Source organism: Lynx rufus, unplaced genomic scaffold (assembly GCF_022079265.1).
Source record: "Lynx rufus isolate CCGP_SWC_20201006 ecotype Redwood Valley unplaced genomic scaffold, mLynRuf1.p SCAF_35, whole genome shotgun sequence".
In the NCBI taxonomy this organism is placed as follows: domain Eukaryota; kingdom Metazoa; phylum Chordata; class Mammalia; order Carnivora; family Felidae; genus Lynx; species Lynx rufus.
The window spans coordinates 1,544,548-1,688,726 of record NW_025814851.1 but is presented as its reverse complement, the minus strand read 5'-3'; the positions used below and the strand labels follow the sequence as shown (position 1 = coordinate 1,688,726).

At 42.8% G+C, this 144,179-nt stretch overlaps 3 protein-coding genes across 5 annotated transcripts; 1 reads left to right on the top strand and 2 right to left on the bottom strand.

Moving 5' to 3' along the window:
• Positions 1-26,949: 26,949 nt before the first annotated feature.
• Positions 26,950-52,747, bottom strand: GNL3L (G protein nucleolar 3 like). 3 transcript variants are annotated; one of them, XM_047093642.1, is made up of 16 exons: positions 52,640-52,747; positions 50,342-50,407; positions 43,738-43,799; positions 42,770-42,877; positions 41,910-42,026; positions 41,074-41,157; positions 40,771-40,906; positions 39,841-39,944; positions 37,952-38,096; positions 35,704-35,791; positions 35,027-35,201; positions 34,798-34,940; positions 34,356-34,492; positions 32,413-32,540; positions 28,836-29,055; positions 26,950-27,280 (listed from the first exon to the last, which is right to left on the bottom strand). In XM_047093642.1, the coding sequence occupies exons 2-16, from the start codon at positions 50,358-50,360 to the stop codon at positions 27,198-27,200; spliced, it is 1,749 nt and encodes a 582-aa protein (XP_046949598.1). In that variant the 5' UTR covers positions 50,361-50,407; positions 52,640-52,747; the 3' UTR covers positions 26,950-27,197. The 3 variants fall into 3 exon arrangements, with proteins under 3 accessions (XP_046949598.1, XP_046949599.1, XP_046949600.1); XM_047093643.1 differs by having other exon boundaries at positions 43,759-43,799; XM_047093644.1 differs by lacking the exon at positions 26,950-27,280 and adding an exon at positions 28,016-28,114.
• A 28,178-nt stretch (positions 52,748-80,925) lies between these two features.
• Positions 80,926-121,889, top strand: FGD1 (FYVE, RhoGEF and PH domain containing 1). Its single transcript, XM_047093653.1, has 18 exons — positions 80,926-81,232; positions 98,465-98,638; positions 98,947-99,124; positions 99,251-99,689; positions 100,983-101,072; positions 101,768-101,916; positions 103,205-103,361; positions 103,467-103,605; positions 112,765-112,823; positions 112,960-113,106; positions 113,462-113,554; positions 113,718-113,797; positions 118,171-118,201; positions 118,708-118,809; positions 119,179-119,304; positions 119,482-119,643; positions 120,717-120,860; positions 121,405-121,889. The coding sequence occupies exons 1-18, from the start codon at positions 80,926-80,928 to the stop codon at positions 121,708-121,710; spliced, it is 2,883 nt and encodes a 960-aa protein (XP_046949609.1). The 3' UTR covers positions 121,711-121,889.
• Positions 121,890-122,286: 397 nt separating this feature from the next.
• On the bottom strand, positions 122,287-128,438 carry TSR2 (TSR2 ribosome maturation factor). The gene is made up of 5 exons (XM_047093654.1): positions 128,355-128,438; positions 128,103-128,193; positions 124,267-124,358; positions 123,541-123,711; positions 122,287-123,319 (listed from the first exon to the last, which is right to left on the bottom strand). The coding sequence occupies exons 1-5, from the start codon at positions 128,436-128,438 to the stop codon at positions 123,185-123,187; spliced, it is 573 nt and encodes a 190-aa protein (XP_046949610.1). The 3' UTR covers positions 122,287-123,184.
• Positions 128,439-144,179: the final 15,741 nt, after the last annotated feature.

Sequence of the window (144,179 nt, the reverse complement as noted above, 5' to 3'; positions counted from 1 at the left end):
TTAACAGATGTATTCAGAACATTTCACCCTAAAGCAGCAGAATACATATTCTTCTCAAGTGCACATGGAACATTCTCCAGAATAGATCCCACAGTGGGTCACAAATCAGCCCTCAACAGGTACAAAAAGATTGAGATCATCCCATGAACATTTTCAGATCACAACGCTATGAAACTTGAAATCAACCACAACAAAAATTTTGGAAAGCCCTCAAATACATGAAGTATAAAGAAAATCCTACTAAGGAATGAATGGGTTAACCAGGAAATTAAAGGAGAAATTTAAAAATATATGGAAGCATGGGCACCTGGGTGGCTCAGTCGGTTGAGTGTCCGACTTTGGCTCAGGTCATGATCTCGCAGTCTGTGAGTTCAAGCCCCCCGTTGGGCTCTGTGCTGACAGCTCAGAGCCTGGAGCCTGTTTCAGATTCTGTGTCTCCCTCTCTCTCTGCCCCTCCCCCACTCATGCCCTGTCTCTCTCTCTCTGTCAAAAATAAATAAACATAAAAAAATTAAAAAAAATATATGGAAGCAAACGAAAATGAAAACATGACGGTCCAAGCCCTTTGGGATGCAGTAAAGGCAGTCCTAAGCAGAAAGTACATTGCAATTCAGGCCAGCCTCAAGAAGCAAGAAAAGTCCCAAGTATACAACCTAACCTTACACCCAAAGGAGCTAGAAAAGGAGCAGCAAATAAAGCCCAAAGCCAGCAGCATAAGGTAAATGATAAAGATTAGAGCAGAAATAAATGATATAGAATAAAAAAAATAGTAGAACAGATCAATGAAACTAAGAGCTGGTTTTTTGAAAGAATAAACAAAATGGATAAAACCCTAGTCAGACTTCCCAAAAAGAAAATAGAGAAGACCCAAATAGATAAAATCACAAATGAAAGAGGAGAGATCACAACTAACACCACTGAAATACAATTATAAGAGAATACTCTGAAAAACTATATGGCAACAAACTGGACAATCTGGAATAAATGGACAAATTCCTAGATTCTCACATACTACCAAAACTCAAATGGGAAGAAATAGAAAATTTGAACAGACCCATAACCAGCAAAGAAATTGAATCAGCTATCAAAAATCTCCCAAGAAATAAGAGTCCTAGGCCAGATGGCTTCCCAGGGGAATTCTACCAGGCATTTAATAAAGAGTTATTAACTATTCTCTTCAAATTGTTCCAAAAAATAGAAATGCAAGGAAAGCTTCCAAACTCATTCTATCAGCATTATGTAGATTCCCAAACCAGACAAAAACCCCCACTAAAAAGGAGACTTATAGCCCAATATGCCTGATGAACCTGGATGCAAAAATTCTCAACAAGATACTAGCAAATTGAATTCAACAGTACAGTAAAATAATTATTCACCATGATCAAGTGGCATTTATTCCTGGACTGCAAGTGTGGTTCAGTATTCACAAATCAATCAATGTGAAACACCACATTAATAAAAGACAAGAACTGTATTATCCTCTCAATAGATGCAGAAAAAGCATCTGACAAAGTATAGCATCCATTCTTGATAAAAACCGTCAATAACCTGAATAGCCAAAGCAATTCTAAAAAAAAAAAAAAAAAAAAACAAAGATGGAGTCATCATGATTCCTGACTTCAAGCTTTATTACAAAACTATGATCCACAAGACACTATGGTACAGGCCCAAAAGCAGACACATAAATCAATGGAACAGAATAGAAAACCCAGAAGTGGACCCATAACTATATGGTCAGCTAATAAATGTCCATCTACTGATTAATGGACAAAGAATATGTGGTGTGTATATATATCAAGACTATTACTCAGCCATCAGAAAGAAGGAAATTTTTCTATTTGCGATGACATGGATGGGGCTAAAGTGTGTTTTGCTAATCAAAATAAGTCAGACAGAGAAAGACAAATACAATAGGATTTCCCTCATATGTGGAATTTAAGAAACAAAACAGATGAACATATGGGAAGGGGAATGAAATAGACAGGGAAACAAACCATAAGAGACTCTTAATGATAGAGAACCAACTGAGGGTTGATGGAGGGAGGAGGGTAGGGGATGAGCTACATGGGTGATGGGTATTAATGAGGGCACCTGTGGTGATGAATCACTGAATTGAACTCCTAAAACCAATATTGAACTGTATGTTAACTAACTAGAATTTAAATAAAAATTTGAAAGGAAAAAAATAAAAAAACACAAAACACACTATAACCAAATTGCTCAAAAATAATAAAGAGAAAATCTAAAAATAACGAGATAAAAGCATTATGGTTAGAAGGAGGAAAATAAGGATGACATCAGATTTCTTATTGGAAACAATACACATCAGAAGGCAGTGAAACATTTTTATAGTACTGAAAGGCAAAACCTATTTATTTGAATTCTATACTGGGGAAAATTATCTTTCAAAGGCATAATAAAGAGTATTTGGACAAAGAAAAGCTGAATGAATTCACTTCCCAACAGACTTACAATACAAGAAATGTTAAAGGAAGTTCTTCAGATAGAAGGAAAATGATATCTTAAAAAATATGTAGCTACAGAAATGAAAAACACCCTGCATGAGTAAGTATATAATCATATTTTATTATTTAAATTTCTTTAAAAGAGAATTTAAAACATAAAATAACAATATGTAGGGTTTATAACATCTGTAAGAGTAAAACGTATGACAATAGCATAAAAGGCAGGAGTGGTGAAATGGAAGTATGCTGATTTTACATTTTGTATTACATGTAAAATGACAAGAAATCACTTGCAGATACACTGGGATGAATTAAAGATATATACTATAAACTCTATGGCAACCACTAAAATAACAAAATAATTCATTACAACTAATAAACCAAGGAAGAAGAACAAATGGAATCATAGAAATAGCAATCTAAAAGGAAGAAGGGGGGGAAGTGGAACAAAGTATACATGGGACAAATAAAAAACAAATAGCTAGATGGTGGACTCAAACCTAAACATACAACAACAATATTAAATGTAAATGGTCAAAACAATACCTAAAAGGTAGAAATCATCATATTGAATTTTAAAAACAAGAACCAACTATGTGCTGCCTATGAGAAGTACACTTTTAATATAAACACACAAATAAGCAGAAGAGTAAAAGTATGAAAAAGATATACTATTCCAAAACTAGTCAAAAGAAGCTCAGTGGTTATATTTATATCAGACAAAATACATTTCAAGACAAAAAATATAAAGAAGTTTATTTCATAATGATAAAGGGGTTAATTAGTCTAGAGGACATGACAATTTTAAATATTTATGCATTTAAAATAAGAGGTTCAACTGGGGCGCCTATATGGCTCAGTCAGTTGAGCATCCGACTTTGGCTCAGGTCATGATCTCATGGTTCATGGGTTCGAGCACCACATCAGGCTCTGTGCTTTCAGCCTGCTTTAGATTCTGTGTCTCCTTCTCTCTCTGCCCCTCTCTTGCTCACACTGTCTCTCTCTCAAAAATAAATAAACATTTAAAAAAATGTAGTAAAATAACAGGTTCAAAATACATGAAGCAAAAAGTGATTGAACTGCAAGGAGTAACAGACAAGATCATATTTATGGCTAGAGACTTAAATACTCCCCTGTTAATAACTGACAAAACAAGCAGGCATAAAATCAGCAAGTACAGTAGACATAAGCAACACTATCAACCAACTTGACATGTTTTACATTTATAGAACACTCCATCCAACAGCAGAAAAATACATATTCTTCTTAAATACATACGAAACATTTTAGACATATAGACCATATTCTGGGCCATAAAACAACTTTTGACATGTTTCATAGCATTCAATCCATAGACTTTATGTTTCCTTATCACAATGAAATAAATTGAAATCAATAACAGAAAGATCTCTGGAATCTGTCCAAATCTTTGGAGACTAAATAACATGCTTCTAAATAACTGAAAAATCATAAAAGAAATCAAAAGGGAAATTAGAGAGTATTTTTAACTTAATGAAAATGAAAACAGAACATATAAGAATTTGTGGGATGCTGCCAAAGAAATATTTAGGAGAAAGTTTATAACACTAAATGTCTACATTAGAAAAGAATAAAGGTCTCAAATCAATAACCTCAGCTTCTTTCTTAATAAATTAGAAAATGAAGATCAAATTAAATCCAATGTAACCAAAACAAACAATATAGATTAAAGCAGAAACAAATGAACTAGAAAACAGAAAAACAATAAAGAAATCAATTAAGCCAAAATGTGGTTCTTTGAGATGATCAATAAAATTGATAAATTTTAGTCATCTGGGTGGCTCAGTCAGTTAAGCATCTAACTCTCGGTTTGGGCTCAGGTCATGATCTCAGGGTCATGAGATCAAGCCCTGCATCAGGCTCTGCACTGGGCATGGAGCCTGCTTAAGATTCTCTCTCTCTACCTCTACTTATCATGCTTTCTCTCTCCCTCTCTCCCTAAAAAAAAATTGATAAACTTTTATCCAGCCTGATCCATAAAAAAAAGATACAAATTACCAATATCAGGAATGAGAAAGGTGACATATTGTTAGTCCTTTGTTATTTTTTAGAATTGTTTTGGCAATATTCTAAGTTCGATTTCTGTATGGATTTTAGGATCAGCTTGACAATTTATACAAAAAGGATAATAAGAGACTGTTATTAACCAGGTCATGACAATAAATTTGACAAATAACATGAAATGAAGAAATGTCTTGAAAACAATTCAATCTTCATATAAGAATAAGTATAACCAGAATAGCCTTATACCAATTTTAAAATTTTAAATTGTATTCTTAAACATTCTACAAAGAAGACTCCAAGACCAGACAGCATCACTGATCACTTTTAACAAACATTTAAAGAAGGAACGAAACCAATTGTACAAAAAATATTCTCCAAAAATGAAGATGAGGAAACACTTTCCAATTCATTCTATGAGGCCAGCATTGTCCTGATACCAAAGACAAAGACATTAAGCAAAAGAACCCTTCAGACCAATATCTGTTATGAACATAGATACAAAAATTCTAACCAAAAATTTATCAAATTTCATTTGTGGCAGGCTGAATGATGCTCCCATCCCCCAAAGATATACAAGTACTAATTCCCAGAACCTTTGTACATGTTACTTTACATGGTGAGAGGGACTTCACACATGTCACAAAGTTAAGGATTTTGAGATGTGGAGATTATCCTAGGTTATCCTAATGCACTCAGTATAATCACAAGAGTTATTTGTAAGTGGAAAACAAGAGGATCAGAGTCAGAGAGAGAAAATGTAAGGATGGAGGCAGAGGTCATAGAGGAGAGAAGGTACTATATTTCTGCTTTGAAGATGGGGGAAGGGCAATGACCTGGGAATCTAAGAAGCCTTTAGAAGCTGGAAAGGCAAGAAAATGGATTTTCCACTAGAGTTAGGAGGGAGTATGGCCCTAATCACATTTTCATTTTGGCCCAATCAAAGCCACTTGGGACTTCCAACATTCATAGTTGTAAGTCACTAAGTCTGTAGTCATTTGTTACAAGAGAATTAGGAAACTAATAAATCACCCAGAAATATATTAAAAGGATAATACATCATGATAAAGTGGAATTTACTCACAGGAATGCAGAGTTGGTTTCCCATTAGAAAATTAACCAATGTAACTCATTATAAAAGAAAAATAAAAAATAAAAAATATGTGATTATCTCAGTAGATGTAGAAACACAGTTTGAGAAAATCCAACTTCCATTCCTGAAAAAAAAATTTGGCACCTCATGCTGCTAAAGGGTAATTTTAAAAAGCTACAGCTAACATACATAATGGTTAAGGGCAAAATGCTTCTCCTGTAATATTAGGAAAAATCCTGGGAAACCTACACTCACCCTTCTTATTCAACATAGAACTGGAAGTTCTACCCACCACAATAAGTCAAGAAAAGGAAACAGAGTTGTACAAATTAGAAATGAAGAAGTCAAATTGTCTTTATTCACAGTTGACATGATTGTTTATGTAGAAAGTCCAGGGGCACTGTGTGGCTCATTTGGTAGAATGCATGACTCTTGATTTCAGCTCAGGTCATGATCCCAGGGTGGTGGGATCAAGCCCTGTGTACAGCTCGGTCTTGAGCATGGACCTTGTGTGAGATCCTGTCTTCATCTCTCTAACTTTTATTTCTTTCTCTTTCTCTCTCTCTCCCTCTGCCCATCTCCCCTGCTCATACGTTCACTCTTTCTATCTCTACAAAAAAATATTATGGGGTGCCCGGGTGGCTGAGTAAGTTGAGTGTCCAACTCCCGATTTCAGCTCAGGTCATGATTCCAGAGTGATAGGATTGAGCCCCACACTAGACTCCATGCTCAGCATGAAGTATTCTTAAGGTTCTCTCTCCCTCTCCCCCTCTTCCATTCCCCCAATTGCTCTCTCTTTCTCTCTCTAAAAAATAAAAAATAAATTGAAAAAGAAAGTCCAATAAAATCTACAAAAAGTTACTAGAACTAAGATTAACACTGTTTCAAGATATATCTATATATATAAATTAATTGTATTTATATATACTAGCAGTAAATGACTGAAAATTGAAATTTTTAAAATACCATTTATAATAGGCTTCAAAAATATGAAATATATTCAACAAAAAATGTGATTAAAATCTAGGCACTTTTGTGTCTTGCATCCACGAAATACAGCCAGATCAACACTAAACCTTCCTGCACACCTAGAAAACTGATTTGAGGATTAACACAACAACCTGAACCACAGAACTCAACAAGTATGAGGCATGGAGAGGTGAACTGAAGGAGAGAAGCTGCGGAGGGCAGGGAGCTGTTTTTGTATGTGGAGAGAGATGGAGATGGGGGGAGAATACAGGAAAAGCACTCCCCCAAAAGCAGCTTGAGAGAAAGTGGAAAAGTGGAAACATCCACAGGGACTGAATGGAGAAAGGAAAAAGGAAAGGGTTTAAATTCCATTAAGACTCTATAAACAGGGGGAGCACAGAATCTGAAACTCCACAGTTCAATACCTGGTGGCACTCTGGTGGGAAGGGAGAAGCCCCAGGAGCAGAGTGAATTCCAGGGGTCTTTGGGCCACATGGGGAGAGGTGGTTCCGCTGCTGTGAAGACATCTGGTAGAGGCTGCATGGCTCCCCCAAAGGCAAAGGCCCCAGTGGAAAACAATCACATTTGCTGGTGCTGGAACAAGGTCACTGGGGGTGGAGCCTGCTGCCAGATGCATGTTGAGATTTGCCATTATCCCTGAAACACTGCTTCTACACAATCGCATGAACATTTTCTAGGGCAGGTTGGCACCCAGCCACAGTCTCTGGACATTGGCAGCAGCACGATCACAAACGTTCCTGGGTGTGGCCAGCACCTGGCCATTGTGCAGTGAGACCCTCCTGCAAAGGGGCAGAATGGGAAAAAGCAGCAGTCCCTCAGAATTAAGGGATCAGAAGACACAGCCGCTTCTGAGATATCACTCAGGTGCTGCCTGGGGTTTGGTCAGAGACAGTGTAAAAGCAGGGACTGGACAGAAGCCAGAGACAAAGGACAGATGCATGATTGCTGATCGGGGAGTACAGAGTTCCGATACTAGAGACTGGGTAGCTGGGTGATGCCATTTTCACCGCTCCCGCGCATGCGCATACACACCTACAAATGCCACAACAATCCATCCCAGTAACCTAAGCAGCTCCATCTAGTGGAAAACGGAGCCATTACACTAAGTCCCACCCAACTGGACCAACCTCGCTCTTCAGGAACATAAGTCTCTCCGCCTGCTTAGTTTACAGACTATAAAGCCCTTCATAGTTTGACTTCTAGGTGAAATAGAAGTAATTTCAATCCTATTTCAGTCTGTTCGCTGGTCCATCAATTCAATTTTCTTTTTTTTCTCACGTTTATGTTTCTTTCATTTTTCTTGAATACAGAAAGAGAAAAAATTCACTTTTATTTTCAATTTGTATTAAAAATATTTTTAATTTTTTCTACTATATTTTTTACTTGTGTGTAAATTTTTTCAAATTCTATTTTACTTCCACCATTTCATTTTATTCTATTTCAGTGTATGGATTTTTTCAAATTTCAAATGATTCTTTTTTTTTGTTCTTTCACCTTCTTTAATCTATGAAGCCCATTTCAACACCAAGAACAAAACACACCTAGGATCTACCATCATCTATTTGATTATTTTGTGTGTGTTTGTTGTTTTTAATTTTTTAACTTATTTTTTTACTTTAATTTTTTAAATTTATTTTAACCTCATTAATCCCTTTTCTCCCTTCAAAATGATGAAACGAAGGTACTCAACCCAAAAGAAAAAGCAGGAAGAAATGACAGCCAGGGACTTCAATAACACAGATACAAGCAAGATGTCTGAACCAGAATTTAGAATCATGATAATAAAAATACTAGCTGGAGTCAAAAATAGATAAGAATCCCTTTCTGTGGAGATAAAAGAAGTAAGAGCTAGCCGGGATGAAATAAAAAATGCTATAACTGAGCTGCAATCTCGAATGGTGCAACAGTGACAAGGATGGATGAGGCAGAACAGAGAATCAGCGATATAGAGGACTAAATTATGGAGAATTATGAAGCAGAAAAAATGAGGGAGACTAAGCCAAAAGAGCACAATTTAAGAATTAGAGAAATCAGTGGCTCATTAAAAAGGAACAACATCAGAATCATGGGGGTCCCAAGATGAAGAGAGAGAAAAGGGGGTAGAAGTGTTATGTGAGCAAATCATAGCAGAACTCTTTCCTAACCAGGGTAAAGACAGACATCAAAATCCAGGAAGCACAGAGGACTCCCATTAGATTCAAAAAAACTGACCATCAACAAGGCATATCATAGTCAAATTCACAAAATACTGAGGCAAAGCAAGAATCCTGAAAGCAGCAAGGGAAAAAAAGTCTTTAACTTACAAGGGTAGGTAGATAAGGTTTGCAGCAGACCTATCCACAGAAACTTGGCAGGCCAGAAAAGAGTGGCAGGATCTCTTCAACGTGCTTAATCGGAGAAATAAGCAGCCAAGAATTCTTTACCCGGCAAGGCTATCATTTAAAATAGAAGGAGAGATTAAAAGTTTCCCAGACAAAAATTAAAGGAGTTAGTGACCACTAAACTAGCCCTGCAAGAAATTTTAAGAGGGACTCTCTGAGGGGAAAAAAGTTGAATAAATAAATAAATAAATAAATACCAAAAGCAGCAAAGACTAAAAAGGACCAGAGAATACCATCAGAAACTCCAACTCCACAAGCAACATAATGGCAATAAATTCATATCTTTCAGTACTCACTCTAAACGTCAATGGACTAATGCTAAACTCAAAAGACATAGGGTAACAGAGTAAATAAAAAAACAAGATCCATCTATATGCTGTTTACACAAGACACACTTTAGACCTAAAGACACCTTCAGACTGAAAGTATGGGGATGGAGAACCATCTATCATGCTAATGGTGAACAAAAGAAAGCTGGAGTAGCCATACTTAGACAATCTAGACTTTAAAATAAAGACTAGGAAGACACGAAGGGAATTATATCATAATCAAGGATCTATCCACCAAGAAGACCTAACAATTGTAAACATTTATGTTCCAAATATGTAAGAACCCAAATATATAAATCAATTAATCACAAACATAAAGAAACTCGTTGATAATAATACCATAATAGTAGGGGACTTCAACACCCCACTTACAACAATGAACAGATCATCTAATCAGAAAATCAACAAGGAAACAATGGCTTTGAATGACACACTGGACCAGATGGACTTAACAGATATATTCAGAACATTTCATCCTAAAGCAGTAGAATATACATTCTTCTCCAGTTCACATGGAACATTCTCCAGAATAGACCACATACTGGTACACAAGTCAACCCTCAACAAGTACAAAAAGATCGAGGTCATACTGTGCATATTTTCAGACCACAATGCTATGAAACTCGAAACCAACCACAAGAAAAAATTTGGAAAGGTAACAAATACTTGGAGACTAACTAACATACTAAGAATGAATGGGCTAACCAAGAAGTTAAAGAGTAAATTAAATTAAAAATACATGGAAGCCAATGAAAATGATAACACCACAACCCAAAACCTCTGGGATGCAGCAAAGGTGGTCATAAGAGGGAAGTATACAGCAATCCAGGCCTTCCTAAAAAAGGAAGAAAGGTCTCAGGTTCACAACCTAACCTTACACCTTAAAGATCTGGAAAAAGGACAGCAAATAAAACCCAAAACCAGCAGAAGACAGTAAATAATAAAGATTATAGCAGAAATTAATACTATTGAAACCAAAACCAGTAAAACAGATCAATGAAACCAGAAACCGGGTCTTTGAAAGAATTAACAAAATTGATAAACCACTAACCAGTTTGATCAAAAAAAAGGAAAGTAAGCAAATAAAATCAAGAATGAAATAGGAGAGATCACAACCAACACAGCAGAAATACAAACAATAATAAAAGAATATTATGAGCAATTATACACCAATAAAGTGGGCAATCTGGAAGAAATGGACAAATTCCTAGAAACATATCCACTACCAAAATTGAAACAGGAAGAAATAGAAAATTTGAACAGACCCATAACCTGTAAAGAAATTGAATTAGTAATCAAAAAGCTCCCAAAAAACAAGAGTCCAGGGCCAGATGGCTTTCCAGGGGAATTCTACCAAACATTTAAGGAAAAGTTAATACCTATTATCTTGAAGCTGTTCCGAAAAATAGAAATGGAACAAAACCTTCCAAACTCTTTCTATGAGGCCAGCATTACCTTGATTCCAAAACCAGAGACCCCACTAAAAAGGAGAACTATAGACCAATTTCCCTGATGAACATGGACGCAAAAATCCTCAACAAGATACTAGCCAACCGGCTCCATCAATACATTAAAAAAATTATTCACCACGACCAAGTGGGATTTATACCTGTAATGCAAGGCTGGTTCAGTATCCGCAAAGCAATCAATGTGATTCATTACATTAATAAAAGAAAGAACAAGAACCATATGATCCTCTCAATAGAAGCAAAGAAAGCACTTCACAAAATACAACATCGTTTCTTGATAAAAACCCTCAAGAAAGTAGGGATAGAAGGAGCATAACTCAAGATCATAAAAGCAATAAACAAAAGACCCAATGCTAATATCATCCTCAATGGGGAAAAACTGAAAACTTTCTCCCTAAGGTCAGGAATAAGACAAGGAGGTCCACTCTTGCCACTGTTATTCAACATAGTATTGTAAGACTTAGCCTCAGCAATCAGACAACACAAAGAACTAAAAGGCATCCAAATCAGACAGGAGGATGTCAAACTTTCACTCTCCGCAGATGACATGATAATCTATATGGAACACCCAAAAGATTCTACCAAAAAACTGCTAGAACTGATTTACAAATTCAGCAAAGTGGCAGGATATAAAATAAATGCACAAATTTGGTTGCATTCCTATACACCAACAATGAAGCAACAGAAAGAGAAATCAAGGAATCGATCCCATTTACAGTTGCACAAAAAACCATAAAATACCTAGGAATAAATCTAACCAAAGAGGTGAAAAATCTATACACTAAAAACTATAGAAAGCTAATGAAAGAAATTGAAGAAGATACACAAAAAAATGGAAAAAGATTCCATGCTCCTGGATAGGAAGAACAAATATTGTTAAAATGTCAATACCACCCAAAGCAATCTACATATTCAATGCAATCCCTATCAAAGTAACAATAGCATTCTTCACAGAGCTAGAACAAACAATCCTAAAATTTGTATGGAACCAGAAAAGACCCCGAATAGCCATAGTAATCTTCAAAAAGAAAACCAAAGTAGGAAGCATCACAATCCTGGACTTCAAGCTGTATTACAAACTATAATCACCAAGAAACTATGGTACTGGCACAAGAACAGACACTCAGATCAATGGAACAGAATAGAGAACCAGAAATGGACCCACAAACATATGGCCAACTAATCTTTGACAAAGCAGGAAAGAATATTCAATGGAATAAAGACAAACTCTTCAGCAAATGGTGCTGGGAAAACTGGAGAGCGACATGCAGAAAAATGAACCTGGACCACTTTCTTACACCATACACAAAAATAAACTCAAAATTAAAGAAGACCTAAATGCAAAACAGGAAGCCATCAAAATCCTCGAGGAGAAAGCAGGCAAAAACCACTTTGACCTTGGACACAGCAACTTCTTACTCAACATATCTCCAGAGGCTAGGGAAACAAAAGCAAAAATAAACTATTGTGACCTTATCCAAATAAAAAACTTCTGCACAGCAAAGGAAACAATCAGCAAAACTAAAAGGCAACCAACGGAATGGGAGAAAATATTTGCAAACAACATATAAGATAAAGGGTTAGTATCCAAAATCTATAAAGAACTTATCAAACTCAACACCCAAAAAACAAATAATCTAGTGAAGAAATGGGCAAACGACATGAATAGACACTTCTCCAAAGGAAGACATCCAGATGGCCTACCGACACATGAAAAAATGCTCAACATCACTCATCATCAGGGAAATACAAATCAAAACCACAATGAAATACCACCTCATATCTGACAGAATGGCTAACATTAACAACTCAGGCAACAACAGATGTTGGCGAGGATGCGGAGAAAGAGGATCTCTTTTGCACTGCTGGTGGGAATGCAAATTGGTGCAGCCATTCTGGAAAACAGTATGGGGGTTCCTTGAAAAATTAAAAATAGAACTACCCTATGACCCAGCAATTGCACTACTAGGTATTTATCCAAGGGATACAGGTATGCTGTTTCGAAGGGGCATATGCACACCAATGTTTATAGCAGCACTATCAATAATAGCCAAAGTATGGAAAGGACCCAATGTCCATCGATGGATGAATGGATAAAGAAGTTGTGGTGGATATATACAATGGAGTATTACTCAGCAATCAAAAAGAATGAAATCTTGCCATTTGCAACTACATGAATGGAACTAGAAGGTATTATGCTAAGTGTAATTAGTCATTCAGAGAAAGACAAATATCAAATGACCTCACTCATGAGGACTTTAAGACACAACAAATGAACACAAGGGAAGCAAAGCAAAAATAATATAAAAACAGGGAGGGAGACAAAACATAAGAGACTCTTAAATATGGAAAACAAACAGAGGTTTACTAGAGGGGTTTTGGGAGAGGGGATAGGCTAAATGGGTAAGGGGCATGAAGGAATCTACCCCTGAAATCATTGTTCAACTATATTCTAACTAACTTGGATGTAAATTTTTAAAAAATAAAATTAATTACTTAATTGATTAATTAATTAATAATAATAAATTCTAGGCAGAGGACCTCAATAGATATTTCTCCAAAGAAGACATACAGATGGCCATAAATCACATGAAAAGATGCTCAACGTCACTAATCATCAGAGAAATGCAAATCAAAGACACTGTGAGATATCACATCTCACATCTGTCATAATGGCTAGTATCAAGACAAGAAATGACAATAAAATTATTCAAGAAATGTGGAGAAAAGCCAAGAATGTAGAGAAAAGGAAATCCTCACACACTGTTAGTAGGTTTATAAATTGGTGCAACCACTGTGGAAAACAGTAAGGTGGTTCCACCAAAATCAAAAATAGAAATATCACCCAATGCTTCCCAGTTCTAAACATAGAGCAGGAAATTCCCAGGCACATTCTATGTATTGAGAATTTTGAGGTCTATTTGCCCAAGGCATTGGCCAACTTGATAAAATATCAAAAAACATGGCAGAGAATTAAGGGAATCCAAAGTTCCCTCTTCTGTCAAACAAAGAAATGTTGAAGCCAAAGGACTTTGAACCCCAAGAGTCCAGGAGGAACAGAGACAGAGTCACTTCCAGGGACCCACCAGGACAACCAGATGGGCCACAGGTGAATGATTGCAATCTGGGAGAGATAAAACGAATGGAGGGGAAGGATCCCCTTCTGCAGAGGGGAGGGCTTGCGTTCTACAGAGAGACAAAGGGAAGAGAAAGAGAGGCTGAGGAAGCATAGGACTGTATCTGGACAAGAGAAAAACCTCAGACTGGGACAGAGAAAGATCCAATCTCTAACTGAGGGGCTTTCTCCAGACTGGAGGCAGCTGCCCTGATCATGCACCTGGGGAGGAGGGGAGCCAGCCCCAGGCTGGGTGACTAGGAGAGGGGCACAGTCCACAGTAGGGGAAAGCATTCCCCTCCCTGGAGTTCTGTGGGACAGGACAAAGCCTACATGCATCCACTAGCCAGAGACCACATATTGGGCTATGTGGAGTGGTGTTTACCCAGTACCAGGGTGCACAGAGTGAGAGTTTGAATCCCAGCCAAGTACTAAGGCATGGGAGTCAGCAGAGTGGGAAAAACTGCCTCGTTTGCACTCACGGCACAGTGAGGACAGCTCGAACAGTGTGGTTTGGGACACCAGGTCTGTAGAGGAGAGACTGGGGTGTTGCCATTTTCCTCCCCACCACCACCATGGTGGGGCCTTAGGGATCAGACAACGGGGCCCACGGTGAAGGCGGGACCCTCCTACCCCAAACCACACCCCTCCACACCTGGTAACTGATATCTACTGGAGCGGGATTGATGCTGAAAACCAAACGGCCCTCCCTTAGACCAGTGCTGTTGCATTGCCTGGTTTAATTCTCAGACAATTCTTATTATATAGATATACTCTTCCTTCCTTTTCTCCTTCTTATCTCTTCCTTTATCTAGTCTGGTTACTCTGGTTGTTGGCTGCTTAAGCAGACATATTTAATCCATTCTCTTTATACATGTTCTACACTTCCTTATTTATTTTCCTTTCTCTCTCTCTGGGATAATTAAGCTGTACAGTTTCTCTGTCTGGGCAACTTTGTCTTCTTTTCATTCCCCCCCCCCCAACTCCTTCTTTATTTTCTTTTCTCACTCTCTAGATTGAGCTGTATAGTTTCTCTGCCTGGTAAATGTTTATTTTTTCCTTTTCCCAGCCCATGTCATTTCTGCCTGTGTATGGGATAAGGCCTGATCCATCGGCACCACCTCCACCTTGTTGCTTACTTGTAGTTGGTGTTTCTGGTTTTATGTTTTTGTTTTTAATTTGTGTGTTTGTGTGTTTTTGTTTTCTGTTTGTTTGTCTGTTTGTTTTCCTTTCCAGGACTACTTCAATGAACAAATCAAAGCATACCTGGTGGAGGGTTCAAAACATCACTACAAGTAGGGAGATAAAATAACCAAAGTCACAACAACAGAGAGCAAGTAACAGTCTCCAAAAAACACCTCCTGAAGAGCCATCCCTGGACAATGTATGACCCCTCTTTAATATAGGAGTGCTCGCAGGTTCAGGGCACATAACAAGCTTTTAAAACACATAAGGGACAGAAAACTAGCCAAAATGACAAAATGGAAGAATTCTCCTGAAAATAAATTCTAGGAAGAAATGACAGCTAAAGAACTGGTCAAAACAGATATAAACAATATAACTGAACAAGAATTTAGAATAATAGTCATAATATTAGTCGCTGGGCTTGAAAAAAGCATAGAAGACAGCAGAGAATCTACTGCTACAGAGATCAGGAACTAAAAAGTAGTCATGATGAATTGGAAAATGTTGTAAATGAGCTGCAAAACAAACTAGATGCAGTGACATCAAGTATTGAAGAGGCAGAGGGGAGAATAAGTGAAATACAAGATACAATTATGGAAAAAGATGAAGTTGAGAAAAAGAGAGATAAAAAAATTCTAGAACATGAGGGGAGAATTAGAGAACTAAGTGATTAAATAAAATGTAATAATATCCATATCATAGGCATTCCTGAGGAAGAAGAGAGAGAGAACTGGGTGGAAGGTGGACTTGAACAAATCATAGCTGAGAACTTCCCCATTCTGGGGAATGAAACATACATTGAAATCCAGGAGGAACAGAGAACACCCTTCAGACATGACAGGAATCAACCTTCTGCACAACATATCATAGGGAAACTGGCAAAATACAAAGAGAATTCTGAAAGCGGCTAGCGACAAATGGGTCTTAAGCTACAAGGGTAGACACATAAGAGTAGTAGCAGGCCTATCTACTTAAACTTGGCAGGCCAGAAAGGAGTGGCAGGAAATTTTCAATGAGCTGAATAGGAAAAATATGCATCCAAGAATCCTTTATCCAGCAAGCCTGTCATTCAGAATAGAAGGAGAGATAAATGTTTTCCCAAACAAAAGTTGAAGTAGTTCATCACCACTAAACCAGCCCTACAAGAGACAATAAGGGGGAATCTGTGAGTGGAATGTTGCAAAGATTACAAAGGACCAGAGACATCATTACAAGCATGAAACCTACAGATAACACAATGACACTAAATCCATATCTTTCAATAATAACACTGAATGTAAATGGGCTAAATGCTACGATCAAAGACATAGGGTATCAGAATGGATAAAAAATAAGGCCCATCTGTATGCTGTCTACAAGAGACCCATTTTAGACCTGAGGACACCTTCAGATTGAAAGTGAGGAGATGGAGAATCATCTACCATGCAACTGGAAGTCAAAAGAAAGCTGGAGTAACCATTCTTATATCAGAAAAACTAGATTTTAAACTAAAGCCTGTAACAAGAGATGAAGAAGGGCATTATATCATAATTACGGGGTCTATTCATCTATTTTATTACACTTTTTTTTAATTTTTTAAACTTCTTCTTATCTTTTTTCTGTTCTTTCTATTCTTTCCCTTTTTTCTCTATTCTATAAAGCTTCTTTCAACAAGCAGACCAAAACACACTTAAGATCTAGCTCCCTTTATTTGATTTTTTTTATTTTTTATTTTATTAATTACTTTCTTCCTCCAAAACAACAAAATGAGGAAATTCACTCCAAATAACAGGAAGAAATGACAGCCAGGGCTTAATCAACTCAGATATAAGCAAGATGTCTGAACTAAAATTTAGAACCATGATAATAAGAATCCTAGGTGGGGTTGAAAACAGCATAGAATCCCTTGTTTTCGAGATAAAAGAAATAAAGTCTAATCAGCACAAAATTAAAAATGCTCTAACCAAGACACAATCTCGAATGGATGCCATGATGGCAACGATGGATGAAGGAGAGCAGAGAATCAGAGATATAAAGTCAAAATTATAGAGAATAATGAAGCAGAAAAACAGAGGGAGACTAAGGCAAAAGAGCACAACACAAGACTTAGAGAACTCAGTGACTTAGTAAAAACAAATATCATCTGAATCATAGGAGACCCAGAAGATGAAGAGAGAGAAAAGGGAGTAGAAGGTTTATGTGAGCAAATTATAGTGGTAAACTTTCCTAATCTGGGGAAGAACACAAACATCAAAACCCAAGAAACACAGACAACTCCCATTAGATTCAACAAAAACTGACCATCACCAAAACATATCATAGACAAATTCACAAAATACACAGACAAGGAAAGAATTATGAAAGCAGCAAGGGAAAAAAAGTCCCTAACTTATAAGGGAAGACACATCAGGTTTGCAGTAGACCTATCCACAAAAACTTGGCAGGCCAGAAAGGAGTGGCAGGATATATCCAACGTGCTGAATCAGAGAAATATGCAGTCAAGAATTCTTTATCCTGCAAGGCTGTCAGTCAAAATAGAAGAAAGGATAAAGAGTTTCCCAGACAAACAAAAACTAAAGGAGTTCACGACCACGAAACCAGCCCTACAAGAAATTTTAAGGGGGACTCCTTGAGTGGAGAAAAGACAAAACAAAACAAAAAAGACCAAAAACAACAAAGACTAGAAAAGACTAGAGAACTCCACCAGAAATACGAACTCTACAGACTACACAATGGCAATAAATTCATATCTTTCAGTAATCACTCTAAATGTCAATGGACTAAATGCTCCAATCAAAAGACATAGGGTGGGGCGCCTGGGGTACTCAGTTGAGCGTCCAACTTTGGCTCAGGTCATGATCCCATGGTTTGTGGGCTCGAGCCCCATGTTGGGCTCTATTCTGACAGCTCAGAGCCTGGAGCCTGTTTCAGGTTCTGTGTCTCCCTCTCTCTCTGCCCCTCCCCCACTCACGCTCTATTTCTCTGTCTCGAAAGCAAATAAACATTAAAAAAACAAGACATAGGGTATCAGAACGGGTAAGAAAACAACACCCATCCATATGCTACTTACAAAGGACTCATTTTGGACCTAGAGACACCTTCAGATTGAAAGTAAGGGGGTAGAGAACCATCTATCATGCAAATGGCCATCAAAAGAAAGCTGGAGTAGCCATACTTATATCAGACAAACAAGATTTTAAAATAAACACTATAACAAGAGGGGCACCTGGAGGACTCAGTCAGTTAAGCATCCAACATCAGCCCAGTTCATGATCTTACAACTCATGAGTTTGAGCCCTGCATTGGGCTACATGCTGTTAGCACAGAGCCTACTTGGGATCCTCTGTCCCCCTCTCTCTCTGCCCCTCACCCACTTGTGCGCTCTGTCTCAAAAATGAAGAAACATTAAATAAGAAAATAAATAAATACATACATACATACATAAATGTAATTCCTTTTAAAAAGACTGTAACAAGAGATGAATAAGGGCATTATATCACAATGAAGGGGTGTATCCACCAAAAAGATCAAACAATTATAAATATTTATGCCCCCAACATGAAATAACCAAATATATAAGTCAGTGAATCACAAACCAAGACAGCCATTGATAATGATACCATAATAGTAGGGGACTTCAACACCCAATGTAGAACAACTGACAGATTATCTAAGCAGGAAATCAATAAGGAAACAATGGCTTTGAATGACACACTTGACTAGATGGACTTAACAGAAATATTCAGAACAGTTCATCCTAAAGCATCAGAATACATATTCTTCTCAAGTGTAGATGGAACATTCTCCAGAATAGATCACATACTGGGACACAAATCAGCCCTCAACAAGTACAAAATGATCAAGATCATACCTTGCATATTTTCAGATCACAATGCTATGAAACTCAATATCAACCACAAGAAAAATTTTGGAAAGACCATTAATCTTGGAGATTAAAGAACATCCTACCAAAGAATGAATGGGTAACCAAGAAATTAAAGAGGAAATTAAAAAGTACATGGAAGCCAATTAAAATGAAAACACGACAGCCCAAAACCTCTGGGATGCAAAGAGGCAGTCATAAGAGGGAAGTATATAGCAATCCAGGCCTTCCTAAAAAGGAAGAAAGGTCTCAAATACACAACCTAACCTTACATCTTAAAGAGCTGGGAAAAGAACAGCAAATAAAACCCCAAGCCAGCAGAAGAAGGGAAGTAATAAAGTTTAGAGAAGAAATCAATGACATTGAAATTTAAGAAAAAAAAAAGTAGAAAAAAAATCAAGGAAACCAGGAGCTGGTTCTTTGAAAGAATTAACAAAATTGATAAACCACTAACCAGTTTGATCAAAAAGAAAAAGGAAAGGACCAAATAAGTGAAATCACAAATGAAAGAGGAGAGATCACAACCAACACCACAGAAATACAAACAATAATGACAGAATATTATGAGCAATTATATGCCAATAAAGTGGGCAATCTGGAAGAAATGAAAAAATCCCTAGAAACATATAAACTACCAAAACCGAAACAAGGAGAAATAGAAAATTTGACAGATCCATAGCCAGTAAATAAATTGAATCAGTAATCCAAAATGTCTTAACAAGAGTCCTGGGCTGGATGGTTTTCTAGGAGAATTCTACCAAACATTTAAAGAAGGGTTACCACCTATTCTTTTGAAGCTGTTGAAAAGAGAGAAATGAAAGGAAAACTTCCAAACTCATTCTATGAGGCCAGCATTATCTTGATCCCAAAACCAGAGAAAGGCCCAACTTAAAAAGGAGAACTACAGACTAATTTCCCTGATGAATGAACATGGATGAAAAAATTCTCAACAAGATACTAGCCAACCGGATCCAAAAATACATTAAAAGAATTATTCACCATGATCAAATGAGATTTATTCCTGGGATGCAGGGCTGGTTCGATATCCACAAACCAATCAATGAGATACATCACATTAATAAAAGAAAGAATAAGAAACACATGATCCTCTCAATAGATGCAGAAAAAGCATTTGACGATATAAAGCATCTCTCCCTGATAAACACCCTCAAGAAAGTAGGGATAGAAGGATCATGCCTCAAGATCTTAAAAGCCATATACAAAAGACCCACCACTAATATCATCCCCAATGCAGAAAAACTGAAAGCTTTCCCCCTAAGGTAAGGAACACGACAGGGATGTCCACTCTTACCACTGTTATTCAACATACTGTTGGAAGTCCTTGCCTCAGCAATCAGACAACACAAAGAACTAAAAGGCATCCATATCGGCAAGGGGGAAGTCAAATTTTTCTCTTCGCAGATGACATGATACTCTATGTGGGAAACCCAAAAGACTCCACCAAAAAACTGCTCCAACTGATCCATGAAGTCAGCAATGTGGCAGGATATAAAATCAATGTACAGAAATTGGCTGCATTTCTATACACCAATAATGAAGCAACAGAAAGAAAAATCAAGGAATCGATCCCATTTACAACTGCACCAAGAAAACATAAAATACCTAGGAATAAACCTAACCAAAGAGGTGAAAAACCTATACACTGACAACTATAGAAAGCTTATGAAAGAAATTGAAGAAGACACAAAAAATGGAAAAACATTCCATGTTCATGGATTGGAAGAACAAATATTGTTAAAATGTCAATATTACCCAAGCAATCTACATATTCAATGCAATCCCTGTCAAAATAACACCAGCATTCTTCACAGAGCTAGAAAAATCAATCCTAAAATTTCTATGGAGCCATAAAAGACCCTGAATAGCCAAAGCAATCCTGAAAAAGAAAGTCAAAGCTAGGGCATCACAATCCTGGAATTGACGCTGCATTACAAAGTTGTAATCAGCAAGACAGTATGGTACTGGCACAAGAACAGACACTCGGATCAATGGAACAGAATAGAGAACCCAGAATGGACCCACAAACATATGGCCAACTCATCTTTGACAAAGCAGGAAAGAGTATCTAAAGGAATAAAGACAGTTCTTCAGCAAATGGTGCAGGGAAAACTGGACAGTGGCATGCAGAAAAATGAACCTGGACCACTTTCCTACACCATACCCAAAAATGAACTCAAAATGAATGAAAGACCTAAATATAAGGCAGGAAGCCATCAAATTCCTAGAGGAGAAAACAGGCAACAACCTCTTTGACTTTGGACACAGCAACTTCTTACCTGACATGTCTCCAGGGCAAAAGACACAAAAGCAAAAAGGAACTATTGGGACCTCATCAAAATAAAAACCTTCTGCACAGCATAGGATACAACCAGCAAAACTAAAAGGCAACCGACAGAATGGGAGAAGATATTTGCAAATGACATGTCAAATAAAGGGTTAGTATCCAAAATCTACAAAGAACTTATCAAACTCAACACCCAAAAAACAAATAATCCAGTGAAGAAATGGGCAAAAGACATGAATACACACTTCTCCAAAGAAGACATCCAGATGGCTAACAGACACATGAAAAAAGCTCAACATCACTCATCATCAGGGAAATACAAATCAAAACCACAATGAGAAACCACCTCACATCTGTCAGAATGGCTAACATTAACAACTCAGGAAACAAAAGATGTTGACGAGGCTGCGGATAAAGAGAAACCCTTTTGCACTGCTGGTGGGAATGCAAATTGGTGCAGCCACTCTGGAGAACAGTATGGAGGTTCCTCAAAAAATTAAAAATAGAACTACCCTACAACCCAGCAATTGCACTATTAGGTATTTATCCAATACAAAAATGATGATTCGAAGGGGCACATGAACCCCAATGTTTGTAGCAGCACTATCAATAATAGCCTAAGTATGAGAGAGCCCAAATGTCCATCGACTGATGAATGGATAAAGAAATGGTGTGTATATATATATATATATATATATATATATATATATATATACATACACAGTGGAATATTACTCGACGATCAAAAAGAATGAAATCATGCCATTTGCAACAACATGGATGGAACTAGAATGTATTATGCTAAGCGAAATAGTCAGGGAAAGACAAATATCATGATTTCACTCATATGTGGAATTTAAGATACAAAACAATGAACATAAGGGAAGGGAAACAAAAATAAGATAAAAACAGGAAGAAAAACCAAAACAGACTCTTAAATCAGAGAACAAACTGAGGGTTGCTGGAGGGATGTTGGGTTGGGGGGATGAGCTAAGTGGGCAAGAGGCATTAAGGAGGACAATTGTTGGGATGAGCACTGGGTTCATATGTAAATGATGGGTCACTAAATTCTATTCCCGAAATTATTATTACACTATATGTTAACTAGCTTGGATTTAAATTTAAAAAGAAGAAGGAAAGAAAGAAAGAAAGAAAGAAAGAAAGAAAGAAAGAAAGAAAGAAAGAAAGAAAGAAAGAGAAAGGAAGGAAGAAAGAAAGAGAGAGGGAGGGGAGGGAGGGAGGAAGGAAGGAAGGAAGGAAGGAAGGAAGGAAGGAAGGAAGGGGACAACATAGAGGGTTTCTAAGGAATTGCTGTAATCATTTGTGAATGCTCAATAAATCTTTGTGGTTTTCTATATTTCTGTTAAACTCAGCTATAGTTAATGGCTGAATCTCCTCAGCAAATTTTTGGATTAAATCTAGTGAAAAAAAAATGTATGTCCTGGGGAGACTGGGAGATGGGAAGAGTGATAGATGATTCACTTAACTTATTGAAAATATGTACAGTGTTGTAAATATTAGCAAATAGTAGTTGAGGTCATTTACATGGTTTGATTATTCAGCTTAAATTTGAACTGTGGCTTATTTATACATGTTGTTGATGTACATTGTTTCATATGGCTTAAAAATTCTTCCTTTAAAAGAATTTCAGAGGGGAGCCTGAGTGGCTCAGTTGGTTCAACATCTGACATTGGCTTAGGTCATGATCTCAGTTTGTGAGTTCAAGCCCCATATTAGGCTTGCTGCTGTCAGTGTAGAGCCCGCTTCAGATCTTCTGTTGCCCTCTCTCTGTCCCTCCCCTGCTCACACTGTCACTCTCAAAAATAAATAAAACAGTAAAAAAATTTAAAAAGAAGAAATTCAGAAAATTTGCTTGACATATATCTTGACCTCCTGAGAAATTCATATTTGTATCAGTATTGAATTTTGTGCTCCAACATAAGGAAGTTACTGTTTTTAAATAAAGCAAACTTATTTCATTGGGAAAAAGTGGCTAAGGTGGTAAATTTTATGTTACATGTATTTTACCACAATTTTTAAAAATTAAAAAAAAATCTATTGAAAGAGTTTTGGGGGGCGCCAGGGTGGCTCAGTCAGTTGGGCGTCCGACTTCGGCTCAGGTCATGATCTCAGGTCCATGAGTTCAAGCCCCACGTCGGCTCTGTGCTGTCAGTTTGGAGCCTGGAGCCTGCTTCCGATTCTGTGTCTCCCTCTCTCTCTGCCCCTCTCCCACTCACACTCTGTCTCTCTCTATCAAAAAATGAACAAACGTTTAAAAAAAATTTTTTAAGAGTTTTGGAATGGAAAAAAATTTTTGGAGAATGAAAAGCAAAACCACAAGCTGGGTAAAAATGTTACAAAGCATATATGATAAAGAAATAGCACTGTATGTATATATATATATATATATATATATATATATATATATGTATATGTATATATATATATATGCAAGAGGTTCGATCACTTTGCCAAAGAACATATATGGATGACAAATAAGCACATGAAAATATTCTCAACTCACTAGTCAGTAAAGAAATGCAAATCAAAATCATGAGATACCACTACATCCTACTACAATAACTAATGTCAAAAAACGGACAATGCCAAGTGCTGGAAAGGATGTAAAACAACTTAAACTTTCACACACTAATGGGAATGAAAAACGGTACAGCTACTTTGAGAAACAGCGTAGCAGTTTCTGAGAATGTTAAACACATACTTCCCACATATGCCAGTAATCCAGCTCTTAAGTATTCTCTCAAGAAATGAAAACACAAAAAATTGCATACAAATGTTTATGGCAACTTTATTTGTGATCACCCAAAACTGGAAACCCAATGTCCCTTCAACTTGGGAATAAACAAATCGTGGTACATCCATACAATGGAGTATGGCTTGGATATAAGGAACTACTGATAAACCCCACAACATGGATGAATCTCAGGTGTATTGTGCTTATTGAAAGAAACCAGTCTCAAAAGGTTACATACTGTAGGAGCACCTGGATGACACAGTTGGGTAAGCATTGGATTCTTGGTTTCAGCTCAGGTCATGATCTCACAGTTTCGTGGTTTTGAGACCTGCCATCAGTCTCTGTGCCGACAGCACAGAGCCTACTTGAGATTCTCTCACTCTCTGCCCCTCCCCCACTCGTGCTGTCTCTCTCAAAACTAAACTTTAAGAAGGGTTACATATAGTATAATTCAACTTGTATGACATTCTCCAAAGGATAAAACTATAAGGATAAACAAATCAAGGTTGCCAGGAGTTAGGGTTAGAGAGGTTTTTACTATAAGTAGCAGGAATGACTTTGTTGGTGGAGGGCAGGAAATAATGGAACTGTTCTGTACCTTGATTGTGTTGTTTACACAACTCTGCATTTGTCAAAGCTTATAGAAATGTACACCAAGAGGAATTTTATTCTATGTAACTTTTTAAATACAATTTTAAAAATCTATAGGCATAAAATAAGCCTACATGTTGTAGGATTCTTTTCACATGACATTCACATGAAAGCAAAACTATAGAGACAGAAAACATTATCAGTGGTTCCCAGAACCTGAAGGTAGGAATAAAAGGGTTAACTACAAAAGGCCCTAGTGTTTCAGGGGTGATAGAACTATTCCATGTCATGATTGTATTAGTAGTTCACTACTGTATACATTTGTCCAAAGTGAAATAACTTACACTATAAAGGGTGAACTTTATTGTATATACATCAAATCTTAGTATTTTTTTTAATGAGGGAAATGACTCAAGAAAGAGCTTTTTTTTTTTAGGTTGTGATACATTGTAGAGAATCTGGAGTCCCAAATTCTTATCCCGACATGACTACTTTAGTTCTTCTGTTTGATTTAGGCCAAATCACATCCCCATGCTTTTTTTTTTAATTAAGCTCTGCACCCAACATGGGGCTTGAACTCCCCAAGATTAAGTCGCATGCTTTACCAACTGAGGCAGCCAGGTGCTCCTCCCATGCTCCTTCTTACTCATTGAGATACCTCATATGTCCAGTGCTTAGTTTCCAGTATCTCTTAGGAGTACTAGAAAACATTTTCATTTTTTGTTAATTTTAGAAAGAGACTGTGAATGGGAGAGAGGGGTGAATAGGAGAAGGGAGAGAATCTCAAGCAGGCTCCACGCTCAGTGCAGAGCCTGACACGGCTCAATCCCATGACCCTGGGATCACGACCTGAGCCAAAATCAAGAGTCAGACGCTCAACCAACTGAGCCACCCAGACATCTCTAGAAAACACAAAGTTCAATGAAATGCCATAGAAGTTTTAAAATGGCCTTAGCTATCCTGGGATCCAATTTTTCATTGTAACATTATTTACCTGTCAGAAGAGTTTGGTAAGATACTGTGAAATAAGCTGTACTCCATGCAAAGGGACTTGGAAGTAGAATTTTAGTAAGACTCTTATTTTACTGAAAAAAGCATGTATCTAAAGCTGGCACATGAGTAGGCATTTAATCAGTGTTAAGGAGGCAGCACAATGCAGAGGAAAGAACCTACATGCGTTTTTTTATCATATCTGGGTTCCAATCCTGGCACTTACTATGTCTTGGGTACATCCTAACAACTTCCTTAGCCTATCTTTCATATGGGGAGACTAACCGCTTACTGGAAGAGCTGTACTGAGGATTAAAGGAGTTAAGAGGTTTCCAGGGTTTGGTGCAGTGTGTGCTCAAGTAGTACTTAAGTCTCTTTTTTGGCTGCCCCAGAATGCAGGAGTGGTCTGCACTTCCCCACCAATCAGCCTGCAGCCAAGGGCTCGCCAGTCCATCATGTGATTCTGCTCTTAGGATTTGAATAGGCAAATTAGGGGGTGACAGCATGAGGCAAGACTAAGATGTGGCTGTGGATCCAAAGATGATGTGGAAGTTTGGGGTAGAGGACAAAGACTGAAGTGATGTAACAGCCAATCCCTTCAAATCTGTTCCCAGTAGATTGCTGGGACAGATGTCATGTGCACAGCCCAAACTCTGGTAAAGTAAGATTGTTTATCTGCTGCCATCTACTCCAGTCCCTTTCTGAGGACCCCTTGACACTATCTTTGTCTGATGGGGTAGGCTCTCCCAGAGCAGGTGGCTAATTATATTTTAATGGGGTATAGTGACTTCAACCAATGAACCCCTAATACAGCAGCTAATGGCACCAGATCCCTTTGAATGACGGAATTCGGAATTCAAAGCGGTGCCGGATGAGAAACGATCATGCAAGGGTTGGGCCCAGCCAGAGTGTCTCACTTCAAGGGATTCCTCCAACCCAATCTGCCTAGAAATGCCCGAATGTGTGACTTGCCCCCCCGCCATGTAGCCATGCTACCAACAAGCATCCTATTTTCCCTTCATGTAAACAAGGTAGTGTTTACCACAGCCAGGCTTGTGTTCTCTTCTTCTCTCTATCCTATCCCCAGACCCTTCCACAGACAAAGCTTATCACTTCTCCCCCTACTGTCACTGCCACACAGAAGAGGATCTGCAGACTTGGTGGGAGGAAGATGAATAGCCTACAGCCCACCACAGGAATGGCTTGCCACTGAAATATGTTGCCGACTGATAAAAGAAATCATCACCCTCCTAGGGACCACCAGGTTACCAAAAGCCTCACCTCTAGTTGCACATTTAGCTATTCAAGAGGGTTTTGTGAGGGTCAGTCTTCTAACCATCCTAACCTACAGGGTGGGGATAAACTGTTAGCATCAGGGATCTGCTGATAATTTTATTTCCCTTGAAAAACAGAGTAGGGGTTAAATAAAGAGTATTAGGTTTGCCAGCTCTGGCAACTTGGGACTCTTTTTTCTTGAAAAATGAAGGGAACAGTGAGAAGGGGACATGGTGGGGGAGGAGTTCTTTTAATATGCAGGTGCTTCAGGGAGAAGCACACCATTTCATCTGTATTCCATCATCCCACTGGAACTGGTGCTTGGAGGGGAAAGGGGGGTGAGATTAGTCGATCAGTCACCAGCACTGTCATCAGCGTTGCCAGAGAGGTCGAGGACAGACATCATGGAATCAGACAACTTGCTGGCGAGTTTATCTGCAGAAGGGAGAAATACAAGCAGTCACTTAATGGGTGGCTTGCCAGCAGGAGGGCCTGCCAGAGCTGGCCTATATCTATCTTGATCTACATCAAACTCCCAAACTGGCTCACTTACCCCCACCACTATGCAAAACAACTGGGCGGTGGTGGGGGGGGGGGTGTTGGCAGTCAATGCACAAGCTCACAGGTAGACTCATTTATCTACTTGTGAAATGATCACCCCAACATAGGGTCTATCTCAGAGTGTCAGACTCACTGGGCTCCAGGTATTTTTTTTTCCTTTCTAGTATCAAAACAGCAATTTTCTTTTACTGTGTTGAGCTTAGCACTCTGCTACTACCGTTAAAGCTCTCACAGCAAAGGGGTAGCATAAAGTAGGGTCTTTGAGCCTGAATGCTCACCTCCCATCCTCCAGCCTCCAGCCTGTTCTTCAGGATTCCCCTCAGATAACATCTCCTCCAGGAAGCCTTCTCTGATCATCCCTACCCCACCACCATCTGGGTTAGGTTCACCAGGCTGGGTTAGGTTTCCCCACTCTTCTTTCTCTGTGACCAATGTCTGTTTTCTTATCTCTTCCTCACTCCCTTATAATAAGACCAGGAGCTCAAGGGTATTTCATCTCCGGATTCCCAGGACTCAGTGTGAAACCAGGCCAAGAGCAAAGAACTGGGCTTATGGGGTCAATAAATCCTAGGTTTACATCTTGGCTCCATCAAATCCTAGTTGTTTTACCTTGAGTATATCATTTAATGTCTCTGGGCCTGTTTCCTCATTTACCAAATCGGGATAAGGCTTGCAATGAGTTAGTGAAGATTAGTACAGCATGAAGACCTAAATTGGCCAACCACACAACAGACCACCATTAAAATGGAGGAAGTTCTTTTATGAATTTACATTACATATTAAATGGAAACATGATATGGCAAAACTGTGTGATCAGCTGACTAGCATCTGCATAGAAAAAGAGAATAAAAAATATATAGCTATTTTCCTGTGTACCTATCTCAGGAATGAGAAGAAATTAACTGGTCACCTCTGTGAGAAGCCCTAGATGACTAGGAGATTGGAAGGAGAGAAACATTTCACTGTATATCCTTTTGTACCTTTCAGATTTTGAGTACATTGCCTACTGATAAAGTAAACATTATATATAATCTGTAAGTTCCGTAGAAAGCAGCTAATACATAAATGGTACCTATCTGATACACAGACTAGGTTCTCCAAGTGTGGTTCCCAGAGGCACAACATCAGCATCCACCAGGAACCAGTTAGCAACACAAATTCTCAAGTGCTATGGCCAATATACTCAATCAGAAACTCTGGGGGTGGGTTCCAGTAATCTGTGTTTTAACAAGCCTTCTAGGTGATTCTAATAATAAGCTATAAAGTTTGACAACCACTGTGCTAATAGGTGAGCCTCCAAACCTATGCCCCCTAACCAGGGTTAGCCTTGCGCTGGACACATGTAAATATTCGCTCAAGAGCCCCTAATCAAGGCCTAAGTGGGCATTTTTGGAGCATGGGTAAGAGGGGTATGGTCAGGTGCCCCCACCAGTACGCTTCTGCATCTTCTTCTTATTCTTCAGGGCAAATGCCAGAGCCTGGCCCTGCTGCAGGGGGTCTGTCTCCATGATCCTCTGCAGCATTGGACGGCGGTCCACAGGGCAGATGTCCACAGTGCTATTATTCCTGGGGCGGTGGTCCACATTGCGTTTAGCCCACCCCATCTGATGACGGTTTGGATTGGTGCAATACCCAGTAAGATCTCCAATCTGGAGAGAGAGAGGGACAACAGTAAGGTCTGGGTCCTCCAAAGACTTCTGCAGAGGAGGCAGGGACAGATTTGCTTAAGAATAGGAATCCTGGGGTACCTGGGTGGCTCAGAGGGTTAAACATCTGACTCTTGATTTCGGTTCAGGTCAAGATCTCACGGTTTGTGAGTTTGGGCCCCATGTTGGGTTCTGCACTGAGAGTGCAGAGCCTGCTTAGGATTCTCTCTCTCCCTCTCTCTCTGTTCCTCCCTGCTTGTGTTCTCTCTTTCAAAATACATAAGCTTAAAAAAGAACAGGTAGAACTAAGCTCCAAGTCTGGCTCTATCACAAACTAGAAGGTGCTTCAGTTAATCTCTCAGCTGCAGTTTGATCATCTGTCAAATGGGATAGACAATGGGTAGCTTGCATGGCTTTTACAAGAATAAAATTTAAAAAATGAGTTACTTGATTAATGACAATTGGTATTATGATAATTCCTTTTTTTTTTTTAACTCAAGTTAATTAACATACAGTGTAGTCGTGGTTTAAGGAGTAGAATCCAGCGGTTCATCTCTTATATATGACACCCAGTGCTCATCTCAACAAGTGCCCTCCTTAATGCCCATCACCCCTTTAACCCATCCCCCACCCACCTCCCTTCCAGCAATCCTGTTTGTTCTCTGTATTTGAGTCACTGTGGTTTGCCTCCCTCTGCTTTTATCTTATTTTTTCTTCTCTTTCCCTATGTTCACCTGTTGTTTCTTAAATTCCACATGACTGAAATCATATTTGTCTTTCTCTGATTGACTTATTTTGCTTAACATAATACCCTCTAGTTCCATCCATGTTGTTGCAAATGGCAAGATTTCATTCTTTTCCTTTGCCAAGTAGTACTCCATTGTATCGGCTTTATCTATTCATCGGTTGATGAAAATTTGGGTTCTTTCCATAATTTGGCTATTGTCAATAGTGCTGCTATAAACATTAGGATACATGTGTCCCTTCAAATCAGCATTTTTGTATCCTTTGGATAAATACCTAGCAGTGCAATTGCTGGGTCATAGGGTAGTTCTATTTTCAATTTTTTGAGGAATATCCATACTGTTTTCCACAGTGGCTGCACCAGTTTGCATTCGCACCAGTAGTGCAAAAGGGTTCCCCCTTTTTCCACATCCTCGCCAACATCTGTTGTTCCCTGAGTTAATTTTAGCCACTCTGCCAGATGTGAGGTGGTATCTCATTATGGTTTTTATTTGTATTTCCCTATGATGAGTGATATTGAACATCTTTTCATGTGTGTATATATATATATACACACACATATACGTATTAACTCATTTAATCCTTGTAACAATGCTATGACAAACAAGGCACCTAAGGTCACACAACTAGTAAATAGTGGAATAAATACAAACCCTAGCAGTCACGCTTATATGTATGTATGACTATTCACCTCCCTATAGTGGAGAAAAGGCAAGACTACCAAACTACACAATTCTGGGGTTGCAGCCGGGGGCACCATTCACAATATAGCACATCTAAATGGTATCTCCCAGAGTTGTACAATGAAGTGGTCCTACTCAGGTTCCCTGAACCTGAGTCTGAAACCTGTAGCATAGAGTGGGGAACTACTATAGGTCCCTGAGGAAAAATGGTATGTCCTGGGGCTTATGGGCTCATTAAGAAGTATTACCAGAGGATGGCCTTAAACACACAATTTACACTGGTTTTCCTGTAAGCACCAGGGGAATGTTTAAAATTGTGTGAGGATGAGAATGGCGTGATTCCTGCCACTACCTCAGTGCAGGCCTCATCATCTCTTATAGATTACAGATGACAGTTTCCTTCCTTGAACCCCTGCCTCCACCCTGCTCCCTTTCTTTCTAACCTGATTTTTACTCTGGCCACCAGAGTGATACCTATAGTACACAAACCTAACCACGCCACTTCTTTGCTTAAGAAACCCTTCCAGATGGTATGTAGCCATCAAAAAGAAAGGACAGCTCTTTAAGTAATCATGTGAAACAGTCTACAAGATGATTTTGTAAGTGACATAAGCAAAATATGGAATAATATAAATACTATGCTATTATTTGAACTAAAACAGATCTCTGTATCTCCTTACACATATACATGTGTGTGCATAAAGATGGAATAGCTATGAAAGGACATTCAAGTCTGTCACCGAGGGGACAAGGTGGCTGGGAGACAGATGCCAGAGAAACTTTTCACTGCATACCCTTTAGTACCTTTTAAATTTTATGCCATGTACACATATTACCTAGTCGAAATATAAATGTAAGGAAAAGATATTTTAAATAAAATCAGAAAAAAAGGAAAATGCTTTGACAGAAAAAAATAACCAACTTTCAGTGTTTTCCTAATACCCATGGCTTAAAGTCAAACTCAAGGACTGCTGTAATCTGATTCCAGATTCATCTTTCCTTGCCTCCATTCTCATTCCAACCACTCTGCACCACAAACGATTTCCCTAAAACACCACACTATCTCCTTTTTGGGCCTCGGCATAAGCACTGGCTGAGCTCCTAGCCATCGGCTGCTGCCCCCCACCCCCTGCCACTTGCCCAGAGAATTCCTCAGCCTCCAAGAGGTGACACAAGCACCAAGGCCTCCAGCAAGACTTCCTTGATTCACAAGTAGCATAGTTACAGCCCTCAGATCCATGCTTTCCCAACCTCTGCTCCCACCTCTAGACTGTGTGTCTCCCATAACAGTACAGATGTCTATATCTAAAACTCACTCAACTGCGACCTCTCAAAGGGCAGAGATAGGAGGACTAGCAGAAGAAGCTGAAAAGAGCCTCCAGGAGTCATAGCATGGCATATTGACTTGATCATATAGGTGCTGGGGAGCCATAACAGGGGAGGTGACATGGTCAGACTGGGCCATTAGAAACCATGGGATATATGTCCAAGTGAGAAAAGGTTGGAAGCTTAGACTAGGGTTATAGAAAGGGTAGGGATCAAAAGAAGCTGATAGTTTCTCAAGAGACTTAGGAGAGAGAGGCCATAGGACTTACTGACTGTATGGGACACTGGATGCTAGTTGGAGAGAAGAGTCAAGGATAACCAGGTTTTCAACTTGAACAACTGGGTGGCCAAATGGGGATACTTATTCTCTAGGCTGGAGCCAGGCAGGCAAAGCTCCTTGAGAGAATATGCCTCTTCCTTGGACCTGCCAATGCCTGGCAAAGGATGCACACCACCTGACACCCAGGGAGCCCACAGGAAGTGATTGAATGACCTACATCTACCCACCATTATAGGCAAACCTTGTGGGAGCCAGGCAGAAGGGACCAACCACTTCCCAGAGCCCTGGGTAGAGGAGAGGGTTGCTATGAATAAAGAGGACGGGTACCTTATACACGGTGGTTTTATTTTCCATGGCATCTGCTATCTTCATCATCGGAGAATGGAGCCACTTGATCTCCATTTCAAGCGGGTCCACATCACCCAACAGTTCATCTGATTCTCCAGTGGCCAAGCCTTTAACACAACCAAAACCACTGTCAGGGCCCTAGCTCCTTCCTGTGGCCAGCCCCCTGATCCCCACTGATCAGGCCTCAGTGGAAAGGATATGTGGACACTGCCCAAGGGAGTTGGAAAGGAAGACTCTTTCATTCCTGCTGGGAGGACACATGTCAAAGGATTAAAGGCATGTGAGGATTAAATTCACCTGCTGGGAGCTGTTCTTGGAGCCTTACCTTCCTCATCTGGAAAATGAGAATACCACAAGTCTATGACATAAGGCTGCAGTCACAGCAGAGGATGCCTGAAATGCACTGGTCTGAGACACTGCTCAGTAAATGGCAGCCACTGGGTTTCCCTCCCTAGGACCAGGCCTCTCTCCCCCTCGCTCTGGCCCCTTGCCTGGAGTTGGTCTCCACTGAAAACCATTAATGTAACCCATTGCCCTGGGCCCACATTATCCCACCTACTTCTAAACTTTGCCCCTATCCCTTTCCTCTAATCCCTACTCACTCTTCAAGATACAACACTAGGACCAACTCCTCTAGGAAACTCTCACCATTAATTTCTCCCTCTCCTCAATTTCCCAGACCTCAATATTTTGCCAAAGCACTTCTCAGTGATGGAGCCCCTTTTGCCCTCAAATGCAGCCAGGGTCAAGCATCATCATAAGAACGTGAGCTCTAATTCTCCCCCAACTGCCCACTTGGTAGAAGAGGGAAGTAAAGTTCTGAAAGGGAATGGACATGCCTAAAGCCACATGGAGAATAAACTCTAGAGAAAGCAAGTCTCCTTGCCCTCATCTAAACTCCAAGGACACTAAAAGGCCCAGAGAAGGAAAGCAAGTGGCCCTCAAGAGAAACAGAGAAACCAGAAGGCAGGCCAGCTAGGGCTTTTTCCACTACCCCAGACAGGTCCAGAGAACACTGGGCACCTTTCCTAGGTGAGATAGAGATGGGGGGGAGGAGCCATAAGCCAAGCTTGCAACTAGTAGTATCTGAAAAGAACAAACTTCCTACAGAAATTTCTGAAAGCCACACCTCTGAACCCCAGCAAATGATCATCTTAATAACACCTAATACTCACCAAGCATGTACTATAAGCCAGGCACTGCTCCAAGTGTTTTTACATATTAAGTAAGTCTTCACGAACAACTTATCGGGTGAGTGCCACTGTCCCCATTTTACAGATGATGTCATTGAGACATGGAAAAATTAAGTAACTTATGTAGCATCACACAGCTAGCAAGAAACAAAACTTGGATTTGAATCCAGGCAATCCATTTTTTAACCACTTAGCTACACTGGGCTAGGACTGTCTTAGACCACAGGGCAGAAGAGCTACTTTAAATGCCACCTCTGCCTGCCACTGACCGGGCACCATTCAGCAAGTATCCCCTTTCTGTGACTCAGATGTCTCCCTGCCAATGGGGGTAAGAATGAAAATCTAGGAATGGACATGCAATGGCTGAGGCAAAGCCTAGGGCAACAAGAGAGAAGGGGTTTTGCATAGGAGTGTCTTAGTCCATTCCAGGTCCCAAGAGATAGGGAAAGGACCCTCATATTTCCTGAGCACCCCACTGTGTACATAGTACTTTGCTGACTTTTTTCCTATCTACCAAAAGACCACAACCACCCCCATGGTCCAGATTAGAATTCTCCACCTTGTGGGAGAAAACATTAAGCTTAGAGTTGGTTAAACAATTTTCTCAAAGCCAGAGTAGGGCCAGGGCAGGGGCGGGGATCAAACATGGGATTTGTTGTTGGGGCTATGTGGCTCCCACCCAGGGCAAGAAAAAGTGCTGGGCAGGCCATTCCACTTGCCCCCACTTACATTCCATGGTATCTTCATTGGCCTGCTCGGTATCCTCAATGTCAAAGACTTCAGTCATCTCCTTAATGATCTCAGCACTGAGATGAGCAGGCAAAGTGTGGGTGGCAGGTGGCAGTGTATAGAAGCTGATCTTCCCACTGCATTGGGAGGTGGGAGGAAATTGGTGATGTCATTAAGAGAACAAATGACCAAAGAGACGATGAGTTCCCAAGTCAGAAACAATGAGGAACAACAAGAAAACCCACAGTAGCTTCAGAACAACAAGTTGAGTTTCTAGATAACCACTGGCCATAAATTCCTGATCAGAACATGACCTGGTGCCTCAGCCTTCCCCTGCCCTAGGACCCAGGATGTCATGCTGCCCATCACTAAACACAGATGCACCCCTTTGTGGAGCATGACTCTCAGCAGGTCTCACCCTGACACCTAGCCCCCTCCTCACCTCACCCAGTCAGCCAAAACAGCTTTGGCTGCCTGTTCCTGACTGTATACGCCTCCCTTCTTCTTCTTCCCCAGGCGGTGAGCCACCGCAGTCAGAAAGTGCTCAGTGGTCTGGAACCCAGAGATGCCATAATAGCTGGAAATCTGGTGAAGAAAGAAGGAAGAGAAACAATGAGGAAAATTGAGGGGCCCTTGGAGTGAGGCAGGGTATGAGCTAGAGCCTTCTGTACCTCCTCCATGTTACAGCGCTGCAGGATGGTCTCTACTGGGGTCACAGGGTCTGCCAACTTCTGTACATGGATGCAGTTGCGCAGGATGGTGCCCACCTCTGAGTTTGGTCCTGGGACAATGCCTGGGGCATCCAGCAGCCTGATGAACTTGTCCAGATAGACCTCCTGCATGAACCTAGGACAGAAAAGAGATAAGAGAGAACACAAGACACTGATGAGCAGGGATGTGTCTGGTATCCTCTAGGCCCCAGGCACACAGCTGGGAGAGGGGTGAGGGGAAGATAGCATACAGATTAAGATGAAGAGATGTGGGGCTGGGGCTCTGCAGCCTACAAACCTGGGACTAATTCTAGTCTAGTCCCTGGCAGTGAGGACTAAGCTGTAGGACCATGGACAAGCTTCTGACTCTCTGAGTCTCTGTTGCTTCACCAAAGAAATAGAGTTGCTTATCTGTAGCCCAATCTTGCATGGCTGCTAAGAGACTTCAAGGAGCTAAGGGGGAAAGCATCCAGCTCAGTACCTGGCCCACACCAAGGGCTGTTAGTGAGACTCCCATGCCCAGAGGAAGAATCAGAGACTGGGCCAAGATAAGGAAAGGGGCAGGGGCTGAAGTCATGGGAGATGGAGGAATGGTAGGGTCAAGGAGCTGTGGAGTCAGGGAGCAGGCAGGTGCTTACTTGGTGACCCCAGGAACAGCTCCCACACTGCATGCACGGCTGCGTTTCAGGCTATTGATCAGGCTGCTCTTCCCAACATTGGGAAGGCCTATAAAGGAACAACAGATGGCTCAGGGCAGGAAAGGCCCTCAGGAACACTTGGGCCAGCCTGTGTCCAGGCAGGAACAATGACCAAGCCATGGGGAAGCCAAAAACAGGGCCTGGCCTCCTGCCTTCCCATCCCAGGCCCTGGCCAAGCCCCAACATGGCCTTCCTAACCCTTTCCTCCATTTGTGACCATACTGGGTAAACATGTCACTCTCTAGATGTGACACTCACCTCCCACCTACAACCAGCTTGGGAAAGGTGCTCAATGCAAGGCCTCTGTAACATGATCCAACAGAAGGTAGATATCAGGACATGTCTGTGAAACAGAGAACCATCTGTCCTGGTGTAAATTCACCTGGTGGGGAATGGGAGGGCCCTCCCCAGATGTCAGTCTCTCAATGCAACTGTCTGCCTATGGTGCACGTTTTTCTGTTCAAGCATCTGTGAGCACCTCTAGGCCTGTGGATGTCTTTGTGTGCTACTCCCTCACCAGGTCTCTCATTCTCACCATTATCTTTCTCTGTGTGCTAGAATTTATACACAGATCACTCTCTCATGGATGTGCCTATGTGTATGTACTCCTCATACGTAGAAGTCTGTACATCAATGTGTGTGTGTGCACGCGCGCATGCACAGGCGTGCGCGCGCGCGCACACACACACACACACACATGCATATCTCGGTTGTCCTCATTCTAAATGTTACTATTTACTTTTCCATTTTTACTTTCTCCCACTCAGTCTTTTTCTCTATCATATATGTCTTTCTTTGTGTATCTCTATCTAAACACCTATTTCTCTGCTGATTTGTCTCCTTATCTCTTATTCTAGCCATTGTCCTTTCTGGTTGTCCTCACCCCACCAATTCTGCCTCTTTTTAATTCCCTCTATGCCAACTTCTCCCAGTCTCTTTTGGTGTTCCTTCTCTCCATGGGCTTGTCTCTGTATATCCCTCTGTACGTGTTTCACTATGTCTTCTTCTGTCTCCCTGTCTACATCCCTAACCCCTCTCTCTATCTTTATTTCTCTATGAATATACATCTATCTCATCATAGACATGTTTGTATATTTGTCTCCTTCTATGACTGGATATATGACTGTGTCTGAGGGTTAAGTGTATCTGGGCACGTGTCTCTCTGTGCCTCTATTCGTTTTGCAGGGAGCAAAGTTGGGATGAGTGTGTAGGAAGAACTTGGTTTGCATATATTTTGCCTCTGGGTCTGGATATGTTTGCACAAGTATAGATCTGTACATGTATTTGTGGACCTGCATGTGTTCACAGGTGTGTGTGTGTGTGTGTGTGTGTGTGTGTGTTCCTCCATGTCTACTTCTTTGTTCCTGGCTCTTTCCATGTGTACCTCCCTCTCAGTCTCTATCCCTGTATCTGACTTTCTCATTCTTTCTTTGGTATGGAGGTCTGTCTCTCTAGATGCATGGAGTGTCTGGCCCTCTTATGTGTCTTTCTGCAGGTCTCTGTGCACATGTCTGTCTCTATGTTGTTCCTGGTATCTTTTTGTTTTCATTATCTCCCTCTCTCTACATGCCTCTGTCATTTAAATCCATCTTTCCTTTCTACTCCCCACCAATCCCACCATTTCCCAGTTCTTTTTCTAGGTCTATTCAGGTCTGTATATCTATACCTTTTTCTCAGTGTCCAACTCTCTCCAATGTCTTTCTCTCTTGGCTTTACTTCCTCTCCCTGACAGTCTATCTCTTTTTCTCTCAATTTCCCTATTCTCTCCCCATCATCCTTCCTTTAGTGCCCTGGGTTCCATACAGGCCCAAGTTTGAGCATCAGCCTACCTTGCCTCACACAGGGTTGATCCCCACAAGTTCCTTTCCCTTATCTGGGCCTCAGTGTTCTTATCTGTAAAAGAGATATGTTCACCCCTCCCTCCCCCAACAGTTCTGGTAGGATGAGATGGCACCAACACCAAGCATAGCCCTGTGTATTTGGTCCATAGCTCTAATACTCAATGCATGGTGGTGATTCTGAGTATGCCTTCCTACATTAACCAATACATATCACAAATCACAAAACCCTTCCTGAACTGCTCCTCTCTTCCCCAGAAGGGTAACGTGAAGCTCCCAGAGTCCTTCACCCAGCAAACCCCCTGCCCAAGGAAGGAGCCTGAGCCCCATGACCTCCCTCTAGGCCTTACCCACAACACCCACACGAATATGGGTGCGCACTTCACCAAGGCGGCAATAATTCCCCAAAACCCTCATGAGGTTTTCAGCTCCAAAGCAGGCTTTGCTTTTCAGCAGTGACTCAGAGGCTTGATCCACTGGCACAGTGCAACGATTCTGGAAAATGAGGGGTTATTACAGAAGAGGCATCAGGTGGGAAATGTGGTCTGAGTCCAGATCTCCAGCTTTCAGTGAAACTTTCAGGGCCACCTCCCTGTGATCACCAAGATCCCCAAGGCTGAAACTGAGGGCTTCTCACACAGGTCCTGAATCCCGACCATTTGCCTGCTTGCACAAGGCCTCTTTCTCCACTGTCACTGCATCTTCAGTCTTCTCTGTCCCTCCCTCTCTCTAGACACACAGATCTCTTGCCTCCTTCAGCAGGGGAAAGATGGCATCCTGGCCTCTAGTCAAGCCAGGTTTGAATTCCAGCTCTGCCTCTCACAGGTGTGTGTGCATCAAATCCTGTTCCCCTTCTCTGGGCCTCAGTTCCCTCATCCACAAAACAGGTAAGCTACCTTCCCTGCCTGTGCTGGCAAAATAGTGCCTGGCCCATAGCCTACTTTCCCTTGATCCCTCACATAGGACAAAGCCACTCCAGCCTCCAACTCCTTACTCCTGATGCCCTTCCATCTCTTCCTCTTTCCTTACTCACCCAACACAGCAATGCAAAATAGGAATTAAGCTAAATATCCATCAGTAAGAAATAGGTTAAGGAAATATATCCTTAAAGTGGAATACAAATGAAAGAGAAATGTCAGAAAAGGATGCTCACCACGCTTTTTGCCATAAAGAAGGCCAAAAGTTATAAATGAGATATCAGGTTTCTCCCAAATGAGTAAAGATTAAAAGGTTTAATGATATCAAATGTTGCAAAGGATGTAGGGAAATAAGCCCTCACACATTCATCTACCCCAGTGGGTAGGTAGATAAATTGGTATAGCCACTAGAAAAGAGGCAATTTGTCAGTGTCTGGGAAAATGTAAAATACATAAAGTATATGACCTAGCCATTCCACCTCTTAGTACCCAACCTATACAAACACTCACCCACCAGCCAAGATAACATGTGCAAGGGTGTGTGTTAAAGTACTGCTTAGAATGATTAAAAATTAGAAACTAACTTTATTTAGCATAAGAAAAGTACACCTCTACAAAAAATTTGCCACAAAAAAAAGCAAGCCCCAGGATGACACATATGAATGACACTTCCAAACACTTCCTTCTCTATTTCTCTCTATATATACATCTACATATATATAAAACAAAGAAAAACATCTGAAAAAACAGCCACCAAGCTAACAATGGTGATTACCTCTGGGTATGGATAAAGGAAATTGGAATTAAGGATACTGGTGAAAAGTTACTTAAGCTGTCTATAATTGCTTTTATTTTTTCTACTTTAGGAAATTCTGCACCTAGTGCAAAACTGAAAACACGTCCCGCAACACTCAGTTTCTCTCCTCAGAAGCAACCATGTTACTATAATACTTTAACATTTTACAACAAAACTGTGTTTCTGTGTTAATGATATAATTAGAAAGTAGTGTGATTTGTGTTAAAGAGAAAAATGGAGACATTTTTTTAAAAGTTAACAAATAGTTAGCTATATTTTCCAAATTTTCTAGGGACAGTATGTATTATCCTTATATATGGGGGAAAAAAAGACTTTCCAAAAATCTAAAATATAGAAGGGAGTAAAGTGAAACAAATATTAAAAAGTCATCTAGTAAAGCAGAAAGCTCAAAGTTGAGGCCCAGTTCAATTACTAAAGGGCTGGAAGCCATAGTCCAAGTTATGACCCTCCAACCCTGGCCCCAGGCTACCCTGAAAGAGGCTAAATGCCCCTAGCTCCAGCTTACCAGGTTTTTGACCTGATGCTGTGTGCTGGCCTTGAAAGCCACCGTTGGCAGCTCATTCCGAAGGTAATCAAGCCACTTCTCCACAACCTCTTTGGGGACCAAGTCTGGGGAAAATAGAAAAACATAAGACTTAGTAAGGAGAACATCACTTTGATGGCTCACTCCAAATACACATCCACCCACACCAAGGCTAGGCCCACCTCCTGCCAACAGATGTCTCTCCCTCACCCTACCAGTATCTGTCCAGTTCCCAGGTTAGAATTAGAAAGGACAATTTACTCTAGGGGACCAGTTGGCCCTCCCTGAGGGAACCTCTGTCCCTTAGGGAAAAGGGGCAAATTAACTGTTTGGTCCCAGATGCCTTCCTTCCAAGCAAGGCTTCCTGAAGATTGTGTTTCCCATCCTCTCTGTGGATCATTCTAGGTTGGGCCAAATGTCAAGAATAACTCTGAAGAGAAGATGGCTACCATTTGTGGAGTACTAACCATGCATATACCAAGCATTTTATCATGAATTCTCACAGCAACCCTATGAGGCTGGAACAATCACAGCCCACTATACAGCTAGAGAAATGGAAGCTCTCAGGTGACATGACTTGTCCAAGATCCTAGTGAAAATGACAGTACAACTGAGATAAGACTCAGATCTCAGTGACTCTTGAGCCCATGTGATCTTGTGCCCTAGTCTTTGGGTTCCAGCTTAGGGTAGACAGGAACTCTCCCAACTTCTGTTATACGGGGTGTGTGTGTGTGTATCTTTCAACAATTAACTTTACCTCTCGGATTCCCGGCTTTAAAAACTGGATAAGAATTCCTACTTTGCAAAACTGTTATAACTACCCTTGAGTTGCTGAGTCTCAGGGTCTGGTTGGAGCTAGTCTTTCAAGGTTTGGTCCCTGCCCTGCCTTATCCAATTCTGCCCAATACCTACCAATCTTGTTCAAGACCAGGACCAGCTTCTTGTTGCCTTCTGCCTGCAGGACAGCCTCCTCCATTTGGAAACAGCGACAGCCCAATGGGTCTCTGGCATCCAGGACTTCCAGAATCACATCAGAGTATTCCACCACCTTCAGAGCAGAGGACAGAGGATGAAGGCAAGGAAAGCATTGGGTATCAATCACAAAGGCCCAGGAAAGAAAAGGTCTCCGTCTCAGTCAGGAAAAACAGAAATGGAGAAGAGATGGGACAGGATTGGTGCCCTCCCTAAAGAGCCTTAAGAAATGGGTCCCAATACCTTACGGAACTCCTTGTAATAAGCCTTCCTTGTAGCCTCATCATCCAATTGAGGAAACATATTTAATTCCTGCAAAACTTCCTCCTAAAGGGAAAAAAACAGAGAGAGAACAGTCCAGGGAAGAAAGAGGGAGTGAAAGTCAGGTCTTCGGAAACCATGACAGGCTGAGGGAGCCATGGGAATCCCAGCCCACCAAAGAGTAACTCTGACTAGCCAATAAAGCTGGGAACTGGAAGAATGGATAGAGCTACATGGTGCATGTATGTGCCTGTATGTAAATACGTGCTCAAGTACTAGCTAGAGACCTGAGTATGCATCTGTGTATGTAAGGAAAGAATGTGAGAGGGAGGTATAAGTGAGAAAAACAACCTGTGGGGGGAACATGGGATGGAAGAGGCAAAATATGCACTTTATGTTAGAAAAGGAACTTTGAATTGGAAAGTGCATATTCTGTGAGATGAGAATACGTGCCAAAAGGGCAGTAAGAAGTCCAAGAAGGAAGATGGCACCCCCTTCACATGCACTTTTCTGTTAACAGTTCCTTCACACTTATACCTTCTCTCCCCCACTGTCTCCTGGTCTTAGGTCTCCCTTCTCCTACTCCCAACCTCATATTTGGGTTCCAGCTTAGGGGTTTTTCAGTCACAGATAAGGCTCGAAATGGCCATCTGCCTCCCTCTCATCCCTCCCTTCTTCCCTTTCCACAGTTTCCCATCTTCACTGCACTAATTCCCTACTTCCCCTCCAACAATCTCACATCCTCCTTCTTTCCCTTTCAAGATGCTTCTGAGCAAACCCAAACCAGTCTGACCCAGAAGCAAAGGCTGCTCTCTTACCTTGTGCTCAAACTCCTCCTGGCGTTGCAGGGCATCCTGACAATAGCTCTCGATGGTCCTACGTCTGTGTCTCTCTTGCTCCCGTGCAGCCTGTTGCTTCTCCCTCATCTCTTCAACCTAACAAGTGAACACACACCAGGACTACAGCTGACTAGATCAGTAGCCTAAGGGAGGGATAGGAGACCTCGAATAACAGGGAGCAGGTGACAGAGGGAAGAAACAGTGTTGATATGGCAGAGGTAGAAGGAACAGGGATACAGGGAGAAAACAGATATAACAGCAGGGGATAAGGGGCTTGAGAGAAAGGAAACAAGAGATGAAGGAAGGGAAAGTGTGGCAGAGAACAAAAGAAAGAGGGCATGTGAAGCTGAGAATGTGTTCTGGGAAAAGGGAACCAATTAAGACCAGAGGAAGAAAAGAGGACAAGCTCCTGGGATGCTCCATCATTTAAAGAGCAAGAAAATGAAGCAGCAGCCAAGGAGACTGGAAAAGAGGAAGGAAGACATCTAGGAGAGTGAAATGACAAGAAAGTCAAAGGGAGGGTGTTTCAAAGAAAGCATGGTCTCAAATCCTGAGAATTCAGATGAGATGACAGAAGGAAACTATCCATGAGTGTGATGTCAGAGAATGAGCAGACAGTGAGGCTGACAGGATTCAGTGGAGCAGCAGGGCAGCAATGGACTGGGAGGTCAGCAAATGGAGACACTTAAATCAATTATCAAAGTGACTACCTTCTCTTCTTTAGTCTGCAAACAGCCTCAACAACCCTAACAACTCTGGTCTTTGCCCTTCCCTTCACCACTTCTGTGGACCTGGCAGTCAGGACAGGCCCTCTCTCTCCCCCAAGGTCAAGGGCTTACCCTTTTCTTCTTTAATTCAGCCTCCCGACTGGCATGATCACTGGAGTGAACAAACTGGGGAGCAGAGGCTACTTTGGAAGCTGTTTTCTTTCCATTCTGCTTTGTAGGCTGGTCACCGCACAAGAGGAAACAATCAAACAGAGCTAATGAATCCATGGAAATCACCCATCCTGGAGGGTTGCTCAAAAGTAAGCAAAAAGAAAGGCTCCTTTCCCACAGGTCTGCCCATCTGGCTCGAGAGAGACCCTCCCTCTCCTAGGCAGGGGTTGACTGAGGAACCCCAGGAAAGGTGGAGACAAATGGAAAAGTTTCCCAATTAAAGGCCAAGAGAAATGCTAAGTAGCTCTCAAAGTGTGGTTCTTGGACCACAGCAGTGACATAACCTGGGAACTTGTTATAAATGTAAATTATGGAAGGCCACGACAGACCTACTGAATCAGAAACTCAAGGCTGGAGGCTAGCAATCTGTGTTTTAACCAGCCCTCCAGTTAATTACCCAAAACTAAAAAAGTGTGAGAACTTTAACACACTAAAATTTAAGAACACTGCTCTGGACCATCTTACTTGTCTACACCTTTCCTAGCAGGACCAGGATCTGGAGCCAAAGATTATATTTTGGCCTCCCTCCTCAACAAGAGCAATTGGGACTTGGGAACCAGACATACCCAAGTTCTAGCTGTGCTACCTTGAACCTAGGAACTTTCTCACTAAGGCTGTTTCCTCATCTTAAAAATGGGACAATGGCAATCCCTACACCAGGGTAACTCAAGCACAAAGCAGTACATGGCTTGTGGTGGAAACTTAATAAACTCTGACTCTGTACTGCAGCCAACCAGAGAGGGGGAAAAGCCAGATCCTCTAATTCCAATGTGGTGCTCTATCTGGAATGATCCAACATCTACTGGCATTTGTAGGCCTCTTCCAGGGCAGGCAGTCCTGAACTACCCACAACAATGGGTATAGCTTACCTGAGGGTGGAGCCAGCTTACCTTCTTGCAGCCTTTGGAACCTTTACCTGGTTTTTTATTTTCTACAAAAGAAAAAAAAAGGCATTATCCACCTACCCAACATCTGTTTATACCTTAATCAAAGTCAAGTCACACTGGGAACCTAAGGAGGACTCAGATACCATGTCTGTCCAGGCTCAGAACAAGAAAGACATGAAGATGGCAGCAACAGGGTCAGAGGAAGTAATGGATAAAATATTTGAGGCATTATTTTAATGCAAACTGAAATAATGCTTATGGGAATTCTGTGAAAAGTGACCTGAGTGCATGCTTGTGACTCCTCTCTCTCCCCTAAGTTTTGGCTGGGGGCAACTCACCAATTGCCACACCAATCTGAAGTTGGGCACTGACAGCATGGGAAGGTAATCTGAGGAGTCCCGGGTGGCTAAGCCAAGGCAGATACCCTCAGCACACAGGGAGAGAACTGCTCCTTCCTGCTGATCCTGCTCTGGCCATTACCTCCAAAAGGACTTGCCCTATTTAGCCAAACTGAGGCCTCCGTTGGATATAAGGAAGCGAGAGCTCACCTTCTTCAATCACATCTAAACAAAGCCCAAAAACTTAAGAGGCCTCACCCTCTTCATGAGAAGTCCCATCTGTCATCCTCTGCACAGCTGGCCTCTTGAGAAACAATGGCTTCCTAATTCTTACCACCTGCAAGGGAGCTAAAGGAATTCCTAAAGGGGGAAGTTCTGGAAGGTCAGGATATATACAAACAAATATAGGGGCAGCTTGGGATTACCAGAGAGAGGCTCCCCAATCACATAAGGTGGTTCACACCAAAGCAGAGTTAACAAAGGAAACAGAGAATTTAATACTATTGTAAATTCTTAAGGAGATTCAAGAAGATACTTCAAAAGAACTGTAAGAAAAAAAAATTCCCAAAATTTAATATTAAATAAAAATTCAATAGATGTAGTGAAAAACAGCACAGACATCATTAACAACCAAACTAACAAGCTGGAAGATCAAGGGAAGAGCTGGCTTAAAACAAAACTCTAAAGAAATGGAAATTATGGGTAAAAATACAAAATGGAGAACAGACTCAGGAGAGCTAATATCTAAATAACAGGAGTTTCAGAATGAGAAAAAGGTATAAATTAGAGGCATTTGTTTTTTTTAAATGATAGATGAAAGTTCCTTAAATTGAAAATAGGCTTGAGGTTTCAGATTAGAAAGACTCATGAAGCACCAAGATTAACAAAAAAGGACACATCATAGGCATACTCTGATGAAATTTCTCAACTCCAAGGATAAAGAGAAAATCTTATAAACTTCGAAACAGGAGTTTGTCCAAAGAAGTGAAGAGAAGCAGACAGCCTTCTCAAATCTACAACTCTGAACATTTAAGACAGAAAAACAATTACAAAGTTCTGAAACAAGACACAAGCTGAATTCCTATACCTAACCTTCTTTTACATGAAGGTGAAAGACATTTTCAGATGTGCAAAGATTAGTAGCACCTGAATTCGTGTAAAACTATAGCTGACCCTTGAACAACACAAGTTTGAACTCCATGGATCCACTTATACAGATTTTTTATATAAATACAGTGCAGTACTATAAATGTGTTTTCTCTTCCTTATGATTTTCTTAACATTTTCTTTCCTCTAGCTTCCTTTATTGGAAGAATACAGTATATAACACATTCAACAAAATACATGTTAATTGACTGTTATGTTACTGGTAAGGCTTCTGGTCAACAGTAGGCTATTAGTAGTGAAGTTCTGGGGGAATCAAAAGTTATGTGTGGATTTTTGACTGCATAGAGGCTTGAGGCCACTAACCCCCAAGTTGTTCAAGGGTAAACTATACTTGAGGAAGTAAACCAGTAAAAATAAAAATTAACTCAGATAAAGATCTCAAGCTAAAGGAAACAAATAATAGTGGGCAGAAAATCTATTAAAGCTTTAAGTTGAAAACATAACAGAAAAACCATTAAATCTTTTAAAACGCTACTAATGTAGCTAAGAACTGTAACACATATTTAGAAAAGATTTTTAAAGTCCAGGAAGCATATCATAAGGAAATAGCTCAGCATCAAAGTATCAAATCATTTCAACAAAATCCTGGAATCAAGCAATAGGGGTTGGAAAAGCAAAATCATGAAAGCATGCTTAATGTCTTACTTTGGAAGGGCAGGATAAAAATAGTTATTATTTAATTTTGGTAAAGTGACAGAGATATTCAAGTTTAATTATGTTTGATATAAACATGAATGCAATTACTACCATAACCTTAATTACTGGTGGAGGATTTGTTTGAGCTTGAAAAGTAAATAAATAAGGGACTAAGAGGAAACAAACAAAAAATATAAAATAATATGGCAGAAATTAGACCAAACATATTAGTTACCATGATGAATGTTAATGGATCAAATTTCCCTGTAATAACAACAACAACAACAACAACAACAGACCTCAAGTCTCCTTTTCTTTCAAAGTACTCATGTTGCAATGAAAAGAATGTGAGGTTGGGAATGAACCAGGACTGGCCATTTTACTCAACAATTTCCATCTGCCTAACTTCCCTAGAAACTGGGGCCCTGTGCTGGATACAGGCACACAATAAAAGAAAATATATCACTTAGTGACGGGGAAAACATCTGCTTCAGAAGGGAGAAGGAAGGCAGGAAGAGAGAATGCAAAGTGAAGAAGAAAGGAAGGACACAGTCATCACTCACAGCACCGCAGCACTCAAGGAGCCATGGTTAACCTGTCTTGTAACAGCTTCAGAGAGAAAACAACTATCACTTTGTAGACAGCCAGAACCAGACCTAGGTTTCCATTCTGGCTCAACAGCTACCTAGCTACATGACCCTGAAGAATTTTCTTAAGTCTCTGTAAGCCTCAACTTTTCCACCCACCACTACTTAAAGGCAGATCTCTCACCCTAATTCTTCCATCTCTCCTTGGAAACAATTCCCCAACCTTCTGCCTTAATGGAGACTCAGCTCTCCTGCTTCACCTTCCTACCTCTGGAAAGGTGGCTGTTGTTTCCTCAGGTACACGAATACTTTGTGGGCCAACAGGTGGAGGAGGTGTCCTCTGGACTCACCATTGCCAAACTAAAACTACTTCTCCTTCTTGTTAAAACAAAGAAATGAAAAAAAAGAGTGGGAAAACCCTGCTCTTTTTGAGACTGCTACTATCCCTGTCACCTATGAGTCACTTTTCCTCATTTACTGACACACCTGGCGCATAGCTTTACTTTCAATCTGACTCCTGCCATCATCAACCTGGGTAACTTTGGTGACCCCAGGGCCCCTGCCAACATGGGTTTCACACTTCCTCGACATCCCCACTCCATGAAGTCACCTGCCTACCCACTGCAGTGGTGATGCCTATGATCATCATCTATAACTGACTGGACTTCACATAGCAGTCTCAAACATCCCTCTCAGTCATCTTCAAGCTCATTTGTTCACCCCCTAGAGTCTTCCAAAGTGAAGTCTCCACTCTGTTCCTTATTCATCAGCCATACCCCTACCCTCCCTCCCTGCGCAGCACACATTCATCTGTCATTACGATGGATTACATACCTGTGCCACCAGCCACAGGCAGCTATAAATCTTTTAATGTTTATTTATTTTTGAGAGAGACAGAGACATAATGCGAGTAGGTTAGGGGCAGAGAGAGAGGGAGACACAGAATCCGAAGCAGGCTCCAGGCTCTGAGCTGTCAGCACAGAGGCCAACACGGGGCTCGAACTCACGAGCTGTGAGATCATGACCTTAGCCAAAGTCAGACACTCAACTGACTGAGCCACCCAGGTGCGCTGGCAGCTATAAATCTTTTAAATGACAAAACACATCCTCCTTTTTAATAACCATTCGAAAATGTACAATTAAAATTGTATTTAACCACTCCTTGTAGGGCTCCTCAATAACCTCCCCAGATTTAATCATTATCATTACCATTTGGGTCCAAGGTATGACTGAGAGCGAGGGTGGCTGCACCATGAGGCACCTCCCCTATCTTCCACTGCAGTCATTCCAGTTAGTATGATCATTACTTTAGCTGCAATTTACCAAAGTCTGTGTTTTGTGAATACGTGTAAAGGTTTTGTTTAATATTCACCATTTTTCCCACTCAGGTAGAACAATATGATTGTTCTGTAACAGGTAGTAAGTCATATGGTTCCAAACTAAAAAGGTGTATTTTGAAAGGTCTTCCACACTTGTCCCTAACCACTGCACTCTCCTCACTGCAACAAGAAACCACTTTATCAATGCAAATGCAAATATATATAATCTTATTTCCCCCCATTTGCTCCCACTGACAATAACATAGTATGTCCTCCTGTTGACAACTTGCTTTTTTCATTTAACAAATAAATATTGGAGATCTTTTCATCTAATATTTTTTCCATACAATATTCTCTATATATAATCTTTCCATATAATACTTCATTTATTTTTCATTATAATACTTCATTTCTTTTAAACTGCTAGGGTTCTTTTGTATGCATACACTCCACTTCATTTAACCAGCTAATTATTGTCTTTTCCATCAGTATCAATAATTTTATTATCATCTGGTATTTGATATTCTTAAAAGTATAATTAATTTTGTTCATTTTTCTTGTGTTGAAAAAAAATATTTACTTTTAGTATTCACATAACCACAGTGTGATTCTTGTTGAAATTTTTGTGTGATATATAAAGTAAATGTACTGAATTTTTTTTCACCAAGCCCACATAGGCAGGGCCACCATTCACACAGAATATGGGGTCACTGGGTTGCATAATTCTTGTCCAGCCTATAATGTCATTTTCTATGTGGACTACAGCAAGATAAAGTCAGGAAGCACAGAACCAAACCTGCCTTAATGCTCTTGCCTTCCTTCTTATAAGGGAGAGTCCATGCATCACATTTGTCTTCTCTCTCTAGGCTATAAAAGAATAGTGGTAGGAGGAAGAATTGAGTTAGCACACTGAGACATTCTAGTGCCTGGCACACAGTAAGTACCAAAAAGCTATGCCTGGTCATGCTGGGTCCTTGGGACACAAAGATAAACGAAATGTGGGTGAGAAGTTAACAGCACAGTGTAGGAGACAGACTCGATCATACAGTGTCAATAGTTCCAGTTCCTGTGGGTGCAGATGGTAGAAACCAAGGGAGGAGCTTAATGGGAGAGCTTCCTAGAAGAAGTGATGTGTAAGTTGAAATCTGAAAAACAAGCAAGGATTATCCAGTTGAAGAATGAGGAAAAAGGGAGGAAAAGAGTCTCAAAGGCAGAAAGAACAACAATTTGTCTCCACTGTCTGGTATATACTACTATTCACCTCAGATCAAGTCACTTAACCTTGTTGAGCCTGTTTCCTCAACTGTAAAATGGGAATGGGGGATAAGGGGAACACTACCTCCAAGAAGTTGGTAAGACAACAATGATACCATACATAAAAGACAAGAACAATTTGGTATATTTGACACATAATGTTACACTAGTTTCAGGTGTACAACATAGTGATTCCACAAAACAAGTCTATGTCTCTGCATTATGCTATGCTCAACACAAGCATAGCTACCATCTGTCACCTTACAATGGTACTACAGTACCACTGACTATATTCCCTATACTGTACCTTTTAATTCCATGACCTCTTTATTCCATAACTGAAAGCCTGTATCTCTCACTCCCCTCACCCATTTTGCTCATCCCCTCATGCCATACTGAGCATTTTTTAAAAACAGAACTACCCTATGATCCAATAATCACATTTCAGAGTATTTACCCAAAAAATACAAAAACACTAATTCGAAAGGATACTTGCACCCCAATGTTTATAGCAGCATTATCTACAATACACTAGCCAAATTGTGGAAACAGCCCAAGTGTCCATCAACTGATGAATGGGTAAAGATGTAATGTATATATACAATGGAATATTACTCAGCCATAAAAAAGAATGGAATCTTGCCATTTGTAAAAACATGGATGGAACTAGAGTATAATGCTAAGCAAAATAAGTCAGAGAAAGACAAATACCATATGATTTCACTCCTATGTAGAATTTCAGAAACAAAACAAATAAGCAAAGTTAAAAAAAAAAGAGACAAACCAAGAAATAGACTCTTGGGGCACCTGGGTGGCTCAGTTGGTTGAACGTCTGACGTCAGCTCAGGTCATGATCTCACAGTTCATGAGTTTGAGCCCCGCACTGGGCTCTGCACTGACAACACAGAGCCTGCTTCAGATCCTCCGTCTCCCTCTCTCTGCCCCTCCCCTGCTCTCTGTCTCTCTCTCAAAAATAAACACTAAAAAAAAAAAGAAACAGACTCCTAACTAAGAGAATAAACTGATAGTTACCAGAGGGGAGGTGGGTTGGGGGCATGGGTGAAATAGGTGATGGGGATTAAGGAGTGTACTTGTCCTGGTAAGCACTGGGTGATATATAGAATTGTTAAGTCACTGTATTGTACACCTGAAACTAATATAACCCTCAATGTTAACTCTACTGGAATTAAAATTTTTAAAAGATAATAATTTTTTAAGTTGCCATGAAATACTACAAATATTCATTAAAGCTTAGCATTGAGAGGGGGTAGTAAAAGAAACTCACTGTGTCTATGTTTCATCATGATGACTGACTTGAAAGCAGGTAGGTTCAAATCTTCAGGCTTTCGTCCTGTCAGAATGGAAGAAGAACCAATGTGAAGACAGAGAGGGGAACCACAATGCCACAAGCTCCCTTCTGAGCCCCCTGTAGCCAAAATGAAATGTTAAAGAACATGATAAGAAAGTCCTAACAACTAGAGGAACCAGAAGGGGCTATAATGGAGTTGGGGCCTGGTATAGCTGAATCTACACAGGGAAGGCAGCATCATACTACCCAAAAGGAGGCTATACCTAAACGCCTCTTCCTGGGTGGAGTCACTGCCTCGATGTATCAGATGGGGTCCTTGGCCCTCAATCCTCCATCCTGTAATATTATATACCCTAGTACTAAACTTCTCTATGCTGAGGGGAGAGGGTATACAAGGATGACCTGTTTCTGTATAGGATATTAATAGTACCTCTTTTCTCAAGTAGAGGGTTCTATGTCTGATCTACCCTGGAAGTGGGGGAAAGAGATACCAGAAGTCTACCCTAGGGAAAAGGGACCTCAGAACAATACTTTTAATCTGTGTTTATGTTATACTGAGGCCAAGAGGTCAGTGAAAAATCTTGGGGGCGGGGAATCTATACCTGCATGTATGGGTTGGGATCAGTTCCTTAGTGAATGGGGGTGAGGAGATGCCTTCTGTTGTTCTACTATGGGGTGCAGAGCAACTGGGAAAACCAGCACAGTGGTTGTGTGCATCTCTGGTGCATGGGAGAGAAGTGAAGGGCTGTATATTTGTAAGTGGTCAGGGAGAAGTCCTGGGTCTCTTTGCCCTGCAGAGGGCTGGGGTGAGGGGAAAATGATGTGCCTGTTTCCACTACAAGGTGACATTAGTTGCCACACTAATGAAGGGGGGGAATCATGCAGCTTTGCATGAATGGGGTCTGCACTTTGCCTGTAGTGAGCTATTCCGGACCCTTCCATGGGAGGTGGGATGGGGGACGATGTGTTTATCTTTTACATGGGTTGAAGTCAGCATTGTGCTAACACTGAAGGGAATAGGACCTCTAGTTCTCCGTACAGGAGTGGCGGGTAGGGACACAGCTATAAGTTCAGTGGATCAGCCCTTACACTTTGGGCAGTCAGGGGTGTCTGTGTTTTTATCCTGGATGGAGAAAGAGATCTGAGCTCCTCCACCTTGGGTAAGGGGGGAGCCCATCTGGATCAAAGGTAGGATGATCGGTGATGTCATTGCCTCTCAACACTGCAGGGAGGGGGAGCTGCACCTCTCTGCTCCCTTGGGGGTCTCTCCTTGCTACATTTGGTGATTATAAATCCTTGAGGGAAGAGTAGGAGAGGGATGATCTCTCAAATCTGAGCCCCTCTACCAGGGGACGGGGGAAGGCAGGCACCAGGGGCAGATCTGACAGCATTCCTGGGTTATGGTCTGTTTCTCTTTGCGGTGGGGCATTTGGGGAGCTGGGCCATTACAAATTCGGTAAACCAGTGCCTCCTTATGGGGTGGGGGGAGGAGTCAAGTCTTATTTTCCACAATGGGGTCTCACTCTAGCCAAGGTGAGGAAGATCTGCGTGTTCTCTAAGGGCTGAGAGGTATGCCTCAAACCACTGAGGAGGGGTGATCTAACATCTCTGCAGTTGCGGGGGCGGGGCTTCTGCAACTGGTTACAAGGGGGCTAGGCAGGGAAGTCCCCCAGCTCTTCTACCTCGGTATATTAAACGTTTCTGAGCTCCCCTGTACTGGCGGTCCAGCCAGGGTAGGCGGGAGTGGACGTGTGCAGAGGGAGTAATACACCAAAGCCTCTGTCCAAGGGGAACTGTTGCATCAAGGCGGATCTGTGTGCCTTAGCGCCGGTAAAGGCCCGAGTCGCTCAGCTTTTGGGGGAGGGAGGTATGTCTCTATAACCGTGGGATCGATGTCGCCACACGGAGACGCCTGTCTACCCTGAAGGGGTGCAGAATGGAGCCTCGCTATCCTGAAGAGAGGAGGGCACTCGATGCTTCCCCACACAAGTGAGGTCTGTGACTTTCTACACAGTATGTCCAGGGCTCTACATCTACCTAGATGGGGTGAGGCCGTGCCCCTCTACCCAGCAAGAGTGCATTTGGGCACATGCCCATGTGCGGAGCGATCCCTGTCCCTCACCTGGGCCCTTCTACCCTGGATGAGAGCTGGTTCTCTACCTCTCTATTTCAGAGTGGAGGACGCCTCTAGTTTCCACCTCAAGTACACGAGCCTTAACGCGCGGCTGGCTGGGAGAGCGCTCACAACGAGAAAAGAGGAGAGTCGTCTCTTACCTCCACTTCCGGCGGGGATCAAAGAGGAGAGAATGGCACCACGATACGGTTGGTCGGCAGGCTGAGCTAACGCGGATAGGCTCCGACTTCCGGATCCCAGCCTTACGGCGCCGGTCAGCCCGCCTTGCTTCGGATTGACGGCTCGCGCCCGCCCATCCCTACTCCGCAGGCGCGCTGGTCCCGCCTCCCAGCTTCCCTGTGCGGTGAGAAAAAAGCCGAGAAGGGGTAGGCGGGGGACCAAGCGGACGGGTCGACTAGTGTGGCCATATAACCTACTTGTAAGCCAAGAGCTTGTCCGGTGACCTCTGCCTGGTCCCAGATATGCGTGTTCCCGAATTTTAGTAACCAAGCAATCACCATGACCGCATCATACAAGGGTGGGGGTCAGTCCCTTTGTCTACAGAGGAAGATGGCGACGGGCTGGGTGTGAGAAAATGGCCGCCTAGGTCACATGTCTTGCCGAGTGCTCCCCACCTAAAAGTGACTTGGTTAGCCGTTCCCAACTTCTTCCTGGCTTGTAGGGTCCCAGACAAACCCTGAGGCAGCCGCTCCCAGCGCTTTCTGCCGAAGTTCAAATGCATGGTCAGGCCCAGGAGCTGGACAACTGGAAGCCTCTCCCACCCGTTTGCCCTCTTCTCCTCCTCCTCCTCCCTCCTTATCTTTGGCCCCAGAGCGGCAAATGAAGAAAGGAATGAATGTATATCTCTGAAGTGGGTACAAATAAGGATTTCTTTAGAAACTATCTTGAGAAGCTCCTGACCTGGCTGGAGAATGAGGTCTCCCCTTAAAAATAGTAAATATTAGTCTGACAATGACTTCTTTGTGATAATTTAATTGCAGCCCCTTCTTTTCCTCAAACCTAAACTTTGGGTGTGGGGCCAAGCCCCCAGTACCTCGGGTGTGTGTTCCTCCACCTCAAAAGTATCCAAGCAGAAACTGATTCCCTCTGTCTACTCCTACCCCTTACATATGCACTACTCATTGTGTCTTCTATCCTCTCCCCCTGGAGACACACAAAACTCTGCACCCCAAACCAGCCCTCACCACCTTGACCCTTCCCCCTGCATTAGCAAATTCTTCCTGTTTAAGACCTAACTCTGGTCACTTCTGTGAACTTTCACAGCTGAGTTAGAAACTCAGAACACCTTTCTGCACTTATCTCTTAATACTGTAATCATTTATGTGGCTGCATCTCCACACAAATGGAAATGTAGTCTCACTTCCTGAGACTAGGGGCCACATATCTTCAAGACCTCAACAAGACCCAGCACAAGACTGGTACAAGGCAGACTTCAGCAAATATATGTGAAATGGGTGAGTTTATAGGCCTGCACCACAAATCAATGGAAAATGGACAATTTAGTAGATAGCACTGGGAAATTTGGCTCACCATAAAGAGAGAAATAAAACTGGATCCTGACTTATTCCCACATAAGATAGTGAAGAGTATCTTTGTCACCCACAACTGGGGAAACACTTTTTCAACAAAGTCCCAAATGTGCAAACTATAAGGGGAAAATGCAATGAAATCTTTGATAAGAATGAAAATTGGTGTTACTACTTCGGAAAACAATTAGCAAGTTATCCGGAATAGTTAAAGATGGGACCTAGGACCCAGGAATTCTACTGGTAATGATGTATATAACCTCTAGACTCTTAGAGAAATTCTTTTTTTTTTTAATGTTTATTTTTGAGAGAGAGAGACAGAGACAGGTGAGAGTGGGGGAGGGGCAGAGAGAGACACACACACAGAATCCAAAGCACCCTCCAGGCACTGAGCTGTCAGCACAGAGCCCTACTCTGGGCTCAAACTCATGAACCACAAGATCATGACCTGAGCTAAAGTCAGACGCTTAACCGACTGAGCCACCCAGGTGCCCCTGTCCTAGAGAAATTCTTAAGCATATGCACAAGGAGGCATGTGCAAGAAAATTCATTGCATAACTGTTTGTAATAGAGAAGAAATATCAATCTAAAAGCTCACCAACAGAATGAATAAATTGTAGTACAGCTATACAGCAGCAAAAAAATGAAACAGATGCATATTTCAACCCAGATAAATTTCAAAAACACAGTGCTGAGATAAAATACAAATTGTAGAAGGATATGTAGATTTTTAAATACATTTTTAAGTAATCTCTACACCCACCATGGGGCTTGAACTTTTGACTGCAAGAGATCAAGAATCAGATGCTTTGGGGCGCCTGGGTGGCGCAGTCGGTTGGGCGTCCGACTTCAGCCAGGTCACGATCTCACGGTCCGTGAGTTCGAGCCCCGCGTCAGGCTCTGGGCTGATGGCTCAGAGCCTGGAGCCTGTTTCCGATTCTGTGTCTCCCTCTCTCTCTGCCCCTCCCCCGTTCATGCTCTGTCTCTCTGTGTCCCCAAAAAATAAATAAACGTTGAAAAAAAAAGTTTAAAAAAAATAAAAAAAAAATAATAAAAGAATCAGATGCTTTCTTTACCGGCTGAGCCAGCCAGGTGACCATATATAGTTTTTTTTTTTTAAATCTATAAAACAATGCAGTGTGTTATTTATAGATTATATAAATATATAACCAATATTTTTAAGACAAGGGAATTAAATACCAAATGCAGAATTGTGATTAGGTCCAGAGAAGAAAACAAAGGAACAGAATGAGAGAGAGATACACAGAGGATTTCAATTGTTTATCCAATATTTTATCCAGGTAGTAAGTACATGAGTGTGTGTTATGTTATTCTCTATACCTATTTGTATGCCTGAAATATTACATACTCTTTTTAGAAAGACTACAAGTATCTATAACAAAATTAATGATGGTTAAATCTAGAAGGGCTTCTCAGAACACTGATTGCTGGGCCCTAGGTCCAGGTTTTGTTTCACTAAGTCTGGTAGGGCACAGGAATTTGAATTTCTAACAAGTTTCCAAGTGATGATGATGATGATGAAGAAGAAGGAGGTGGAGGAAGAGGAGAATCATCTGCAGCTGCTGCTTGTCCAAGTACCATATTTTGAGAACTACTGACAGAGAAGATGAGATTATTGGTGAATTTTGTTGTCTTCATTGTGCTTTTCTGTGTTTTCTATGTAGTCAATGAATATGAACTACTTTACGGAGAGGTTTTTGTTGTTTTGTTTTTATTTAATTCACCTTAATCTCTACTTCAAACTCTTATTTCCCGCCTGTAGGCATCCATTCTATGGTATTTTATGCAGACTTTTTCTTTATATGTGTTCTTGCAAAATATGTGTTGCTGTTTTATGTTCATGTAATTCCCCCAAATTTTTATGTTTCACATTTTAAAAATTCAGAACACTTGAAAGAATAGTACAATGAAAACCCATATACCCTTAATATTTTGCCATACTTGCTCTACTTCTCTTTTTATGTGTATGTATACATTTTCTTTTTTGATGAGCCATTTAAAAGTTGCGGGCAATGTAACACTTCACCCCTAAATACTTTGGCAACATCTACAAGAATAAGGACATTCTCCTATTCAACTACAATACCCTTATCATACTTAAGAAAATTTAACAACAATTCAATAATACCATCAAAGGTACCTTATATTCAAATTTTCAAATTGTGGCCAAAATATTTTTAGATCTAATCATTTTTTGATCCCAGGATCTAACCAAATTTTATGCATTATGTTTGGTTGTTGTATTGCTTTAACTTCTTTTAATATAGAATAGTACTCCTATATTTTGTGTGTTTTGTATTACACTAATGTTTTTGAAGAGTCCAGGCAGTTTCTTGCAGGATGTCCCACATTCTAAATTCATCTGCTCTTTTGACATGATTAGATTCAGGTTAAATATTTCCAGCAATAATCATTTGTTTCATATGGTATCACCTCAAGAGGAACATAACATCAGGTTGTGCCACTATGGAGGAAGCTTTATGTGTGCATTTTTATTTTATATAAATGGTATCTCGTTTCTTATTTTTTTCATTTGGCTTTGTGTTTTTAAAGTCTATCCATATGACTGTGTACACATCCAATCCATTGCTCTACTTGCTCATGCTAACTACAGTGTGCCTTCCAATTTTCCTTGAATATTCCCCCAGTGATGGACAGCAAGATTGCCTCCAGCTCCCTGATACCACAAATAATACTGTGATGAACACTCTTGTGCATGTCCCCTTATTGGCCTGTATGAGAATTTCTTTTAGAACATACACTCAGAACCAGAATGATTGCATCATAAAGTGTGCATGTACTTAGTTTGACTAAGAACATCCATACTGCTAGATGGTTCTCTGAGAGAGCTACACCAGTCCACAGTTTTACCATCAATGTACAAGGATTCCTGTGTCCCTACATGCTTACTAACACTTGACATTTTCCAGATTTCTAGTTTTTGCCAGTATAACAAGTATAAAGTAATATCTTATTTTTAGTTTGCATTTCTCTGATTACTAATGAATTTTTTAGCATCTCTTTATATGTGTGTTAAATGTCTCTTCTGTAAATTGCCTGCTTGTATAGTTGGCCCATTTTTTCCATTGAGATTCCTATCTTTCCTATCTATTTGCTAGAGTTCCTTATATAGTCTAGCTATTAGTATCCTATCAGTTTCAGACACTGCAAATATTCTCTCCCTATTTTAACTTTGTCCATGTTAACCTTTTTTTTTAAACATAAATGGTTATATAATCAAATCCATCAAATTTTTGCTCTATGGTTTTTGGTTTGGGGGTTTGACTTAAAAAGTATTTCCCTCCTCCCAGATCACAAAGATATTCTCCTACTTCTTTTCCCATTAACTTTATGGTTTTACCTTTCACCCTTAGGTTTTAATCTATCTAGAATCCACTATCATATGAAGTGATAAGTAAGGATGCAATTTTATTTTTTCTGCACAATGAGCCATGTTTCAACAATTCTTACTTTTTCACTGATTTGCTGTGCCACCTTTGTCACCATTATGAAACATACACACACAAATCTGTTTCTGTTCTTCTAATACTACCTTATTTTTGATATTTTGTAATATATCATAACATCTAATAAGGCAAGTACCTCCATTGTAGTCTTCTTTTAGTATTGTCTTAGCTATAGCTCCACATAATTTTTAGAAAGTGTTTATCAAGCTCTTCAGAAATCCACCTGGAATTTTTATTAGAATCACACTAAATTTATAGATTAAATTGAGGGAGTTGACATCATCAAAATATTAACTCATCTTATCCAAGAACATGAAATATCTCATTTGTTCAATTCACCTATCTGGGTTCTTTATTAAGAATTTCAAGTTTTCTCTTTAGAATTTTGTGTTTTTACTAATTTAATTCCAAATTGCTTTGCAATTCTTCCTATTATTGTGAATATTTTAAATTTATTTCTTTTTGAATAAATAATAAACATAAATTTGAAAATCAAAACCATATAAAAATTATACTTTAAGAAGTGTCATTCTTGTCCATTCCACCTGGTTGCCACCATACACACCTCAGCAGTTACCAGGGTTTTTTTTTTTCATTTGTTTTTTATTGAAGTATAATTAACATGCAGTGTTATATTAGTTTCAGGTGTACAATGTAATTATTCAACAATTCTATACATTACTCAGTGCTTATTGGGATAAGTGTACTCTTAATCCCCTTTATCTATTTCACCCTTCCTCTCAGCCACCTCCCCTCTGGCAACCTCCAGTTTGTTCTTTGTATTTAAGAGTCTGGGGCTTTTGTTTGTTTGTCTCTTTTGTTTGTTCAATTGTTTTGTTTCTTAAATTCCACAGGTGAGTGAAATATAGTATTTGTATTTCCCTGAATGACTTATTTCACTTAGCATTATACCCTCTAGGTCTATCCATGTTGTTGCAAATGACAAGATCTCATTCTTTTTATGGCTACATAGTATTCCATTATGTGTGTGTGTGTGTGTGTGTGTGTGTGTATAAATAAGATGTTATATGTATATATATATAAAGATATATATAAAGAAGATGTGAGATATATGTACATATATACATGCAAATATATATATATGTAACATGCAAATATATATACATACTGTGTATATATATATATATTTTTTTTAAGTTTTTTTTTTTCAACGTTTATTTATTTTTGGGACAGAGAGAGACAGAGCATGAACGGGGGAGGGGCAGAGAGAGAGGGAGACACAGCATCGGAAACAGGCTCCAGGCTCTGAGCCATCAGCCCAGAGCCCGACGCGGGGCACGAACCCACGGACCGCGAGATCGTGACCTGGCTGAAGTCGGACGCTTAACCGACTGCGCCACCCAGGCGCCCCTATTTTTTTTTATGTACTTGTATTTATGCAGTAAAACCTTGGTTTGCAAGCATAATTTTTTCCAGAAGCATGCTTTTAATCCAAAGCACTTGTATATCAAGGTGAATTTCCCCATAAGAAATAATGGAAACCCAGATGATTTATTCCACAACCCAAAAATATTCATATAAAAATAATTACAATACTATAATATAATATAAAATAATAAAGAAAATACAAAATATAAAGAAAAATAAACAAATTAACCTGCACTTACCTTTGAAAACCTTAATTGCTGGTGTGAGAGAGACAAGAGAGAGGAGGGTTATTGTGTAAGACAGCTTTCACTATCACTAATGGAATCACTGCTGTCTATTGGCTCAATGAAATCTTTTTCTGCATGGGAGCCATTGTATATGCTCGCATGGATGTTGACTACAGTCCAGTATTAATAAATTCTTTTCATATACTGTATTTAATGTAACTGGCAATAAGGCAGCAGAGGAAAGAGTCTATATCTGCAGGCAGCCTGACCTAGAATAAAGCAAAACATTCCTAAGCTTACTCATGTGGAAAAGCAAAGGACTGTCCATAGGTGCTTTGAAGTGACAAAAAATACACTAGTGCCAGTTGTGGGCACCTTCCAACTTTCTGAAAAATCACTGATTTCTGCCAAACACCGTGGCCTGAAACTGAGCTGAGCATCCAAGCATGGGAGATGATCACCCACAACCCCACAGTGAGCACACGCGCGAGAGACGGACCATTAGCTCAGTTGTGATCATATGACATTTTGCATCACATACTACTCATATTGCAAGACATCACTCATTTATCAAGTTAAAATTTATTAGAAATGTTTCCTCCTCTTGCAGAACACTCACAGATGTGGTATATATATAAAGAAGATGTGAGGGGAGCCTGGATAGCTCAGTCTGCTGAGCGTCCAACTTTGGCTCGGGTCATGATCTCGTGGTTCAGGGGTTGGAGCCCTATATCGGGCTCACTGTTGTTAGTACAGAACCCACTTTGGATCCTCTGCCCCCTCTCTCTCTGCCCCTTCCCCTCTCATGCTCTCTGTCTTTAAAAAATAAATAGAAAACATTAAAAGAAAAAAGATGTGAGCGGTGCCTGGGTGACTCAGTCAGTTAAACATACAACTTCAACTCAGGTTATGATCCCACAGTTCATGAGTTCAGGCCCTGTGCTGACAGCGTGGAGCCTGGAGCCTTCTTCAGATTTTGTGTCTCCCTCTCTCTCTGCCCCTCCCCCACTCACACTCTGTCTCTCTCTCTCAAAAATAAACCTTAAAATTTTTTAATAAAATAAAAAAGATGTGAGACTATATATCTCCATTCATCTATTGATGGACACTTGGGTTGCTTCCACATCTTGGCTATTGTAAATAATGCTGCAATAAACATAGGGGTACAGGTATCTTTTTGAATTAGTGTTTTCATTTTCTTTGGGTAAATACCCACTAGTAGAATTACTGGATCATATAATTCTATTTTTAATTTTTTGAAGAATCTCTATACTGTTTTCCACAGTGGCTGCACCAATTTGCATTCCCACCAACAGTGCACAAGAATTCCTTTTTCTCCACATCCTTCTCTCCAACACTTGTTTTTTCTTGTCTTTTTGATACTAGCCATTCTGACAGGTATGAGGTGATATCTCATTGAAGTTTTGATTTACATTGCCCTGATAATTAGTGATGTTGAGCATCTTTTCATAGGTCTGTTGGCCACCTGTATGTCTTCTTTGGAAGATGTCTATTCAGGTCCTCTGCCCATTTTTTAATCATATTGTTTTTTTCTTGGTGTTGAGTTGTGTAAGTTCTTTTTTAATATTTATTTATTTATTTTTGAGAGAGAGAGAGAGATCTAGAGCAGGGGAAGGGCAGAGAGAGGGGGAGAGAGAGGATCCCTAGTAGGCTCTGTGCAGAGCCCAACACAGGGCTCAATCTCACAAACCTCGAGATAATGACCTGAGCTGAAATTAAGAGTCAGACACTTAACCAACTGAGCCAAACAAGTGCTCCTATATTTCTTAAATGTTTATTTATTTATTTTGAGGGGGGTAGAGGCAGAGAGAGATGGAGAGAGAGGAATTGTGTAAGTTTTTATATATTTTGGATATTAACCCCTTATCAGATATATCATTTGCAAATATCTTCTACCATTCAATAGGTCGCCTTTTCACTTTATTGATGATTTCCTTTGCCATGCAAAAGCTTTTTATTTTGGTATAGTCCCAATAGTTTAATTTACTTTTGTTTCCCTTGCTTGAGGAAACTTATCTAGAAAAATGTTTCTATAGCTGGTGTCCAAGAAATTACTGCCTATGTTGTCTTCTAGGAGTTTTATGGTTACAGGTCTCACATTTAGGTCTTTATTCCATTTTTAATTTGTTTTGTGTATGGTATAAGAAAAATGGTCCAGGGGCGCCTGGGTGGCTCAGTCGGTTAAGCGTCCGACTTCAGCTCAGGTCACGATCTCACGGTCCGTGAGTTCGAGCCCCGCGTCGGGCTCTGGGCTGATGGCTCAGAGCCTGGAGCCTGCTTCCGATTCTGTGTCTCCCTCTCTCTCTGCCCCTCCCCCGTTCATGCTCTGTCTCTCTCTGTCTCAAAAATAAATAAAAAACATTAATAAAAAAATTTTAAAAAAAAGAAAAATGGTCCAATTTTATTCTTTTGCATATAGCCAGCCAGTTTTCCCAGCACTATTTGTTGAAGAGACTGTCTTTTCCCCTTTATATATTCTTGCTTCTTTTGTCATAGATTAATTGACTACAATCATGGGTTTATTTCTGGGCTCTCTATTATGTTCCATTGATCTATGTGCCTATTTTTATGACCATACTGTTTTGATTCACAGTTACCAGTTTTATTAATTAGTTTTGTATTCTTCCAGTATTTCTTTAGGCAGATACAAGCATAAATGTATCTTTTTTTATATTTTTAATGTTTATTTTTGAGAGAGAGAGAGTGCATGTGTGTGCACATGAGTGGGGGAGGGGCAGAGAGAGGGAGACAGAGGATCCAAAATGGGCTCCACGCTGACAGCAGAGAGCCCAGTGTGGGACTTGAACTCACAAACTGCGAGATCCTGACTTGAGCTGAAGTGGTATGTTTAACTGACTAAACCACCCAGACACCCCAAACATAAGTGTATCTTAGTCCATCTCCCCGTTTCTTACACAAAAGGTGACATACTGTATATTCTGTTAAACATGTTGCTTATTTCTCCTAATAATACATCCTGGAGGTCTTTCTATATCAGAGCATTAGACTTTCCTGTACATAGAAAGTCACTGTATGGAAGCATATAGAGTACTTATTCAAAGTATTACATTATGTGTATATACAGTAGCTCTGTTTTGTTTTTCATTTGTACAAAAGATTTATTCACAAACATTCAGATTCAGCACTGCCAAGAAAGTAGCCATCTAATTTCCTAAGGCTTTAATAACATGAATTTCCTAAACATGAAGTAATTTATAAGAACATTGTAGAATCAAAATAAATAATATTAATTTATTCACCAATTTTGTAAGTGCTGTAACTAAAATTTTTAAAATACAAGTTTTCTATGACACATGTTCCTGAGATTGTGGGTCTTAAAATATTTAAAAATCTGTAATGGTCATTATAAAATCATTATATCAGAAAGAGAAAAGTAGAGATAGTAAGAGAGAGAAAACTTATTTATTAAAAATGTTTTATTGATCAAAAGTCATCTTTATTGCTAGTTAAGCTGGATTTAAGAACATGGCTTGACCTGTGGCTTAATAAAAGAGAATTTAAATTCTTACAATAGTTTTTTTTTTTTTAAATGACTGCAGTCCCCTACTGATGTATGCTTGGAATGTATTTAGTCCTTGGTATTACAAACAGTGCCGTAATGAATAGACATTTTATACATATACAGATAGTTATGTAGGATAAATTCCGATAATTATATTTGTAACTGGTAGATATTGCCAAAATTTCCCACCATAGGTATACCATTTTGCACTTACCACCCATGTATGAGTTTATCAGTTTTACTGCAGCCTCACCAACAAAGTGTATTATTAAAGACTTAGATTTTTTACAATGTGATAAGTAAGAAATGGTATCTTATGGTAGTTTTAATTTACATTTCTCTTCTTATAAGTGAGGTTGAGCATCTTTTCATATGTTTAAGTGTAAATTTTATATCTTTTTCTGTGAGGTGTCTATTTGTATCCTATATTTTTCTGTTGGATTATTGGCTTTTCCTTGATTTCTAGAATGTTATTATATATAAATAGAGAGATTAGACACTTGTGAATTATATCATTTGTCAGTGGTTTTCCCCAATATGTTATACTTTGACTTTGCTAATGGATTTTTTTCCAGGGAAGTTTTATTTAATTTTGTGTAAACAAATTTATCTATGTTTTCTTTTATGGATTCTAGATTTTGAGTCGTTGTTGGTGGTAGATTGCATTAATGACCCCAATTTTTCATGGTCTCTATGTATCCACATCCTTTGATAGTGCCCTTTCATATTGACTCTGAATGTGGCCATATAATTTGCTTTAACCAACAGGATACTCGAAAACTTGATATAAGAAGAGACTTGAAAAAGTTCTTGCCTATTCTGTTTCCTCCCTTGGACCCAAGCCACTGCTACAAGAACATACCTAAGCTAGCCTTGGAAGGATGTGAGAGAAGTAGAAATGAGCCTGGTCCTCCCAGTCAAGGCATCCTATAGTAGCCAATTTCTAGACAAGCCATAAACTTCGTACAGACACATGAGCTAGCCTAGTTGAGATCAACAGAGCCTGATGCAGATTGTAGAACTTCTCAAATGACCCACAGACTCTAAATTTGATACATAAATGTTCATTTTGTCTTTTTACAGAGCATTATTGTGGCAATAGTCCCACATCATTGTTCTTCCTTTTCAGAGATGTCCTGGCTATGCTTGCTTGTTATTTTTCCATTTGAACTTTAATTCAGTTGTCTAGTATCAGGAAAAGAGGAAAAATGGTATTTTAATGTTTATACTAACATCATAAATTAATTTGACATCTTAATAATTTTGAATCTTCCTGTTTAAGAACATGAATTACCTTTCCATTTGTTCCTTCATAGTGTTATAAATATTTTCTAATAAAGGTTTTGGACATTTCTTATTAAGTTTGTTTCTAGATATTTGCTATAGACTAAATGTTTGTGTGCCTCAGAATTCAGATGTTGAAACCAAATCCTCACTGTGATGGTATTTGGAGGTAGGGCTTTTGGAAATCAATTAGGTCATGAGGGTGGAGACCTCATGAGTGGGATTAGTGCCCTTATAAAAGGGGCCCCAGTGGACACAGCTAGAACCAGGAAGCAGCTCTAAACAGACATCAAATCTGTCTGCCTCAATCTTGGGCTTTTCAGCCTCTAGAACTGTGAGAAATACATTTCTGTTGTTTGTAAGCCACCCAGTCTATGGCATTCTGTTATAGCACCCACAACGTACTAAAGCAATATTTTACCTTTTCTGTCACTATGCTATCTTCTTCTTTTTTAAATGTTTTTAATGTTTATCTATTTTTGAGAGAGGGAGAGAGAGCACATGAGAGTGGGGGAAGGGCAGAGAGAGGGAAACAGAGGATCTAAAGTGGGCTCCAGGCTGACAGCAGAGAACCCAATGTGGGGCTCAAACTCACAAACTGTGAGATCATGACCTGAGCTGAAGTCAAAGCTTAACAAACTGAGCCACCCAGATGCCCCTCTTATTTTTTTTTAAGATTTTGTTTTTAAGTAATCTCTACACCCAATGTGGACCTGAAACTTACAACCAGGCACCCCTGTTCCATATATCTTCTAACCAAATGATTTTAATATATTAATTTTATATCCTGCTACCTTATCTTGTTTGTAGTGGTTTTCTATTGATTTGTTTGGGTTTTCTGGCTATACAAATTTCTCTATAAATAATGATAGCTTTACCTCCTCAATTCCAATTTTATACTTCTAATTTCTCTTTTTAATTACAATGCTTGCTACCTCCAATACAATGTTAACTTGTAGTGGAGAAAGTATCCTTACCTGGTTTCTGATTTTAGCATATAAATGCTGCTAGTGTTTCCTGGTTAAGTGAAAGGCTGGATTGCTGGATTTGGAGGTACACACACATACACGCGCACACACACACACACAATTAAATTATATCAAGGAAGAAACCCTATATTTCTCTTACTGAATATTTTTATAAGGAATGGGTGTTGGAGCATCTGGGTGGCTCAGTCAATTAAGCTTCCAACTTCAGCTCAGTCATGATCTCAAGGTTTGTGAGTTCAAGCCCCACGTGGGGCTCTGTGCTGACAGCTCAGAACCTGGAGCCTGCTTTGGATTCTGTGTCTCCCTCTCTCTGCCCCTCCTCCGCTGGCTCGCGCGCGCGGGCGCGCGCTCTCTCTCTCTCTCTCTCTCTCTCTCAAAAATAAACAAACATTAAAAAAAGAATGGGTATTGAATTCTGCTGAATGATTCTTTGGCATCTCTGTAAATGATGATATGATTTTTTCCTTAGATTTAACATGTTAGATTATATTAATGGACTTTGTAATAGTGAATGATTCTTGCTTTCTTGGAATAAACCCCAAACAGTCATGGATTCTATTTTCTAATATTTTATTTAAAATTTTGCATTGCTAAAAAAATAATTTTGCATTGCTATTCATAAGTGAATATTGGTCTATATCATTTTCTTTTTCTTGTAGAATCTTTGTCAGATCTTGGTAGCAATATTATACTTACTTTATAAAAGAATTGGGAAGTGTTCCTTCTTTATCTAGACTCAGGAAAATAAAAGTAGCATTCAAATTATCTGCTTTTTAGTATTAGACTTCCCCTGTGAAAGCATCATGGTCTGGTAACCTTTGGGGAAATGTAGCTCTTTTATAGCTTTCTCTATTTCTTCCATGAAAATGGACCTATATGGGTTTTTCTCTTTTAGAATCAAATTAAAGTGAATTATATTTTCCTAGGATGTTTTCCATTTCTTCCAGGTATTTAAAACAATTTGCATAGAGTTGGAAAAGGAAGTTTCTTATGTTTAAAATGTCCTCTTACTATGGTTATGTCCAACTTTTCATTTCCTAATTTGTATATTGTGCTTTCTCCTTCTTGATTATGTTATTTAATGACATATATTTCTATTTAACAAAATCAGCTCATCTATTTATTTATTAGTTCTACTGTTATCTCTTTTCTAACTCCTTTATTTGAACTTATCTCTTTTTTAATTTTTTCCTTCCATTTTCCTTAACTTTATTATTTTTTCTTTCTATAACTTTCTGAGTTGGATGCTTATTCATTTAATATTTTCCCTTGTTTTTAATACAAGTATTTTAAGGCTACAAAGTAGCTTTATCTGTATCCATTAATTCTGATATTTAGTGTTTTCATTATTATTTTCTAAAAATTCAGAAGTTTTGGTTTGAGTTTCCTTTCAGATCCCAGAGTTGTTTGACAAAGAGATTTTACATATTCAGATGGAAGATCTGTTTTATGTTGATTTCCAATTTTATCCAATGTGATCAGAGAACATTGTTATTAGTTCTACTTTTTAGAATTTGTTAAGATTTTCTTCTTGGCCCAATATTGATTTTGTTATTTAGGTTTTTTATATTCTTACTGGTTTTTTTTTTGTTGTTGATGATGATTTGATCTGTCCCGGAATGAGAAAGGTGAGTTAAATTTCTCCTGTTTTTAGTGTGTTTTAATCTATTATTTATTTTTCCTTGTATCCCTTGACATCTCAGATTTATGAAGCTGCTATGTTATTTGGTACAAAAATAGTCATAACTTTATATGTCCATTGTGAATTGTGGCCTTTTTGCCTCAATTAATGCATTTTTTGCAACAAGCTTTCTATTTTGGAATAATTTTAGATTTACAAAACAGTTGAAAAGTTAGTGCAAAGTTTCCATATACTCTTCACCTAGTTGCCCCTCATGTTAATATCTTGTATGACTACATTTGTCAAAACTAAATATTACTACATTGCTATTAACGAAAGTCCAGACTTTATTTTGATTTCACCAATTTTTCCACTGATGTCTCTTTTCTGTTCCAGACTCCCACCCAGAATCCCATATTGCATTTAGTCATCATATCTCCAATCTGTGACACTTCCTCAGTTTATCCTTGTTTTTCATGACCTTGATAATCAGTTAATGCCTTTTGTTCTGAGTTCCTGACTTTGTCTGATAACTAAGATCGCAATCTATATTTTCTTTATTTACATTTAACTGGTATACCTTTGTCTTTTCTTGTATTTTTAACCTTTCTGAATCAATTTGTTTTCATTGATTTTCTTGAATCAGCATTTAGATTTTACTCAGTGAGCCAATGGAAAAATATTTCTCTTTAAACAAATAAGTTAAGGCCATTTATATTTATTGATACAAAAGATGTTTGGTGTCAACATTGTCATATTATTTTAACTTTTATTTACTTTTTTAGCTATGTGTTTATATATTTAAAGTATTTTAGGGGCACCTGGGTGGCTTAGTCAGTTAAGCGTCTGACTCTTGATTTTGGCTCGGGTCACGGTCTCACAGTCGTGAGATCGAGCCCCACATCTGGCTCTGCACTGAGTGTAGAGCCTGCTTGGGATTCTCTCTCTTTCTCTCCACCCCTCTCCTGCTCATGTGCATGTGTGCACACATGTACTTTCTCTTTCTCTTTCTCTCTCAAAATAAATGAACATTTTTAAAAATCTATTTTACTATGTAGTCTGTTTTGTTTGGTATTTTTGTAGTTACTCTAATGTTTAGAAAAGTTTGTATTTTGGCCTAGTGACTAATTTGGGGTATGTTATTTTTAATTACTTTTTTTTTCTACTTGTGTATTGCTAATGTAAAGAAACCCATTCCTAAAAGAGAACACAGGCAGTAATTTCTCTGACATCAACCTTAGCAACATTTTTCTAGATATGTCTCCTAAGGGAAGGGAAACAAAAGCAAAATGGAACTATTGAAACTATACCAAAATAAAAGGCTTTTGTACAGCAAAGGAAACCATCAACAAAACAAAAAGAAGACCTACTGAATGGGAGAAGACATTTACAAATGATATACCCAATAAGGGGTTAATATTAAAAATATATAAAGAACTTGTATCATACCTGTGAAAAGCTGCTCAACATCACTAATCATTAGGGAAATGCAAACCAAAACCACAATGAGTTATCACCTCATACCTGTCGGAATGGCTAGTATCAAAAAGACAAGAAAAAAACAAGTGTTGGAGAGGATGTGGAGAAAAAGGAATCCTTGGGCACTATTGATAGGATGTAAATCGGTACAGCCATTGTGGAAAACAGTATAGGGTTTCCTCAAAAAATTAAAATACAACTACATATGATGTAGTAATTCCATTACTGGATATTTAACCAAAGAAAATGAAAACAATAATTCAAAAATATATATGCACCCCTATGTTTATCGCAGCATCATATACAGTAGCCAAGATATGGAAGCACCCTAAGTGTCTATCAGTAGATGAATACATAAAGAAGAAGTGGTATACACCTCACACCTGTCAGAATGGCTAAAGTGAACAACACGGGAAACAACAAATGTTGGTAGGGATGCAGGGAAAAGGGAACCTTCTTACACTGTTGGTGGGAAAGCAAACTGGTGCAGCCACCCTGGAAAACAGGATGGAGGTTCCTCAAAAAATTAAAAATAGAACTACCCTACAATCCAGCAATTGTACTACTAGGTATTTACCCAAAAGGTACAAAAATATAGATTTGAAGGAGTACATGCACCCCAATGCTTATAGCAGCATTATCAAAAATAGCCAAACTATGGAAGGAGCCCAAGTGTCCACTGATTGATGAATGGATAAAGTATATGTGGTATAGGTATACAATGAAATATTACTCAGTCTTCATAAGGAATGAAATCTTGCCATTTACAACAATGTGGGTGAAGCTAGAGTGATTTATGCTAAGCAAAATAAGTCAGAGAAAGACAAATACCATATGATTTTACTCACATGTGGAATTTAGGAAGCAAAACAGATGAACATATGGGAAGGGCAAAAAGAGAGATAGAAGCAAACCATAAGAGACTCTTAACGATAAAGAACAAACTGAGTGTTGATGGAGGGAGGTGGGTGGGGGATGGGCTAAATGAGTGATGGGTATTAAGGAAGGCACTTGTTATGATGAGCACTGGGTGTTATATGAAAGTGATGAAATTCTACTCCTGAAACCAATATTACAATATATGTTAACTAAAAAAAAAGAAGAAAAGAAGTGATGATAGATAGACAGACAAATAGATATAGATATAGACATAGAGATATAAAATATTACACAGCCATAAAAAGGATGAGATTATACCATTTGAGACAACATTGATGGACCTAGAGGGTATTATGCTAAGTAAAATAAATCAAAGACAAATACCATATGATTCCACTCATAAGTGGACTCTAAAAAAATGAATAAACAAAAAGCAGAATCAGGCCTAGTTGCCAGAGGGAAAGAAGATAGGTGGGGCAAAATGAGTGAAAGGGAGAGGGATATACAGGGATATATATTCTATATATAGAATGAATAAGTCACAGGAATAAAAGGCATAACATAAGGAGTATAGTCAATGATATTGTTATAGCGATGTAATGGGACAGAGGTTAGCTATATATACTTGTGGTAAACATAGCATAATGTATAAACTTGTCAAATTACTAAGCTGTGTACCTGAAACTAATGTAATATTGTATGTCAACTGTATTCAAATAAGAAAATGGAAAACAAAAATAAATACTATTGAGTTTTATGAGTTGGTTTTGTGCCTGGCCTCCTCACTGAACTCTTTTTTAATTCTAATAGTATGTCTGTTGAATCAGTTGGTTTTATTTCTTCTCTTCCAATCCTTATACATCTTATTTATTTTTCTCCCATTATAGTATTGACCAAGGCTTCCAGTTCTATGTTGAACAGTAATTAGTGAGAGTATCTAGTCTTATCCTCAATCTTCAAGGAAATGTATCTTAAGTTTCTCCATTTAGTATAAAATATGTTGTAAGGCCTTGGTATGTAACCTTCACCAAGTTAAATTTGCCTTCTGGCATGCCTGGCTGGCTTAGTCAGTAGAGCATGCAACTCTTAATCTCAGGGTCATGAGTTCAAGCCCCATGTTGGGCATAGAGCTTATTTATGAAAAAAAAAATTTTCCTTCTATTCCTAGTTTGCTAAGAGTTTCATCATAAGTGGGAATGTAACATACTTATTCTACATTAATTGAGATAATCCTATAAGTATTCTCCTTTATTAGTGTGGTAAATTACATCCATAGATTTTTCTGAGGTTGAACGAATTCTCTTTGCATTCTTGGAATAAACTCCATTTGATTGTAATGTACTTTTTGACGTACTACTGTTGGATGCAGTTAGCTAATATTTTATTTGGGATCTGTGCATTCGTAATTGAAATGAGCCTATAATTTTATTTTCTTTTTTTGTCCTTATCTAGTTTTAGAATCAAGGTTTGAAGATTGTCCTAGACTAATAAAATGAGCTAGGCAGCTTTCTCTCCTTTTCTATTTTCTGGAATAACTTGTATAAGAAGGGAAGTAAGTATTCCTTGTGAGTCTGGCACAATATACCTGTAAACTTATCTGGTCCTGGATTTGGGGGGGCGGGGGGGGAAGGGATGTCCTTGCATACCATTTCAATTTCATTAATACTTAATGGTCTATTCAAGTTCTTTACTTCTTGCTATTCCATTTTTGTCATTTTATATTTTTCTAGGAATAAAGTTTTACCTAGATTTTCCAATTATTTCTATCTAGTTCCTAATAGGTTTCTGGCTTGACTACCTAGTACCTTCATGGACAGGGGAGCACTAAAGGAGCATCATGTCTGTCATTTGGGACCAGAGGGAGATTGGCTACCTTTGCACTTCCAGCAAAGCAATGGCTATGTGTAATTCTTTGTTGCTTTGGATATTTTTGATTGTATATGAATGTGTGCACTTTTATAAATGTGTGTGTTTATACATGATGTTCTAATGTGTTTCTATTTATATGAAAATAAACTAAAAGAGAACAATTTTTCAAAGGGAAATTAGCTGGATGATCCTCTGTGTAGTTATTTTTCTGTCTATATGTGTCCCTGAGCTGTAAGAGGGTAATTCCCTGGGTCTCTCAGTGTCTCTGTGTATGTCTGCCTCTCCACCAGTGTTGATTCATTCTGTGTGTTTTTCCATGTCTCAGAGTCTCTGCAACTATAAGGGTTCATGATTCTGTGTGTATCTTTATGTCTCTGCACCCGTCTGTGTTTCTAAGGGTGGGGAGAATTCTGTATGCATCTCTGTGTTTCACTGTAGAAATATATGCATGGAGTGCACATGCTACGTGGCAAGTTCAGACTCTCCAAGTCTGGAAGAAACATTACAACAGGAAATGCTCTGGATTCCAGCTTCCGGATGGAATTTCACTCAGAAAAATACCCCTTCCTGGTCCTCCCAATAACTGCAACATTCTTTGTCTTTTTTCAAGAGGCTGAGTTGAAGGGGTTTATGCTAACCTTGACCTCAGAGGCCTTGTCTTTCAGGAGGACTTGGCAGAGCCATGAAATTCCACACCCTGCCACTTGCCTCCTGCCAGGCCTACTTCTTCCTCCTAAACCCTTTTATAGCTCCACATTATCTACCAGACCAATTCTGATCCAAATTGTCCAGAGACGCCAGGGGAAGACACAGAGAGATGAGGATAAAGAAACAGAATAAGATTTTTAAAAGTAAATAGATAAATAAAGATTAGATTTTGGAAGAGATGAACAGATACAGAAATGATAACAGGAGACAAAGACAAAGAGACAGAGACAAAGAAACAGGGCCTGAAAGCTGGGAGCAAATACTCAGAAATGGGGATAAATAAATAAGGATGGGGACAGACAGATATACAGAGAGATGGAGTGGGAAGGGTGAAGAAAGAGGGACTGACAGGAATGAGGCATGAATGTAGGGAGAGAGAGAGAGAGAGAGACATGAGGTTAGAGAGGCAGCTATATAAAAGATGAGGACAGATGGGGTGCCTGGGTGGCTCAGTGGGTTGAGCGTCTGACTTCGGCTCAGGTCATGATCTCACAGCTCGTGAGTTCAAGTCCCCCGTCGGGCTCTGTGCTGACCGCTCAGAGCCTGGAGCCTGCTTCGGATTCTGTGTCTCCCTCTCTCTCTGCCCCTAAGCCACTCTCATTCTGTCTCTGTCTCTCTCAAAAATAAATAAACATTAAAAAAAATTGTTTTAAGATGAGGACAGAGAGGGACACAGAGATGATAACAGCCAGGTATATAGGAAGGGGTTGACTGGATGAGATAAACAAAGATAGAAACAGATAGTGTTAAAGATGAGGAGACAGGCTGATGATGTAGAAGCTGAAATTTTTGAGCATTTGTTATGTCTGAAGCATGGCCCTTTGAACTGTACATGTGTTAGTTCATTTAATGCTCACAGTAATGCTGTGCATGTACTGTTATCAACCCTATTTTGCAGATGAGGACACTGAAGCACGGCAAGTCAGCAGTACAACTAAGATTTGAATTCAAACAATCTAGCACCAGTGACTGTACTCTTGGCTACTCTATCAGTGACAAAGAGAGACAGAGGAACGGGGAGCTGGGGACAAGATAGCAAACAGATGAAACCCATGTAGGGACAGAGAGATGAAGATGAGAGACAGGCACATGAGGAGAGTAACCCAATAAGAGAGATGCTAAGAGACAGAAAAGGAAAAGATTAGGAGAGAATAAAATAGGGAAACAAGGGCAAAAAGACCAACAAAGAGAGATAGAAACAAAGAGTATAAATGTTGCAGGGAAAAAATGGAACAGAAAAGTGAGAATAGAGAAAGATAGGTTGGGAAGAGAGACAGATGAATGCAGCAATATAAACAGAAAGATGACGACTGGGAAACATCCAGAGAGAAGTAGGGACAGAGCAGTGGAGACAGAAAGGCAGACAGTAAAGAGGCCAAGGAGCCAAAGGAAACTGAAAGAGAAATAGAAAAGACAGACATTCTGGAACACACAGAAATTCAGAAACAGATGAGGTATGGCAATGTGGTAGTATATGTATGAGGACAGAGACTCAGACCAAGATGAATTAGATAGGAACAGGATGGAAACAAGGCAACCCCCAACATACACAATATAGAGAGAGTGGAGCAAGGAGAGGAGAGAGATGGAGTGAGACTAGGTGAGACAGGAAAAAGAAACCACCAGAGAGATGTAACCAGAAAAACAAGAGAAAGCAAAATGTAGACAGAGATGGGGGGGTGGTGTCTGAGAGGTGGTTAACAGTGATGGTGAACTTGAGGAGGGGGAGACAGTAAAAAATAAGAAAGATAAAGACAAAATAAACTCATCTTGATCCAACAACTTGCAAGTCTCTTGGATATATCAGGGCTGGCACTGGGCTGTGTGGTGCTAACTAGACTATGAGCTTAAGAAGGCAAGGCCTTGGCCTTCATTATTCACTACTGTATCCTCTATCTACAATATATTCCCAATCATGTGGAGGACTACTGTTTGTTAAATATTAGGTCCTGGGAACTGTGTATGCATTGCATGGATTTTGCCATTGAATCTTTACAACTCTGATGTGGTAGGTATTATTATCATCATTCCCAGTTTACAGATGGAGAAACTGAGACTCAGAGTGATGAGTAACTTGCCCAAGGTCGCACAGAGGAACTAGGAGTGAAGCCCCAGCCTGTACCAATGGCAAAAGTATTTCTTGAACCAAGGATTAAGGTGAATCTTTTCCTGACCATGAACTTGAGGTGCAAACAAATTCTAGTCTGTCTGGCTCCAAGGTCTACACATTTGACCATTATACCACACTGCTTCAGTGAAGCCTTACTGACACTGATGGAAGCCTGCTGAGCCAAGGTTAGCATGTCCGACTCCTTACCCTCTCGAGCTCCCTCCATCCAGTGAAAAAGGTTGGCCTGGCTAGCTCAGAGAGACTGGAAAAAAGTCCTATGAGTGTCACTAATAAACTGTGGCAGACCCCAGCCTGAGATAATCAGAGAATGCTTCCTGGAGGAGGGGGTAGTTCAAAGAGGCCAGAGGCAGATATATACAGAAGTCAGTAAAGGTTCAGGATCCCTTATTTGCACAGGTCCCTTCTAAGGCTCTGTTTAACCATCAGTGAAAAATCAAAGAGTAATGAGGATTTGTTACTTTGCAAGAAAATTGAAATGCCCTAACATCTTACAGCTTATATATGAAAGAAACTAAACAGAAGTTTTCCCAAACTTGACAAGTCCTAAAAATGTACATTATTGTGAAGCTGAAACTTTTCTAAAACACAAATTTCTATCAACCACGCTATTAAGAAAGCCTAATATTTTTATTATTTCTGTAAGAAATGACCCTACCTCATGCTTCAGTGACAAAATAGAAGCCATCAGACATCAGGAATGGTTACTGGGCCCTCATCTTCTCACCACCGAATCCCTAAACCTCCCATTAACTGTGTTCAGCTCTGTCTCATTCCTACCAGTTACAATGAGGGGCCTGAAGATCCTCCTCTTCTTGGAGGCTCAGTGCCCCAGATCCCAATCCCTCCTTTCTCTTTCTCTTCTGCATCTTTGTCCTCTCCCCCTCTACTGGATCATTCCCAGCAACAAACGAGCATAGTCTAGTATCTCCCATCTTTAAAGAAATCATGCTTTCAGGGCGTTGGGGGGGCTCAGTTGTTTAAGCATCCAACTCTGGATTAAGCTCAGGTCATGATCTCATGGCTCATGGGTTCAAGCCCCACATCAGGCTCTGCTTGGGTTTCTCTCTCTCCCTCTCTCTCTGCCCTTCCCCTGCTTGTGCGCTCTCTCTCTCTCTCTCTCTCTCTCTCTCTCTCTCTCTCTCTCTTTCTCTCTCTCTCTTTCAAAATAAACTGATAAACTTAAAAAAATAATTCTTTAACCCTCCTTCTACCATCACCTTATCTCTCTGGTCTCTATTCCCCTTCACAGCCAAGCTTCTCAGTGGAATTGCCTACACACCCAGGTCCACTTCAATAGGGGTGAGAAAGGTGTTCTGTTCCCTCAGATTTCATGGAGGGTCCTGTAATAATTTACACTCTCAACAGCACTCTACACAATTATTCCTGTTTGTTAAATGAATTTTATTTATTTTTCATGATATACTTTATATACTTTAGAATATACATATATGAACTGTTTGAATAAATAATAAATATCTGTGTACCCATCACCTAGCTTCAAAACCAGACCATTTACAAATGACAAAACCCCCTGGGTAACACTCCCCAGTCACATCTCTTTCCCCTCCCTGAGGTAACCACTGTGCTGAATTTTCATTTTTCATTCTTTGCTTTTTTTGTGTAGTTTTATAACATATGACTGTATCCAAATACTGTGTAATTTTTCATGTTTTTCCACTTTATATAAACATATTCTCCTATAACTTTTTTTGAATCAGCATTAGGTTTTCTGAGTTTCATCATGTTGATACATGTAGCTAGAGTTCATTCATTTTTTCTTTATACTATTACATCGTATAAATATGTCTGAATTTATTCACCCATACTCTTGTTTCCATTTCTTGCTGTTAGAAACAGTCTTCAGTGGGGCACCTGGGTGGCTCAGTCGGTTGACCGTCCGACTTCGGCTCAGGTCATGATCTCGTGGTCTGTGAGTTCGAACACTGCATCGGGCCCTGTGCAGACAGCTTGGAGCCTGGAGCCTGCTTCGGATTCTGTGTCTCCCTCTCTCTCTGCCCCTCCCCTGCTCATGCTCTGTCTCTCTCACTCTCAAAAATGAATAAATGTTAAAAAAATTTTTAAAAAAAGAAACAGTCTTCGGTGAATATTCTTGTAGTGTCTCCCAGTACACATGTACAAGGATTTCTCTAGGGGAGCAATCCTCAAACTATTTTTTTTTAACTCAGAACTTCCTTTATATTCTTAAAAATCAGGGGCGCCTGGGTGGCGCAGTCGGTTAAGCGTCCGACTTCAGCCAGGTCACAATTTCGCGGTCCGTGAGTTCGAGCCCCCCGTCAGGCTCTGGGCTGATGGCTCGGTGCCTGGAGCCTGTTTCCGACTCTGTGTCTCCCTCTCTCTGCCCCTCCCCCGTTCATGCTCTGTCTCTCACTGTCCCAAAAATAAATAAAAAACGTTGAAAAAAAATTAAAAAAAAAATCACTGTAAGACCCCCAAAGAGTTTTCATAAATGTGGGTTATATCAATTGATACTTGTTGCATTAGAAATTAAAACTGCAAAAGCTTAAGTATTTACTTTTAAAATAACAATAATCACATCATATTTAAATAAATATTTTATGAAAAATAAGTGTTTTCCAAAACAAAGAATAATTCAGTGGGAAGAGTGGCATTGTTTTAAATTTTTGCAAATCTCTTTACTGTATTGCTTAATAGAAGGCAGCTGGATTCTCATATCTGCTTCTGTGTTCAATCTGTTTGATATCTAGAAAACTCCATTTTACATTCTTGAGAGAATGGGGGTAAAAGAAGCAAATAACACCTTACTAGTATTATTGTTTTGGCTCCCTGCCCCCCACTTCTGCCCCCAGGATAATCCAGACCACACTGTGAGAACCACTGCTCTAGGATATGTACCTTAAAAGGCTGGATCATAGAGTATGTGCATCATTCAGCTTTACTAGAAAATGTCCAACTTTTTCTAGAGTAGTTGTATCAATTTACACTCCTACCAATGGTGTATCCATTCCCTCTTCATTCATTCTGGTGTTCACTCCTACCACTGCACCAAAACTACTATCAAGGTCACTACCAGTATCCATGTTGCCATATCCAATGGGCCCTTTTCAATCCTTATCTCAGTTGACTTCTCAGTACTCTTTTTAAAAATCTCCAACACAACCCTAGTTATGTCCCTATCTCTTTTACCTCTTTCTCAGTATCTTTGCCACCTCCTGCTCCTTCACCCAATTTCTATCATTGGAGTTCCTTGGAGCTCAGTCAAGGATCCTCTTCCTTTCTCTTTGCTCTGTTTCAGACTGACCTCTTCTTTCATGACTTTTAATGCCATCTCTATACTCACAACCCTCATTTATATCTGAAACCCAGACCTCTTCCCTGGGATGTATATACCATTACCTGCTTTAACTTCTCCACTTGATTATCTTAAGGAAGTATAGAATTGAACCCTTGATCTTCCCTCTGAAAACCTGTTCTTTCTGTCTTCTTCATCACAGTGAATGACCTAGCCCATGTCAGATCCCTAGGATGCATCTTTGATGCCTCCCTCTCCCTCCCACCCCAAGCCACCACACCAACCCCTTTCAGTTCTAAATATCTCTCAAATCTGTCTACATCTCTCCATCTCCACAGCCACCACTTTAGTCTACTTACCATTATCTCTGACTGCAGTACACTTCTAATCTTGCCCACTTCCAATCCAATCCACAGAAGCCAAAGCACTTTTTTTTTTAATTATACCATGTCAATCCCAAATTAAAAACCTTTCAATGTAGTGTATTTCAGCATTTGGGAGATGTGAATTATCTACAAAAGAGATACTATTTTATCATGATCCATTTAATATGACACAAACTGAAACAAAATTTCATGAAACAAACTTACCCTCTTACACAATTCTATCATACATTGATATTTTCTATTCTTTTCTCAAATTGATTTCAGTACCTTCTGCAATTTAACATACATTTAAAAGTACTGCTTCAATACCTTTCCACTGCTCATAGAAATAAGATCCTTTCTCCTTCCCATGTCCTATAAAGCCCTACATAATTTGGCTCCTGCCTACTTCTTTGAGTACATATCCCACTCCTCTTACTCTCAGCTCACTATGCTCCAGCCACACTGGCCTTCCTGCAGTTCCTAAGTATACCATTTCCCCTTCTGCCTAGGACCTTCCCACTTGCTCTGTCCTCTGTATGAAACACTTTTGCCTCCACTCATCATCTGCTAACTCCCATCCCTTCACATCTCAGCTTAAATATCAGGTCTTGCCTGACCCCCTCAGACTAAATTGTCCCCACCCATTTTTCTCCTTCCTATCACCCTGTTCTATTTCTTTATATAAGCTTATCACAATTTGTAATTATGTGTGTGTTTATGTGTTATAATTATGTGTTTGTTTATCTCCTGTCCTTTCCAGCACCAGACCATAAACTCATGGCCTTGTTCATGTCTGTCTCATTCACTACTGCATAGCTAGTGCCTCACAAGGTGCCTGGCCCATGGTGTATGCTCCAAAAGATATTCATCAAATAAGCAGAGATCTGAAGAACAAATGAAGTGGAATTGGGGAAATGTGGAGAGTTTCACACAGAGGCAACAGCATATGCAAAGACTCAGAGGCTAGAGACACTAAGGAATGGTCTAACACTTTTAAACTTAGACCCAAGAATGAAGTCTGAGAGGTTGGCAGTGGCCAAACAAATCATCAAGGGCCCAGCTTAATCTTCCCTGTTGAAGAAGGTAGGTTTCCTTTTGAGCCAGTGGGGACTCATCAAAGGGTTCTAAGCATGAGAGTGATATGAGTTGATTTACTTTTTCAAGAGATCATACTGCCTACAGTGTAGAGAAGGGATTCCAGGGAACAAAACTGAAACAGGGAGACTGTGACAGTATTTCAGGTTAGATGTGGTGCTGGCTGACACTAGGGTCGTATCAGGAGAAGTGAAGAGACTACATAAATAAATTTGGGAGATATTCGGGAGGTAAAAATGACAAGATCTGGTGATTGCATGGGGGTGGAGGAGAGAGAAGAGTCAGGGGTGTAACTCAGGCTTCTGCTCTGAATGGGGTCATTCACAAAAGTGATGTACAAAGAAGGACAAACAGGTTGGGAGGAGGATGACTTGAGGTGATGAAAAGGTTTTAGGTATTTCTAGAGTAGTCAGGTAGAGCTGTCTAATAACCAGTTGAATGCATGGGTCAGGAGAACTCTCTAGACCTCAAGAGGTGTCACTTTGGGAGTCATCAGCAAAGAGATGATAATTGAAGCCATGGGAGTGAATGTAATAATTGAAGAAAATAACACAGATAGAGAAGACAAGAGAGCTCAGGCCAAATCCCTAAGGAACACCAACATTTAAGGGTTGGACAAAGAGGAGCCTGGAAAGTAAAGGAATTTAACCAAGGCAGTAGGAGAAAAATGAGAGTGTGGTATAATGGAAGTGGCTTAAGGAGGAGGGAGTGGTCACAAGTGCCAAATACTAAGAAGAAGTCAAGTAGGATAGCCTTTGAAAAAATTCTATTAGATTTTGTGACATAGGCTGTGGCAGACTTTGATGAGAGCAGTATTAGGCAAGTAGTGGAGGCAGATTGGAGTGGGTTGAAAGATAAGTGGGAAGTGGGAAAACTGAGACAGTTAAGTGTAGGCAACTCTTCTGAGGAGTTTATAGAGAGGAGAAGAGAGGGTGGTGGTTGGAGAGGGAGACCTTTCAGTAATTGTTTACTTGTTTTCAGATGGAAGAGACCTGAGTATGGTTAGATGATGAAGGGAAGGAGCACGGACTCTGTAGGTTTGGTAGCAAGAAATCAAGAACTTCCTTTCGGTGACCTCTGTTTATTCTGTAAAGTAGGAGGTGGAGGTCATCTGCTAAGGCTTAGGAGCAGATAGAAAAGTTGGTGGTTTGAGGAGAAGAGAGGTTTGAAAGGGCTGCTGTGGAGGTGGGAGAGAGAGCAGTCTCGGAACACAGTAGGGTTGTGGGTCAGTACTGAGGGCGTGGTAGAAGCTGAAGACCATGAGTTTATAGTGGCACAAATCTGTGAGCCTGAATACTTTTCTCCAGCAGTGTTTAGCGGCCTTTGCACAGGCATGGAAAAGGCGGACAGTTGGGCTGATCCAAGGTTAGGATGTTGCCAAGCGGATGCAATAATCCTGAGAACTGAAGCTATTGGCGGGAGAGTGGCGAAGTAAAGGACCATAAGGTCTAGTTTGAGCGGAGAGAAGTGTATCAAAGACAAGTCCTCTATGAGCCAAGCACTAGGGAGACTCTGGAACCTGTGGAAAGGTTTCTGGAAAAGAGATTGAAGGATGAGCAGAGAGAAGATGACCTGAGAGAGGGACAGAAAGGCAGATTTGGGGCTTGAGCTCAGAGACTTGCCTATGTGGGTCTGAAGGTTGGGGTATAGGGAATGAAGGCTGAGGGAAATTTTTAAGGGGGAGAAGGAGGGCCTTTGAGGGCGGTCACCGAGAGAAGTGAGGCGGGTTGGAGTGAGGGGGCGTGCCCAAGAGCAAATCCCGGGCGAGGGGGCGGGGCCCGGGTAACTGGGTCCCAGAGCCGCTGTGGCTGCGGCTGCCTCAGCCACGGCTCCCGCCTCCCCACCCCCCTTCTCCGGCTCCTTCCTGCCGGCCGCCGCGGAGACCTAGGCCGAAGCTGTTACCCTGCCCCCGCGGCTGAAGCTTCGTCCGGAGGGATTGGCTGAGGGCGAGCCCCGCAGCCTAAGCGCGCGACGCACACGCGCGCCCCCCGCCACCGCCGTCCTCTCCTCCCTCCCTCCCCTGTCCTGCCCTCCCTTCCCTTCCCCTCCGCCCCCCAGCCTCCGCTGCGGCGGGAGGAAGAACCCTTTCCGACCAGTCAGAAGAGCCCAGATCGATTCCCATTCGGGGAGAAAGAGACCCCGCACTCTAAACAGACCGACCGCTCGCCCCGGGGCCACGGAAGTGGCTCGCCTGTTAGAAGAGAGCCCGCGCCGAGCGCAGCCCACCGACCCTCACCCAGCTGCAGCCGCATAGACAAGCGCTCCTCAGCGGGCCCCCGGCCTCGCCGAGCCCAATCCCCGCGCGGGGCCCGGGCCGGAGATGCCTGGCACGGCAGCAGCGGTGGCTGCTGCTGCTGCTGGTACTGCCACTGCTGCCAAGGCTGCTGGCCCGGGCCGGGGCCGGGGGCTTAAGTCTCCGCAGTGGGGCTGAGCCCGCAGCCCCGCCCCCCGAGCCTGAGGCCGCCGCTTCGCCGGGCGCCCGGCCTCCTCCGCCTGCGCCTCCGCCCCAGGAGCTGGAGCCAAGCGGGGAGCCCGGGCCCCGCGCCCAGGCCCGGACCATGCATGGCCACCGAGCCCCGGGGGGTGCCGGGCCTTCGGAGCCCGAACATCCAACCACGAACCTCCCCGGCGCCGCTCCTCTGGTCACTGCCGACACGGACCCTGGAGCCTCTGAGCCCGGACTGCCGGTGCTTAGGGGCGCAGGCTCGGCTCTCGGCGGCCCCCTGGATCCCCAGTTTGCCGGACCATCGGACGCCAGCCTGGGCGCTGTTCCAGGCCCCCGGGTCTTACCCTGCGGCCCTAGTCCACAGCACCACAGGGCCCTACGCTTCTCCTACCACCTAGAGGGTTCACAGCCCCGGCCTGGTGAGTGATCGAGAGAGCATGGGAGCCCGGGCCACGGGCCTGGTACTGGAAGTGGGTTCTTGTTCTCGGGCCCTCTAAGCCCCACCTCGGGGCCGACCCGCTCACGCTGGCCCTTCGAGTCTTCTCAACCCCCACCCCCTTCCCTCGCTCCTCTTCCGTCCAGTCCTTTCAACCTCTGCCCGCGGTCTTTTCTCTGTGTCCCCTTGCCCCCTCAACCCTTCCCACCCCCTTATCTTCTATCCGCCGAGACTAATGGGAGAGGGAGCACTCCCAAGAAAAACGGGCAGGATTGCAAGGGAGTAAGAGGAATTTGGTTGGGGGAACAGTGTTTGTTTGGGGGAATAGGAGAGGAGTCTCCCATTTGCCAAGCGCTTACATTGTGCCAAGCACTGGGCTGGGTGCTTTACATGGATTCTCATTTCAACTTCAGGAGCCTCCTGTGAAGTAGGTATTTTGTAGGGTAGGAAACTGAAGCCCAGAGAAGTTGAGTAACTTGCCCAAGGTCCCACAGCTAGTATGCAGCCAGGATTCAAAACCAGATATATTTGAGTACAAAGTCTGTGGTCTTTCTCTTTCTCCAAACTGAGGTTGGAGACCATGAAAGTAAATGCCAAGCCTTCTGCTTATGTGATTTTCTCCTGTACTGTTCAGCTCAGCAGCTCTGGAGTATGAGCGGAAAAAAAAAAAAGAGGGATGGTGGATTGATCCAAGGTTGGGGTTTTGCCATGGTGTGTGTGGCGGGAGGACAAGGGAAGGAGGGAGTAGAAGGTGCTGATGAGAGAGATAGGTGAAAGAGGTGGGCCTTGGGGGTCAACCTGGGGGGGAGGGCTGGAAGGGCTGCTAGGTAAGGAGACAGCAGAAGGGGTGGGAGCAGAAGCCAGTTGTAGCAGAGCTGTAGAGCTGCAGGGCTTCAAGGATGGTTGTGAAGAGAAACCAGGATGCTTCAACTTGGATTTGCAAAGGTGGAGCAGCTCTAGGTGAGGCTGGGGCCATAGGCTGTTGCCTGGAGAGGCCTCTGAACTGCACAGACCTGAGTGTCCAAGGAGTCCAGCATGGCTTCCTCCATCTGGGGACATCCCCATGTGGACCTGAGCCCAGGAGCCACAGAGAAAGAGCAGTGTTATTTCTAGTCTGCCTTCCACTGGGCAACACTGACAGAGCTGCTGAGCCTCTGGGACCCCCCAGGGCTCATATCCCAGGCTCCATAGGTCTCTGGGACTATGGCCCAGCACAATTAGCAGTAGTGAAGCATAAAGCACTGGAAAGACGTGCCCCTTACTGTGTTGTGACCTTGGGCTAGTTATGGAACCTCTGAGAGTTTCCAGGGGCTTCCTCTTCGTGGGCTGGAGATATCCAACTGATAAGAGGCCTTTAACACCCTGCCCTGCATGTTGCTCCTGCTGGCTTTCCAAACACCCCTTGACAGATGCTGTATGCAGCAGGCTACTCACCCACTTTACTGTAGCACCTCCTTTCAGATCTTGAAACATGCCAGAAGGACTCCCACCTCAGGGTCTTTGCATCTTCTTTTCCCTCTGCCTGGCAGCTCTTCCCCCTGCTCTCCATCTGGCTTGTTCCTCATCTTTCAGGTCTCAGCTCAGATGTCACCTCCTCCAAGACACCTTCCCTGACCACTTTGTGTGTGTGTGTGTGGGGGGGGAACACTTGTGAGTCTCCATCACAGTTGCCTGTGTGCTTCCATCCTTGCACTTAGTACACTCTGAAATTATCTTATTGTGTCTACTTGTTTATTGCCCATCTTCCTCCACTAGAATGTGAGTTCTGTGAGGGCAAGGGGATTGTATCTGTTTTGTTCACTGTTGTATCCCAGTGACTAGTGCAGTGCCTAACACACAGTAGGTGCTTAATAAATCCTTGTTGAACAAATGCCTGAACAGACATGAAGGGAGCGCATAATAAGCCCTCAGTAACTATAGGCTTAGAGAAGGACAACTGAATTCCTGCCCTCTAGATGCTCTTGGTCTGGGAGTCAGTAGCTGGGCAGTGTCAATAACCTCTGATTGATACATGGTGGTGATTCTGAGTTGCCTTCCCACTCCACCAGTCCTTACTAATTACCAATCACAATACCCATCCTGAACTATTCCCCTCCTGCCCAAAAGAGCAAAAAAGTTTCCAGGATCCTTTTTCCCAGTGAAGTCCCTGCCTGTGTAGGTGTCTTTTTTTTATATACTACATGATAAAAAGTGTCAGGGAAAGACCTGACTTCCCATCCAACCATTCCTAGCTGACTCACTGTGTGACACTGAGTGAGTTCCCTTATCTGAGCCTCAATTTCCTCATCTAGAGAATGCCATGAGGAGTCTATGAGATACTGGTGAGAAGCTTGCAGAATAAAATAAAATTTAAAAAAAGAGAGAAAAACCTTCTGAAGAGGAGGCGGAGATATTACTCAGGCCCTGGCAAAGCAGGCGCTGGGCCATGTGATTCACAGCAGCATGGGGTGTGAGAGGCCCGCCTCCCCCACTGCCCAGCCTGCCCAGGGGTAGGCACAAGTGACTTGCTTCTCTCTCTACAGGACTCGCCTATAATTGGCCCAAGAAGCGCAGGGTTGGTGGTTGCAGTGTGTGTGTGTGTGTGTGTGTGTGTGTGTGTGTGTGTGTGTGTGTATGTGAGAGAGAGAGAAAGAAAGAGAGAGAGAGAGAGAGAGTCCTCTCAATTAAAGGGTTGAAACATTTTAGTCCACATGTTAAGATTTCTGTGTGCCTGCCGACTTCCTCCCTCAGACTGCTGAGGCCTTTATTGAATCACTATCCTTAGGGGCCAGTGGACCATCGGGGGAGGGTGGTGCTTTTTAAAATAATACAACTGACTCTTGAACAATGTGGGGGTTAGGGGCACCAAGCCCCATGCCCCTACTTGCACAGCCAAACATCTATGTATAACTTTTGACTCCCCAAAAACATAACTATTAATAGCCTACTTTTGACCAGAATCCTTACCAATAACATAAACAGTCAATTCCCACATCTTTTTGTATATGTATTATATACTGTATGCTTAAAGTAAGCTAGAGGAAAGAAAATGTTATTAAGAAAATCATAAAGAAGAAGAAATACATTTATGGGACTGTATTGTATTTATAAAAAAAAATCCATGTGTAAGTGAACCTGTGCAGTTCATACTGTGCTATTCAAGGGTCAACTATAGTCACATCTTATCCATGTGAAAAACCTTCAATTACTTCAAAGTGCTTTCTCTTTTAGTTACCCTGATTCTTGGTAGGGAAAGGGGCGATCGTTTTTATACCCATTTTCCAGGTTGATAAAACCTAAGGCCTAATTGGGTTACTGAGATAACCCAGTGAGATACCAGAGAGGGTTTTGAGAGAGTTTCCAGCTGTAGGTGTGCTCATAGAGATTTGGGGGAAACCCTACCCTATTCTAGATTTGAAGCCTGGAATATCCTTCCAGATGCTATGTGGGGAGTAGCTTGGGGCCTGTGTCTCAGTCAAAACAGTTGCACCTGATATAAGAGTCTTTTCATGGGTAGTAAAGAACTAAGCCAATTGAGAGGGGCAGAAAGAAGGCTGGCTTCTTCTAATTTGGAGCCTAGGGCATCATCAGAGACTCCAAGAGTTAGAATTGGAGCTGGAAAGGGCCCTAGACACCATCTGGTTCTGGGTTTCCCAAACTGGGTGAAAATCAGAATCCCTTATTGACTTTGAAAAAATAACTGATTCCCAGACTCCACCTCAGAGCCCCAGAATCTTGGGGTTGCAATCCAGGAATCTATTTAAAATTCCCCAGGTGATTCTGATGCACAGTCTAGAGTGGGAACTGATATTTAGTAGAGGTAGTAGAGGCTCAGAGAGGCAGTTTACTCATGGTCCTATAGTGAGTCAGCCTGATTAAGGCCTGGAGAATGCATTGGCCTCCCCTCTAAGGCCCTCTCCTCAGGACCCTATGTGGGCCTACCTCCCTCTCTCCCAACCCCAAAGGAAGGCATGTGATCTAAGCTAAAGGGAGTCAGCCCCTCACTCACATACACACAAATACCGGCTGCCTCAGTTTACCATCTATGCTTAGCTCTCATGAATGGCTGCCATCTGGCACTTCAAGCTGGAAAGCAGTTGCAGTTTTGGGACTCTAGGCAGAGGAAACAGGCATCAGAAGTACCCATCACAGGGCCTGGCCCAAAGGAAGAGCTCTAGGGAGTGTCAGCAAGGTTTGTAGAGCTAAGAGGAACGTGAAGGGCAGTTAAGGTAAGAATTTCAGTAGGAGCAAAGGCACTGAGACATGGGGCATCCTGGGAACTGGGACTGGTGTTGAGAGGAGTAAGGGATATGCCTGGGAAAGGGACTTTATCCTAGGGCAAAGGGGAACCATTGAAGGGTTTATTAAGCAGAGGAATGATGTGCTCAGATGTAGGTGTTTGAGAGATCCCCATAGCTACTTGTGGAGAGTGGATGGTAGGGGCACAAGAATGGGAGCAGAGATGATAGGCAGTCATCCCAGTGACAGGCAATTATAGTTTGGTTTAGAGTGGTGGCAGGTAAAGACAATAAGATCAGAGAGATATTTAGGTGCTAACATGAACAGGCCTTGGTGGTGGCTTGGATGTAGAGGCCAAGGAAGAAGGAAAAGTCCAGGATGAGTTTGTGTGTTCTTGTCTTAAACCAACTACAGTGGCCCAATGGGTGGTGGGGAGGCCATCTACATGCAAGAGAAGGAGCAGGTTTGATGGAAGATACTGAGTTTGAAAGGCTTTGGGGGACATCCAGGTGGAAGTGGCCAGCAGACATTTGGATGGAGGGTTGGAAAGCTCAGAAGAGAGAGGTCTTGGCAATATATGTTTGGGAATTCCCACCACCAATGCATACCATGGATCACAAAGCAGCTCATGGGGAAAAGTGTGTGGGGTTCTGGAGCCAGTCCCATCCCTGAAGACAATAGATAGTGATCCACTATCTATGATCCACACCCAGTTGGATCATTCATTACCTGACCAAATGTTGCCCTCGAAATGCCTTGGGGAGGGGGAGCAGTTTTTAAAGCACATTTGCATAAAGCTGAGGCCCATTTCACATATACCCAGGGTATTTGCTGTTGCAAAGAACTCAGGGAATACTCCTTAAAAGCAAATGAAACTCTCGTAAAGTAAATTCTTGTGGCTCCCTCCATGTTCTCCATTTTGAAGGCATCCTGTGAGGCCATAGAAGGAGGTCGCTTTTGGAAACAAGAGGGGGCTCATGACAGGAGGGGTGGTGGGCTCTGCTGGGGATTTTTGAAGAGCAGCAGTTTAGGATTCCAGGGGAATGTCTGGGAAAAGACCCAGATTTGGTTCAGTCAGCTGAGGCCTTCCAAACAAACACAACAAAATATAAAGACTGGATAGCTGGGAAAAGGACTTCCCTGACAGGACTAAAAGAATTGCAGTTCCCAGGTTGCAGATGGTTGACACGCCCTTCCTTGGCCCTTTCAGGTGCCTCTGTCCCTGTGGGAGGGCCCGGCTGGAGCTACCTGCTTCCTCAAGGGAGAGTGGCAGCTGTGTCCCAGACAGATTCCAACCAGGACTTTCTGGGGGCCAGTTAGCTAAATGCCTTAGGCAGATGTGGAGCTGGCCAGATCCTGGCTGGGTGGGGCTAGGACCTGTCTGGAATGAGGGCAGGAAGCACTGTCTGCCATTGGCCAGCCATGCAGAGTTATGTTTCCCCCTCTGGAGAATGCAGATATGTTGGAACAGTGAGTCCAGCCTCTCTGGGCTCTAATACCCAGTTCCTTGGGCCTGGAAGGCATCACATCTCCAACAGGTGCCTCAAAACACACACACAGCTGGAGACAAGGATGCAGGGCAGTAGCTGAAGGAGTCTCAGCTCTCCTGGCTCTGCCATTAGTTCACTGTGCCCATAGCCTTCCTTACCCCTCCCAGGGCCTTAGTTTCCCCATTTATAACACTGGGACCTGGTCATCACATTTGTCTGGCAAATAATATGGCATCAATAAATACATGGTAATAAATACTTGGCAGATAAGGTAAAGTAAAAGGGGAGGAAGAAGGGCATTTCTTTATTCAACAAATGTCTATTGAGGACCTACTATGTGCTTGGCCCTGTGCAAGGTGCTTGGTGTACAACAAGACAGGCACAATCCTTGTGCTCATAGAGCTTCTTTCTAGCAGGGAAGATCTACATAACAAGTAATTCCAAGCATAGATGCAGCTGAACATATAAGGAGGGGGGTAAGCAGGGAAAAGAGGGCACTTGAGTTGAGACTCCAAGGATAAATAGGAGTCCAGAGGTAAGGCAAAGCGGAAAAGCCGGAAAAGCCGTTCAGGCCATGGGAACAACATGTGCCAAAGCCCCAGGCGGAAGAGAGCACTTTCGAGGAACAGACAAGAGGCCATTGTGGCTGGAGGGTGGGGGTGGGGAAGTGTTCTTGAGCTGGGCCTTACTTGTCCCCAAGCTCTGGAGGTTGGAGTTCATCTGGGAAAGGCTGCAGGAATTGAAGCAGACTGTTTTCATAAGATGGTTGTGGTGTGGAGAATACCTTGTAGAGAGGGTGGAGGGAAACCAGTTAGGAAGGTAGAGAGTGGGAAAAAGCTTATGGACTCTAAAGCTAAGAAAGTTGAGTCTGCTAAGGCTTAGGGTCTGCCTGCTTGTGTGAGTTAAGGGAAAGGGAGGAGACCAGGAGAAAGCCTAGCCTCTGGCTTGGGGAACTTTGTGGATGGATGTAACACTGTTGGGATGGGGAAGGCAGGAGGAGGAACCACTAGGGCCTGGGTGTGGTTTGGGATGCACTGAGTCTGAGGAGCCTGAAGACAGGAGATGGGGCATTGAGGTGGCAGTACCCAGCAGGCATCAGCTGTGCCCACCTGGGCCCCAGAGTTAAGGTCAGGAGGGTGAGGGGCATAGGTGTGTGGCTGAGGCCCAGAGGGAATGGAAGGCTCTTCCTGGTGCTGGCAGCTGTTAGCCCTCTGTGGCGCTTTCCTGTAGCCCATGCATGGAAAGGGTTAAGTCACAGAGGGAAGGCGGTGGGAAAGGCGGGACTGGCCGGGTTGGCCCCTGGGAGCTGCAGCTGGCAAAGAAGGCCTTCCGTTTGGGCCTGTTAGGTGCGCAGCAGCTGCCCACACCACTACCTTTGCCTTCACCTTCACCTTCCCTGCTCATCCCCTTCCCCAGCTCCTTCCCAGTTTCCCTAGGCGGGGCCTCCCTGACTAATGCATTCCAGGTGTTGACACAGCCCCAGGGGCGGCAGGAAGTGGGGCAGGGAAGGTTTAGGTCTTTCTTACTGTGTGCATCGCCTAGGGGCTCCAGGTTCCAGGCCTTACTGACTGCTCTGTCCTCTGGAGAATTCCTTCAGGGATCTCTGTTTGGGTCCTGAATCCCTGGTACAGTCCGGCAGTGGTGAGAGCCCCCCAGACGCAGCTCTGCCACTTCCTAGCTTTGTGTGACCTTGGGTGAGTCACTTCACCTCTCTGTGCCTCAATTTTCTCATCTGTAAAATGGGGTTATTATGCCCACCTCTGAGTGTTGTCATAAGAATTAAACGCCACAGGTAAAGAAAACCCGCAGCTCTCAGCATGACACATTATAGCCATGTTCAACAAATGGCCCTGGCCCTGGCCCACCCTTTTTGTTTCTGCCCCCTTGCCTCTCTGAGCCTGCATCCCTCACTGTCTCTGTCTCCCTTCTGACTTGCTTTGGTTTTACAGTTTCCCTCTCTAGCTGTCCAGCTCTCTGTAGTTTTCTTGTCTTGTTCTTCCTTGTCTTTGTCCCAGTGTCTCTTTCTGTCTCTCTCTGCCTTTTTCTCTCATAATCTTTCTCTGTTACTAACTCTCAAATTTGACCAGGCTTCTGGTGAGAGTGGAAGGGAAATGGGTGATGTTGGGTCCCTGGGGTCACACACAGCAGGGGTCAGAGGGGCCATTCCCTAGTGTCTCTGTCCTCACAGGAAGGGAAATCCAGCCAGCGTGGCAGCCCCAGAGCTGGGTAATTACTGCCCCCAGTGCTCCCAGCTGCAGCTCCACTCCCTTCCCTTCCTGTCCTCTGAAGTCCCCAGCCCCCCCTGGGGGTGGAGCAACCATCCCCATCCTTCTCTGGCCTCAGGTCCAGAGACACTGGGAGAAGGCCAGGCCCTTATAGCAATCCAGCAACTGCAAGAGGGATGGGCTGCCTGTGCTCCCACGCGACTGTGTGTTGTGTGTTGTGTGTGTGTGTGTGTGTGTGTGTGCATGCCATGCATGCATGCACATGTGCCTGGCTGCCTGGCTGTCTTTATCCCCAAGGGTCTGTTTTGTGTATATCTTAATGTTCTTATTTCTGTATGTCTATGTATACGTTTGAGTGTGTCTGTATATATCTGTGTGTCTATGTGTGTCTTTGGGTCTGTATTTGTTGTATGTTCCTATTTGCTTGCTTGTGTGTCACCTTGTTTCTGTCAGCCCCTGGGAGTTTCTAGATGTTTCTGCATGTGAGTTTCTGTTTGTAGATCTCGTCTGTGTGTGTGTCTGTGTGTGTGTGTGTGTGTTTCTGTGCCAATGTCTGTCTCTGTATGGCCCCTATGAGTCTATATCTTGGTTGTGGTTGTGGTTGGTATGTGTCTGGCAGTGGAGGGGGGTGGTGACTGCTAGTCTTTTGGCCCTTCCTGCTGCTTGCTCCTGTTCCGGAATGTTTTTACAAACCCAGGACTGTTCATTGTGCCCTCAAACATACTCTTCACCTCCCTACCCCTGGTATTCACACCATTGCTCACTTTTCTTCCTTTGCCTGTAGGACTGTGCCCATTCCACCTAAAACCTACACCGCTTTCTGGATGGTTGAACTTGAAAACCACCTCCTTTAGAAAGTCATCCCCACTCATCCCTCCAAATGTGATTTCTTTCCCAATTCAGCAAACAATGGCTGAGGATGTGCTCTGTGACTCTGGACGCAGACATGCTTGGGATCCAGTCCCAGTTCTCACTGTGTATCCTCAGACAAGTTATTTTGCTTCTCTGCATCTCAGTTTTTGTGCCTATAAAATGGAGCTAATAGTACACAGGGTTGTTAGAAGGATCCCTTACAGGAAAGCATCAACACAATGCCTGGCCCAGAGTAGGTGCTTAACAAACATTTGAATCCCCATACTTTGTATCTTCCACTAAAAAGTGAATACCTTGAGTTCCAGAGAGTTCTGAAAGTTCTTGCAATCCCCTGCTCTCTTCTCCAGGCACCTTGCACAGGGCAAAGTGTGAACTGGACCAGGCAGAACAAAAGGCAGAATCCAGTTCAGGGAACTGCCAACAAGTATTGCATGAGCTAGCTCCCTGAGCCTGGTCAGGCCCAGAAGAGATTGGGCCCTAGCAGAGGGTGTAATAAGGGACCTTCAAGGCTGCCACCCAAGAGCCAGAGTATGTCAGATAGGGCAGGAGGTAAACAGCAGAAGTGTAAGGGGCCTTAAGGACCATCTACTTCAGATATCAGAAAGTGGTGCCCCACAAGTTGAATTTGACTTACAAATTTTGCTTGGCCTACTCACTGTTTTCAAGACTAGGGGGTTTCACATAAAAGTTTAGATTTCTGGTTCTCTTGAAATATTGGAAGATCTGAAAGTACAGGGCCCTGTTACTGCAAAGTGACAATTAGATAGAAGGGAGGGACTACTGTCCCTACTTCAGGGGATGCATGTGCTCTCCAGTTTACTCCAGTCCTTATCATTCCATAATGTCTTATACTGTTCTATTTTACAGAAAGGCGTTCACTTTCCATGAGGGTCCACACTTTACAGAAACATCCTTCACTTTACAGAAGGGGTCTCACTTTATAAGAGACTTCCTCCATGTTACAGAAGAGTCTTCTGTTTGGCAAAGAGTCCTTCATTTAATAGTTTTTTTTTTTCAACGTTTATTTATTTTTGGGACAGAGAGAGACAGAGCATGAACGGGGGAGGGGCAGAGAGAGAGGGAGACACAGAATCGGAAACAGGCTCCAGGCTCCGAGCCATCAGCCCAGAGCCCGACGCGGGGCTGGAACTCACAGACTGCGAGATCGTGACCTGGCTGAAGTCGGACGCTTAACCGACTGCGCCACCCAGGCACCCTCAAAGAGTCCTTCATTTACAGACAGGTCATCCATTTTACAAAAAGGTCTATAGAACTCTCCTCGCATTTTAGAATGTCCCTCCATTTTGAAGAAGTCTCCTCCACTATGGAGAAGTTGCTTACCTTTACAGAAGGGGCATTCTTTGTATCAAAGAGACCTCCCTTTTATAGAAAGTTTCTCTACTTTGCAGGAAGAAAACTCCTTATTTGCCAGAATGGCTCCCACTTTCCAAAAGTGCCTTCACTCTGCAGAAGGTGCCTCTGTTTTTCTGCAGAGTCCTTATGTTCAGAAGACCAGTTCACTTCAGGAAAGGAACCTTCAGAACTACCCACAGGGTTCTTGTAGATAGCTCCCAGTGTCCTTCTCACACTTGACGGAACTTTGTGTTTGAACTTTCATGGAGATCATCTGTCAGACCAAGCAAGGCCTGGGTCAGTCTGGCCAAAAAGGTGTAGGGCAGCTGGACTGGACCTCACATTCAAGGCCAAGGTGGAAGGAAATGGGGCAGCTATGCCTTTATCCCCTGCTTTTTTCTCAAAGTGAGGGACTCCCCCTTCCCCACCAACAGAGCTGGCATTCCAAAAGGCACTTTCTTATTTGCTGTTGTTCTTTCTTCTCCACTCCCTCTGGTCCCTTTCTCCACCCCACCCCACCCCACCCTACCCCACCCCACTGCCAGGAATTCCAACTGTCCCTGGGGCCTACCTCTTAGCCTGGAGAGGCTGAGATCTGGGGGCTGTAGGGAGAAGCATGCAGTAAAGGTCAGGAGGCCTGAGTGCTGGGGCCAGCTTCTGTCCACTCTAGCATCTCACCAGGTCCTCAAAATGAGGAACACACACATATTCTCCCCCATTTTGCAGATGGGGAAATTGGGGTCCAGAGCTGTAAAGCAACTACCCAGGTCACCATGGAGTTAATAGCTGAGGTCCAGTCTGAGGCCCTATTAGCTGACTTGAGATTGAGCCAAGGCTACAGCTAGGAGGTGGGAAAGGGGGTGTTGCTGTCCAGGGAGGGGGCATGCTAGCAGCGGAAATTACCAGAAAGGGGTGAGGGAGAAGCAGGGTCATTCCAGTGGAAGTGGGCAAATGGAGGAGCTCTTATCTTCAAACAGCTAGAGAGTAGACTTGTTCTGCCAGGAGCCCCAAAGCATGTGCTCAGGGCACCTGCCAAGTAGGGGCATGCAGCAACCAAAAACAATTTTTGGAATGATTTTTATTTCTTTTTTCTTTTCTTTTTTTTTTTTAGCAAACAAAATTGTTTATTTAATTCAATATCTTTTTAATGCCGGCATATATGTTTTACATTATGAGTGTTTTACTTTATTTATTTATTTATTTATTTATTTATTTATTTTTAAATTTTATTTATTTTTAATTCACATCCAAATTAGTTAGCACATAGTGCAACAATGATTTCAGGAGTAGATTCCTTAACCAATTTAGCCCCTTACCAATTTAGCCCATTCCCCCTTCCACACCCCCTCCAATAATGTTTGTTCCACACCCCCTCCAATATGTTTGTTCTCCATATTTATGAGTCTCTTATACTTTGTCCCCCCTCCCTGTTTTTATATTATTTTTGTTCCCTTTCCTTATGTTCATCTGTTTTGTCTCTTATAGTCTTCATATGGGTGAAGTCATATGATATTCGTCATTCTCTAATTTCACTTAGCATAATACCCTCCAGTTCCATGCACGTAGTTGCAAATGGCAAGATTTCATTCTTTTTGATTGCTGAGTAATACTCCATTGTGTATATGTACCACATCTTGTTTATCCATTCATCCATCGATGGACATTTGGGCTCTTTCCATACTTTGGCTATTGTTGATAGAGCTACTATAAACATTGGGGTGCATGTGTCCCTTTGAAGCAGCATACCTGTATCCCTTGGATAAATGCCTAGTAGTGCAATTGCTGGGTTGTAGGGTAGTTCTATTTTTAATTTTTTGAGGAACCTCCATACTGTTTTCCAGAGTGTCTGCACCAGCTTGCATTCCCACCAACAATGATTTTGTTATTTCGATGACAATAAATTGTCATGGAAAAATTCAAAACTCTATTATACTTCTTAACACTTATTTTACAGTTTTGTATGATTGTATTTTCAATTGAATTTGAATTGAATTTGAATTGGGGGATGGGGTACCATTGTCTTTTCTTTGCCATGCCACCTCTCCTAGGAATCCTGCCCTGATCTGAGGAGCTGTCAAGGAGAGCGGGGCTGGATTCTGTGTCCATCTCTGGCTGGGTTTGCTCATGTTTCTTGGTGTATCAACAGCTTTGTGTTGGGTTGCAGCCTGTGGCCTATGGTTTTATGTATCTGTGTGCATAGTTTTGTGTCTTTGTGGATGTGCAGTTCTGTTGGCTTTCAAGTTTAACTCACATTGCTGTGTGAGTGGGGGCAATATGCTCTTTCCCTCTTTGTTTCATGGACTCCCCCAAACCAGGGGCTGTGATTACTATCCAATTATCCAGATAAGTAAACTAGGTTCAGATAGATAGAGAGGCTTGCCCATGGTCACGCAACTAGTAAGTGGGGATGTTGGGATTTAACCAGGGTCTGTCTGTATGACTTCTAAACCAGCTCTAATTAAGGTGCCACAACACCTCCACCCACACAGTCTAGTCAGTGCACGCTGTCATACCACCCCTCTTTGGAATAGTCACATACCATGGGTTTTAAATGATTGACCTTGTTTTTTAATAAATAAGACCAGATTAAAGGTTATCCCAGAAATAATGTCGCTGTCATGAGCATTCAGGTGCCTATTGCAGGGAAATTGGGTAGAGCCCACAACTTGCCTGAGGCTTAAATGGACAAGAGACTAGGGGGCCCTGGTTGCCAGGTGCCACCTCAGAGGCCTTGCTCTGCCTCATTCACTCTAAGCCTTCCTTGACTAAGGTTGCTAAAATTTGCTCAAATAAATATGGGTAGATTTGAATTTCAGATATACAACAAATAAGTTTTTAGTATAGCATAATAAATTTTTAGTATAAGTATTCATGAGACATGCTTATACTAAGAAATTATTCATTGTTCATCTGAAATTCAAATTTAACTAGGCATTATGTATTTTATCTGGTCACCCTGTCCCTGGCCTCTCCCTCCCCTGAGCTTCCCCAGTCCTAACATGCTGACCCCCTTGTACTTCATAAGCTCTACCTTAGCTTTTCCTGAATGAGACTCTCTTGTCTTTGAGATTGGGAGCTCCCTGAGGGTTAAGATCAAGATTACCTTTTGGCCTGCTGAGGGCCTGTTGGGACTGCACACCCCCACAGCAGAGCTGGGACAGTGCCCTGAACTCCTGGGGTGCCCAGGGTGTGCTTCTGGTCAGTGACAAGAGATGCCAGAATGGCAGCAATGATTGTGTGTGAGCACAATGCACCAAGCACATTGCATGTGGACATGTGAACAACTCTGCAGCTCTCACTAGGTCCTCGAGGGCTGTGCATTGTCAATATGTCTACTGGGTACATTTTCACAAAGTATTATAAGGTTTGGTGGTATGACTTTCTGCAGGGGGTGGGGTGGGGAGGCTTTGTGGCCTCTGCTCTAATGGGCACTCAGGACTCTGGTAAACCCAGTGGTAGAGGAGGCAGTTCTGGTGGAGGACTTTGTCAGATGTGTAGGTGTAAGTGTGTGTGTGTGAGAGAGAGACAATGCTGTGGATTGTCAACTATAAAAAATGGGCTGGAGAAAACCAATGCAGGATCTAGCCAGGTGGGGATGGGATGGGGCAGTGGGAAGGGCTTTGGTATCCAGGAAAGGAGAAGGCATCCCTTGGGAGCTCCCCAGGGGCAGAGATGGGATTTTTCACATCCCTCAGCACTGCATCTACTTGGGCTCAGAGCAGGGCTCAGAAATATTCAGGGAACTGAACTAAGCCTAGAGAAGCCAGAGAGTTCAATAGGGTTGTGAAGTGCCATGGAGGCCTAGCTGAGAAGTTCCTATTTTCCCCATGGGCAGTGGGAAGTCACAGAAGGTTCTTGTGCAGGTAAGTGGCATGACCTGAGCTGGAGGTCCATCTACCCACCTGGAGGGAGCAAGATGGGACAAGGGGACCATTGAGGGAAAACATAGGAGGAGACAGGGAAATGTAGGCAGAGGGACAGGAATGAGGAGCACTGAAATGGGAGAGGGAGGGATCTTGAACCTTCTTCCTTCAGTGGAGCTTCAGCTGGTTCTTGGCCGGGCCTTGGCTCCTGAACTGGAACCCCACTGTCATCTCCCTACAGGTGGGTGTAGAGATATTGTGCTCACTAGCCACACTGCAGCTCACAACTTTCTGAAGCACTGGGGTATACCCCTGCCCCTCCTACTTTCCCTCTTTTCCAGCTTCCCTTGGAGAGCAAGATTAAGAAAGGAGTCCAACTCAGGACCAGTCTGCTGAAACTCTGCCATTGACTTGCTATGTGACCTTGGACAAGTCGTTGCCCGTCTCTCTGCCTTCATCTATTTAGAAACTGAGCTCACAGTCCCTGTCTCTCTCTCCTAGGAATCCAGAGTGTCCCAGAATATTTGAATTTTATCCAGCCTCCCATTCTGCAGGGCTGCTTACAAGGAGGCAGAAAGAAAGGAGAGGCAGGTCCATTGGTGGGCTCCCAGGTGAGGTGGATGAGAAGGGATTAGAGAATGGGCCAGAGCACGGCCACAAAGAATGGTATAGTTACCCTACCACCAGGACAAGCAGTGGAGCAAAGAGAGAGAAGCCCAGCCAGAGGGCCCCCAGCTGCTCTGTACAGACTGGGTAGGGAGAGCTCACCTATGGAGGCCTGCCTGCTTTCAGGTGTGGAGACAGGGCCAGGTGGAGCCCTGAGGAGGCAAACAAGGGGCACCTGAAACCCTGGAACCTATGTGTGTCTTTGAGGGGGGATGTCTCTGCACAATGGGGTGCCTGGCTTTGCTTGCTAGATCTCTGGCCCTTTCAGCTACCCTGTCTCTCACTTTCTCTGGCCATTTGTCTCTCGAACTGTGTTTCCTCATGTGCCGTCCTCCAAGTGATTCATCCTCTTCAACCCCATGCCCAGGGGGGTTGGCAGGGCAGGACCAGGCCAGGATGTGCTGAACAGGGCAGGGTACACTGCCCAGCTGAGCTGAGAGGAGCACCTCCTCCCTCCCAGTCAGGTCCTTGCCTGTTCAAGTGAGAAAGGAAGTGAGGACACTGCACCCAAGGCAAGGTACTGGGTGGAAGAGTGGGGCTTGGCCAGGGGCCTGGGGCACCATGTTCCTTCAGGATTGTGAGGTGACAATGGCTGGAGTCCCCTGGGGCCTACCTTGCTAGCCTGTGGCCAGAGTAGGGCCCAGGGCCCAGGGAAGCTGCTGGAACACTATAGTTTGGGCTATTCCTTCCCTCCAGGACTGGGATACCCAAAATTCCTGTGGCTCCTTTTGCCCATGTGACCCTGTAGGTTGTCTCTGAATGTTATAGCTGTATGTTTTTGCAGCAGGGGGTACGTGTAACACCATGACCACTTAGACCAGTAGGCACATTTCAGGTGTTTATATATGCCTGAGCCCCTAAGACTCAAGGACACCATGGACGTGTTTGTTTCATGAGTATGACATAGTAAATTAGGGCACATGTCTGTGATTGTGTATCTGTGTTTCTGGGTACATGGTGGTGTGTGACTTTGTGATGTTATCCCATTTTGTGAGGCAGTATCTAACATGGTATAATAACCCTGCATGGCTATAGTCTTGATGACTGTGTGAACCTGTGACACCATATTATGGCATGTGTCACACTCTGTGGCCCTGCAGTTGTGAGACACAGTATAAATTACACTGTATATCTTTGTGACTCAGTATAACCATATTTGAGGAGTATATATGATGGTAAGTGGTTGGGAAATTATTGTATGAAACTGTATAAAATGAGAGGCTTGCCACTGTGTGATTTTCTTTGTGACCGTGCATGACTGTGTTTGCTGGGTGTACATGATACTGTGGGGCTGTGTGATAATATGTGAGGTTGTGACTGTGGGTCTTTGTGACTGTGTGTGACCAGGCTTTCAGACCCAACAGTTGTATGAAACAGTCTCAATAACACCGTGTATCTCTGTAATTGAGTAGACCTTTTTGTGACTGGTAATTTGTGAGACTATATAACACAGGATAAGAGACCCTGTGGCTGTGAGAGGCTATGTCGCTGTGGCACAGCAAAACCAACACTGTGTGTGGGTGGGAGCTCTTGACTGCCATTCACTCTCTTGTCCTCACGCCTGTTTGCCGGCACCCTTCCCTACACGGTGGCCTTTCATGGCTTTCTCTGTCCACAGGATGGTCACTTGGCTCCTCAGCCTGCCACAGGGGCTTGCCCTCTATGCTCTGCCCAGCCCCTCACTCCACCCCCACACTGAATTCTCTGTCATATGAGACCCTCTATAACTCCCTGACTAGCCAGGCCCACCTGAGCCCCATACTCCTTCCCTTGGGACATGTCATCCTGGACGGTCCCTCATTGTCTCCCAGGTGGAATCTTCTCTCCCAAAAGTAACCATCAACTTCCCTAGGGCCAAAGACAGAGGTGGATTTAGGGAGTCCACAGTGAGGGAAGAGGGAAAGTACAAAAAAGACCTCCCTTTTTCTGAATTTGTTGCCCACTGTTTTAAAGCTGTTCCTGTGACCTGAATGCTGGGTTCTGTGTGTGTGGTTGTGCATGTGTGTGGAAGCAGAAGAGGGTAGTACAGATTAGTGAGAGGCTGGATTTTAAGAAGCAAAACTTTTGCTCATGAAATACAATTTTGTCATAGCATGCTCAGATGTATAAAATTGTAGACAAGGAAATCCAGATATTCTCAGGACCTTAAGAAAAAGGGTGAAGAACAGTTTAGCTCAGCATACTTACTGTGGCTATATAAACAAGGGCTAAAAACACATACACAAATTGTAGGGTGCTCGTACCCACCCCTAGCCTGGTTAAACTCCCTAGTAATAATGCCTGCTAACATACAAGGAATCAATGTACAGATCACAAAGAACTCTTGTCTATTGATGAAAACAGCCAGCCCTAGCCCTGGGCCTGGATCCCCATCTGAGGGCTGTGGTAGGGGCTTCCCAGAAAGACAGTGTGCCCAGGAAAGGGGCTCAGGGAAACCCAATACCCCAATACCTGCTAAGACATACAAGTCCCCGGCTCCTTTGGGATAACATCAATCGCTTCACACCCAGGTTCTCCTTTTCTGCAGGGCTGCACCAAGGAAACCGTATCCTGGTTAAAAGTTTGTCCCTTGACCCTGGGCAGAGCCTTGAACCTCATCCAGAAGGTCCCCAGCGGCTTCGCTCAGACCCTGGCCCCCCTACTGAAACCCCCACTCAGCGTCCCTCACCACTGAAGCGGACACCAGGCCCAAAGCCGCAAGGTAAGTGGTTCCAGAGAGGGGCAGAGAAATGGCCCAGGGGAGGAGATAATGGAAGGGAAAGGTTGGCCAGTGTCAGAGGAAAGGGCTTGTTAGAAGGATAGGAAGCATCATGGTCTAGGAGCCAAGGGCTGTAGCCTGGGGCTAATGCATACATACTGGCATCTTGCCTCAGGCCTGCTCTGTACCTACCTTGGGCAAAGGTGCAGACTAGGAGTTTGTGGAGGGCCTTGTGGCCTGACTATGACAGCCACCTCCAAACTCAGCTCATTGGGATCTCCCCTCTCTCTTTTCCCTGTCAATTTCTCCAGTCCCCCCAAAGCCCAGCTACCTGCAGATGCCCCGGATGCCCCCCCCACCTGAGCCCATTCCCCCTCCACCATCACGCCCTCTGCCTGCAGACCCCCGAGTGGCAAAGGGCCTGGCCCCTAGGGTGGAGGCCAGTCCAAGTTCTGCAGCGGTATCCTCACTGATTGAAAGATTTGAAAGGTGAGTCTGATCCCTGGAGGACCCTGTGGGGGTGAGGGTGGGCCTGGGACAAGAAGGACAGCTTTAAGACAGGACTCTCAGCCAAGCTCATACCCTGCCTCCATGTGTGTCCACCACCCACCTCAGAGAGCCTGTGATTGTCGCCTCGGATAGGCCAGCCCCTGGCCCCAGCCCAGGTCCCACAGAGCCAGCCATGTTGCCACAGCCACTCCCACAGCCACCAGTGCCCCAGCTTCCTGAGAGTGAGGCCTCCCGCTGCCTGTTCCTGCTGGCTCCTGGGCCCCGGGATGGCGAGAAGGTGCCCAACCGGGACAGCGGCATTGACAGCATCAGCTCACCATCCAACAGTGAGGAGACCTGCTTCGTCAGTGATGATGGGCCCCCGAGCCATAGCCTGTGTCCTGGGCCCTCTGCCCTAGCCAGTGTCCCTGTTGCTTTGGCTGACCCCCACCGGCCCGGCTCCCAGGAGGTTGATAGTGACCTGGAAGAGGAGGACGACGAGGAGGAGGATGAGAAGGACAGAGAAATCCCAGTGCCCCCAATGGAGAGACAGGAGTCTGTGGAGGTACTGACCCATGCTCACCGAATGGCAGGACTGTGTGGAAAAACCAGGAGCCTGGCTTTTATACTTGGTTCTTCCCCAGCTCATTATTTCTCAAAACAGCATTGTTTCCACTTAGAATGTTCGGCTTCCCTGGTTTCCTGGTACTAAATATCAGTAGCAAACCCATATTTCACCCCCCACTCCTTCACTGTAACTACCAACATGACCATGCACAGTTCCAAATGACTACCAAGAAAATTGTTCTACCTTTATCAGAGAACTACTAGCTGGACCTCAGTTTTTCCATCTTGAAGATGAGCATCCTGGTTAGGGATCCTTAAAGTCCTGTTCCACCTGGAAAATCCTAAGACTCAGTAGCTATGTGACATTGGGCAAATCTCCACTCCCCTACCACAAGCCTCAGTTTCCTTATTTGTAAAATGGAAAGTCTCTCATATCCAGAGACTTCCTGGAAGCTGGCCTCCAGAGAGGCACAAGAGCTAGAGCCCCTCCTGTCCAAACGACCTGGGGCTGTGGCAGTGAAGGCTCTTGGCAGCAGGAAATTGTTTCTGTGCCCCCGCAGCCTAAGGCTGCTTTCAGAGGTATCCTTGCACTTAAGTTAGGTTGTAGCCAGAACAACTTCTTCACCAGAAGCCAGCGCAAATATAGGGCCTGAGGCCAGGGACTCAGCAAATATGTGTCCAATGGATTGGAAACTGGGCCAACAGGCAATGAGTTTTATACATTCTGGTACTTTCATGTTTTCTTCACATTCCAGGGACTCAGCAAGCCTTTGCTGACAGTGAACTGAGTGAGTGAATAAATAACATGTATAGACTACTTAATTTGTGGTCTTCTATGTTTTACTTATATTAAATCATTAAATTATCTCAATTGCAAATGAACTTAAGTCCTATTACTATCAGTGTATGTAGATGAGAAGACTTAGATACTGAGCAGTTACACAACTTATGCAAGCTAATGAATGACAGAGGTAGGATCTGAACCCAGGAAGTCTGACTTCCTGGCCCACATAATTAACCACTGCACTATTCTAAATGGATAAAGAGAGCAGATGACTGGGTGCATGAGTGGCCGAGTGAGAGAGTGCATATCACCAGAATTGAGGAGTGGCCTTTATGGTACACTGGGGAGTCGGGATGAAGTTGGGAGGCTATGGGTCTAGAGATGCAGATTGGGATTATCCCAGGGTAGCACTGGGCTTAGAGTAGCATTTGAGCTCTTCAGAGAATTCTGAGGGTGAAGGTTAGGGCACAGGATGATAAATGAGTGGTTGCCTCTTCTCCTTTCCAGTTGACCGTGCAGCAGAAGGTGTTCCACATTGCCAATGAGCTCCTGCAAACTGAGAAGGCCTACGTTTCCAGGCTCCATCTCCTGGATCAGGTGAATGGCCCCTCAGGGATCCCAGGGCCCCAGGACCTGGTAGGTGGGTACCAAGGAGGAAGTAATAGGGCCTGAGCTCAACCCTACCATTACCAATCTAGAGTTGGTAAGACCCCTTTCTGACCTTGACCCCCACCCTGTCTCTGAAGTCAATTTTTATTATGACTCCAAACTTAATCTTTGTACCAACCCTCATTGCTAACTTTGGGTGGGTACATCAGCCCTGACTGCAACTCTGACCTAGATCCTGAATTTACCCCAGCTGTAAACCAGACCCTGAACTTCATTCTAATTCTGGCCGTATTCCTGACCCCAAATCCACTAGTATCCCTAAGGGTAGGAACTTTTGCTTGCTTTACTCACTATGTTATACCAGCCACTACAACAGTACCTGGCACACAGTAGGAATTCACAAATATATGTTAAATGAATGGATCTGACCCTGAACCTAATTCTTGACCCTGCTCCTGACTTCTCATTGTCCCAGTGCCTACTTCCAGGTCCTAACCTTGATAACCGGAAATCCAACCCCACGTATAAGCCTAGCTCCATTCCCTCTCTCCTCAGTCTCAAAACCAATGCAGATCCCAAAGCTCCACAGAGCTTCCCACAAACACTGCCCTCACCTACAAACTGCCCCTTCCCCAGCCAAGCCTCAGGCCCAGCTGCGCTGAACACTCCTGCCTGCCCCACAGGTGTTCTGTGCCCGGCTACTGGAAGAAGCTCGGAACCGCAGTTCCTTCCCTGCTGATGTTGTCCATGGCATCTTCTCTAACATCTGCTCCATCTATTGCTTCCACCAGCAGTTCCTGCTGCCTGAGCTAGAGAAGCGCATGGAGGAATGGTGAGGGGCCCCAGATCTAGGCTGTCTGCCCTACTTTCCTCCTGCCTGTCCTCTCCTCTTACCGCCTTTCACAAAGAGAATAAGACCAAAGTTCTTCCCTCTATGCCCTCCCAATCTAATATGAAACATAGACCAGGACTCAGAAAATTGTAACAGCACAGCCCTTAAGAGTATGAGGTTAGGAGCCACATTGCCTGGGTTCAAATTGCAGCTCTGCCACTTGCTAGCTCTGTGATATTAAGCAAGTTTCTTAAATTATTGTGGTTCAGTTTCCTCATCTATGTAATGAGGATAATAGCCTACCTTATAGGGTTGTTTTAAGGATTTAAATGAGTTGACACGTGTCGAGAGCTTAGAACAGAATCCTGTATATAATAAGCGTTCAACATGAGCTGCTGTTTTTCATCAGACCTAAGATAGAGCTGAGAATGGGAGGCTGTAGGAATCCAGACAAATGGACCAAACCTAGTCTGGGGTTAGAGAAGGATTCAAGGAAGAGGTGATTCCTGAGCTGAGTCCTGAGATAGAAGGGCAGAGTTTATAGGCAGTCTCCCAGCCACCAGGCTCTCCTCTTTCAATCCATCCTTTAGAGTCTACCTGCCATAATGGTCTTCCTGAACAATCAGACCATGTTACTTCCTTTTAAAAATCATCTCCATGTTCCCCACACCCACAGGATAAAGTGTGTCCCCCTCACCAGACTGTACCATGGAGGGCTGGAAGGAAGCCAGTTCCTACATCTCCCCAACTGACTTTTACCCCTGAGGGATAGACCAGACCTGGTTCTTGTGTATTCCCCAGGAGACTGTGACCAGTGAGGGCGAGGACCAGGTCCCTCAGCAGACTGTGACTCCTGAAGAGTATGACTAGGCCTGTTCACTTTGCCTCACCTATCAGACAGTGACCCTGTCAGGGCTTGGCTAAGTATGACTCATTTGTGTCTTCAGAATCACCCAGCATAAGGCTGGGCACAGAATCAGTAATAAGTGTATGAAGTGACCCTTGCAGTGAGGTCCGGGCAGGTATTCCAGAATATATTATTCCTGGTACTTGCAAAGGGCAGAGTTGAGGTAGGTGGTAGCCTGGGCCATTGTCTCAGGTCAAGCTGAGCCTTTTGGCCTAACTGGCCTATAACATAAGCAGCAATTCCAGAGGAGCAGACTGGCTAAGAAGTAGATTTCCAGGAATGAGATGACAGTAGCTTGCCTGTGGCTAGAGACCTAGAACCCTGGGAGAATTCTGGGGGACAAAGATCAGCAGGACCATGTCAGCCCCTGCTTCCACCCAGGGACCGCTACCCACGCATCGGAGACATCCTACAGAAGCTGGCACCCTTCCTCAAGATGTATGGCGAGTATGTGAAGAACTTTGACCGGGCTGTGGAGCTGGTCAACACCTGGACAGAGCGCTCCACCCAGTTTAAAGTAATCATCCACGAGGTACAGGTAAGCAGTGAAGCTGGATAGGGCAGACTGGGGAGGAAAGGTCTGCAGGGACCCAGTGACAGGTCTGTTGCCAGGCCTGAGTCCCTCTGCTTCTGCCTGTCACAGAAGGAGGAAGCCTGTGGCAACCTGACATTGCAGCACCACATGCTGGAACCTGTGCAGCGCATTCCCCGCTATGAGCTGCTTCTCAAGGACTATCTGTTAAAGCTGCCCCATGGCTCCCCGGACAGCAAGGACGCCCAAAGTGAGTGCACACATCTGGGCCCTGCCCCCCACCCCATCCCCCAAAACTTAACTCACAGGGTCAGCCTTCCATTGCCACAAAATTGAGATCCCAGAACAGGTTCTCCGAACTGAAAGGCCCACATCGAGGCTCTGGAGTAAGACCGCAGGATGAACCTCCAGGTCAAGATCTTTCCCTAAGTACCCAGACAGAACATTCAGGAGTCCCCCAGTCTGAAGTCCCCAACTGGAGCCCCAAAGTTTGAAAAGCATGCCCAGAATGATCCCCTAGAGGAAGCCATCTGTTTTCTAGGCCAAGACCCCAAGGCTGACCCCTAGACTCATGCTGAAATGAAGTTGTGCCAAGTCCAAAATGAAACTGAGTCTGAACCCCCAGGGACTGAGCTACGAGGCCAGAGCCCAGACTGATCCCTCAAGCCAAGCCCTCTTTACTGAATCTCCACAGCTGAGCTCCCCACGAAGAGATTTGTCTCACCAAGCCCCTGACTTTCCATCCTCTACATTTAGAGCTCTACTCTGTCACCAGCCGCTACCTAGAATGAACCTCCCAAAAGAACCTCCCAAGTCTGATCAGAGCCCTACAGAATCACCTCTTCAGAACTGAGCACCCCAGACTGAACCCTATATTTTCTACCTCCAAGATTTGGATCTCTAGGCTGAGATACTCCCTCTTCAGACTGAGTCCTCACACACTGAACTACTAGAAAAGTATTTCATTCTGATTCCTCCAGTAGGAGGCCCACCACCCCCCCAGGGTCATACCTCTAAGAGTGATCCCCAGAATCTCCCCAACTTTCTCTCCCCAGACTATTATTTCCTTTCTTTCCTTCATTAATGTAGCAGCTACTTACTGAACACCTTGGTTCTGTGCATGTCATGGGCACAGGGGATACAGAAGTGAACAAGACAGACAGCAAATAGACAATAAACAGAAGTGACAAATAAATAAGAGGACATTAGAAGGTGCTACATGTAATTCAGAGATTAAGAGGGTGATATGATAGGGACTTTGGGGCTTACTTTAGTTTGGGTGGCTTCTCTGAATAGAAGATATTTGAGTCATACCTGAATGAGAAGAAGAAGGGAGCCATGTGTGGATTGTGGAGGAGCATATTCCAGGCAGAAGCAACAGCAGGTGCTGAGTTCCTAGGGGCAAGAGGGCAGTAGCTTGCATATGTCTGGACAAGCAAGAGGGCCAGTGTGACCTGAACATGACAAGTGAGGGTAGAATGGTAGAAGTAGGGTTGGAGACTTTACAGGCCAGGATAAGGAGGTGGATTTTATTCTGAGTGTGGTGATTAGCCATGAGAAGATTTTGATCAGGATCACTTGGGAAGCAAGAGAGGGAGCTGAGAGACCAATAGAAAGCCTTTGTAATAATCTAAGTGAGAAAAGTGCTTGGATGAGGATAGTAACAGTGAAAGCAGTGAGAAATGGTTGGATTCAGGATGTTATATTTGGAAGCAGGACCAAAAGAACTAGGGTGTAATGGGTGTGAGGCTTGGGAGAAAGAGTCAAAAATTACTTGCAGATTTTTGGTTAGTGGTGATGGTTCTCGAGATGAGCTTAGGAGGTCGATTTTGGGCATGTTCAAAGTGAGCTGCCAGTTAGGCAGTTAGACGAGTCTCAAATCCCAGGAAGAGAGATTTGGATGTCACTGGCTCATAGACAGTATTCAAAGCTGTGAGGTTGGCCACAATCACCAAGAGAGTGAATGTAAACGGTGAAGAAATGGGGGCCAAGGACAAAGCTGAGGGAGGTGGAATCAGCAAAGGACTTAAGAAGGAGCAGCCCTAAAGGTAGGAGTAAAGTTAGGAAAGTGTGGGGTCCTGGAAACCCCAAGAGTCAGGAGCAGACAGTTTTGTCCACTGCTATGCCTGCTTCCCAAACTGAGCCCCCTCCATCCCACCAGACAGGACACTTTGCTACCAAGCCTGGACCTCTAGAAAGAGCTAGAACCCTAGGAAGTTTGACAGCCAAATGCTACAAACATCTGCAGACTAAGTGCCTTAATCCTCTCCCCAAATGAGAGCCCCCCTGAAGTGCCAGGAATGGGATACATAACCTGAACCTCTAGAAAAAGCCTTCTAGACTGATTCCCTGGGAGTAGTTCCATGGACTGACATCTCTAACCTGAGCTCTCAGGCTGCATCCAGTATGAGGTCCCAGTTATATAACCCCACCCTGGTTTCCCCAAACTAAGTTCTGGGCCTCCAGAATGTTCTCCCCACCTTGAGCTCTGAGAGCGAGTTCCCAGTCAGAGCTCTCAACCTGAGATCCCACAGGGAGATTCCCCCTGTGGGAAGAACTTCCCAGTCTGATCTTCATGGGCCACCATTCCATAAACAGGTATTGCCAAACTTAGCACCCTATATTAATCCCCTATTTACTGTCCCTCAGACTGAGACACCCTATATTTATCCCCGATTTACTGTCCCTCTGTCCTGAGCCCAAAAGACAGACTCTTTTGTCAGAGACCGATCCATGCCACAGACTAAGACCACCAAGCCCTCAGACTGCATTTCTATAGTTCCCCAGTGTGAACTCCAGAGGGAACCCCGAGCTTAATAGCTGCCCAGTCTCAGCTCTAAACAGAGACTCCAGATTGTGTTCTCCCTAACCCAAATCCCCCAGACTGAAGACCCCTATTTTCTATCCCCTTCACTGAGCCCTTAGATTAATGCTAGATTTTCCCCCAAATTATGTGACCCATGCTCCAAGTCTGATCTTCCCCAGTCTCAATTCCCAGACTGACTCCTCCCAGACAGCCCCCCATTTTCTACATCCCAGCCTTGGATTCACAGATTGAGATTCCCAGGCTGAGTCCTTCAGAATGAAGTCTCCAGACTGGCCCCCTACTGAGACCCAAGAAGGACACCTCACTGGCACACTGAGTCTCCACACTTTATAACCTTCCAGGGGGATCCCCAGAAGAAGCCTCCTGTCTCATTTCTCCACTCAGAGCCCATGAATTCTACAGAATCACATATCCACATTGAGCTTCCAGGACTGAGTTCTGAGACTTTATTTCCACACTGGATCCCTAGCATGACATTTCCAAACCGAAATTCCCCAAATGAGCTCCCTGGACTGAACCCCCAAATGAGTTGCCAGTGTAATCTTCCTAAACTGGGCACCAGATAGACCTCTTTTTACCAACTATGTGTCTCTGGGCAAGCTGCTCAGTCTCAATTTTCTCATGTGTAGAAGGAGGATGATAATGATACCTCCCTCATAGAGTTGTTTTGAGGATAAATGAGATAATCCAGGTAAAGCTGTTAGCACAGTGCCTAGCACATGGCAAAGTCTCAATAAATGTTAGCAGTTTTTATTACTGAATGCCCTGACTGATGCCTTCCGTACTGAATGCCCATAAAGTTAGCCCCAGATCAAGTTCACCTAACTTAGTTTCCTGTTTTGTACCAATTTCAACCCTATATGAGCCCCCAGAATGAACCTCAGAGCTTGAGCCCAACAGAGCTCCCCAAACTGAGCCCAAAGATGAACCCACACACACTGAAAGAACTTCCCAGTCCAGTTTTCTGGAGCCACTCAAAATGAGAATCTCTGAAAGCCAGTCTAAGATATGCTCACTAAGCTACCTGGGCCAAGATCTTAAGCTAACCTCCTAACTTTTTACCCCTCAGACTAAAATCCCCAGGTAGAGCCCCAGAAAGTGCCTCAAGGTCTAAGCCCCAATGAATCGTATCTCTGGTTCCCTAGACTGACTCCCCCACTTTCTGCTTCCCAGACTGAACTCTGGAATCTGGACCCTAGACTGGGTTTCTCAAACCAGGCCAACTGAAACTGCTGGCCTGGGCTGCCTACCCTGAGCCCAAGACTGAACTCCAAACCCAGACTGCCAAAGCCCCACCATAGCTTCCAGACCAAGCCCCTACACTGAGCTCCCCAAACTGCACTCCCTAGACTTGGACCCCCCAAATGAAATCCTAGGCTGACATCCCCACACTGAACCCCCAGACAGAGCCTACACACACTGGACCCCTGGAAATGTCAGTTTGGACTCCATATAAGACATCTCCAGACCGAGTTCCTGACACCAAAGCCTCTAGTCTTAGCCCAATGGCCTGCGCAGGTCTAAGCTTGTATGCCCACAGCTTGCCAGAGTCTTATTCTCCCTTCCCTGGGTACCTCCTACTTCTTCCACCCGACATGCTCCCTGCCCTGGGGTGGGGGAGATGCAGAATGTGTGGGAGAAAGGGCAGATGGCAGAGCAGCTCCAGCTCTGATGTCAACTCAGCTGCTTCCCAGGTAGACAACCTAAGGCCACCACCTCTTCTCTCTGTTTCCTCATTTTGGACAAACAGGGCACAATCACACCTATCTTACAGAGTTGTTGTGGGGATTGAAAGGAGCTAATTTATGCAAAGCATCTGTTGGGAAGGCCTGGAGAGAGTGGAAGGACTCTGGCCCCATCCTTGGAAGCTCCTAGTCTACTAAGGGATGAAGATTTGTAAATGCATTATGAATATGCAGTGTGACTAGTAGGACAGAGGGGAGCAAAGAGGAATGTGGGAAGCCAGACAGGGTCCCAACCCAGCCTGGGAACTCAGAGCGGGTTTACTGGAGGAGGCAAGCTGAATCCAGAAGACTGAGTGGCAAGACAGGACATGTTTAGGGAGGTGCAAGTGGAGAAAGTTGGAGAGGTCAGCAGAAGTCAGATCTCCAGGGCTTTCAATGCCAGGCTAAATGGCTGGATCTTTACCCTGCAAATATAGGGGAGCCATTGACAGATTTAAGCAGAAGAGTGACAACAAGCTGTATGTCAGAAAGACCCTCTGGCAGCCAGGGTGGAAGAGGGGTTGGAGATGAGAGACTCCTGAAAGGCCTAACAAGGGCTACGGATCTTGAGCACCAAGACTTGGTCATGGAGGGAGAGCTTCCTAGAAAACCAAGACTTGGTTTGCCTCTTCAGATGCACGTGTACTCCTCCATCACAGGTATATTTTAGTGGGAAAATCCAGCACCATACAGACAAGAGTGGAGTGCAATACAGCTATAGCAGGCCCTCAAGCACTAGTAGGATTCGTTACTGTATGGGGATGTGTAGGGACTTATTCCAAGTTTTTTTTTTCCTGATGATTCCTGGTCACTGTAGGAAATATGGAAATTATAGGAAAGACAAAAAAGGTAGGGAAAAAGATCACCTGTGATAAAAGCCCCCAGGGAATAAGCATGATGAACATTTTGAAATATATTCTTCCTGGTGTTTTTTATACACATATATTTTGCAAAATCAAGATCACACAGTATGTACAAGTTGTTATCCTTTTCTTAAAATATCCTGAGCATTTGACAAATTATAAGCATTATTTGTAAAGGTTGTTTAGTATTCCACTATATGAATGCACATTAATTTATTTAACTGAACCCCTACAGTTGGACATTTTTCTTTCCGGTTGACACTGTTGTAAAAATCACTGCAATGAAAGTGTATTTGTACATAGAAATGTATTTTTTATTGAATTTTTATTTTAATTCTAGTATAGTTAACATACAGTGTTATATTAATTTCAGGTGTACAATATAGTGATTCAGCAATTTTATACATCACTCAAAACAAGTACTCATCAAAACAAGTGCACTCCTTAATCCTGATTACCTATATAACCCATCCCTCACCCTAAAGTAACCATCAGTTTGTTCTATATCATTGGAAGTCTGTTTCTTGATTTGTCTCTCTCTTATTTTTTCCCTCTGCTTATTTGTTTTGTTACTTAAATTCCACATATGAGTGAAATCATAAGATATTTGTCTTTCTCTGATTCACTTATTTCATTTAGTATTACACCCTCTACCTCCATCTATGTCATTGTAAATGGCAAGATTTCATTCTTTTTTATGGATGAATTATATATTCCATTATATATAAATACCACATCTTTATCCATTCATTTATTAATGGACACTTGGGCCCCTTCATAATTTGGCTATTGTAAATAATGCTGCTATAAACATTGGCATGCATGTATCCTTTTGAATTGGTGTTTTTGTATTTTTTTGGGTAAGCACCTAGTAGTGCACTTACTGGATCATAGGGTAGTTCTATTTTTAACTTTTTGAGGAACCTCCATATTGTTTTCCACAATAGCTGCACCAGTTTGCATTTCCACCAACAGTGCACAAGGGTTATTTTTTCCTACCTCCTCACCAATTTCTTGTGTTTTGATTTTAGTCATTCTGGAAAAGTGTGAGGTGGTATCTCATTGTGGTTTTAATTTGCATTTCTTTGATGATCAGTGATTTGAGCATCTTTTCATATGTTTATTGGCCATCTTTATGTCTTCTTTGGAGAAATGTCTGTTCATGTCTTCTGCCCATTTTTTAATTAGATCATTTGGTTTTGAGGTATTGAGTTGTATCAGTTCTTTATATATTTTAGATACTAACCCTTTTACAAAGATGTAATTTGCAAATATCTTCTTTCATTCAGTAAATTGTATTTTAGTTTTGTTGATTGTTTCCTTTGCTGTGTAGAAGCTTTTTGTTTTGATGTAGTCCCAATAGTTTATTTTTGTTTTTGTTTCCCTTACCTCAGGAGACATATCTAGTAAGAAGTTGCTATGGCCAATGTCAGAGAAATTACTTCCTATGCTCTCTTCCAGGATTTTTACGGTTTCAGGTCTCCCATTAAGTCTTTACTCCATTTTGAACTTATTCTTGTGTATGGTGTAAGAAAATTGTCCAGTTTCATTCTTTTGCATGTGGCTGTTCAGTTTTCCCAACACCATTTGTTGAAGAGACTGTCTTTTTCCGATTGCATATTCTTTCCTACTTTGGTCAAAGATTAACTGACCATTTAATTGTGGATTTATTTTGGGTTTTCTATTCTGTTCCATTGATCTATGTGTCTATTTTTGTGCCAGTACCATATTGTTTTGATTACTACAGGTTGGTCATGTAATTTGAAGTCTGGAATTGTGATACCTCCATTTTGTTTTTCTTTTTCAAGATTGCTTTAGCTATTTGGGGTCTTTTGTGGTGCCATACATATTTAGAATTGTTCTAACTCTGAGAAATGCTGGTGGTATTTTGATAGGGATTGCATTAAATGTACAGATTGCTTTGGGTAGTATAGCCATTTAAACAATATTTGTTCTTCCAATTCATGAGCATGGAATGTCTTTCCATTTATTTGTGTTGTGTTCACTTTCTTTCATCAGTGTATAAAATACTATAAAAGTTTTCAGAGTACAGGTCTTTCACTTCTTTGGTTGTTTATTCTTAAGTACTTTATTATTTTTGGTGCAATTGCAAGTGGAATTGTTTTCTTAATTTCTCTTTCTGCTTCTTCATTATTAGTATATAGAAATGCAACAGATTTCTATACATTGATTTTGTATCCTGTGGCTTTATTGATTTGTCAGTTCTAGTACTTTTTTGGTGGAGTCTTTAGCATTTTCTAGATGTAGTATCATGTTATCTGCAAATGGTGAAAAGTTTATTGCTTCCTTACCAATTTGAATGCCTTTTATTTCTTTCTGTTGTATGATTGGTGTGGCTAGGACTTCAGTACTATGTTGAGAAGTGAAGAGAGTGGGCATCCTTGTCTTGTTCCTGACCTTAGGGGAAACACTCTCAGTTTTTCCTTATGGAGTATGATGTTTGCTGTGGGTTTTTCATAGATGGTCTTCATTATGTTGAGTAATGTTCCCTCTAAACCTACTTTGTTGAGGGTTTTTATCAAGAATGAATATTGGGGGCACCTGGGTGGCTCAGTCAATTAAACGTCTAACCTCGGCTCAGGTCATGATCTCACGGTTTGTGAGTTCGAGCCCCACGTTGGACTCTGTGCTGACAGCCCAGAGCCTGGTGCCTGCTTCAGATTCTGTACCTCCCTCTCTCTTCCCCTCCCCCACTCGAGCGTGCACACCCTCTCTCAAAAATAAACATTAAATTTTTTTTAAAAGAATGGATGTTGTACTTTGTCAAATGTTTTTCTTCTGCATCTATTGAAGTGATCAGATGTTTTTTATCCTGTTTCCTGTTACTGTAATGTACCACGTTGATTGATTTGCAAATATTGATCCACCCTTGCATCCCGGAAATAAATCTACTTGACTGTGGTGAATGATTCTTTTAATGTATTTTTGTATTCATTTTGCTAGTATTTTGTTGAGGAGTTTTGCATCTATGTTCAACAGAGACATTGGCCTGTAGTTCTGTTTTTTTTGTGGTGTCTTTATCTGGTTTTGGTACCAGGGTAATGCTGGCCTCATAGAATGAATTTGTAAGTTTTCCTTCCTCTTCAATTTTTTTGGAATAGTTTAAGAATAGATATTAGCTCTTCTTTAAATGTTTGGTAGAATTCGCCTATGAAGCCATTATGGTCCTGCACTTTTGTTTGTTGGGAGCTTTTTGATTACCAATTCAATTTCCTTGCTAATAATCAGTCTGTTCATATCTTCTATATCTTCCTCCTTCATTTTTGGTAAGTTATATGTTTCTGGGAATTTATTCATTTCTTCTAGGTTGTCCAAATTGTTGACATATAGTTTTTCATTATATTCTCTTATAATTGTTTGTATTCCTGTGGTGTTGGTTGTTATTTCTCCTCTCTCATTTGTGATTTTGTTTATTTGAGTCCTTTCCCCCTTCTTTTTGAGGAGTCTGGCTAGGGGGTTATCAGTTTTGTTGACTAGAATGTGTATTTTCTTGGTAGAGATTCCTATAATCTGAATTGTTGAGACAAAGAGTAGGCTCATCACTTTCTTTCTTTATATGACTTTTTCCTGGTTATAAAAGTAATACATGTTCTTTGTCAAAAATATGGAAAAACAGAAAAATCTAAAGAACACAATAAAACCACCCATAGTCCCACCATCCAGAGACAATTTGTTTAAACATGGGTATGTTTCTTTCCAGTTACATATGTAATTATTATTGTTGTTATTTTTAATGGCAAAAATAATCCTGTTAAGCTTTCATTTTATTCACTGTCAGTTATTCCATGCACTGTGATTCTGCTATTGTGGCATTTTCTGATTTTAAGTGATGTTGCTATAGACCTCTTTGAGGCTGGTGCTTTCTGGGATGGGAAGGATGTGGTCAGGCCAGGAGGAGGTATTCAGGGAGCAAAGAAACCCCCAAGAGCCTCTTCTCTGCTAGTCTCCCATTTGACCTCCCACTCTGCCCACAGAATCTCTGGAGCTGATAGCCACAGCAGCAGAGCACTCTAACGCTGCCATCCGCAAAATGGTGAGTGGCCCTTCTAGCCCCTGTCCTTCCTTGGCCACCCACCTGTGGTGTCTCTGTCCGGAGGACTTGTGACTTGTGGACATGTAAGGGAAGGCCAGCACTCCAACCCTGCCTTTTGCTTACTGTCTCCTGCCAGGAGCGAATGCACAAGCTGCTGAAGGTATATGAGCTGCTAGGGGGTGAGGAAGATATTGTCAGCCCCACCAAAGAGCTCATAAAAGAAGGCCATATCCTTAAGCTGTCGGCAAAGAACGGGACCACTCAAGACCGATACCTCATACTAGTAAGTGCCAGGTGTGGGCTTGCACACATTGACTTGGTACTCACTCAAGTCTGTACTTCCTGGAGCCATTCTGTCCTCTATTTTTCATCGTATCTTCACTATCTACCCTTGGAATTTTTTACAGGTGATGTAACTAAGACTTAGAAGTGACTTGCCCAAGGTCACCCAACTAGGAAGTGACTCCCATGCTTAGGCTCTTTCCTTGTGACCCTTGTGCCCAATCTGGGCTGTGCTTTCTCCATCTATTGCTTTGAGTCCCCAGCAATAAAGCTTCAGGAGTCCTATAAGGGTAGGGAGCTGGGCCACACCTCTCCTGGGTCCCCCACACTTACATCCCAAAACTTTTCCTTCCTAGTTCAATGACCGCCTCCTTTACTGCGTGCCCAGGCTGCGGCTCCTTGGCCAGAAGTTTAGCGTGCGGGCACGCATTGATGTAGATGGCATGGAGGTGAGCACCAGGAGGTGGGAGATGGTGACCTGGAGTGGGGCCTTGGTGCTGGGAGGAATGAAGTCATTCTGACTTTGACCCTGAGTCTTTGTGTGCATGTGTGCAGAGGGTAAGGGCCCTGTGGAGCTTAGTACTCACAAAGCCTCTTTCTCCCTCCATTCAGCTAAAGGAAAGCTCCAACCTCAATCTGCCTCGGACCTTCCTGGTGTCAGGAAAGCAGCGCTCCCTGGAGCTCCAGGCTAGGTACTTGCCCTTACCTATACCTTCCCTCCAGCCCCCTCTTTCCCTTCAGATATGAAGCAATGTACCCTAATGCCAGGGTACCCACCTCCCAACTCCAACCAAGGAAGAGACTGTTTCAGAGGAAGGATGGGCACCTTTCCCCCAAGATGCAGGCTTGCTTTTTTGGTGGGTTTTGTTAGAGGAGAGGGAACAATGAGATATTAATCCAAATAGGAATAATAACAACACAGTTTATTATAGATTCAGATATTTAAGAGAAATAACAACCAAATGCAATGCTTGGTCCATGGTAGGAGCCTAATTTGAGAAAAACCCTAAAAGACATTTGCAAGACAATAGGGAAAATCTAAATGTAAACTGAACAATAGCTGTTGAGTAATTATTACTTTTTCAGGTGTGATAATGGTATAGTGGTTATATAGGAGAATGGCCTTGATTTTTGGTGATGCATGCTGAGGATTTAGTATCATGATATCTATAATTTATTTTTAAATGATTTGTCAACCCCAAATACATACATATATGCATATACACACATATACACATACATATATAACTATATGTGAATATATATATGAAGTAAATATAGCAAAAGATTTTCTAAATTTGCATTTATATAGTAGGCATACATTTAGTGAACTTGTGCTATCCTTTTTTGTATGCTTGAAATTTTCTAAAATAAAACTTTTTAAAATAACATTTAAAAATAATGCCCAGCCATTTAACAAAGGGGATTTCATATCCGTCCTCTACTTGATTATAATAATAGCTCACATTTAGTGAAGACTTGCTCTTATGCTATGCAGTGTTTTAATTTTAACTTAGACAATTTATGTTTAAATTGACTAGCTGAATCCTTAAAACAACCTTAAAGTAGCTACTGTGGCCATCAACCCCATTTCACAGATGAGCAAACCGAGGCACAGAAGAGTTATGTACCTTTCCCAAGATCTCATAGCTACAAAGGAACAGAGCTGGAAATAGAGTTCATGCTGCCTTCTGAGGGCCCAAGTGATAGACTATCGAGGTCAAGGTCAGGGCCAGAGAATGGATGCATATGGATAGAAGACCTGTTTCTGACAGGCTGCAAGGAAGTGAGAAATGAGAGTCAGAACCCTTATTGCTGGGACTGCATGGAGTCAGGAAAGAGAGATGAGTATGGCTAGAGGGCATCCTCCTGGAAGATGAGACATGGGTGTTGGCTTTGAAGCTCTGGGAGACTGAGAGAGCATCCAGAAGCCTGAGGCCAGGAAGCTGGCCAATCATTGGTAGGAACTAAGCCAATCATTGGTACAACCAGCAGAGGGCTCAGCATAGCCTGAGTGACAAGCCACATGACTCAGACATGTCTTCTGCTGGGAGGTTGGGAGGGAGGTTGCTGCAGAGATGCTGGGGCCAGAAAAGAGCACTAAGCAGTGTAGAGTTTCCTAGGTGGCAAAAGGCAGGCATGGAGGGTTTGCTTTGTAATTGCTTGTACTACCCCTAAAGAATTTTTTTTTTTTAATGAGGGACGCTTGGATGGCTCAGTCAGTTAAGCGTCTGACTCTTGGTTTTAGCTGAGGTCATGAACTCAGTTTCGTGAGTTCAATCCCCACATTGGGCTCTGTGCTGGCAGTGTGGAGCCTGCTTGGGATTCTCTCTCTGCCCCTCCCCAGCTTGCATTCTCTATCTCTCTCAAAATAAAAATGAACTTAAAAAAATTTTTAATGAAAATTTCAAATATCCAGAAAAGTAGAAATACAACAAACACCCATATGCCTACCATTTAGACAACTGGCGCTCAACCATGAAAACACAGGAATCAGATGGGGAGCTTTTAAAAAATACTTATGCCTGAGGGGTGCTTTGCTGACTTAATAAAGCATGTGACTCTTGATCTTGGGGTTATAGGTTTGACCCTCACATTGGATGTAGAGATTACTTAAAAATAACATCTTAAAAAAAATACTGATGTCTGAGACCCACCCTCAAGTCTGATTTAATTTGGGGGTAGCCCCTGAACATGAGAAGTTTTAAAAGCTCCCTTGGTGGTTTAATGAGTGCACCTGGGTTTGGAACCACTGACTTAAGAGTCAACAACTATTGACATTTTGCCATATAAATCCTTTGCTGAACCATTTTAAAGTAAATTACAGACATGATATACTTCACCACAGGCCTTTCCTCTATTTGCATGTATGTGTGTATGTGTATGTGTACACACACAAACACACAATGCTTTCTTTCTATATTTTATTATGAAAATATTCCAAAATACAGAAAAGTTTAAAGAATTATACAGTGAACAACTGTAAACCCACCATATAGATTCTACAAGTGTTAACATTGTGCTACATATATTTTATCACTAATCTATCCTCTTTATTTTTAATTTTTTTTTTTAATTTTTTTTTTCAACGTTTATTTATTTTTGGGACAGAGAGAGACAGAGCATGAACGGGGGAGGGGCAGAGAGAGAGGCAGACACAGAATCGGAAACAGGCTCCAGGCTCCGAGCCATCAGCCCAGAGCCTGACGCGGGGCTCGAACTCCCGGACCGCGAGATCGTGACCTGGCTGAAGTCGGACGCTTAACCGACTGCGCCACCCAGGCGCCCCTATTTTTAATTTTTTTAAGCTTTATTTATTTTTGAGAGAGAGACAGACAGACAGAGTATGAACGGGGGAGGAACAGAGAGAGAGACACACACACACAGAATCCAAAGCAGGCTCCAGGCTCTGAGCTGTCAGCACAGAGCCCGACATGGGGCTCGAACCCATGAACTGCGAGATCATGACCTGAGCCAAAGTCAGATGCTTAACCCACTGAGCCACCCAGGTCCCCCACTAATCTATCCTCTTATCCATCCACCAATCCATCTGATTTTTTTTACATGCATTTCAAATGAAGTTACAGACATCACTACACCTCACCCCTGAAGACTTTGGTGTGCATATTATTTTTTTTATGTTCATTTTTGAGAGAGAGACAGAGCATGAGCGGGTGGGGGGGGGAGGGTTGCAGAGAGAGGGAGAGACAGAATCCGAAGCAGGGTCCAGGCTCTGAGCTATCAGCACAGAGCCTGACATGGGGCTCGAACTCACGAACTGTGAGATCATGACCTGAGCTGAAGTCAGACACTTAACCGACTGAGCCACCCAGGCCCGCCTGGCATGCATATTATTAACTAGAGTCCAATATTTGTTTAATGTCCTTTCCTTCTCTTGAGGACAGATTTTCATACAGTGAATTGCACAGGTCTTAAGTGCATGCCATCAGTGTGTTGTGACAAATGTAAACACTCATGTCATGTTTTTAAATAAACATGGAATGCTATGTGTATTTTACATATGTTGTTTTCACTTAACATATTATAAACAGCTTTCTACACCACTTATGTTGTCTGACAGTAATGATGTACCATCATTTATTTTATCTGATCCCCTGTTGTTGGACACTTAGGCTGCTTCCAATTTTTCACAATAAATAGCATTGCAATAGACATTCTTGTAGCTAAATATTAACTCATATCCTTAATTTTTCATGAAGTGGTTTTAAAGATGTAGCCAGACTTTCATATTAGAAAAGTACTTTTGATGTCTGGAGTGTACATGTGGAAGGGGATTAGAAGACGCCAGGCAGGACACAGCCAAGAAACCAGGTCCTATGCCTAGTGAGCAGTTTATGGGACTGCACCACAGCAGCAGCCTTGGAGTCTATAGGACAGACAGGAAAAGTGGGAATGGAAGGTGAAAGAAAGGGGTAACTCACACTGATTGAGCAGCTAGTGGACCAAGGATTGTGCTGGGCACTTTACATGTCACCTCAGTTACTGCTGAGAACCCAGACTGATAATTATCTCCACATAAAATGGAAAAGAAAATGGATTAAAGAAAAACAAATTGCCTTCCTTTCTCACACTTGTCATTCCAGCAACAGGGAGCTATTTATGCTTTCTTATATGTTCCATACTGTTACACACACCTCACCCTTAATCCTCTGAGGCCCAGCACCTCCTTGAAGAAACCTTCCTTAACAGCCCCCACCCAAATTGCAGGCTGGGACAGGTCTCTTCTTCTGGGCTTCTCAGCCCTATTTTCACTCTGTCACAGTACTGATCCCCCTGTACCGTCCCTATCTCCCCTCCTAGACCATGAGCTCCTTGAGGGTATGGTCCTCTCTAAGCCCCAGGTTCCTAGCACAGAGTCTGGAAAGTATTAGTAACTGCTGAACAAATAAACTCAGGCTATATGACTCGCCTAAGGTCACACAAAAAGTTAAGGACCAGAGGTTCAAACCCAAGTCTGCCTGACGCCAAAATAACTTGCTTGTTACTACTCCAGTTGGTTTTGGTTGGCCTGCCTAACCCAGCATTTTTCTTTTCTCCCCCCAAGGACTGAGGAGGAGAAGAAAGACTGGGTCCAGGTAACATCCAAGAAAGCTTTGTGGTAGGGGGCTGGAGGAATATTAATAGGTCTCTTTGGGGTTGGAGGATTCTCCCCTAAAACTCATGTCAGACCAGAATGGGCCTAGACACCTGCTTTCCAACAAATTTTACCATCCCAGTTTTACCGATAGGCAAACCGAGGTCCAAAGGTTAAATGTAAACTCACAAATTCTTCCTTTAGAAAGCTGGCTCCGCTGAGGGTATAACCCCAAGGAGTTAAGCCCTGTAAAATCTTAAGCCAAGACAGTGGCCGGGAAGACCTTCTGAGGTTTTTCAACCACTGATCGCCTCCCCCATTTCATAAATATAAGAACAGAGACTTGGATTTGGGTTGAGGCTTGCTCAAGGTCATGTGCCTAGCAAGGAGTAGAGGTAGACCTAGAAGCCAACTTTTCTGATTCCAGGCTGTCATAGGAAGGTGAGGGTGGAAATGCGTGGGTTGTGAGGTGACCTGACCTCTTATTTTTTACAACCTCCTTCACAGGCCATCAACTCCACTCTTTTGAAGCATGAACAGACGCTGGAGACCTTCAAACTGTTGAACTCAACAAACAGGGAAGATGAAGACACACCCCCTAACTCTCCAGTAAGAGTCCCCACCCCTTCCCCTGCACTGGGACCCCTTCCAGGCCTCCAAGCTCCCACTTTATCTTGAAATGATCCTTGCCCCTTCCCAGAGAGTAAAGACCAGAGAGGCAATACATGACCTCGGAAGTACAATCTTCTGTTGGTATGGCCACAGAGAAATCGTTGGGAAAACCTAGGCCCAGAAAGTAAAAATGACTTGTCTTCAGTAGCACAGTAAGGTAGGGGCAAAGCAAGGATTCATAGGCAGGTCTTCTGAATGTATCTGCTGCCTCCAATGATGATCCAAGCCTTGGGGCAGTGGGCAGGGGCTGGCTGGACTGGGCTGGGGAGTAGTCGTGTCTGACCTGGGACCTGGCCCTCTCTCCAGAACGTGGATCTTGGGAAGCGGGCACCTACACCCATCCGGGAAAAGGAAGTCACCATGTGCATGCGCTGCCAGGAGCCCTTCAATTCCATCACCAAACGCAGGCACCACTGCAAGGCCTGCGGACATGTGAGTTTTGGCAGACAGGGGCAGAGCTAGGGAGGGGACAGGCTGACAGTCCAAAGGCCCACTTCTGAGTGGGTTACCTTCCAAGTTAGGGGAGGCTATGAGTCCACTGTGGGAGTTGGTACACTGAAGGGAAAGACCTGCGGGAACCAGGCTGTTTTTGCCCACTTGCCACCCCAGGTGGTTTGTGGGAAGTGCTCCGAGTTCCGGGCCCGTCTCATCTATGACAACAACCGCTCCAACCGTGTGTGCACTGACTGCTACGTGGCCTTGCATGGGGTTCCTGGGAGCAGCCCAGCCTGCAGCCAGCATACACCCCAGCGCCGGAGGTCCATCCTGGAGGTAAGAGCCAGGTCCCTGACTAACACCCCCACACTGGACCACATGGGCTCCAGTCACCCACCCAGTGTGACTGATGCCCAGGCATCTCTGAAATGCCAGGGTGCCTTGTGCATCCACTAAGCAAGTGACACAGACTTGGAGTGAGTAAAATGAGTGCAAGAATGAATGAAAAACTTTTATTTAAGTGCTTTAAATATTTAATCCTCACAGCAACCAATCTATCCATGCTATTACTGTCCATGTGTTGCAAATGAGGAAACTGAGGCCCAGGGAGTTATTTGCCCAAGTTACACAGCCAGTGAGTGGCAGAGCTAGGATGGTTTTTCAATGAACAAATTACCTTTTCTTATTATAAAGTAGAATATGTGCACTGAAGACAATTAGACAATATAAACAAAATAATAAAAACACCATATTCCTTCTACCCACTGGATTACCATTGTTAATAGTTATGCTGTAACATACACACATTTTTGGTTTTGTTTTTTAACCAAATTGAGGTATTTAACACTTAAAGAATGCTTACTCTATGCTAGGCACTATTCCAAGCACTTTGCATTAACTCAATCCTTACAACATGCCTATATGCTCTCCTTCCAAGTCGATACATTTTCATCTAGAGCTGGGATCCTGAGCCAGACTGCCTTACCCAGCTCCCCAGTCGCCTTCACCACAATGCTAAGTTGCTTCTTGTTAAATGTGAGGAATGAATGTATGATGAAAGACGAAAAAAAAAGGTGAGGTGAAAATGCGTAAATGACTTGAGAAATAAATGAACCAATGGAAGAAGGAATGCCTGACTGGCATTTAGTGCCCCTGCTGAGAGTTGTACACCCCTCCCTCCCTCCCTCCCACCAACTGTTAAAAGGCAGCAGCCATGGTGGGAGTTCAGCAGACAAGGCCTGGCTTTCCATCTCGATTCTAACTCACTGGGGGTGGGGGGCACTGGGCAAAACACTCCTGCCATCTGAGCTTCAGCTTTATCAGTCCCTATGCTGAGGGGGTGTCAAAGCCATGAGGAGCCAGTCCAGGCCTTCTATCAACACTGATGTCCCCCATGTCTCTGGCCACAGAAACAGGCCTCAGTGGCTGCGGAGAACAGCGTCATCTGCAGCTTCCTACACTACATGGAGAAAGGTGGGAAAGGCTGGCACAAGGCATGGTTCGTGGTCCCTGAGAACGAACCCTTGGTGCTGTACATCTATGGAGCCCCTCAGGTGTGCATCCTATTCCTTCAGGTCCTTTCAGCCACCTGGCAAAACCAGGATGCTTCTCTTCCCCTTCAGTCCTTGACCTCTCCTTGGCCTTGGGGGATTGGGTGAGCCTAAGGGAAAATCAGAACCCCTACCCTTGTGAGAAAAAGACCAACTAGAGACAAGGAGCAATTGTGGGCCAACATGTGTAGGGAAAAGTGGGGTGAGTGGCGAGGCTAGCTTCCTGGAGGAAGTCAGAGTGGAGGCTAGGCACTTCTAGGTCCAGTTTGGAATGGGGAAGAACATGCAGATGGAGGCAATAGTCTAGATGAAGGCCTGCAAACATTATCTGGTATATGCTAAAGAGACTAGCCCAACTGGTTTTGGTTGTGGGAGGAAACAGGTATTTGATCCAGCCTGCATGCTAGCCTCAGTTGACATTTTTCTGTTGCTGTCATTGGAGCCATGGAAGGTTCCTGAGCAGGGGAAGGAAAAGAGGGGTTCAGCAGATACAAAACTAGTGAGAAGCCCAGCCCCAAGGTGATCTCAGCTCTGTCCTGTTCCTTAGGATGTGAAAGCCCAGCGCAGCTTGCCCCTCATTGGCTTTGAGGTGGGGCCTCCGGAGGCAGGGGAGCGGCCTGACCGAAGGCACGTCTTCAAGATCACCCAGAGCCACCTGAGCTGGTACTTCAGCCCTGAGACAGAGGAGCTGCAGCGGCGCTGGATGGCAGTGCTTGGTCGGGCAGGGCGTGGGGACACGTTCTGCCCAGGGCCCACACTGTCTGAGGACAAGGAGATGGAGGAGGCACCGGTGGCAGCTTCAGGAGCCACTGCTGAACCCTCTGAAGCTCCCCAGACCCGAGACAAGACCTAGAGGGTTTGGGGGGAACTGGGGCCCCCTCCCCCACACTCTAACTGCCCATGTCCAGTTGGGGGCCCCAGGCCCCTCCCTCCCAGCTCAGTCAATACTTGAACTCCCATCATGGGCACTTTCAATCCCCAGTGCTGGGTCTTGGGTTTTTTAATTCTTTTCACAAAACATGGGCTTTTAAAAAATAATTCCTACAGTGATGTTAATTTTTTTTAAATCCCTGTCTCCAGGGAGGGTGGGAGCTGTTGCTAGACCCCCTTGAATTAGGCCGTTTTTCCCTCATCCCCTCAACACCCTACAGATCCTGCCTCCACCCAATTCCCCCCAAAGCACTGGAGGCAGGAGATCTGGATTCAAGTGCCAGCTCTGCCACTGACCCCACGGCCCTGGCCCACCCGTGCCCCCTCAGCTAGTATCTTCACACATATGTTACATGGGGTGGTGACAAGACCCCTCCTGCCTTTCCCATGGCTTACAGCTTCTACCCGGCCCCAAGGCTACCCAGTATTTTATTGTCCAGACCCATGGCAGGGCCACAGGGCAGGACGGGAATGGGGGGAGAACAATGGATACTCTTTGTTTTTTTAAAAAAATACAGTTTATTTCGGGCTTACGGAAACTTTCAGAGTGCTGCTGTGCTCCATTTGTCCAACTGTTTGTTCAAAGTAACAGGCTGCTAGGGTGGGCCCAGAAACCTCTCCCTTGCTGAGCTTTGAGGCCCAGCTCCTACAAGGCTGATTCCAAGGCTATTCACTGGTCAAGCCACAGATTAAACAACAAGGTACTATTTATTGAGGTTTTAAGCCTCATCTCTGGACTTGGATAAGAGTATGGAAAGAGGCTGGGGGAGACAGAAAACAAAGCCCAGGTCCCCCAAACTCACCACCTACCCCAAATCTTAGACTTCCTGAAGGAACCCAGGGCTAGAGGCTGGGCTGCAGGAAGGGAGTGTTCCTGGGAGGTTCCAATTTCTGGGCAGGGGTACAGAATTGTTCTGTGTTATGGGGGTGGGGAAAAGAGGGAGAAGTACCATAGCTATTTTCGTTCACGTCTTCACCTCATCTCGCTTCTGGTCTGCACATTTATCTCACCACTCCTGACCCAGCAGGAGTACTGGTCCTCTCCTTCACAAATCCACCTGGCTATTGTCAACCAGTATTTAGTTTCTCCTCCAGTAACACCCACACCCACTCATCCCTCCCTCCTCATACTGACTGTACCCAAGAATGTGCTAGCAAACCAGGCCTCATCATGCAGCCAGTAACTTAAGGCCCAAGGGAGTGTGATGAACCAGGTCCCACTACCTCAAGAACAAGGACCCTAAAGCTCTTCTTCCACTAGAGGAAACTGGACAGGGGAACTGGGAGAGGGTGGAGATGGGGCAACCAGTCCAGAAGTCCACAACCCTCCCCCAAACCCCTACAAACAAGTGTCAAAACAACTAGCAAGCAAGGGCCCAAACCATTTCCAGCCCTACTCATTTCTTTCTCCGGACAATGGTCCAGCCATCCTCCACTATATCCTCTTCTTTAATAGTCTGGGAGTCTGGACCAGAGGATTCAGGCTGGAGGCAAACCCCATCTGTAGTTGCCCCATCATTCATAGCTGTGACCTGGAGGAGAAATATAGGAGAGAGCTAAATACACCTCCTGGCTGTGGCCACTGGAGACCCAGGCTCTCCCAGCTTTGCCAGGATTGGCTGTGTGACATTAGGAAAGTTCCCTGGCCTCTCTGGATAATACAACCCCACCCCCATCATTTTCCTGTGAAACTAACTGATTTCCCAGAAAACTAAAGACATCACATCTCCCAACCCAAAGGGCACCCCTTCACCTCCATCTCCTCCACGCTGTCCGCGTCATCCTCATCCGTCTCTCTGGCTGTTGTAACTGCAGTGGCTCTGACCTTGCACTTTCTTTGGGTGATGTGGGAGGCCATCTCCTTCAGAGCAGCCCCATCACCCCTCTGGAAGTGGTGGAACATGGTCTGTAGCTGCTGGCTCACCTACCAAGAAAACATTCAATCAGCTTGGATTTTTAAAGAACCTACAATACAACCATCCCGTGTTTGCAACAAGAGTAGGGAGGGGTTTGGAATTTTCCAGAAAAGAACAGGGCATTCTTCCCCCAGGAGTTCACTAATGAAGGAACCATATATGAAGGGCTCAGGTAAGGGCCTGAATAATGGAAGGAAGGCTTTCTAGCAAGGAAGATACTAGAACTGGGTTTGAAAGATGGGAGAGGTAAAAGGGAAGTCCATCCCAGCAGGAATTGATGGGCAGTAATGCAGGGGTGGAAATATACCTGGCCTGACTTGCCCTTGGGATGGGGGTGAAGAACAGACCTGGATGAGAATGATGTATGGAGAGAAATAAAAGAGAAGGGGCAGTGTTTGGAAAGACCTGAAAGACTAGACTTTTTCCTTTAGGCAAAAGGGAGTCACAGAAGGTTCTTCTTCAGGACTCCAGAAAGTATTGGTTAGAGCCAAGAGTCTTGGCCTAAAAACAGGGAGAAGAAAGACCAGGCAGGGAAATGGCAGTTGTGTCCATGATATGCTCACCTGGGGCAGACTCCCATCCTCCACAACGGTATCAAATTCGTTCGTCATGAGCTCCCCGAGGAAGTCTTCCACCTCATCTAGCTCCAAGTCAGCTGAGTAGGAAAGGAAAGACCAGCCAACTGAATCAATCACTCCTGCCCATTACTATTCAATACCTACTTCTTAGGTCCATATCTAATTGGTGGGTAAAGGTCCAAACAGTGAGACTTTTATTCACTGAAGTGCTCTGTACTCCAAGTTTTAACATGATTTAAAACAACCACCAGGGGCACCTGGGTGGCTCAGTTGGTCCAACTTCGGCTCAGGTCATGATATCACGGTCTGTGAGTTTGAGCCCCTCGTTGGGCTCTGTGCTGACAGCTCAGAGCCTAGAGCCTGCTTCGGATTCTGTGTCTCCCTCTCCCTCTGCTCCTCCCCTGCTCATGTTCTATCTCTCTCTGTCTCTTAAAAATAAACGCTAAAAAAAATTTAAAAACAAACACTAAATATAAATACCTAATTTCCAAACTCCTGCGTCCTACCAAACAGCATCCCAACCACACTGACCCTCTTTCATCTGACCTATTTTAACAGGCCTCCTCTCTGTGATCTTAAGCAAGTTACTTGTCTCCGTACCTCTGTCTTCTCATCTACAAAGTGGGGCAAATAGTGGCCTTAGAGGTGTGTTATGAGGAGTCACCTAAATAATGCCTAGCGTATGGGAGACCAATAATACATGTTAATTTCCATCACTCAAGGGCTGAAGTTTTCAAAATATAGAGAGCCTTCACAACTGTGGTTCCACTGACAGTGAGGGCCACAGACCAAGGGGATAGTAAGAGGAAATGGATGTTAAGTACTTCCAATGATGAAATCATCACAGCCTTCACATCAACATCCTACTGTGTGATTTTGGCTAATCCCTCCCCTCTAGGCTTCAGTTACCTTTGGAGCCCATGCTCTTCTTTTTCGGAATTAGAGAACTATTCAAGAGTCTTCCACAAAGCTCCTCACTCTCTCTTTCCTCTGGCAGAGTTCATTCACTCCCTTGACTTTTCCTACCACTCTAATCTAATATCCCCCAAAGCTTTCTCTCTACTTGTTTTACAGATGCCTCAGGCCCTCCATATCCAAAGCCAGACTCATCACCTTACCCTCCAAACCTACTTCTCATCCTCCAGGGTTCCTCTATTCCATGAAAGGCACCTAATCCACCCAGCGACTCAAACCAGAAATCTGCCTCCTTTTCTCTCCCTCTCCACACTCAAACAATCTCCAAGGCCCTAATCCACCCTTTCTTTTCCATTACTATTGCCCCTGCCCTGGCTCAGACCTCATCATTTTCTAGACAGAAATAACCTTCTCATCAGTCTTTCCCTCTCTAGTCCATGCTCCACACTGATTATTTTCTGAACTTTCCAGCCAACAAATCCTATTACTCACCTTAGAAACTTCCCATGAATTTTTATCACCTACTTCAGTGTTTCATATCTTGCTTCTGAGAAGTGACTGTCCTGCTGGTTTTTAAAGAAAGCTACCCATAGAAAGCTAATGGGGAAATAAGGTAAACAAGCTTTTTTTTGTGGTTCTTATCTTTATCCAAGCCTTTATTACATTAATGATTATTGTAACTCCTAAAGAGGAGCTGAAGAAAAGAGCTTTTCTCACATAATTTGACTGGAAAAGCTTTTTCTTCACTGAACATGTAATGGAACTATTCTTCCATAGCATGCATTCTGGCAAACACTGGCCTAACACACAAAACCAAAGGAATGTAGGGTCTTCCACGTCTTATCCTTTCCCTGGGGCCTCCCAACCCCCTTGCTTCATTCTCTACCACTCCTCCCCTTCTTATACCCACAAGTGCACACACACTCTTACTCTAATACTGAGGTCCCTGCCACTTCCCAAATATATAATCTTCTCATACCACAGACTTATTTGTGTGTTGCTCTCTTTGCCTCCCCCACCTAGTTAACTCCGGTTCATCCCTTTAAGACTCAGCCCAATCACTACCTCCCCTAACAATCTCCAAAAAAAGCCTCCTCCTCAGTCTCATGCTACCCAAGCACCCTGAGCTCCTCTTTATTAGAACATCACCCTGTGTATAAATGCCTGTTTACTTAAATGGATCCATTACTAGATGGTAAACTTTCTTGAGAGTACTCTGTCTGATGTCATCTCCAAGATGAAAAACCTGAATAAAGAATTTTGTAAAAATCCTAATGTGCAACCAACAAAACTAAAAGACAACCAACGGAATGGGAAAAGATATTTGCAAATGACATATCGGACAAAGGGCTAGTATCTAAAATCTATAAAGAGCTCACCAAACTCCACACCCGAAAAACAAATAACCCAGTGAAGAAATGGGCAGAAAACATGAATAGACACTTCTCTAAAGAAGACATCCAGATGGCCAACAGGCACATGAAAAGATGTTCAGCGTCGCTCCTTATCAGGGAAATACAAATCAAAACCACACTCAGGTATCACCTCACGCCAGTCAGAGTGGCCAAAATGAACAAATCAGGAGACTATAGATGCTGGAGAGGATGTGGAGAAACGGGAACCCTCTTGCACTGTTGGTGGGAATGCAAATTGGTGCAGCCGCTCTGGAAAACAGTGTGGAGGTTCCTCAGAAAATTAAAAATAGACCTACCCTATGACCCAGCAATAGCACTGCTAGGAATCTACCCAAGGGATACAGGAGTACTGATGCATAGGGGCACTTGTACCCCAATGTTCATAGCAGCACTCTCAACAATAGCCAAATTATGGAAAGAGCCTAAATGTCCATCAACTGATGAATGGATAAAGAAATTGTGGTTTATATACACAATGGAATACTACGTGGCAATGAGAAAAAATGAAATATGGCCTTTTGTAGCAACGTGGATGGAACTGGAGAGTGTGATGCTAAGTGAAATAAGCCATACAGAGAAAGACAGATACCATATGGTTTCACTCTTATGTGGATCCTGAGAAACTCAACAGGAACCCATGGGGGAGGGGAAGGGAGAAAAAAAAAAAGGAGGTTAGAGTGGGAGAGAGCCAAAGCATAAGAGACTGTTAAAAACTGAGAACAAACTGAGGGTTGATGGGGGGTGGGAGGGAGGGGCGGGTGGGTGATGGGTATTGAGGAGGGCACCTTTTGGGATGAGCACTGGGTGTTGTATGGAAACCAATTTGTCAATAAACTTCATAAAAAAAAAAAAAAAAAATCCTAATGTGCAAAAGGCCCTCTACAGAGTCCCTTATTTTTACATGACCTTCAATTCAAGACCCATCAAAGGTAGATCTTTGCTGTCCAAATAACCAAATATACCTACTGAGCACTTAAAATGTGGGTAGGCCAAGTTGAGATGTGCTAAAAGTGTAAAATACCTACCAGATTTTGAAAACTTAATACTAAAAGGGGATGTAAAATACCTCATTAATAATGTTTTATACTGATGACACGTTGAAATATTTCGGATACATAGAATTCAGTAACATTAACTTCATCTGCTTCTTTTCCCTTTGTTACAGTGGCTGCCGGAAAATCTTAAATGACATGTGATTCACACTGTATTTTTATTGGATACCGCTGGGGTGGATACTTTTATACCCATTTTAGGAATTAGGAAACTGAGTCTCAAGTAAAACAACTTGTCCAGAGTGATACCACGGGTCAACGGCACAGCCCGTAAGGCATCTCAACTCAAGATTCTGTCTCCAAAGCCTGTATTCAATCCACCTCGACCTTTGGTACCATCCCACAACTGTTCAAGAGGAAGTGATGCGGCCTCTCCAGGACCCGCCTCCTCCTCCCCACGCCCCCCACAAACAGGTCGCAGCTGCTCACATTCACTCACCGTTGCGGAAGAAGTACTCCTCCACTGCACCCCCCAGCCACTCGGCCTTCTCCTGGCTGTGCACGCCCCCGAAGCCATTCTCCACGGCGATCTGCGAACACAGGCCCAAGCCCACTATGTCAAACTGGAAGCCGGCCTGGGTGGCGTAGGGCTGGCCGCTTATGCGGCCCAGTGGAGCCTCAGGCGCACTGTCCAGCCAACTCTTGTTCTGCCCCAGACCCTAAACTTTATCCCAGCCACGGCCCCACTCACCTGCAAAGCCGGCCAGGCCTCCAGCGCCGCGCGGACGCCAGCCCCAAAAAGTGCTCGAGAATCTTCCCCCGCTGCGGCCATCATCAGGCTTCAGACCACGTGATACCCAGAAGGCCCAATCGCTGCGCAGTAGGGCCCAGGCCGAAGGAGCTGAAAGCCGAGTCGGAGAACGCAGATTTGCCTTTCGCTGACTTGGCAGCAAGACCAGAGCAATAGAAAAGGCTTTCAGAACAATGGATGACACCACTGCAGTTACTCATATGTAATAAATCATAGGAAGCCAGGAATGGAGGACGAGAAGGGCCATGGGTTCTTGAAAGACGTGGGGAACTTTTTAAAGATACGGATTACAGGCCTTGGTACAGAGGAATCAACCTCAGAGAGCATAGCCTTGAAATCTGTGTAAAACAAAACAAAACAAAAAAACACTCAACAACAGCAGAATATGCATTTTTCAGAAGTGCACATGGAACATTCTCGAGGACACACCATATGCTAAGTCATAAAGCAGGCCTCAATAGACTTAAAAGGATTGAAATCATGCAAAGTTTGTCCTCCCACCACAATGGAGTGAAATTAGAAATAAGTAACGAAGAAATTTGTGAAATTCACAAATAGGTGGAGATTAACACACTTCTAAATAACAAATGGGTCAAAGAAAAAAATTATGAGGGAAATTAGAAAACATCTTGAAATGAATGAAAACAAGAACACAGCACACCAAAATTTATTAAATGCAGCTAAAGCAATGCTTAAGGGGAATTTTATAGCTATAGACACCAATATTATAAAAGAAGGATCTAGAGGCCTGGGTGACTCAGTCAGTTAAGCAAGCAGCTCTTGATTTTGATTCAGGTCATGATCTCATGGTTCATGAGTTCAAGAGCCCCACATCAGGCTCTGCACTGAAAGCATGGAGACTGCTTGGGATTCTCTCTCTCCCTCCCTCTCTCTCCCCCTCCCCTGGGCTCACTTTCTCTCTCTCTCTCTCTCTCTCTCTCTCTCTCAAAATTAATAAGTAAACTTTAAAAAAAGATCTCAATGGGGCACCTGGGTGGCTCAGTTGGTTAAGTGTCCAACTCCTGATTTCAGCTGAGATAATGATCTACAGTTAGTGGGATCCAGCCGCACATCGGGCTCTGTGCTGCTGGCGCGGAGACTGCTTGAGATTCTCTCTCTCTCCCCCTCTGGCTGCCCATCCCCTGCTCATGCACTCTCTCTCTCTATCTCTCAAAATAAATAAATAAAACTTTAAAAAATTCAAGTTAATAACCTAACTTTTCATTTTAGGAAACTAGAAAAAGAAGTAATCCCAAAGCAAGCAGAAGGAAGGAAATAACAAAGACTGGACAGAAGACACATGGAATCGAAAATAGAAAAACAATAGAGAAAATCAGTGAAACAAAAGTCAGTCATTTGAAAAGATCAACAAAATTGACAAATGTTTAGGTAGATTGACTAAAGAGAGACAGCTGACAGCTGACAGCTGACAGCTTGGAGCCTGGAGCCTGCTTTGGATTCTGTGTCTCCCTCTCTCTCTGCTCCTCCTCCACTTGCACTCTGTCTCTCTCTGTCTCTCAAAAATAAATAAACATCTAAAAATTTTTTAAAAAGAAGAGGAAATTAGGGCATAGAGGGAGACAAAGATGCACAGAGAGATGACTATGTGAACACAGAAGGTAGATATCTGCAAGCCAAAGACAAAGGGCTCAGAAGAAACCAAATCTGCTGACATCTTGAACTAGAATTTTGAGAAAATAAATTTTTGTTGTTAAAGCCATCAGTCTCTGGTATTTCATTATGGCAGCCCTAGCAAACTAATACAGTTGCACAATGCTGTAAATATACTAAAAAGCCATTGAATTTTACACTTTAAATGGGTGAAACTTATGATATATAAATAATATCTCAATAAAGCTGTTTTTAGAGAAGTAGTATAGGGGCACCTGGGTGGCTCAATCAGTTGAGCATCCAATTCTTGGTTTCAGCTCATGTCATGCTCTCACAGTTTTGTGAGTTTGAGCCCCACATCAGGCTCTGCGCTGACAGCGTGGAGCCTTCTTGGGATTCTCTCTCTCTCCCTCTCTCTCTCTCTGCCCCTCCTCCACTCACACTATCTCTGTCTCTCTCAAAATAAATAAACTTAAAAAAAGAAAGTAGTATAGATGATTCCCTCTCACAGTAAGGGTTGCAAACTTTGGACTAGACCATGTAAACAAACAGCAATGACACTTCTGTGCCTGGCCCTGTGCTGACTGCTACTGAGTCATGGGGTTTGATCAGATACCTAAGGAGTTTACAGTCTGTCGTGCAAGATTGACCAAGGACCCCAGATAATGATCAGTACTCTGGGTTAATCTAGGTTTTGAAGGGCCTGTAGCAGATAGAATTTCACAAACTCTTTAAGAGAAATAGTACAAATTAGGTATGAAAGCATTGCTTTGTATTATAAAAGAAACCACGGGGCGCCTGGGTGGCGCAGTCGGTTAAGCGTCCAACTTCAGCCAGGTCACGATCTCGCGGTCCGTGAGTTCGAGCCCCGCGTCGGGCTCTGGGCTGATGGCCCGGAGCCTGGAGCCTGTTTCCGATTCTGTGTCTCCCTCTCTCTCTGCCCCTCCCCCGTTCATGCTCTGTCTCTCTCTGTCCCAAAAATAAATAAACGTTGAAAAAAAAAATTAAAAAAAAAAAAAAGAAACCACAAATTTTGCAAATTACAATATTTTTTAGAGAGATGAGGGAGGAGAGAGAGAGAGAAAGAAAGAGAGAAAGAGAATCCCAAGCAGGCTCCACACTCCCACAACCCTGGGATCATGACCTGAGCCAAAATCAAGAGCTGGATGCTCAACTGATTGAATCATCCAGGTGCCCCCAAATCGCAAAAAAAACTTTAAAACTCACAAACACCATAAACACCCTCAAATCCAAAAAGATAAAAAAAAGTTTAATAATTGTCTGATTCACCTCTACACTAATTGTCTTTCACTACAGGCTCCTTGATATCCTCTTCTAAATAAATATGATTTATTTTATAATAACATTTTCTAGAGAAAAAACAAAAAATTCAGTTGAATTCAATGTCATTCAGTTGATGAAAAAAAATTGTTATTGGTAGTTTGGAAAAGTTTCAACTTCACAACTTATTAGTAATGTAAATTTTCAGATTGTTGTCAGATAGAAACCTCTATCTAGTTTCTTTTACATGTGAGCTGTAAAATTTCAGGATATTTTAACTGTTCTTGTGTAGTGATAAATCTTCAAATCTCCTCAAATTGACAATGCTCAATAACCAGAGACTCAGAAGTGACCCGTCGAAGTATGGGATGCTGAGGCTTAAGTTTTGTTAGTTCTATGATAAATCCATCTCTGCAATGTTAGAGAAGGGAGCACAGAGGCTCATGAGAGTCCAGCAGAGGGGGCCCCTGACCCAGCATCAGGGATCAAGCTGTCAGAGATGATGCTTGAGCTAATTCTTGAGTTTAAATGGAATTTTGTCAGGTGGTGCGGTATTTGTGTGCATGAGATTGTGGAATGTGTTACCAAAGGAGGAGGAGGAGGAAGAAGAAGAAGAAGAAGAAGAAGAAAGAGGAGGAGGAGGAGGGGGAGGAGAAGAAGAAGGAGACTTTCATGCCGAGGAAAGAATGTATATACAAATTGGATGGGTGGTGTAGGTATCTCTGGGGAAGCAGCAGCGTCTGCAATACCACTGGTGATTGAACACAACCTCCAGCCTCTCTCCCCTCCCAGGAGGTCAAGGGGTGGATTGAAAGTCAGAACCTTCCATGCAAAAATTCTCAATAAGATACTAGCAAATCGAATTCAACGACATATAAAAAGAATTATTCACCATGATCAAGTGGGATTCATTCCTGGGATGCAGGGCTGGTTCAACATTCACAAATCAATCAGTGTGATACATCACATTAACAAAAAAAAAGAGAAGAACCATATGATCCTGTCAATCGATGCAGAAAAGGCCTTTGACAAAATCCAGCACCCTTTCTTAATAAAAACCCTTGAGAAAGTCGGGATAGAAGGAACATACTTAAAGATCATAAAAGCCATTTATGAAAAGCCCACAGCTAACATCATCCTCAACGGGGAAAAACTGAGAGCTTTTTCCCTGAGATCAGGAACACGACAGGGATGCCCACTCTCACCACTGTTGTTTAACATAGTGCTGGAAGTTCTAGCATCAGCAATCAGACAACAAAAGGAAATCAAAGGCATCAAAATTGGCAAAGATGAAGTCAAGCTTTCGCTTTTTGCAGATGACATGACACTATACATGGAAAATCCGATAGACTCCACCAAAAGTCTGCTAGAACTGATACATGAATTCAGCAAAGTTACAGGATACAAAATCAATGTACAGAAATCAGTTGCATTCTTATACACTAACAATGAAGCCACAGAAAGACAAATAAAGAAACTGATCCCATTCACAATTGCACCAAGAAGCATAAAATACCTAGGAATAAATCTAACCAAAGATGTAAAAGATCTGTATGCTGAAAACTATAGAAAGCTTATGAAGGTAGTTGAAGAAGATTTAAAGAAATGGAAAGACATTCCCTGCTCATGGATTGGAAGAATAAATATTGTCAAAATGTCAATACTACCCAAAGCTATCTACACATTCAATGCAATCCCAATCAAAATTGCACCAGCATTCTTCTCGAAGGTAGAAGAAGCAATACTAAAATTCATATGGAACCACAAAAGGCCCCGAATAGCCAAAGTAATTTTGAAGAAGAAGACCAAAGCAGGAGGCATCACAATCCCAGACTTTAGCCTCTACTACAAAGCTGTCATCATCAAGACAGCATGGTATTGGCACAAAAACAGACACATAGACCAATGGAATAGAATAGAAACCCCAGAACTAGACCCACAGAAGTATGGTCAACTCATCTTTGACAAAGCAGGAAAGAACATCCAATGGAAAAAAGACAGTCTCTTTAACAAATGGTGCTGGGAGAACTGGACAGCAGCATGCAGAAGGTTGAAACTAGACCACTTTCTCACACCATTCACAAAAATAAACTCAAAATGGATAAAGGACCTGAATGTGAGACAGGAAACCATCAAAACCTTAGAGAAGAAAGCAGGAAAAGACCTCTCTGACCTCAGCCGTAGCAATCTCTTACTCGACACATCCCCAAAGGCAAGGGAATTAAAAGCAAAAGTGAATTACTGGGACCTTATGAAGATAAAAAGCTTCTGTACAGCAAAGGAAACAACCAACAAAACTAAAAGGCAAGCAACGGAATGGGAAAAGATATTTGCAAATGACATATTGGACAAAGGGCTAGTATTCAAAATCTATAAAGAGCTCACCAAACTCCACACCCGAAAAACAAGTAACCCAGTGAAGAAATGGGCAGAAAACATGAAAAGACACTTCTCTAAAGAAGACATCCAGATGGCCAACAGGCACATGAAAAGATGCTCAATGTCGCTCCTCATCAGGGAAAGACAAATCAAAACCACACTCAGATATCACCTCACGCCAGTCAGAGTGGCCAAAATGAACAAATCAGGAGACTATAGATGCTGGAGAGGATGTGGAGAAACGGGAACCCTCTTGCACTGTTGGTGGGAATGCAAATTGGTGCAGCCGCTCTGGAAAACAGTGTGGAGGTTCCTCAGAAAATTAAAAATAGACCTACCCTATGACCCAGCAATAGCACTGCTAGGAATTTACCCAAGGGATACAGGAGTGCTGATGCATAGGGGCACTTGTACCCCAATGTTTATAGCAGCACTCTCAACAATAGCCAAATTATGGAAAGAGCCGAAATGTCCATCAACTGATGAATGGATAAAGAAATTGTGGTTTATATACACAATGGAGTACTACGTGGCAATGAGAAAGAATGAAATATGGCCTTTTGTAGCAACGTGGATGGAACTGGAGAGTGTGATGCTAAGTGAAATAAGCCATACAGAGAAAGACAGATACCATATGGTTTCACTCTTATGTGGATCCTAAGAAACTTAACAGAAACCCATGGGGGAAGGGAAGGAAAAAAAAAAAAAAGAGGTTAGAGTGGGAGAGAGCCAAAACATAAGAGACTGTTAAAAACTGAGAACAAACTGAGGGTTGATGGGGGGTGGGAGGGAGGGGAGGGTGGGTGATGGGTATTGAGGAGGGCACCTTTTGGGATGAGCACTGGGTGTTGTATGGAAACCAATTTGACAATAAATTTCATATATTAAAAAAAAAAAAGAACCTTCCAATCGCAGGTTTGGCTCTACAGACAACCAGCCCCCATCCTTTGTTACCTAGGGGCTTTCCAAAAGTCACCTCACTAACATAACAAAAGATACCTTTTACCATTCTAATCACTTAGGAAATTACAAAGATTTTAGGAGTTCTGTGCCAGGAACAGGGTCAAGGACCAAATATATATTTCTTATAAAAAATGACAATATCACAGTAGGTCTTCTAGAAATCCCCACATTTGGAACCCCAGTCTGGAGTCCAACAAACCAAGACCTCTAAATGAACCCTGAGATTTAGCCTTGAGACTGAAGTCCAAAATTGAGTATAATAAGTGACAGATCACTTTTTCTGTGCCTGGAGCCCATCTGACAATCTGGTGAAGTCAATATATCCTTTCCCAGATTAATGTTTTTAAATGCATAAAATAAAATCTAGGATTATAAAGGAAACAATTATATTAAAATATAGTTATCAAAACATTACAAAAACTAATTGTAATATACATATTTCTTTATTAATACATTAAATACTATCCTCTACTAGCAGGTTAGCAGATTGAATGACTACTGTGATTTCAAATTAATGATGATTGTAAACAATATTTTAAGAGATCTGCTATGAAAAATATCTGTCTATTGGTGACAAAGTCGCAGGTACTGCTAATACCACTGTGCTTGGGTGCCTACATTTATTATTTTTTTAATTTAAATTCAAATAGTTAACATCCAGTGTAGTATTGGTTTCAGAAGTAGAACCCAGTGATTCATCGCTTACATATAACACTCAGTGCTCATCCTAACAAGTGTCCTCCTTAATCCCAACATCCCCCCAGCAACCCTCCATTTGTTCTCTGTATTTAAGATTCTCTTATGGTTTGCCTCTCTCTCTGTTTTTCTTATTTTTCCTTCCTTTCCCCTATGTCATCTGTTGTGTTTCTTAAATTCCACATATGAGTGAAATCATATGATATTTGTCTTTCTCTGACTTATTTCGCTTAGCATAACACACTCTAGTTCCATCCACACTGCTGCAAATGGCAAGATTTCATTCCTTTTGATCGCTGAGTAATATTCCATTGTGTATGTGTATATATATAGATATATATGTATATATATTGCATTTTCTTTGTCCATTCATCAGTTGATGGACATTTGGGCTCTTTCCCAATAATTTGACTATTTTCAATAGTGCTGCTGTAAACATTGGGGTGAATGTGCCCTTTTGAATCGGCATTTTTGCATCTTTTGGATAAATACCTAGTAGTGCAATTCCAGGGTCATAGGGTAGTTCTAGTTTTAATTTTTTGAGGAAACTCCACACTGTTTTCCAGAGTGGCTGCACCAGTATGCATGCCACCAACAGTGCAAAAGGGTTCCCCTTTCTCTGCATTCTTGACGACATCTGCTGTTTCCTGAGCTGTTAATTTTAGCCATTCTGACAGACTCATGAAAAGATGCTCAACATCACTTATCATCAGAGAAATACAAATCAAAACCACAATAAGATACTACTTTACATTTATTATTGAAATAAATGCCTAATTTCATTGGAAGTTACTGAAAATAAGATGTATGTTTTCACATCTAAATACACACTCAATGGCCAAAATGAACAAATCAGGAGACTATAGATGCTGGAGAGGATGTGGAGAAACGGGAACCCTCTTGCACTGTTGGTGGGAATGCAAATTGGTGCAGCCACTCTGGAAAACAGTGTGGAGGTTCCTCAGAAAATTAAAAATAGACCTACCCTATGACCCAGCAATAGCACTGCTAGGAATTTACCCAAGGGATTCAGGAGTACTGATGCATAGGGGCACTTGTACCCCAATGTTTATAGCAGCACTCTCAACAATAGCCAAATTATGGAAAGAGCCGAAATGTCCATCAACTGATGAATGGATAAAGAAATTGTGGTTTATATACACAATGGAGTACTACGTGGCAATGAAAAAGAATGAAATATGGCCCTTTGTAGCAACGTGGATGGAACTGGAGAGTGTTATGCTAAGTGAAATAAGCCATACAGAGAAAGACAGATACCATATGGTTTCACTCTTATGTGGATCCTGAGAAACTTAACAGAAACCCATGGGGTAGGGAAAGGAAAAAAAAAAAGAGGTTAGAGTGGGAGAGAGCCAAAGCATAAGAGACTGTTAAAAACTGAGAACAAACTGAGGGTTGATGGGGGGTGGGAGGGAGGGGAGGGTGGGTGATGGGTATTGAGGAGGGCACCTTTTGGGATGAGCACTGGGGGTTGTATGGAAACCAATTTGACAATAAACTTCATATATTGAAAAAAAATTGCCCAATAAAAAAAATAATAAATAAATAAATAAATAAATACACACTCAAATTCTATGCATGACACTTGGCCTACTCCTAGTCTAGACCCTATTCTAGAGCTAACATTTCAGACTAGTTTAAGCTTTCAGATGAAGAGGACCAGATTGACATGTTGAAGACTGAACTCCCAAAACCTAAGCCTAAACTCAATCCCCAACATGAGACCTCAAACTGAACTCCAAGATTAAAACACAGATTGATCCACCAAACTGAACATCTAGTGTCTAAATGCAGCAGGTACTTCCAGATGGAAATTTTCAGACTAGAATCCAGCCTGGAATTCCAAGAGAGAGCCCACTGGGCAGAGATTCCCAGGTGAGGTCATCACATTGAAATCCTCTAGGCTTGACTCCTCAGGCTAAAATATCCCAGACTAAATTCCCAAAATGTTATCCTTCCAGAGCAAGCCAGGCCCAGCTACCCAGACTGAACCTTGAGCCAGGCAATTACTTGGTGAGAGGCTCAGTCATACATTAGACCAAAAATCAGGGTTTCATATTGAATCCTGAAGTGTTTCAAGAGTGAACTGTCAATGCTGAAACCCTCAAAAGTCATGTCCCCATAATGAACCTCTAGGCAGAGTCATGGGACCAAGACTCCAAATTTAACTCCTTAAAGGAGGATAGGGACAATATCTTGGAAGTAGTCCAAAGCTGAGTTCCTTGAAGGATCCCTCACATGCTGAGGCCACAAATACATCTCCTCAACTGTAAGTACAAACTGAGCCCATATTCTGAAACAGGTTCCTTCAGAATGAAAACCTGAATGTCTGAGCTCCCAAATAACATGCCCAAAATGAGCCCTAGAGGGAATCCCCAGAGAGAACCACCAGTATGCATCTTATAGCCTTTTTAGACTTCCAGGAGGATAACCAAGCAAGTGCCCCAGGAGGATAACACAAGTGCTGTGTTCTAAAGTCTATTACTATGTTTCTGCAAAGACCATGCTTCCCACAAGCTACTCCCAGCCTGAGTATGGCAGAGATACTTTGATGACTTTGGTTCAGGAATCCCAGACAGCCTTGCCAAACTTTCCTTGCATTGCACAGCAGTCTAGAACACTTCTGCTCAACCTTCCCTCCTCCTATCCTTATTTGGATCAGACTACATTGTGTTCTGATGGCTCTGTCAACCTTCCATGGTACCTACCCCATTTTCTCTCATGGGTGTCTCCCCTGATAAAATCTTGCTCACTTAATTCCATCTTGGTGTCTGCCTCTCAGGACTAACACAGGCTCCTGGGCATGAGACTATGTGGTCCAGACTGAGATGCCAACACCTGAGATCCTCAACTTCCATTTTCAGAATGAGCCTACAGATTGAGATCAGGAGCCATGGTGTTCGCAGATGAGCTAACAAGGTCTCAGCCTCAAACTAATACACTGAGAAGAAACGCTAGTAAAAACAAGATAAAGGGGGCCAGTCAGATGCCCAAGGCTGGATATTCCCCTCGCATACTTTTGCTTCTGTAATCTTGTCTGCCTCCTGTGTCCACCAACTGCCCCGATAGCACCACTGATAAGGGCCTCCTCCCCTTTTCTTTTGTCTCTCAACCCCCTACCATCCCAGCCATAAAAGGAGGCTGATGCCAAGGTTTGGGCTCAGCCTTTGGAGGTGACTACACTGGGTCAGCACCAGTGCACAATAAACAGTCTTTTCTGATTCACCAAGTGCATGTGGCTTGTCTCTTCCTGGACGCCGAGTATTTGCTATAACACCCAAGTCTGAATCCTCAGACTTGTATGGAAGAGGCAGCAATCCAGGTGGACTCCAGAGGCTACCAGATTGAACTTCCACTCTCAAAACCGTAGGTTTATGTTTGCAGAATTAGCTTCTAAGACTGAGCCCCTAGCCTAAGTGCCCCAGAATGAGCTCCTAGATTATCCATTTAATTGACTCCACTGAGGAAGTTCCCACACTGAGCCCTCAGACTAAGCTCCCAATGTCTGAGCTCCTAAGACATATGCCAAAAATGGATCTCCAGACAGGGATCCAGAGTCAGGGTATCCCTGACAATTCAGGCTGAGGACCCCACACTGAATCCCAAAAGTGATGAGTGAAGGGTAATCCCCCAAATTGAGCTAGTTCCCTTAGACTGAGCCTCCAAAAGCCAGGCTCACAAACCCAAGACCCAGAATGAAGCACCAGACTAGCAATTCAGAGATTCAGACAGACGCTGCACTGAGCCCATAGGTAGAATACCAGGAATCAGGCTCCCAGACTGAACACTCACATTGAAATACTAGAATGATCCTCTAGTCTGAGCACCCCAGACTGAACCTTCTATAAATGGAAGACCAAGAATGGGCACCTGTAGACTGACTTTACCAGGCTGGTCACAGACTCAGAAATTGAACTGAATCCCTTAGAATAAGCCTCTATACCAAGGTCCCCAACTTCCATCATGAAACTGATTCCCCAGAATCTCTCAGACCCTAAATTCATACCCCCAGAATGAGTACTCAAAATGGTATTCACAGAATCAGGGGCTCAGACTGAGAATCTCAGGCTGAGACACCTGTGCAGCAAGGCTGCTAGCTTCACATTCCAACTTACATTTTCTGTTTTCTACTTTGGAATGGAACCCATATTTTTAGCTGGGTGGACATAAATCCAGCTAAAAGACTGCATTTCCCAGTATCCCTTGCAACTGATGGCCATGTGATATAAGCTTTGGCTAATAAGATTTAAATAAAAAAGAGGGGAAGTTCCTTGGGACTGTTTTTACATGAGAGAAATAAAGGCTTCTATCTTGTTTAAACCATCATTATTTGTTGGTTTTCTGTTACATGCAATCATATCTGATGTCAGCTGAGCCTTCTTGGTTAGGCTGAATTCTGATCTACAATGACTCAGAACTCTAAGCCCAAATCCTGATGCATATCCAACAGTGAGTGATCCAAACAGAGCTCCTGACTGACCAGTACAATAAGACTGATCCCCAGTACTAACCTAGAAGTGCCTTAGCCCTTAGACAGGCAACCATAAGGTAGGTGGTCCAGTTTCTAAACCAAACCCCCAAAATGATGTCTCCAGAACGAATACCCTGCCTGAGCTCCCTGAAGAATTTTCCCAGATTGTGTACAAGAGATAGTTTGCAGAACAAAGTTTCAGATCCCCATACTGGGGCCACAGTCTGAGCCCCCCGCCAAATGAAACTCCTTACCAACCTCAGAATGAAACACTGGATTGAATATAGCCTGTTACATCCAGAGTGAGCCCCTTCACTGAGCCTCGTAGACAGAATTCCCTAATTGGAGCCTCCAAACTGAGTTCACCAGAGTAGAATTCCCAGATAAATCTCCCTGAAGCTGATCTGCCAAACTGAGATCCCAAGATTGAGACCCTCGGGCTAAGACTCCAGAATCACTTACTTCCAATGATGGCCCTAGGTGGTCCACTCAAGTTGTTCAGATTGAACCCAAATATAGGCCTTCAGAGTGAGTGCCTAGGGTAGGCTGCATTTGATTCCACAGACTGAAATAGATCAAGCTCCTGTACTAAACCTGAGATAACCAGTGACAAGGTTGAAACTTATCTGAGTCTTGTATTCCTGGAAAGTAGCCATGGTTAAAAAATCCCCCACACTTTTGTGCTCTGAGAAAGGGCTAATTACCAAGGTCTTCCCTGCTCCCATATATTCTGTGATAAGACTCATCTCCAGTGGGTGCCTGGGTGGCTCAGTCGCTAAGCATCTGGCTTCAGCTCAGGTCTTGATCTCACAGTTGGTGAGTTTGAGCCCCATATCAGGTGAGCACAAGCACCGCTTCAGGTGATCAGGTGAGCCCTGCTTCTCTCTCTCTCTCTCTCTCTCTCTCTCTCTCTCTGCCCCTCACTCACTTGTGCCCTCTTTCTCTCAAAACAAACAAACCTCAGCTCCCCCTTTCCTCAATGACTCAAAGGCCTGTCCCTATTCTTCCTCATTACCTCATAAGACTCCTAAACTATCCACCCTTGTCCACTTGCCTCCATATCCATAATCTCAGTCTCCCTTCCTCTCCTTTAAGACATTTTCCATTAGTGTACAGTCTTTCTATTGCAATAACCTAATTGTGCAGTATATTTTGTCTTTCATGCTAATCTCAGTCCTCACATTGAAGTACATTGCACTTAAGTCCTCAGGGAAACTGCCTCATCCATCCATTCATTCATTCACCAAATATTCATTGAGTGCTGAATATGTGCCATGCACTGCACTAAGCCCCAAGCTAACAAGACAAAGGCGCTCTGCTCTCACAGAGCTTACATTTGAGTAGGATAACAGGGGAAGGAGAAACAGTTTCAATACAGTGGTCAGGAAAAACACTTCTGAGGATGTAACTTTTTGTTTTGAGAGAGGGAGAGGGTGCAAGTGAGCGAGGGGCGGGGGGGGGGTAGAAAGAGAGAAGTGGGGCTCACCCAAAGCAGGGCTCAAGCTCACCGGATGTAGGACTCCAACTCTTAAACCATGAGGTTACGACCTGAGCCAAAGTCAGATGCTTAACAACTGAGCCACCCAGGCATCCTGAGGATGTAACACTTAAATTATAAGGAGGAGATAGAAGGCCAGAAGAAGACAGTGCCAAAAAAAGAGGGAAGGATAATGGAACTTAGTATGAGAGGAAAAGAGGTACAGGAGGTAAAGTGTGTGATACTAGCAAGGGCCTTGTTAATCCATGGCAAGAAGTTTAACTTTTATTTGAAACACAATGGAAAATTTTCCGCGCAGGAGGATGAAATGATATGATTTACTTTTTTTGGAAGACTACTCTGGCTACTGTGTGGAGAATGAATTATAGAGGCAGAAGTAGAAGCAGAGAGACCACAAGGAAGCTATTACGATAGTTCAGACAAGAGACAATGGTGGTTTGGTGTAGGTTAGTGATAGTGGAGACAGATGTGGACAAATTCGAAACAAGTTTTAGAGATAAAACCAATAGTACTCCATAAGTACTATTGAGCATGGAGGAGGTGAGGGAAAGGCATGATTCACAGTTTTCTAATTTATTTATTTCTTTTTTAAGTAGGCTTTGTGTCCAGCATGGGGCCCAATACGGGGCTTGAACTCATGACCCTGAGGTCAAGTCCTGAGCTGAGATTAAGAGTGGGACATTCAACCAAATGAGCAACCTAGGCACACCTCCATTTTCTAATTTAGTAACTGGTAGTTGTACTGAGATAAAGGAAGGTGGTGGGTGGAACAGACTTGGGGGAAATATCAAGATTTATGTTTTAGACATGTTAATTTGAGGTGTCTAGTAGATATTCAAGTGGAGATAGCAAGGAGGCAATGGGTCTACAATCCTAGAATGTCAACATTTAGAAGCCAGCAAAGACGGATGAGAAGAAATAAACATGTTTCAAGAAGGAAGAACTGGTTGACCATGTCAGATGCTACTGAGAGGACAATTAGGATGAGCAAAGACAAGTACTGGTCTGTTGGATTTGATAACATGAAGACTTTGGTGGCTTTGACCAGAGCAGGTTTCATGGAGTGCTACCAAACTAGACTGGAGTTAGTTGAAAAGCGAATGGAACATGAAGTGGGGACAGCAATGTGTAACCCATGTCTTGAGAAGTTTTGCTGTCGAAGAGAGAAATAGGCAGTAGCAGGAGGCACTCATGGAATTCAAGTGGGACTCTTAAAGATGGTAGATAGCAGAGCATATGCATGTGCTGATGGGAATGGCCTCAAAGAGGAGAAACCGGTGATACAGGAGAGATGGGAGTAACTGAAGAAGACCTTGAGTAGGTGAGAGAAGTGTAAAGCAGATGTGGAGGGATTGGTCTTTTATAAGAAGAGGAATAGTTCCTCCGAGTGACAAGTCTGAAGAAAAAGACGTTGGGTACAGAGAGGATTATAGATCTAGTGGTGAGATAAGGGAATTTCCATTTGAATGTATTTAAATTTATTCTTGAGAGAGAGAGAGAGAGAGAGTGCTGGTGCATACACTCAAGCATAGGTGGGGCAGAGAGAGAGAGAGAATCCCAAGCAGGTTCTGCACAGAGTGAAACCCGATGGAGGGCTTGAACTCAAACTGTGAGATCATGACCTGGGTTGATATCAAGAGTTGGACTATCCAGGCACCCCGAGTGCAGCTATCTTCTTTTAAAAAAAACAAACAAACAGGGGTGCCTGGGTGGCTCAGTCGGTTGAGCGTCCGACTTTGGCTCCAGTCATGATCTTACGGTTCGTGAGTTTGAGCCCCGCGTTGGGCTCTGTGCTGACAGCATAGAGCCTGGGGCCTGCTTTGAATTCTGTGTCTCCCTCTCTCTCTGCTCCTCCTCTGCTCACGCTCTGTCTCTCTCTCTCCTTCAAAAATAAATAAAAAAAAATTTAAAACAAACAAACATTTTTTAACGTTTATTTACTTTTGAGAGAGAGAGAGAGAGAGAGAGAGAGAGAGAGAGAGACAGCACAAGCAGGGGAGGGGCAGAGAGAGAGGGAGACACAGAAACCAAAGCAGGCTCCAGGCTCTGAGCTGTCAGCACAGAGCCCCACGCAGGGTTCCAACTTACGGACTGCAGGATCATGACCTGAGTCGAAGTTGGACTCTTAAACGACTGAGCCACCCAGGCGCCCCTGCTCCTTCTTTTTTTTTTTTTTTTTAGCATTTATTTATTTTTGAGAGAGAGAGACAGAGTGTGAGTGGGGGAGGGGCAGAGAGAGAGAGGGAGACGTAGAATCCGAAGCAGGCTCCAGGCTCTGAGCTGTCAGCACAGAACCTGATGAAGGGCTTGAACTCATGAACTGTGAGATCATGACCTGAGCCAAGCCGGACGCTTCACCAATTGAGCCACCCAGAGGCGCCTCAAATAGTTAAATTTTAAAATAAAAAGCAAAATGGGATAATTTCCTGAGGTTTTAATTGTGAGGACTCTGGACCATTTCCCCAAACCCAGACTCAGGCACAGGACCTTGCACTTAACCAACTGAGCCACACAGGCTCCCTGTAGCTGTCTTCTTAATGGAGGGTGATGTGAAGCTAACAGCTGAAGGTGAGGAGACTGGGACGTGGGAGGTTTGGGAGGAGCTGAGAAGGTATGAAATAGTAATCTCTGAGAATGGAGAAATGAGCATAGCAAGATTGCTATGCTATCAATGCCCATTTGAGGTCTGAAATCAATGACTTAGACTGAAATCAAGTGACTTGTGTGTTTTTTGGTTTTCTCTAATAACATTCAGCTGCTCAGATACAGATGTAGAGTAGGTGGGGCATTGTGACTAACCTGGGTTGTGTTTGGCCAGGTCAGTATAAATATGGGAGGGAGGGGC

What these genes read in the sequence shown, in the direction of transcription:
- FGD1 (XM_047093653.1), top strand. Translation starts at nt 80,926, where the DNA reads ATGCATGGCCACCGAGCCCCGGGGGGTGCCGGGCCTTCGGAGCCCGAA. An exon ending in AGAGACAGGAGTCTGTGGAG is followed by an intron (nt 99,690 to 100,982) that starts GTACTGACCCAT and finishes TCTCCTTTCCAG; the next exon opens with TTGACCGTGCAGCAGAAGGT. An exon ending in TAATCATCCACGAGGTACAG is followed by an intron (nt 103,362 to 103,466) that starts GTAAGCAGTGAA and finishes TGCCTGTCACAG; the next exon opens with AAGGAGGAAGCCTGTGGCAA.
- GNL3L (XM_047093642.1), bottom strand. An exon ending in AGCATCAGGTCAAAAACCTG is followed by an intron (nt 38,097 to 39,840) that starts GTAAGCTGGAGC and finishes CTCATTTTCCAG; the next exon opens with AATCGTTGCACTGTGCCAGT. An exon ending in TATTCGTGTGGGTGTTGTGG is followed by an intron (nt 35,792 to 37,951) that starts GTAAGGCCTAGA and finishes GTTCCTTTATAG; the next exon opens with GCCTTCCCAATGTTGGGAAG.
- TSR2 (XM_047093654.1), bottom strand. Translation starts at nt 128,438, where the DNA reads ATGATGGCCGCAGCGGGGGAAGATTCTCGAGCACTTTTTGGGGCTGGC. An exon ending in GGAGTACTTCTTCCGCAACG is followed by an intron (nt 124,359 to 128,102) that starts GTGAGTGAATGT and finishes TTTCCTACTCAG; the next exon opens with CTGACTTGGAGCTAGATGAG. An exon ending in AGGATGGGAGTCTGCCCCAG is followed by an intron (nt 123,712 to 124,266) that starts GTGAGCATATCA and finishes TTTTCTTGGTAG; the next exon opens with GTGAGCCAGCAGCTACAGAC.